The sequence below is a fragment of the Coffea arabica genome, chromosome 8e, assembly GCF_036785885.1.
Source record: "Coffea arabica cultivar ET-39 chromosome 8e, Coffea Arabica ET-39 HiFi, whole genome shotgun sequence".
In the NCBI taxonomy this organism is placed as follows: domain Eukaryota; kingdom Viridiplantae; phylum Streptophyta; class Magnoliopsida; order Gentianales; family Rubiaceae; genus Coffea; species Coffea arabica.
The window spans coordinates 2,756,915-2,901,093 of NC_092324.1; the positions used below are offsets into that span (position 1 = coordinate 2,756,915).

Consider the following 144,179-nt stretch of genomic DNA (forward strand, 5'->3'; position numbering starts at 1 on the left):
TGGTATTGGTTGGACTATTTTTGCTTGGAACTGCTATTTCTTTTGGGTTGGGTTAAATTGTGCAATTAATTGGCCAACTGGAGCCATTTGTTGGGACTTTGGGTGAACTGCATTGCTGTGCTTGTTTGTTAACTTTGGGGACCACTTTGAACCTCACGTTGATTGTGGACATTGGTTGACTCGTTGTGAATTGCTGGGCACTATTTTGCTTGAATTGCTGGATAACTCGCTGAGGTTTCTTTTGGGATTTTGGTTGAGTTATTTCTGAAATTGCTTGTTGAATTAAGGAGGCTGGCCGCGTGAATTACTTGTTGAGATTGGTAATATTCGGTTTAATTACTTGTTGAATTGCGGATTGTTATTGATTGGGTTACTACTGGGAGATTTCTGCTTTGTTTTTGCTGAGTTTCTTTTGCTAGTTGCTTCTGCTGGATTTTCCACATGGTGAGACCAAAATCATCCTCTAGGTCTAGGGCCTCTCGTTCTCAACCCCCTCCACATGCATCTATTCCTGTGAATACACCTTCCAACCTACCCTCTTCTTCTAGTGCTCGAACCCGCTTGGGTAGGGGTAGGGGTGCTCAGGTGGATACCTCAGCTCACTTTGGAGGGCACCTAACCTTCACTAGACCCGCCGATTAGCAGAGATATGCTAAGGTCTGTGAGCGGCGTATTATACCTTGCAAAACTTGGGACAAATTAACCGTGATGGGCCTAGGCATACGAGAGGAGGTCGAGCAGATGTTTACAGCCATCGGCTGGCGCCCGTATCTTGATATTTTCTGCCCCGCCTTTGTCGAGCTGACTCGAGAGTTTTATTTTACCTTTGAGTTTGAGCTGCTCACGAGGTACACCGTTGAGACACCTAATGTCATCCGCTTCCGTCTGATGGGTCGGGAATTTAATTTTTCTATTACCCAATTTAATCTGGCATTTGGGTTCATTACTCAAGAGTATGCTGAGACTAGGGAGTATGGTGAGAGTGCCTGTGACTACATAGAACCTTTTCTCTCCCGCTACCGTGTTGTGTGGGCAGAAATGTCTACCGATCGGGACCGCTACGACCCTTCTCGGTCTAGGAGCTCCTTTCTTAAGGACCCTAGCGCCCGATACGTCCATCGTTTCTTAGCCTACAGCTACTCCAGTCGGAAGGACAGCTCCGGCATTCTCTCTCGACCCGAGTTTTTCTTCATCTGGAGTATGAAGAATAACATCAAGGTCAACTTGGGCTGTTGGTTGGCGGCGCAGTTCAAGACCGTCTTAGCCAAAAAGAACAAGCCCCTGATCCTTGGGTCCTATATCACCCACTTGGCAACACAGTTGGGGGTTCTTAACCTGGAAAACCACGACCTACATTTGGCGTGCGAGATGGAGCTCTTGGATGTAGATTGCTTGGAGAAGATGGAGTCGTCGAGCGCCTGCCCGATGGTTCCTACCAGTTCACCCCTCCGGGACCAGTTTGAGCTCCAGGGGTGCACCCTTCGACCCGCGCAGGGCCCTCTTCATTTCATGAGTCAGCCGAGGACACCGCTGGGCCATCATCTTCTGCGCCACCTCCACCATATGGGACAACTAAATGGCAACAACTCCGGGAGCGGGTTCAGAATTTGGAGGCTCGAATGCTCAACGTCGACCTCAATGTAGCTGGCATAGCACAGAATTTGGCGCAATTTCTGCATCATACGGGCTTTCCTCCTCCAGCTCCGCCTCGCCCACCTCTTTGACCGGATTTCAGGGAAGTGTTGCTGTCCTCTCACTCACTTTTGTTGGTTATTTGTCACATTGAGGACAATGTGTCCTATAGGTGTGGGGGGGTTTCTAATAAGGTGCCAGTGTTTTAATTTTTGGTAGTTTTTAGTTTTTAGGTGCTTCCTTAACTTTTAGTTTGTTCTTTGTTTATTTCCATTCAGTCATTTTCTTTCTTTCTAGTGATAAGCTGTCATGTGAATGCCAAAATTTGCTGGATTATTGCCTCTAATGCTACTTTTGCCAAGTTTTTTTTTAAAAAAAGAATAAATGTGTATCGAGTTAATGTGGTTGGGTCCAAGATATCTCCTTGGTGAATATCGGACTGCTTGACTTTCTTGATTTCTTTGTTAACTTTTCTAGGCATAGGGAATGACTATTGGCGTTTTAATGTGAACTGGTCCAATATTGACTCCAGTTCTCCATGTTTGGCAATAATGAGGCGAGCTGCTCCTATGCTTGGTTGCTAGTGTTGTTATTTCGCGTTTTTGCGTTGTTTGGTTGTGAATAAGCTTGACTGTACTCCGCTATTAGTTACTACTGAGTAACCGGGGATCTGCATCTAAAAGTGTCGATTCTCGTGTCAAAAAGTAGTACTTTCTATGAGTACGTGGTCATATAGCGGTAGGAGCTGAGTAACCGGGCTCCTTCATCTAAAAATGTTGGAGTTCGCGTCAAAAGGCTCCAACGGTTAGAGACTAAGTCATTTCGTGTTATTGTTATTATTATTTCGTTCCAAAAAATAAAAGAAAAAAGAAAAAGAAAAAGTGAATGAGAAAAAAAGAAAAAAAATGGTTAGTAGTATGTTAGAGGTCAGCTTGCCGATTTATGGACTGAATATGGGGGTTTTGGTTAATATTTGGACTGTTTGCTAATAAATGTTATGCGCCATTCCTTTTTCTTAGATTAGCTAATTTGGAAATTGAAGGAGTTTGTAGTTTAAAAGCTAACCGGGGTGATGTTCTTTGGAGTTTTACCACTGATGCTTGATTTATAATTTTCTTGGTGTCTTGGCAATTTGGTAGAGAGAGCAATGGCCGTTATCAAATTTTGGTATCTGTTTACTATTCTTATGCTTGAGGACAAGCATGGTTTAGGTGTGGAGGGAATTGATAGGTTACAATTTATTCATTTATTTTATTATTAATTCCCCTAATTACCTGACTTGGTATGGATTAATTGCTGGATTCTACTCATTTTTCTTAATTTACACTTATTTCAGGGAGTAGATCAAAACTATTGCAATTACTGCCATTTTGACAGTCATCGGGAAAGAAATTAAATAGAAGGCTTGCAAGGGCATTTTTGGAAGAAGGGACAAGAGCCCTTTTCGGTCATTTTGACTAAAGTGTTCTTCCGCCTAGTAGCCGCCGCACGGAGCATCAGGATATAAGAGGAAAATTGTGCAGAAGAAAGGGGGTTCGCAGCTTAGCATTAGTTTTGCCTTTTAGACGTTTTGATTAGAACCTTTTCCTGCGCATGGCAGGAACAAAAAGGAATTGTTTCTTTTGACTTTTCTTGGACTTCTTAGTAGCTTTGGTTTCCACGCATGTCAGGAGCAAAGAATTGGAGCCTACTTTGTTTGACTTTTCCTTCTTGTACCTTTTGAGTGGCTTTGCTCTACGGATGCTAAGAACAATGAAGAGCTTCACTTGTTACTTGTGACTTTTATTTTGCTCTCTGATTGTTCGACGAATTGCGGCTCTTGAAATGCAGACAGTGGCCGTGACTTTTGCTGAAATTTCCCGCGGGCTTAGTTCATCCAATATGAGCTAATCCCCTCACTCTAGTCAAGAAACGACGGATGCTTTGAGTTACCTAAATATTGTGAGATCGATTTAATTTAATCTGTCCTTTTTATTTATTGGTATTCGCATATTCCTTGATTGCAGTGCTTATGATTGTTCAATTAATTGGTTGTCTTGGATCCAGATAATTAATTGATTTGGTAATCTAATGTCAATTAGGGCATTAAATCCATAATTGTTTAATTGTCCTGAAATAGTGACAACTGGCACGATTAGATTCGAGTCAGGGGGATACGTGGGCTAATCTGAAATAACCCTGGTAGTGTGTTATTTGGTTAGAATAGAGCTCCTCTAATACGTAAGGCAATTGGGGAATTGAATTCTACGGGCGTACCTAGGATTATTTCTCAATTAGAACAGTGATTAACGGGCGTACCTTGATCACCGACACAGTAAGGAGGGGTTGACTGCCATCGCTTGTTTGGTAGTTATAACCTATTTATTGATAAATAATTGGAATTGGCTTTGCATCGATGATCAATTAGGTAAACCATTGCTGAAGTTATTTTTTGGCTAGATCTTTAATTAATATTACCTTGATTTTGGTGAATTGCCATTTGATTTTTAGTTGCCTACTTTATTTTATTTTTAATTGTTTCCTTGCTTTAATTGAGTTAGGCCTTTAATTATTGTTATTCTAAATTCAGTGAATTGTGGTTTAATTTCTAGTTAGTTATTTATTTTTATTTTCTTATTTGAATTTATTTAGTTGTTGTCGTTCCTACAAATCACTCCCCTGCGTTACTCTGGATTTCTTAAGAAACAAATATACCCAATCCCTGTGGATACGACCCTACTTGCCCTGTCTACAAATTCATAATTATTTGTGAAAAGAAATAACCATTCCATTCGGGTATATCGGATCAAGCAAACTCTTCGGGAACAGGGTGAATCAAGTAACCCATTGCACACCTAGAGTCCCTGCTCCAGTACTTGGAATTGGGTTTTGGTCATTTTAACTGGCAATTATGCTTAATTTTATTATTGCATAGGCTTCGACACCCTGTCAGTATACGCTGAAAATCTTTTAGGTTTTCAATATTTCATTTTGACAAATAATTTTTTTTTTTTTGGAAAATTCTGAAAAGTTGATTAAAAGTAGGAAATACCATTGCAAGCACAATAATCAGATTAAAAATGCTTAAGTATCTAAATCAGTGTTAGGGGTGTGCACCGTTGATAATTCGGAAGTCTGAATTCCGAAAATTCGGTAAATTGAACACTGTAAATTTTGATCTATTTCCTTTTTGAATTCAAAAGTTCCGAATTCAATTTCGCTCCAGATTCAATTCAAAATTAGATATTCTACCAAATTCATATTTAAAAAAACTGGTTTGGAATTTATTGAAAAAAAAAACTAATCTAGATTAGTCAGTTAGAGGTATTATACTATCACTATTATATAATTCAATGACTTACATATATTATAATGATCTAGATTAGCCTGTTTGAGATATTATACTATAATTATTATTATATAATATAATTATATATACAAAATTGAAATCAAATTAGGTAGCCGAATTCCGATTTCGATTTGTGAATTCGAAATCGAAATTCCGCTTTTAAGAATCATGGCCTCGAATTCGAACCAATTTCGCTACTTTCGAATACGAAAACTCCGAATTCCTATGTATTTTCCAAATTTATGATTTTAAATTTCCAAATTCAAATCGAAATCAGTCGGAAAATTGAAATTTTTCGGATTTGCGCACCCCTAATTAGTGTAGCCAATCACTAATTCCATTGAAAACAAGCTGACGCTGTTCTAATCATTAAAATCAAAGGAACACAAATGTGCATTGATGTTAATATTATATACACTTTGTATTCCTAGTACAGGTGACACATAAAATCCAAATATGAGATTAAAATCATAACCTCCAGTATAATATAATACAATTATAATTGCATGCATCAAAGAAATTTACAATCATAATATCTACCATCATAAAATTATAACAACTTTCCTAAGACTTAAAAACTAATTTGACGAAGAAAAAGAGTAAATTACAAGTACAAACATTAGTTAAAACGGAGGAAAAAAAGGACCTTTTGGGCCAATGATTGAGCCTAAGATTTATCTTATTACACATATAGGAAGAGCTAAGATTTCTACTCCACATGAGACACGTGGCAGCATTAGGGGAAGGAGAAAATTTTTTTGTCCGTTTATGTCCTGAAAATGTTGATTACTTCTCCAAACAGTATATCACTGTTGAGGTCTTTTTTTATATGAAATTACTATCTTGCCCAAATAAGAATAACTAGTCCCAAAACAGTAACTATCAGTTGAGGGCTATTTTTGACTTTTCGTGAATAGTCTTTTGCTTTCTTTCTCGGTATTTCCCGTCTCTTCCCCTCTTTTCTCAGACGAAAGAAAGTGGTAGTTGCCATCAGTTCTGCTGTGGTTCTCCGTTGTCTCTGTGTTGTGATTTGTGAAAGACAAGAAGTCAAAAAGTCAAATAAAAAATGGATGTTGACCCACGTGGCAGGAAGACAAAACACTCCCTTTCTAGTTCATTTTAGCCCATTATCTTTTGTTTCTTTCTTCCTTTCTCTCTCTCTCTTTCCCGTTTCTTTATTTCTCCTTTCTTTTCTTTCTAGTTCAGACGAAGGAGTGTTTGAATAGCAGGTTTTTCTAAATAATATTTCGCTTCTATTATAGATATATTTTTAATCTATATTTTTATATTTTTAATTATTTTTTTATCTCACATACATCATATCACAAAAAATGTTACAGTAATTATTACAAATAACATTTCAAATAATACTCTATCCAAACAAACATCTTCCACCAGTAGCGAACTGTTTAGAAGTGTTTTTGACTTTTTCCCTATCATTCTTGTATCAGAAGATGCAGCCTCCAACTGTCTTGGGCCTGAATTTGATGTTTTGTACATACGGGCTTTTTCTTTGGCTGATTGGGCAATAGACTGATGCATTCATTTCTTACCTTTTTTATTGAAAAAAAAAAGGATAAAAAAAAAAGGAAAAGGCAAAAATCATCCACTGGTTCTCGCTCCTTTTCCCTCTTCTCCTTCGCTTTCCTTCAGTAATTAACCAAGAAAGACGTTCACAAATTTCAATCGATGTCCCAAAGATCACAACATTCGATTTACTTTCACTACAAAAACCAGAATGATTGAAATGAGATGATTATGGTGAAAACACCCATCTCCTCTTGTGACTTTGTGAGTTTTTAGCCATTGAATTTGTTTCTTTGTTGTTTTATATTGACTACATATTGGTTGTTTGGTTCCTAACGCTTGTTGCCATTTTGTAGAAAAACGTTGGGAGATTTTCTGACTCTCAAGTTGGCTTAGCACTGATTTTCGATTTTTGGAGTCTACTAGGTGAAACCAAAGCTACAAGTGGGAAATCATAGGTGCAAAGTATCTACTTTCATTTCCCTTTGAATGACTCCTATCCTGATCTCCCAAACAATACATCTGGAGGTCATTAATTTTAATACCCATTCTTGTCCCTCATACCCATTTACCTGACACCCCCAAAATTTGCTTCCCAACTAATCCCTATTACAACCCTAAATTTAAGTTGAACCGTGTGTTGCTTGATGCGAGAGCAGGCATATAACAACTTTAACCCTGATCCAATCGTGCAATCAAAATTTAGATCGCTATGAGTTTGTTGCTGGAACCTATGTTTTCAGATTTGGATCGGATATCGACTCGACCAAACTCAGATATCAGGAGTCAATGAATTCTTACACAAGATTGTTATGTGTTCCTGGTAGTGTTCCTTAGCTAGAACTTTAAGCAATTGATCGATGGTCAGGTAGCATTATATCATCATCCAGTTGACCTCTTCAAGATTTAAACACATTACTTGTTGCCCTCTCAAAGAAAAAAAAGAAAAAGAAACTGTGGAATGTTGTAGGTCCTCCTATTAATAGACAAGCATCAGATACATTTGATACATTCACAGCCACCTACCATACGTGAATTGACTCCCAACCCCAGATCCCAGGTTAGGCACCTCAAATAAGAGAAGATAAGAAGCATCAAACATGTTTTGATCGCCATTGCCGGGTTTGAATATCTTGAACTGTTTAGTATACAATGATGGAAGTAGAGACAGCTCAAACCTAATCCAAATTTAGACCTAATATCTGAAATTAATGTCTCAAAACCAGTCTAAGTCAACGTGATTGTTTCTTGCTTCCTTCTACCTAGACGTAGAAGACAAACCATACTAGTAAAGAAATAACTATTCAAACTTGAAAGATAGATAAGAAATCTTTAAAAGAAAGACAGTTGATAAGAAAATTAGTTTGACGATCGATTGAGGAATTCTAAAAGATCAGCATAACAGGAAAAAACAAAATCCCAGTATTCAAATTACCACGTATGCAATTAGAATGATTTTGGGACAAGAAAAGGAAAGTCCAAATTTTACTAAATCAAAAGTCTGGTAAACAATCAATGCAAATAGTACCAAAGATTGAAAGCTGTAGCAAACCAAAAACAAAAACAAAAACAAAAAAAAAGTAGTCGTAGTAGTAGTAATGCCATTTGACAAGATTTGCTCAGCTGCTGAACTTTTTTGTTGAATTCTGCAAGATAATTTGTCCATAAATGCAAACACTTTCAAGAAGTGGTGGCTGATTTCACAAGCTCTTTAATTCGCAAGACTAGTTCTTTAGCCTCGTCGGGATATCCAATCTCATATCCATGAAATCCTCCCTCATCAAACTTACCTGTCACAGATACACCGTTCTCTTCTAATTTCTTCCAAAGCTCAATCTGACGGTCGACCAACGGATCACCATCACAGCCAGTGACCAAAACCTTCCACCCCCGAGCTTTGACATGATCAAATTGGCCTGGCTTAATCTCCGCCGTTGGATTGCAATACTCATGATCGCGGTCAACGCCAATTGGCAAGCTCAGATCCCACATCAGATCACATACCGTCAACGGTATGACCATGTTTTTGGCGAGCCTCAACTCTGACTCAGTCCTCTCGATCCCACCAAAGAATGGCTGATGCAATATCAACCCTTTGATCTGCAGAGGCCCGAGATCGTCAACACATGCAGCTGCATGGAGGCCAACGTGATAAGCTATGTTACCACCAGCACTGGTGCCCATCAAGAAAGCCTTAGAAAAGTCAGCATACTTTTCCAGCCATTCATCCTTGGATTTCTTGATCCAATGCAATGCTTCAAAGCAATCTTCGTAGGCTGCAGGCAGCCGGTGCTCCGGAGCAAGACGGTACTCGACGGAGACAACTACAGCCGGAATTTCTGTAACAATCGGAGTGTACAAAGCATCAAATGAAGATGAATTCACGCTACATAAAATGAAGCCTCCACCATGGAAATAAATAATCAGGGGCAATTTTTTGGCAGGAGAGGAATCAAATGCTTCCCGGGGGACGAATATCCGAGCCCAAGTGCCCTTCGATTGGTTTATGTCCAAGTCCTTCGAAAGATGAAAAGGGTTGCTAGGATCGGACGAGGCAGGGGTGCCCGGAAGTTGAGCCAGGCGTGTGATGGAGCCATCAGGGTTTTTGGCCATTCCCAGGTAGCCATAGGGGTTTTCATTGGGATCAACTGGCTGCTGAACTTGATCTGGCATGATGATTTTCTTAGACAAAGGTTCTGTGGATAGAAGGTATTTTTGGAGGCAGTAGAGTCTTGATAGTTTTCTCTCGGGCTGCTAATTTGTTGTACAACATGTAGTAGTTGGTGGCAATTGATTCAACTTTGAAGATCAATCAATAACTGCAAAGTGCCAACAACTCCTTTGTTTTTTTTTTTATTTTTTTATTTGACCGAGGAGTACAACAATAGTTTTCAAACTTGCCGGGAAGATGTAAATGTTGACCACTTCTTCAACTTGAGACAGGAGACGGTCAATTTTGGCAATTGAATTTCGATTAGTATTAATTAGACTCAGGAGGGCTCTTAAGAAGCCCAAAAGTTGAAAAAGAAGTAAAATCTGGGAGGGTTCCAAGTTCCAACTTATACGTTCAAGGTGATTTTGGAACGTCCCTGGGTAGCACAGGAGGAGATTTTAGAAGCAGAAATTTTGGGAGTTGTTACCCCCAGGGATGATTTCTTCTTAAGGGGATTTGTCGCTCCTTATCTCTACAATAATAAAGTTTGTGTAGGTATTAACTTTGTTTGTTTTCAAATTTATCTTTATATCTATTATTCATTTTTATTATCCTTTAATCATTATCTTATCCATTAATCGTTATCTCTATTATCAACTGAAACACAAATTCTACCCAAGCAAAATTACCTCCCTTCAATTCTCGCATTCTCCCTTATCAATGCATTTTTTACTTCCAATTGTACATATCTATATAATACACTTTTTATCACATATTACATGAAATAGTTACGCTTACTTGCATTATTTTTGTAATTCTTTTAATTAAAAATACTTTTTGACAAGTTGCACACGCATCAACTGTGCCTTGATAGCTAGTAACTAATAATGATGAATAAAGTGATAGTTTATTAGTTTGCCAATTTTTTCGACGATTTTCTCCCTCTTCCAAACATCCAAGTAAACTGGCACAACAATTTGAGTTCAATTTTTATTTTAAACTCCACCCAAAATATTCTTGTTTATTGGTACATCGGGTAAAATGCGCTGAAGTTGACCTCTATTGTTGCATGATTATATTTCAGTTGTATAATATTGAAAAGACACGATGAAAATATAGGACATGGATATTGTTATTGACATAGAAAATCATCCAACAGATATATTACTCTTCATTTAGATGTAATTAGACTTTATTTTTTCCACTCAAAATGCTTGTTGATGCACCTTTACTTTCCAGTAAAGTTGCAACCTCCCTGTTCGAGTACAGATGAAATGTAGAAAATGGAATTTTACAAAAGAAAAAAACAGCTAACGAACGAAAAAGATGGGAAAAAATTTAGGCATCATGAAAGGCAATACTAGTATTTTTTTTTTTTTGGTAAGTGAAAAGTTTTGAATTAAAGGACCTCGTACTTATCATTTTTTCCATTTTATCACCCAACTCAATCCCCTCTCGAGTACTTGTAGTATAAGTTTTGTATAACTGATACAACTATTATCCTGTTACACTACTATACAAATCAAAGACCTAATTGTATTATTATCTACAGTATTTGAAAACAGAAGGGCAGAGACAAAGAGAGAAGAAATGTATGGAAAGTTAATTTTTTACGTAAGGAAAATCCTATTACCCAAAAATTATCACTCATGTAACTAGATGACAATTTTGGGACAAGAAATGTAAAAATATTACTACATCAAAAGTCCAGCTCACTTGATGTAATCAAAAGTAGTCCATATATTAACCCCTGCAATATTTATTATTACATCAAACAGTATTGTGACACGGGCATTAATCTTTTTTTTTTTTTTATCTTGGTAATAAACTGGGCTTTTATCCAATGACTGCATCAATACAATAAAGTAGCATTGCATCGTAATGCATACAAATGAAATTAGCTACTAAGCCACCAAATAGAAAAGCAAGTTCTACCATACCAGCGTACTAGCTTTGCTTAGCTGAACTTTTTGGCTTTTGACCTGTTGTAAGATCAAAATAACTTCCCAAGCACATACTTTTTCAAGAAGTGGTGGTAGATTCTACGAGGTCCTTAATGGTAATGGCCAGTTCTTTAGCCTTGGAGGGATCTCCAAACTCATACCCATGACATCCTCCCTCATCAAACTTACCTGCTACCGGTACACCATTCTCTTCTAATTTCTTCCAAAGCTCAATCTGGCGGTCTATTAACAGATCACCGTCACAGCCAGTGACCAAAATCTTCCACCCTAGAGATTTGACCTGATCAAATTGGTCTGGCTTAATCTTCGCCATTGGATTGCAATACTCATGATCGCGGTCAACGCCGATTGGCAAGCTCAGATCCCACAACAGATCACTTAATGTCAACGGTACAACCCTGTCCTTGGCGAGCCTCAACTCTGATTCAGTCCTCTCGATCCCACCAAAGTATGGCTGATGCAATATCAACCCTTTGATCTGCAGAGGCAGGAGTTCGTCAACACACGCAGCTACATGGAGGCCAACATGATAAGCTATGTTACCACCAGCGCTACTGCCCATCAAGAAAGCCTTAGACAAGTCAGCATGTTTTTCCAGCCATTCATCGTTGGAGTTTTTGATGATCCAATGCAAGGCTTCGAAGCAATCTTCATAAGCTGCAGGAAGTCGGTGCTCCGGAGCAAGACGGTACTCGACGGAGACTACGACAGCCGGAATTTCAGTAACAATTGGAGTGTACAAAGCATCAAACCTGGCTGTATTTACACTACACGCCACGAAGCCTCCGGCATGAAAATAAATAATGAGGGGCAATTTTTGTTTAGGGGAGGAATCATCATCATCAAACGCTTTCCGCGGAACGAATATTCGAGCCCAGGTGCCCTTCGATTGGTTTATGTCCAAGTCCTTTGAAAGATGAAAAGGGCTGCTAGGATCGGACGAGGCAGGTGTGCTCGGTGGTTGAAACAGGCGTGTGATTGAGCCATCGGGATTTTTTGCCAATCCCATGTAGCCATAGGGGTTTTCATTAGGATCAACTGGCTGCTGAACTTGATCTGACATGATGGTTTTCTTGGACAGATGTTTTGTGGGTAGGAAAGGATAGAAGGTATATTTGTAGAGGCAGCAGAGTCTTGATAGTTTTCTCTCTGGCTGCGTTGGCTGATAGGATTTGTAGTTTAGACGATTAGTATAAGTGTTTGCCTCACACTCTCATACACAAGAACGCCGTTCTATCTGCTAATTTGTCGTACAACATGTAGCAATTGATTGAACTTTGAAGATCAGTCAATAAGTGCTAAGTGCCAACAACTCCTTTTGTTTTTTTATTATTTTTTTATTTGACCGAGGAGTGGAATAATAGTTTTCAAACTTCCCGGGAAGATGAAAATATTGACCACTTCTTCAACTTGAGACTGGAGACCGTCAAATTTGGCAATTGAATTTCGATTATTATTAATTAGACCGAGGACTCGGAGGGCTCTTAAGAAGCCCAAAAGTTGAAAAAGAAGTAAAATCTGGGAGGGTTCCAACTTATAAGTTCAAGGTGATTTTGGAACGTCCCCGGGTAGCACAGAAGGAGATTTTGGGAGCAGATATTTTGGGAGTTGTTACCCCTAGGGGTGATTTCTTCTAAAGGGGGTTTGTCATTTCTTATCTCTACAATAATAAAGTTTGTGTCGGTATTAACTTTGTTTGTTTTCAAATTTATTTTTATCTCTATTATTTTTTTAATGATTAGCTTCTCCATTAATCATTATTTCTATTATCAACTGAAACACAAATTTTATCCAATCAAAATTATCTCCCTTCAATTCTCACATTCTCCCTTACTAATGCGTTTTTTACTTCCAATTGTACATATTTCTGTATAATACACTTTTTTCACATATTACATAAAATAGTTACGCTCATTTGCACTATTTTTGTAATTCTTTCAATTAAAAATATTTTTTGACAAATTGCACACGCATTAAGTGTGCCTCGATGACTAGTAGTAACTAATAATGATGAATAAAGGGATAGTTTATTAGTTTTACAATTTTTTGGACGATTTTCTCTATCTTCCAAACATCCAAGTAAACTGGCACAACAATTTGAGTTCAATTTTTATTATAAACTCCACCCAAAATATTCTTGTTTATTGGTACATCAGGTAAAATGCGGTGAAGTTGACCTCTATTGTTGCATAATTATATTTCAGTTGTATAAAATTGAAAAGACAAGATGAAAAATATAGGACATGGATATTATTATTGACACAGAAAATCATTCAACAGATATATTACTTTTCATTTAGATGTGATTAGACTTTATTTTTTCCACTCAACATGCTAGTTGATGCACCTCTACTTTCCGTAAAGTTGCAACCTCCCTGTTCGAGTACAGATGAAATGTAGAAAATGGAATTTTACAAAAGAAAAAGACAGCTAAGGAACGAAAAAGATGGGGAAAAAAAATTTAGGCAACATGAAAGCCGATATAGTTTTTTTTATTTTATAAATAAAAAGTTTTGAATTCAGAATCTCTTACTTGTAATTCTTTCCGAACACTAGTCGTATAAGTTTTGTATAACTGATACAACTATCATCCCGTTACACTACCATACAAATCCAAGACCTAATTGTATTATTATCTCTTTGAAAACAGAAGGGCACAGACAATTTTATCACTCATGTAACTAGATGACAATTTTGGGACAAGAAAAGTCCAAATATTACTACATCAAAAGTCCAGCTCACTCGATATAATCAAAAGTAGTCCATACTGCACACAAATGAAATTAGCTAGTAAGCCACCAAACAGAAAAGCTAGTTCTACCATACCAGCGCACTAGCTTGGCTTAGCTGAACTTTTTGGCTTTTGACCTGTTGTAAGATCAAAATAGCTTCCCAAAGCACATACTTTTTCAAGAAGTGGTGGTAGATTCAACAAGGTCTTTAATAACAATGGCTAGTTCTTTAGCCTTTGTGGGATCTCCAAGCTCATACGCATGAGCTCCTCCCTCATCAAACTTGCCTGTCACCGATACACCTTTCTCTTCTAATTTCTTCCAAAGCTCAATCTGCCGATCTATCATCAGATCACCATCAAAGCCAGTGACCAAAATCTTCCACCCCAGAGATTTGACCTGATCAAATTGGTCTGGCTTAATCTTCGCCATTGGATTGCAATACTCATGATCGCGGTCAACGCCGATTGGCAAGCTCAGATCCCACATCAGATCAGTTAACGACAGCGGTACAAACCTGTCGTTGGCGAGCCTCAACTCTGACTCAGTCCTCTCGATCCCACCAAAGAATGGTTGATGCATTATCAACCCTTTGATCTGCAGAGGCAGGAGATCGTCAACACATGCAGCTACTTGGAGGCCAACATGATAAACAATGTTACCACCAGCACTACTGCCCATCAAGAAAGCCTTAGAAAAGTCAGCATGTTTTTCCAACCATTCGTCGTTGGAGTTTTTGATGATCCAATGCAAGGCTTCGAAGCAATCTTCATAAGCTGCAGGAAGTCGGTGCTCCGGACCAAGACGGTACTCGACGGAGACAACTACAGCCGGAATTTCAGTAACAATTGGAGTGTACAAAGCATCAAACATGGCTGTATTTACGCTACACGCGACGAAACCTCCAGCATGAAAATAAATAATGAGGGGCAATTTTTGTTTAGGGGAGGAATCATCATCATCAAATGCTTTCCGAGGAACGAATATTCGAGCCCAGGTGCCCTTCGATTGGTTTATGTCCAAGTCCTTTGAAAGATGAAAAGGGTTGCTGGGATCGGACGAGGCAGGTGTGCTCGGTGGTTGAAACAGGCGTGTGATTGAGCCATCGGGATTTTTTGCGATTCCCAGGTAGCCATAGGGGTTTTCATTAGGATCAACTGGCTGCTGAACTTGATCTGACATGATGGTTTTCTTGGACAGATGTTTTTTTGTAGATATAAAGGAAGATAATTGTAGAGTTTATAAGGTATTTGTAGAGCCTTGCCAGCTAGTTTGACGTTTACTCTCGTTGCTCTTGATAATGACTTGTACTATATGGGATTAACATTCCTATGACATAATTTATCCTAACCTTGGAAAGGGAAAATCGATGAAAGTAAAAATTTCATCAGATAAAGTCATTGAAGACAGCTACATACAGTGATAATTTGATGGAAGGTAAAGATTAAACCCTTCACATACCAACATCACCAAAATTTAAGTGCTTGACAGTGACCACCAGGCAAAGGACCGGTAGCTCACTTCACAAGAACGCTAATTTATTATATAACCGTTTGGTTGACTTCTGATGGAGAAATCGATTAAAAACCAGCTGATTTACTCCTAGTGCTGTAACTTAAATTTTCCTGTCTGCATTCGATGAGTTTTGATCCAACAAAAAATTGGGATTTTCGCTGTGACTTGTGGACATTGGGGATTTGGCCCCATTGGTGGAGTTGTTGGAATATTAATAACTGCTAATTACTCCTTTGTTTGTAGTGGTTCGATTTGAACGAAGAGTCAAACAATAGCTTTCAAACTTCCGTGGAGGGTGAAATGTTGACCACTTCTTGAACTTAGACTAGAGACTATCATTTTCTTTTTTTTTTTTTTGGCGGTAACAATAACACTTGTATAACTTGCTTTAACTTATTTTAGTAAGAGGGAAAGCCTAACCGACAGAGTTGGATTTCGTCTGAAGAAGTCACTTGAAAGTGATAAACACAATTAAATTAAATGAGTATATGATGAGAGGCAAGAGTTAACTTCCACTCCCACCAAAATTAAAATCTCAACTTCCAACAAACCACTTGAAAGTGATAATCAAAATTAAATGAGTATACGATGAGAGGCAAGAGTTAACTCCCTCTCCCATCAAGACTAAAGGTTTAGTGGTGATAAGCAACTTCCAACAACCTCAACCCAAGAGGTTGTTGGCTTTCATATTTCGTTGGTAGTCGAATCCGATCCTTCCATCTATCATTGGACTGAGGAGGGTTCAAGCCCAGAACTTGAGAGAAAAGTAAAATTTGGGGGCAGTTCTTCTATCTTCCAAGTTCAAGTTTCAAGATTCAATCTACTTGGGAGATCCTCTCGGGCCACTGAAGAGATTTTGGGATCTGCTGTTTCGGGGTTGTTACCTACCCCAGCCCCCAGGTTGTTTTCTTCTTAAAGGGCCTTTGTCGCACGTTATAAACCAAACAAAGAAACAAAATTTATAGGGAAAATTACTGTGTTAGTCCTAATGTACAGCCCTCTACAGTTTTAGTTCTTAAAAGTTTGATAAAAAAAAAAAAATTGATCCCTAATGTTTTATATATGTATAGTTTTGGTACCTAAAGTTTGGGCAAGAACATATCTGGTTCTCAATGTATCCAATTTAAAGCAGATTGATTTAGGACAATTGATAAATTTTTACTGACATAATTTAGTCATTAGCAATCATGAGTCCATTAAGTTGAATTCTAAAATAAGGGTAAATTACACTAACTTGAATTTTAAAATAAGGGTAAATTACACTGACTTCCTCTCTAGTTTCTGCAAAAGTTACACACCTCCCTTCTTGATTTTTTTTTTTTTTTTTTTTTTGATAATACCTCCCTTCTTGATTTTAAAATTACAGGGATCTCACCTCTAAATCACTATATAATGTTGATTACTTCCCCTACTGTTAACCAGATAATGAAAGTCAATTTGTATTGCCATTAATATCCTCCCACATTCCCAAAATGCCCTAGGTTGACATTGTTTTTCTTTTCTACAAAATTGAAAAATCTGATTGCAAGATTTTTTTTTTTTTCTTTAGCTCTTATGGTAGTATGAAACACATCCTAGCATTTTGTAGAAAATATCCAATTTAGATCCAACAGAATTGGAGGCTTCAACCGCTGATATAAATCTCAGGCTCATTCACTAGGCTAAAAGGACTATATTTCCCTTTCCATATTGATATCTGCCATTTGTAATGTAGTTATTATACTCGACTCGACCTGACAGTTGAATTGGTCAACTTGATGAATCAGCCACCGAACCGGCTGGGTTAGTAATTAGATTGGATAATGGAAGATCCCAATCCCATTGATTAGTTAATGATGCAGTGGGGTTGCTGGAATTTGAATCCAAGACTAGTCGGGTCCATGTGTTTCTTTTCGAATAGGAAATAGTTCAACCAAAAAAATCTCACAAATCCAACAACGATTGGACCACCGGTTCGACCACTAATTCAATTATTTATTATTTTTAATAACTCAAACTTTTCATTTTAATTTCATCATTTTTCTTGCTATAGTATTTCCTTTTTATAATAAATTTTTAGAATTTTTGAAAAACATTATTTGTCAAAATTTGCTTATCACTTTTGATGAACGATCAATATACCGCAGCCAAGGTAGGTGGAACAATTGAGTCGGTGACCGCGACTGCAACTGCCATGGCAAATCAGGTCCCAACCCTGATTAAGCCATTAGGATTAAGGTCTATGTCACTTAATTCGTGGATGGATCAATTCCATTTATGGTAGATTTCTTGTATATGAGTGTATATGAAGACATTCCAAGGTTTATGCGGTGGTAGACCTGGCGGTCCATCCTGTGTAGGTTTTCGGTGGTTGTGAGCAATTGAAACATGGCCAGGTAACATCAGGTCACCATCCAGTTGAACTCTATATGTTGGCCAGAAGTAAAAGAATAATACGCATGATGTTGTAGGTCCTAGTAATGGTTATTGGTTAATATCATATATTTGATATTTTCTCGACTGCTAGCACCATGATTTGAGTCTCAACCCCGGTTTAGACCAGTTGAGATTCTAATTCAATGTCAATTCCACTTATCACGTGATGATAGAAGAAATTTAAATAAACAGCACATGACAAGTTAAATAAACAAAACACTTGGTATAAATATAGAAGTGATACTGAATTGCTACCGGAAAAGTGGCATTGAGAATCCCACGTGGGCTTAGACACCCCAAATAGGAGAACATATGAAGCATGAAAAATATTTTGATCAGCATTGTCATGTTTGAATATCTTGAAGAGTTTAACACGTAAAGATCGATCAAAGAGTAGCTCAAACTTGTGTAGAAGTTTAACCCTGGTATCTGAAATCAATGGCCTTGCTTTGGAAGCAAGTTTTTAGCTAAGTTTGTCTGCTACAAGTTTTTTAATAACTTTAGTTATAGTGACCTTAAAAAACTTTTCAAAATTTTTAAATTATACACTTCAAAATATTAAAAAATTTACACACTTCAAAAATTTACCTACAACTTCTACAGTGAGTTACAATAAAATTTTAGACAAACACCCAAAAAACTCACTTGCCAAACGGAGCCAATGTCTGAAAAACCAGTGTTAGAGGAGAGTTACCCGACTCTTCAAAACTTCCAGTAGATTTGTAGTTATCCAACTCAACAAAAACAGAGGAGTTACCAGAGGGTTGAGGTGCATGAGATATCGGATTAAAATTTATTTCCATGATACGGATTTAGAAGTTTGATACAGATATAACCTGGGTTTAAACCCGACTAGATCTAAAAGTTGTAATTGTAAACCTGAAAGTTTTTGAAGAAAATAAAGAACACAAAACCACTGACTAAATTTTGAGAGTAACCTGTTGTAAGATATCCCAAGCACAGACTTTTTCAAGAAGCGGTGGCAGATTCTACGAGGTCCTTAATGGTAATGGCCAGTTCTTTAGCCTTGGCGGGATCTAGAGCCTCGTACCCATGACTTCCTCCCTCGTCAAACTTACCTGTTACTGATACACCGTTCTCTTCTAATTTCTTCCAAAGCTCAATCTGACGGTCTCTCAACGGATCACCATCAAAGCCAGTGACCAAAATCTTCCACCCTAGAGCTTTAACCTGATCAAATTGGTCTGATGTAATGAACGCCATTGGATTGCAATACCTATGATCACGGTCAAAGCCAATTGGCAAGCTTAGATCCCACATCAGATCACATACTGTCAACGGTATAACCATGTCCTTGGCCAATTTCAACTCAGATTCAGTCAGCTCGGTCCCACCGAAGAATGGATGATGCAATATCAACCCTTTGATTCGCAGAGGCAGGAGATCATCCATACATGCAGCTGCACTTAAGCCAACATGATAGGCTATGTTACCACCAGCATTGGTGCCCATCAAGAAAGCCTTAGAAAAGTCAGCATATTTTTCCAACCATTCATCGTTTGATGCTTTAATCCAATGCAAGGCTTCAAAGCAATCTTCGTAAGCTGCAGGAAGCCGGTGCTCCGGAGCAAGACGATACTCGACAGAGATGACGACAGCCGGGAATTCAGTAACAATTGGAGTGTACAAAGCATCAAACATGGCTGTATTTACACTGAATACAACGAAGCCTCCCCCATGAAAGTAAACAATGAGAGGCAATTTTGTGGTAGGGAAGGAATCAAATGCTGCTCGGGGGACGAATATTCGAGCCCAAGTGCCCTTAGATTGGTTAACATCTGCGTCCTTTGATAGATGAAAAGGATTGCTAGGATCGGATGAGGCAGGGGTGCCAGGGGTTTGAACTTGAGACAGGCGTGTGATAGAGCCAACGGGATTTTTGGTCATTCCCAGGTAGCCATAGGGGTCTTCATTAGGATCAATTAGCTGTGGAAATTGATCTGACATGATTGATCTCTTGGACAAGCAACTGTGGATAGAAAATAAGGGCAGAGTCCATGTGGTATTTGTAGAGCCTTGCTAGTTTTATCTCTTGCTGCATTTGATAATGGACTTGTTGCAGTCGCGTACGTGACTACCTCACTTGAGTGATCACCTCCTCACCTTGAAACGATCTCTCTAGCTACCTCAAACCTCGTCAAACTTGCCATCCAGTTGAATTCTGCTATAGAATTTCATTAACAATGTGCGACTAGAATATTCTTTAATTTTGCTGTCTGAATACAATGACATTTGATCCAATGAAGAATATGATGTTGTAAACATTTTCATGCGACTTGTGGGATTTGGTCCCATTCTCTAATTTGTTTTTCCTTTCCTTTGAACGAGGAGTTAAAGAATAGTTGTCGACATTCCATGGAAGATGAAATCATTGACCAGTTCTTGAACTTAGATAGGAGAACGTTTGGATTACTATTTTTACGAGTTTTTGTAGAAAAATATATAGTGGTCATTTAATATATGTGAGATAAATATTTGATGTATATGATTGAAAAATATGTTCATGAAAAACGTAAAATTTTTTTGAAGAAAAATTGCAATCCAGACAAGGTTTTTGACAGTGGATTCTTCCATCAAAGTTATGAAATTGAGTAGGGTTCTTACCTTATTATTATTAAGTAAATTCTAGTGTCAGCTCCAACTTCAAAGTTCTACTCCTATAATCCAAATTATTGCATGTCCGTTTGACAATATTAAAGCCAGAAAGGACCGCAGATCCAGATTCCAGCACAACCAAATTATCAGGTCAATTTAATCCAATTATCAGAATAATTATAATCTCCAAAAAGAATAGTCCTTGTATTTGTATTATCAGGTAAAATGCTTTGCAGTTGACTTTTATGGTTGCCTAAACATACTTCAGTTATATAAATTTGAAAACGGAAATAAATGATATTTTTCATTTTTTTTCTTAAATGTGAGAGTTCATTTCTTCCACTCAACTAAAGCTCGGTCATTGAAATTCAGGCACCATCCAGTGAAGTTCCAACTCCTCCCCTCCAGAGTAGACGTGATGTGGAAAAAGAAATTTATAACAAGGAACAAAAAGGATGGTAAAAGTTAGGCAATTTGGAGGCTTAATTGTGTTAAAATCTGCTTAAGAAAAGGAAAATAAAATTAGGGGAAGTTAATTTTTTACGCAAGAAATAGATAGTTATCAGTAATGATGATAAATAGGGTTCATTCTTCTCACTTCATACAGATGGTGTACTTATAATATTATATTTCAGCTTCTTTATTGATGAAATAATTCATTCTTATATGATTTTGTAGCAAAACCGCAGATTATCTGCATGAGAGTTTTGGTAATTGGTACTCTGCTCTAAGAATTGATAAATCCGTAATTGTCTGTTTACTAAGCATGAGGAGCTCTTACTTATTATTTGGTGCTAATGTCAATTAATTGAGGAACTCTCAAGCAAAGAGTTCATAAATCCAAAATCCATGTATCACTAGTAGCTCAACTTTAATTAAATTTAATTTACATTTCATCATTCTCTTCCCCCCCCCCCCCCCTCCCCCCTTAAACTTTGGACTTTCCAATATAACAGCTTGATTTCCCCAAGCAAAAATTATTTGTTTGTATTATAAATATATTTTTCAATACATAATTTTATTTCATATACATCACATTACAAAAAGTGTTACAATAATTATTTGAAATAATATTTGAAATAAACTTATATCCAAACACACTCTATTATTTGCTTTGTTTGGATATCTCATTTTTTCAAATAATATTTCGCCTATATATCATAAACACATTTTTCAACTCACCTTTTATTTCACATACATCACATCACAAATAGTGCTACAGTAATTATTTTAAATAAAATATTAAAGAATACTCTATCCAAACAAATTTCACTTAAAGCAACAACCAATCAATTGAGTAAATTCTCAAGTTTTTGAAAAGTGTGAGACAACGTATTTAATTAGTTTATTTTTTAAAAAAATGCATTCAGTAAATGCATTTTGAAAAAAATAATATTTAGACAATTCAAAAATTGCATTCTATGAATATAACTTTCGAGGAAACAATGCATTCATTTAATATGTTTTTCACCCTTTGAAAATTTTCTTCTAAAAATCTCACTTTTTGGGATTTTACTCTAGGCCAACTATATGTTAGCTTTGATAAATTTGAGAAAAATTTTGTTATTATTCTCATAGCTCGACCTACCATATACAAAAGAGGAATTAGTGTACATTAAAAAAAAAGAAAAGAACTTCTTATGCAAAGCATATTTAGGTAGATGGTCAATTACTTGCAATTACCTATACGGGTGTTTAAGGTGGACCTCCCAATCAAGCGGTTATATATTATTTTCAAAAGGTTCTAATATTCAACAAATTATGCCCATAATACACTGATAGTAGTCAAAAAGTTTTTTTTTTTTTTTTTTTTATTTAAAGCTTTGTGGCGGGAATCCCTATTTCCCTCCTTTTAACGTTTCAAAACCAAAATCAATCAAGACCTTCGTCAATCCAAAAACTCCAAACCCCTAAACCTTCTCTCTCACACATACACACACACATCAAAATGCGGAAAAACAACGACGAACAACAGCTCCGTGATGCTAAACGGGCTTATAAGGAAGCAAAGGAGGTGGGGAATCGGGCGGAGGAGGCGCGGTGGGCAAATTACATCGGCAACATTCACAAAAATCGAGGAGAATACGTCCAGGCCCTCAAGTGGCTCCGCATCGATTATGACGTTTCAAGCAATTTTTTGCCAGATAAACAGCTCCTTCCGACTTGTAATACCCTCGGAGAACTGTATCTCCGCCTTCAAGATTTCAAGGATGCCCTAAAAATTCAGGTAATATTCTGTTACTATTACATAATTGTGTAGCTTGAAAGTGTGGTACCTTAGGCCTATGAGTTGTATGTTGCCCAGAAAATTAAAAATTTCCTTTTTTTCATTAACTGATTGATTGATTGATGAAGAAATGCCTATAATTGTTGGTTGTTCTTGTTGTGGTATGTGGTGTTGTACCTTCCACTACCTGTTTGATTCTGCTTTCTAGAACTAATTTTCAATCTAATTGCTGAATTGGTTGACATTTTCGCTTTTTGGTTAATTATAAATTAGAATTCCGTTGATCTTCATACAAAGTTAGTGACTTTAATTTTGTATTGCTAGAAAAAAAATTGTTTTAGAATAGGGAGGGTGGGAAGGAAGAAGCTGGGAGGGGAGGGAGAGTGTAATAGAGATGGTGAGAATAGAGCCCTCGTGCTAGGAGGAGGGGAAAAAAGACCCTTATCCATTGGTCGGCTTCAAATTATCAAAGGTATTGACTTAGCTCCGCTCCTTCCTCCAAATATTGGTTAGTGATGGTCATCGGCTTGCGTAATGCCGCAATTATGAGAAGCTGTTGTCGTGTAACATGATATTGATACCTTGTAATATGTGTACTCTTGGAACCTGTTTTTGTGTAATGCACATGTTATTTGTAAATGCAAAACTTGCCTGTGCAATTGGTTTGTGATGTTTAAGGTCGAACGGATATCGTGCTCGCATTAAGCCTTTGCAAGGAGAAAATACCATTTCTTGGTGTATGGGGTAGAATTTGAATTTGGTCAAATGGGTTCTTGCCTAGAGTCACAAGCCTTTCAAGTTTCAAGCAGGATTTTCTTTCCTTCAGTTGCTTTACAAATTATTGAACAGTTGATCTTTCTAAAGATTCCTGTTTCTGATTTTTATTAGTTTAGAGGATTAAATTTTATTGATTTTACATTGCAGAAAAAGCATTTACAGCTTGCAGAGGACACGAATGACCTCATTGAGCAACAAAGAGCAAGTACTCAACTAGGTCGAACATACCATGAAATGTTTATGAAGTCTGATGATGACCATTCCTCAATCAAGAATGCGAAAAAGTACTTCAAGTCAGCAATGAAACTTGCTAAAAATCTCATGAAGAATCCATCATCTTGTAAATCTACTTTTGTTGCAGAGTACGTTGACGCCCACAATAACATTGGAATGCTTGAAATAGATCTTGATAATCTGGAAGAAGCCCAGACAATTCTTAGTAGAGGATTAGAGATCTGTGATGAAGAAGAGCTTAGTGAAAATCATGATGGGCGTAGTAGGCTTCATCACAACCTTGGAATTGTTTACATGGAGCTCAGGAAATGGGACAAAGCTCGGGAGCATATGGATGAAGATATTTCTATTTGTAACAGAATTGGGCACTGCCAAGGTGAGGCAAAGGGTTATATTAATCTTGGCGAGTTGCACTACAGGGTCCAAAAGTATGATGAGGCCATAAATTGTTACCACATGGCACTTCAACGGGCAGAGTCAATGGAAGATGAGGATGTTTTAGTCAGTCAAATTGAACAGAATATTAAAACTGTTAAAGCAGCAATAAATGTGATGGATGAAATAAAGAAAGAAGAGCAGAATCTCAAGAGGCTGGCGAGGAACATGCAACTAGCTAGAGGCACAGCAGGTGAGAGGAAGTGTTTACTGCAACAGATTGCATCTCTTGATCGTCTTATTGAGAAATCAAGCATGATCTTTGCATGGATGAAGGTATATAGTGAAACTATTTCCTTATTTGCTTATGAATTATGATTTAGTTTGGCTAACTTGCTTCTCCATAGAGAATTAATATTCTAAAAATTGTGCCTCAGCTCTAAATTTAAATACTGCATCCATTGTTTTGTGTTTAACCATTCAGTCTCTTTTTATCAATCACAGTCCGTGAGTTTCTGAATTTGCATATAAAAATAATGATTTCTCTTCTATGACCATGTTTTGGCATTAAATATCTTTTACTCTATGCCTGCTTGTGAAAGCAGGTTGTTCCAGTTGGTCGACCAGATGGGTAAAATCGTGAATATAAGAAATGAAGAAATTGGTTTAGACATGCCAGGTAGTAATTTCTTGCAGTGGAATAACAAATTTAATCTGCATAAGCTAATTACATATTGACTGCTAATGAAGGATTGACATCCATTAAATACTTTTAGTGGTCAACATCAAGAGATATTGACATGTCACTGGAGGAGTCAAATGATCTTAAGGTTTTTATAAGGATTAATGGATACGTCTCCATTGACTCAAATGTCTTTCATGCTAAGAGAAAATCAGTCTAACATATTGAAGAATGTGCATCTTTGTTTTTATTTTAATCCCAGCGGTGTCTTGTTGTGTCCTTCTGTTTTCTTTCAATTGTCTGCTAATATACTAAAGTGAAAGTTGAGTAACTGTGCTTCTGAATTTCTTGTGCTCAGCATCTTGAGTATGCAAAGAAGAGGAAGAAGATAGCTAATGAAATTTGTGACAAAGAGAAAATGGGTGATTCATTTCTATTGATCGGAGAGTCGTACCAAAAACTCAGGAAGTTCAAGAAAGCTCTTAAGTGGTACACAAAGAGCTGGGAAACATACAATTTAATAGGCAACTTGGAGGTAACTTAATATTTCTCTCTAGACATCTGATACTTGTGCGGTTTAGTCATCAGTGTCCTTAACACAGGCAGCTTATGCATCAAATTAGTTAATGCACATTAGGTCTTTATGGATTTCTTTTTTATATGAATCTTATTTTTTCTTGTTTTGGTAAGTGGGTATAGTTTATGTGCCTTGTCGTTCTAGGGACAAGCTTTATCCAAGATTGACATAGGAAATGCTCTTGACTCAAACGGTAATTGGATGGAAGCCTTCAAAGCATTTGAAGAGGGTTACAGGCAAGTATCTTCACCTATTACATTTTCCTTGCTGTCTTTTTGCAGCTCTGATTGTTAGTACACAGGTGCTTGGAGTTTTTATTGTGAATTTTCCGATTAAAGTTTTCTAACATGAAAGCTATAGATTGACTGGGTATGATAGAATTTCATTATTTCCTCAAATGTCCTATTTTCGGAAAACACAGTGACAGTTACAGGAACAAAAATGTTGAAGCCTTTCTGTGTGAATATTCACTAAGCCCAGCAGACAGGTGTATATTTGAGTTTATAAACTTATCTGAGAATTCCTTAAATGTAGGTAAAATACAATTTTCCCTGCTTGTGCTTGTCATTTTGCATGTGGAAAATATGGATGACTGCTTTGGCATTGATTCCTCAGTCCGTTGATGGAAAGAGAGAAAAAAAAGGAACTAATTGAATCAATTAAATCAGTTGAAGGCAGTTACTAGTGCTCTAATTTGTTACAATTCCCAAAAATTGCTATCATGACAGGTCAAAGTTGTTTAGAAGATGCTTCTTGCTGCTGAAACTCAATCTGTGCCTTTGCTGCCACTTTTTAGCTGCCCAGTTTGGCGCCTATACTCATGCTCTTTGATGTTCATTTATAATGCAGGATTGCTGTTGAAGCTATCATGCCTTCTGCCCAGCTATCTGCACTTGAAAATATGCACTACAGCCAAATGATCAGATTTGATGATGTTGACAAAGCAAGGTACTAGAGAAATTTTTGCTTTACCCATTTTGAACCAATCTAGATATCAGTCACTAAGAGAAAGGTTGTGGAACTAAGACCTAAGGAACAATGTTGTTGTGGAGTGTGGATTTGACTCCTGCATGTTTGAATCCAATCACTGATATAAGTTTCTTTTAGTTTGTCTCTCCTTTATAGTTTTATAAGGTTCACATGTTTTCTGAAATGAAAGTTTCTTCTTTCAGGAGCCTGAAGTCATTAATTGATAAACTGAAGCATTTAACACCTAAGGAAACTCAAGGACAAGACATGCCAAATGATTGTTCTGAAACTGAAACAGAGATTGATGATCTGTCATTAAATCCACCTGAAGTTAGAATTTCACCTGAGAGAAGTATATCAAATGCCAGTAGATCAAAGTCTCTTTCTGCAAATGACTTGAGTGAGAATGCTCCTTTAATATCATTTCTCCGTAACGGTAAAAGTGCTGAAAAGTTGAGAGCTGTGCATGATGCAACAGTTGAAACCGCAGTCAAGCTGCCTGAATCTTCACCCAGGAAGGCATCTATTGCTTCTGGTAGTCAAGCGGCTGGTCGTAAACGAATTCGTCTTGTTCTTTCAGATGATGAATCTGAAAATGATGGGGAGCATACCTCCAGAAGAACAGCTTATAACTTCCATGCAGAAGAGGTTGCTACTTCAAATGGATGTAAGTCAATTCCCATCTTATTTCTGCTGTATGCTTATACCAGCTCAGAAGAGTAACTCGCTTGTGTTGCATTTGTAGGTAAGAGTAAAAGCAATCTCAAGAGTCCTGTTCATGAGCTTCAAGTAAGCAAATATTTGTTCAAACTCTTATCAAGCCTTTTCCTTGTAAGCTATGCATGAGTCTTTTGGTTTTGGCAGGATCTTTCACCTGTTGCCTCAAGACATGCCATTAGCACTTGTACTCCTGTTAATCTTGAAGAAAGCAGTTGTTCCCATAAATCTGAAACCTCTGCATTAGCTGCTCAAGATGCCAAGGATTTTAGAGATCCATACAGAAATAAATTTGACAAATCAGGAAACCTAAATTATAAGCACAATATGTCCAATCTTGATCCCTCTGCTTGTTGTGCTGAAAGTTGTGTAAGTACTGAAACGGAAGTATCTCTACATCAACTTTTTCTTATTACCTGTAGCTTGCTATGAAGTACTACTATACATGGTAACTAGTAGTATTTTCTACTTTTTTTTTCTCTGATACATTAAACAAGACTTCCTTGTCAGCTCTTACTCTCCTTGATGGTCCATGGCTTTATGTACCAAATCAAATGTATTTAACTGTAACACTGAGATAACTAATGCTATTGAATCTTCACCCCTGAATTAATTAGTTGCTGCTTACTTTCATGTTCAGTTATAATTGCATGAATGACAGAATGTGATGCTTAGGTTGTGATTGCAGCAACATATGATATTCAAAGTCAATGATGACTTTGTACATTTAGAACCAGACTCTTGTATGCTTGGAGATGAACTCAGTATGGAGCAGCTGAAGGCTGGAGTGGCATGCTTGTACTACCTACAACTACCGTCCGTGAAGAGAGCAAAGGGTATGAATTAATATTCTCTTCTCAAGTTGTTTTCATATATTGTATTATAAACCATACATTTTCTAGTGGACCAGGCCTTTTGAAAGCTAACAATCCATTTGAATAGTTAGCAAGTTTGTGTAGCAAAGCAGTTCATGAGAAAGTGAATGAAAGGAAAGGGGAAGTTAATTCCTTCTTATGCCTGTTTACTAGAAAAGACTATTCAAGGAAATGGGTGGTGATGGGTAGTTGGTTGGTTAAAATCAATATTCTGTGTGTGAATTTCCGCAAATTCGTGCAAGTTTTGTGTGACAGAGTGTTTGAAAATTATTTCCACAGGTAAATTATCCTTTTTTTTGGTTTTTTTCTTTTCAACTGAACATCCAAGTCAGAAAAATAGCTACTCTTCATCAACATTTCCTTGATATTCCTGCCCCTCAAATATTAACTAATTGATTTCATAATTTTGACCAAAACAATAGAAAGTATGGGGTGTGGAACCCTTTGACGTTATACTAACCAATTGATGTCATACTCTGAAGACCTACATCATTTTCTCTTGCTGCACAAACTTGCGAGAAACTAAGGGATACTTTTTCTATGCCCAATTTGACATACTCAATTAGTTAAAACTAAATAGAATAACTGAAAAGATTCCTATGTTTTCTAGATACAGAAATCGATTTGTCAATTCCCAAGTATCACTGAAGGGGTATGGCTGGATAAAATTGCTCCTCACATGACATGGATGAAAGCAAGAGAACAAAAGATTATTCTAATCCAATTACAATTCTGTAATGATTGCTAAGGGAAAATCAGATAAAGGAAGAAAAGGGAGCAATGAGGAAGTGAGTGCAAAATGTCCATTGCCTCAGGCTTTTAGATTTTAACATGAAGTCACAATACTGATGAGATGTTACATAATTGCCTTGTCCCGAGTTCTCTAATAGCTAACTCTGTTGTCTTGTTCTCAGTTCTGAGTCACTGACACACTTGCCTTGTCCTTAGTTATTTAAGTTTTATAGGAGTGCAGATAGGGGAGTAGCTGCTAATACAGATTAAACTTCTCATCAGGTCTAGTTCCGGATGTTCAAGACCTAAAAAGAGATGGCAAAGTCCTGGAAACTTTGGAAGCAGTTGATGAATTGAAGAATCACACATTTGGAAACAACATATTTGAAGTTTCACTTGGGGGTAGGCCTTTTGCTTTTGAACTATCCATTACCATGTGAAGAATCTTGGATGTTTGTTTTCCCCAACCAGTGTGCTGCTATTGAATACTTTGATAAAAAGACTGGTCTCTTGCTATCAGATAATTGTGAAATGGTGAAATGACAGGAGATAACTTGTGGTTTATTGATAAACAGGTTGTGTTTTCGATAAAGAAATATATACTCCAATGCTTGTCTCAATGTTCCAATTGCATCTTAAGCTACACTTTTGACTTCACCATCTACTTCTAACATTACATAGTATTAATTTGTAACAGGCACTTCAATTTTCTAAGGAAAGACAGAGGTTTTAATCTGCTTTGGGTTGAAAATGGCACCAGGATGAGCTGATTTATTATAACTTTATCTCCATTGATAAAAGTCCAATTATCTCAAACTAGATCTTTATTATTCTGTTGGAAGTCTATTTGGTATGGTAGGCATTCCACATCTTGCTTGGCATGTTGATTATATATCAAATGCATTTATTGATTAATACATTAGTATTTAATAGGTTTTCATTTTCATTTACATTTTAGTCCTTAGAGCTGTTTGGCAGCCCCCAACTTATCAAGGAATGCTTACACATCATTGAACTGCAAATTGGCATAATTCTTCTGAAAGTCAGTGCTCTACTATTCAACGAGAAAATCCCAAGTTACTTTTGTTGTTTTGAAGTGCATGTCCTAATATCATGGTTTTATTTGAATATTATTTCTAAAATAGCATACAAAAAATACTTGTACCCAAATTAACTCTATATCATTTAACAACAGTAGTATTGGTTTCTGCCTTTTCTAATTTCCCATATAGTCCACAGAAGCCAGTGGGTAAAGTACTAGTGGCTCTCTGAGGACTCAATCTTGTTGCATGAACCATAGCAGTACATCTTCTGTACGAGGTGGTCCATTGGCCTCTCTACCATAACTGTTTAGCATGCATGTGTTTCTAAAAGAAAAGCTACTGGTCACCAATGGAAAATGAACTTGTTAATACAATGATGATTTTGTTATGTTTACGGGGTATCCTATATAACATACAAAAAGTTATTCTACCCCAAAATAATTTTATACACTCAAAAACTAGTAGTATTGTTTTTATGGTACTTTCATCAATTTAAGTGATGTAAGAAAGAAACCTGAGAGTTTCATCAATCTCTCATCTGTGAAGTAATGTGTCCCTAAGTTTGAGTGTTATTTGTGACTGGAGTATTAGCAAGTGAAGAATGAAGAGCAATCGATTTTTGTCCTGCTTTGAGAGAAAGAAGTTGCTTCTCTTGAGTTTTAATATTTTTTTGCAACAGTTAACCATATGTTTGTAAGTGATTGTCAGCGTTTTTGTTAATTTGGAATACTACATGTAATGATTACAATTTTCATTATTGATGTCTACATAAGCCACACAAAAAATCTCCAATTATGCCATTTGGGTTATTTTTTATGAGGTTCCAATACCTGTACAGACACCATGATTCTTTAGTCCAAATGCCATCTACTCAGATACTCTTCCAATGTCTTTCAAGCAGTATGGGTACCAAAGCCAGTCATGAAGTTATATGTTGACTGCTGCAGGGAGCTATCTGAACAACCTGATTTGAAGGTTCTTAAGAAGCTATATAATCTAGAGGTGAGATCCCAGGAGCTGTGTGTCTATGTTGCTGGCTTGCTTTTGATGAAAAGTTGGATTACTGGTGTTTAAGGGTTTAAACCTCTCTTAAACAGCTTTAAAATTGAAAATGATGTTCGTATCCTTTGAGATCTACTGTTTTTTCTAGGTATCAGAAGATGAGGTTATAGTATCTGACTGTGGATTGCAAGACATATCAGTTGCACCCCTGCTTAATGCCTTGCATGCTCACAAGACAGTCGCAGTCATAGACCTTTCTCACAATCTTTTGGGTAATTATAGCTTGTTTGCCTCTCTTGCTATTTAACTTGCTGGTTTAAACTAAATTGCATAGCCTCTCCTTTGTGTTCTCTCTCAGGAAGTGCCCATCATATTTTCTATTTCTCTGGGTCATTAACAACAATATTTTCTAAATAAAAAAAAGAATGATAGTTTTAGCTGGTTTTGATAAATACAGAAGTCAAAGTTTTGACAAATCAACTTATTTCTTAAAGATTGACTTACTGATTTTCTAGAAATCGACTTTTCTTTCATTCCTTTCCAGTTTTCTTTCTTCTCCTTCTTCGCTTTTCTAATTTTCATTTCTTCTTCTTCTACACGTGACTTGATTAATCTGATGATTGGGCTGTTACTCATCACGTGCTATTGTTTAGTACAGCAATCATGTGCCTTCTCTGATTAAGGAAGACATCTTCCACCTTTCATTGTATATACCCTCTTTTCTCCCAGCACCTAAAACAGATGTATAAACAGTTAACACATTCGAAATCTATTGTCGTCATCAAAGTCTTCAGATATTTAGTTCCATAACGTTTTCAAGAGTTCTACAATAGATGAATTATTCTACTTCATAAGGAAAGAATTATCACATATCATGTTGAGCATCTATTCAAATACTTGCCTGAGGCAATGCAGTGCATTTCTCTGTGAGCTTCCATGGCTACTGCAGATGAAGAAGCCAAGCAATCTTGTTTGGATGTCTTGACAATTTGTTTAAATCCACCAATGTTTACCCTGAGCACATTGGTATTCTTTTGGTGAATATTGCATTTTGTTCAATCCAAACTTTGCTTTCTGCCATGATTGTCAACCGCTAAAAATTAAGAGGCAACATTAAGATCTTCATAGAATTCAATCCAGAAGAGTTGGAAAAGAGTTTGCTTAGATTATTGTGTGGAGGTGTTCGGTGTGAACAAGACAAGGGAAAAGAGAAGTCATAGTGTCAGACTTCTTAAGGGACTTTATAGTCGATTTCTAGGAAATGAATTTCTTTACTGAAGCTAAATAAGCCATCAGTATTACTTTAATTTGGCAAAAATATATCATTTGCTGTGTAAATGACCTGTATATCTCTTTTACTAGTTAGCTGCATCTCTCCTATTTTCCAGGAAATGGAACAATGGAGAGACTTAAGCAGGTGTTTACATCATCAGGACAGGATTATGGTGCTTTAGTTTTGGATTTGCATTGCAATCTACTTGGTCCCACTGCTTTATTTCAAGTATGTTCCACTTCCTTCACCCTGTTCTCATTCTTTTTAGTGATAAGAAACTCATGAATCAGGAAGCGAAGTGAGAGTTTTGAAATGACATAAATGGAAGCTCATGAATTTTAAGGTAATGATACAGTTTATTATTGAAATAGATAATTCAACAAGTCCATAGAAAATTTCCTTTTTATTCCAAGAGGAAATTTTTCAGGACCCAGTTATTCGCTCTAATTGTGAGATTTTGCGCAAGTTATACAGGTTCAGTATCTAGAGAAATCGACTCAATTCTTTCTATTATAAGTTATGTGAACAAGGACATACGGGTTGAGTAGTACTTGAGTTAGACCTCATCAGAGTCTTGTCTAGATGGTTTATGGACACTGACATATAAAACTGGAAAATAGCTTGAATTGCGACTTTATTCGAACCACAGTAGTGAAAGTCATTCATATCCACCAATAAGAGACTCTGTTTATCCTTCTCATATGCAGATTTGTGAGTGCCCTGTGCTATACAACCGATTGGAAGTACTAAACGTCTCAGGCAACCGCTTGACAGATGCATGTGCTTCTTATCTTTCCACCATTTTGAAGAAGTGTAAAGGTGAACCTCTCTTTGTTTTGTTTTTCTCTGTCTGTATCCCTTATTCTCATGAACGAAATCATATTTGAGAAAGCACTGTACTGTGCTAAATATGTCTTTTGTCTGCAAGCATGCATTTTAGTGCTAACATGCTGGAGATATTGCTTACTTGTAAGTTGCTGATTACTAACCAGTTGCACTGTAAGTTAAGATATAAAAGATCAATATTAGAATTATATTGTGTCAGGATTTTTGTATTGCAACCATCTTCTTGTTTCTTACGATTCTCCTAAGTGCACAGATCTGCCTGTTTTTTATCATTGTTCTTAAGAAAGCTTTCTTCACCAGCTCTTTATACTTTGAATGTCGAGAAGTGTTCTATCACGTCTAGAACAATCCAAAAGATTGCTGATTCACTGGACTCTGGATCTGTACTTGCGCATCTGTCTTTAGGTACTGCTCATTCATATGACGAGTCGTTTTCAAAATCCTCTTTATGCACTATTCTAAGACTTTCCAAAATTCTCTGTTTTTGCACAGGACACAACAACCCTATATCTGGCAATGTCATTATCAACCTTTTTGTGAAGATTTGTAGCTTAAACAGGTATAACTTCGTTAGAGATCTCAATCATTCTTTAATTCACAATTTGTTCAAATTAAGATGCTAAATCAAGGACCAAAATTTTTGTGTTGATGTTTCTAGATTCCAAGAACTCAACCTAACTGGCATAAAGTTAAGCAAACCTGTGGTTGATAGCCTTTGCCAGCTTGCCACGAATTCATGCTTGTCCGGGTTGATACTTGGAGGCAGCTACATAGGAACAGTAAGTGTATTAGCATATCTGCTTTAGGGAGCAATAACTTGATGAACTTACGTGGGAGGCCTTTTGCAGGATGGGGCATTACAGTTAACTAAGTCGCTAGCTAATGAGACCCAGGAACTGGTGAAGCTTGATCTATCATCATGTGGACTGACATGTGACTATATTATTAGGCTGAATATTGAAGTGTCTTTGATTTATGGTATTCTTGAGCTGAATCTTGGAGGGAATCCTCTTATGCAAGAGGTATGTTGTCTTTTCTACTAAGAAGCATGAGATGTGAGTTTTTGCTTATGTATTTCTTAGATGTGTTCTTTGTCCTGAGATGCGATAGCTTTTGTTTTCTTTTGAAGTATGGAGTTTACAACGTTAATCTGTCAATAAACATGCTAATGGATTTGCTATTGGCGGAATTATGCTTTACCTGCTTGTGCTTATCACCATGGATTTGCATAAAAGATGTGAGTAATTTTCAGAAGGCAATCATTACAAACATTTGGCTAATATCAGATGTTCATGCATAAAGTCCTACATGCATCCGAGTGTTGCTTGTCGCTATGTGAAACACAACTAAGCAGGTAAACTTGCTGCATCACAAGCTAGTAAACCTCACATGCCCCTCATTAATACTAGAGATGCATCTACCTGGCATTAATAAGAATTTGACAAAGATCATAGAATTAATTAAGTGAGAAAATTCTGCAATTATTCCTCTTCATAACCTAACAGAAAGCATGAAATCAGGGTGGCAAGGCATTGGCGTCTTTAGTTGCTAATCCTCAATGTGGTTTGAAAGTCTTGGTGTTAAGCAAATGTCAACTTGGCCCGGTTGGCATCCTCAGGATACTTGAGGAACTAGCGTGCAACTCCTCCCTTGAAGAGCTGAACTTAGCTGAAAACATCCATCCAGAAAGCAACGCTTCAGAATGTTGCTTAATACCACTGAAAGAAGGCTCAAACTTCAAGCAAACCAACCCCAACCTTCCGGAATCTTTGTTGGAAGCATATGCATCCAAAGAGGTTCAGGGTTCTCCACAAGAGTTGTGTACTGTCAACGCAGAATACAATCAGCTTGAAGTTGCAGACAGTGATGACGACACAACTGGCGAGAAAGTTGCACCTTCAGGACTGAGTGACAATCCTATTGACTCATCTCAAAAGAAAGAACTTCGTCTAGAATCTAGTTTCATTCCAGATATTTTAGCTGCTATTTCCAGGGCAAAACATTTGCTAAGCTTAGATCTTAGCGACAACGGATTCTGCCAATCTGTTGCAGAGAAATTGTACACTGCTTGGTCAGCAAGTTCAAGAGCTGGTTTAGCTCAGAGTCACATTCAGGATAACATGATTCATCTGTCAGTGCGAGGACATAAATGTTGCGGTGTTAGACCCTGTTGCCGAAGGATTTGAGCTTGTCCCTGGTGCAATTCCTGATTGTTCTCAACAACTCCGTCGAAGTTGACAGAAAAACCAACAGGACATCAACTGCGCTACTTCCAACGCTGGCCATAAGAAGCTTATGTAGATATGTGCTTTTTCTACCTTGTGAACATTGTCAATCTTTTCATTTTTCCATTCTCTATTTATACAGTTTGTGGATTATTATGAAGAATCGAAACACTAAAAGCAAATACTTGCCAATAATGTGATTTTGTGATCTAACAGCTACACAAATGACTTGCTTCAAGCATTAGTTTCTCTTCATAATGTGATTATTTGTGTATGTAACTTGTACCCACTAAGGATTTTTGCTATAGAATGAATTCATGTATAATAATAATCGTTTATAAAACTGAGCTGCAAACCAGAAATCAAGGAAACTTCGCAGGAAACTCGAAACCTTCTCCAGCAAAAGCAAGAAACAAAACAGTTGAAAGGAATCCATAGCTCAATTGCCGGAAGCTTAAAGCTAGTGATATTCCTTTATTAGCAAAGAAGCTGCCGTCCATCTCCAGTACCGTGATTCGAAAAGAGAAATGGCAAAAGTAAACGTGTTTGATTCCATTAACCTACCTTCTCTAATTTTTCTATCATTTGGGACAGTTTTTGAATAATCTATTATTAAAATTTTGATATGATCATTTTTCATATTGATATAAAAAAAATATATTATCGAATTTTCATCCTTTCCCTTGTAATGAACCAAAAAAAAAAAAAATCAAGGTAGTAAATAAAATTATTGTCAGCGATATTATGTTTACATATATATATATATATATAACTATTGCACTTTTTATGGGGCACTTTTGAAATACAAGGTCTTAATTAAGGACCAAATTTACAAAATTTCCGCCACAGCTAAGAGTGACGACGGCGGTGGAGGCCTCATGGCCCACTTAACAAAGCCCGCCACTTTCGAAATCTTTTAAAAGTCAATAAACCAATTTCTGGTCGAAGTCTAACCAAATTTGCGGTCGGATAAATAAACAGCCAACTAGCACATAATTTTGAAGAAAATTTCTCACTTGATTATACATTTTTTTTCTTTTGAAGTTCGAACAAATATATAGCATGATTATTAGTTTTCATTTTTGGTTTTTGGAGTTTCTAAGTTCCAACTAGTAAAACGTTGCAAATTCGAGACTTTTGAAGAAGTTTATCGATAAAGCTCGATTGATTCCGGTAAGCCTTTGTTCCTATTTCTCTTTTTTTATTTTCCTTTTTTTTTTCCCTCAGTCGCAACATTTAAAATTTTTTTTTTGGTTGATAATGTTCTGCTGCTTTGGTTGAATTCTAGGGGTTTTAGGGTTTTAGAAATATGTTTATGTGGTTACTGCTTCTCTTGTCTTACTTGGCATCAAATTGTGCTCTTGATGATATTTAATTTAGTTTTTTTTTCTTTATTCTTTTTCCCTTTGTCTGGTGAACTTGATTATATTCTAGTAATTGATAAGATATTCTGTATTAAGCAGCTGAAATTCTGCAGGATACAATATCTTGAAAAGGGTTGCTCAAAGGATTTCTAATAGTAGAAGAACACATATAGCATTTTGTTTTTCTAGATTTTTAGCAGGGAAGGCGGAATGGGTTGGTGAATGGCGACTGGGAGAATTGAATTTCGTTTTAAGACGAGGAATAAAGACCCTTAAGTGTCAGACAAAATCAGATTCCAGGGTTAGCAACTAAGGCCTTGCTTGGATTGAAGGTTTTCGTCGGAAAATATTATCGTTTTCCGTGATCACATTTCCCTATCACCTTTTTCCCTCACATATATCAAATCGCTACAGTAATTTTTCCATGAAAAATGACGGAAAATGCAATCCAAACACAACCTAAGTTTGCTTAACATGAACCATCTTGATACAATTTAAACGAGGTGTAAATTGGCATCATATTAACAAATCCCTGCTGCTTTTGTTGTTAACATGTGCTTAGTGCAACATTTCGTATTATGTATAAGGGAATAGTTCCTTTTTTAGGTATAATAAGTACTATTTGATGATATTTTGAAGCTTCATTGGCAAAAAAACTCGAACAGTAATTTTATTTCCGTGCTGTTAATATTATCCTTTCCTTTCGAAGCTGAGAGGTTTCTGATGTTCTGTTTTTCTGAATTTATTTCAGCAGTGCATACATCTTAAACTGTGATTCTGTGAAGATTTTTTGGGAAAACTTAGGATGATGAAGAAATGCCTTTTTCTTTTTCAGTGCGATATGAAATATAGGGTTTCATGCTTACTTGCACTTTTTTTTTAAGCACGTATATATGTTTAGGTAACGGTGTCAGATCATTGAAAGGCATTAGTTTTGGTGATAGTTCCATTCCATCTCTTATTTAAGATATATCACATTGCTTCGAGTTTGTAACTTCTACTGAATTTTTCTCATAAACTTACCATTGTCAAGATTATCAGGAGTCTTTTCTGCTTTATGTGTCCTACAATACTCTGTTTTTTTAAACTCTAAAAAAAATACCAGAAGCATACCAGGTGGCCAACAGATCTGGAACTCATAGTACGTTGCATCTATAGCAAAAAAAAAATTATTATTATTTTTTTTGGGAATCTTCATGTTATTTGTGCTTTTCTACTTTCAGTAGTTTCTACTTTTCTGTTGTGGGAGAGTAAGTTTTGTTTGGACAGGTTTTAAACTGGAAAATTTTGATATGACAACTCAATTTGGAAGGTGCAATGTCTGCTCCACCCCTTGTGCCTCTTGCATGCATCTCGGCCGAGAACTCTTGCAGAGGGGAGGTAAATCTAACTGTTCTTCAGATAAATCCTGTGAACATGATGCCTATTTTGAGCAGGTTTCTGAAACTTCTGCTGCATCTTCTCATGAGAGTGAAGGTGGCACTCTAGATAGCAGTAATGATCGAAGTTCATTTGTAGAAGGAGCTGGCCCATGCTTCTCAGCTGAGAATCAAAGTATTTACACGGACAAAATAGATGAAACAGTGGGTTCAATTATAGCTAATAGTTCCTTTCAGATCAATTCAGCTTAGTTGTCTTCTTTGAATGACTATTATGCTGGTCCAACCTCTTTAAAGGTCTTGAAACAGTTTTTTTTTTGGTTAATTGTTTACTTGAAACATTTTATATTGTTTAGGGGCAGTTTCACTGTAGCTCCGTGGATCAGACAGGGTCATCATCTTCAGTCATAACGGTCAGGGCTGAAAAGGTGCAACACAAACAAGATGTAGCTGATAGCCAAAAAACTGTTAAGCTTATATTTGCACAAGATGGTGCTACTGGATTCGTGAATTGCTCAAGTTATAATGGAGGCATAACCTCAATTGATCAATCAAATGCAGAGAAACCTTCTCAGCCTTCAGAGTTTGTGAGGTGTGATGGTGAATCAGCTTCCCTGTATGACGTATGTTCTACTTTCTTTCCTATTACCTCATTACAGTGGCTTGATTATTAGACATTCTGGTGATGAAAGTACTGAGGTCATAGAACTAGATTTTGTAGTTTCTGAACTTATTGGTTGATTGATTACTAAAGTTGCAATGGTCCCAGATGCTCTCACTTATAGTGTGTTCCTTTGACACATTAAGTCCTGTGCAGATTTACTGTTGCTGTCCTACTTGAACATTGCAGAAAGGGAGATTTGTGTAACGAAAGAAAATTAGAGTATTTAACATGCTGTTTATATATATATTTGTGTTTACATGATGGACTTACTTTTTTGCTTATTTGATACTATATACTGGACTTCCGATGCTTCTTTGTATAATGCAGAAAGTAATTAACATCTTTCTGAACAATAATCTGGAAGTGTTCACATAACTTGAACAAAATGTAGGAGTCCTCTGTCCATTATTTTTCTTTTTGGTTTTAATCACTGCAGTAGGTTTGCTAATAGGAGTTGAATGCCTGACCTCCTGCACTATACAGCAGCCATCTACCCGCCAGTGCTACCAGCCTAATGCAATCTTCTGTCCTGCCACAGAGTAGTTGTCTAATTTTTTAGTTTAAATTGTACCTTAAAACAGAAAGTAATGCATTTCTTTTACCAGTCTTAGTGTTTAAAATCAAAAGCAGAGAAGTTATTAATGGATTTGTTGTTTCAGATATGGGGTATTTTAGGTTAGACTTTTAAACTTTTTACTCTTTTAACATTCTTGTGTGGTAGTATTTTATGAAATTGATTATTCTTTAATATTTTGTTCTTGATATTTGTTGGACTACTTTATAATTTAGTCCTGAGAACACGAGAAAGATGAAAGAATGATAATATTTATCAGTAAACATAGAGGAAAACTATGAAGTAAGTACTTGCTGGCTGCTCTTCATTTTCAGTTTGAAAATATTTCTGATATAGTAGCTTGACTTCCATGGCACTAGTCTAATAAATAAGACAAATATGCAGTGGTTCTCAGCCTCCCTGAATCTGTATGACACTTCCAGTTATTCTTATGATTATGTGTTCATGCTTGTTGGGTGATTGAAACCCTGGAGTGACATGAGATGGTTGCTGTCATTGGCACGTAGGTAAAGGTCTGTGACATCTGCGGAGATGCTGGACAGGAGGAATTTCTTGCTGTTTGTAGCAAGTGCAATGTTGGTGCAGAGCATGTGTAAGTAATTAATAAAAAAAAAAGAAATTGTTCTGTGAATGCTCTTTTCATTTTAAATAGTTAGATGAGTCCCGGCAATGGATGTTTATGCTTTGCTTGTGCACTTCTTGATGTTTTCTCCTGGATGGAGTATGATTTAGATATTCTCTGTCTGTTATTTGTGATAGTTACTGCATGTGCCCAATGTTGGAGACAGTTCCTTACAGCAATTGGATGTGTGAAGAGTGCATGCTATCAGAAGATAAAGATAAGATGACCAAAACCAAATTTGAAACGCTTGTTACATGTCCAAAGTACGAATCTTTAAATCCATCAAACCAAGGGTGTCAAATGTCAAATACTTATGATTTCAAGGAACTTCATGATATAAATACTAAAAGATTGGATGCTGACAAGAGCAGTGGAGACGAAGCAAGTTCTCTACTATCTGCTAAGAGAACTTCAGGCAATGTAATTTGTACGTCAATGACAAAAAGATTAGCACTTGGACCAGAAAGTCGGCCTTCTTGTATATCTGAAGACTCTAGCAAAGCTCGGGCTCCAGGTTTTGAGGTGAAGCCTAGTCATAAATTGTCACTGTCAAATGATTACTCTTCTCAAACTAAAAGCATTCAAGGGAAATCAGGTCGAAATCTGCCAAAAACCAAACTATTTCAAACGGCAACTGGTATTGATTCTTGATCCTCAAACTCTGGAAATTTTGTATCTTGGTTCGATCCTCTGTATTAGTCGTTTTGAACCCTGCTTCTGATACTTTGATTATGGCGAAATGTCTTCCATTTCGCAGGTAGTCTGAGTAAGTCAAGATCATTTAATGATTCAGGGAAGAGGCCAAAAGTACAGCGGTTGGATGTAATTCCAGAAAATAGGAAATTCTCCGTTAAAACTCATTACAAGAAAAAAGGTAGTACTATTCGAACAATGAGGAAAACTCTGCCACTTAATGATGCGAGCTGTGGCAGTTCAAAAGCTGTTGGTCCAAAAATTAAGAGGATTCCAGCAAAATTTTCTGACAATGGCAGTTTGAAGAGATTAAGGTGCATGAATGAACATATTTCAGTTAAAATGACATCTAACACCAGATTTAAGAGGCTGCAAGTCGGCTCTACAAAAGATGGTACTTTTGTTTCTGCAGCATCACGTGATAAGAAGTTTGAATCTCATGGTAAATGTACACCTCCAGACGTTTGTGGAACCAAATATCTTAATATCAACCCTCTTCAGATTTCAGATGACTCAGGTAATTCATGGAATTTGGCCTTCCACTGGTTCTGAAAATTCAAAGCCATACACCTTATGCACATGTCTAGTTTCATGCCCTTCACAACTGCCATCCCCTGGCGAGTTTTTCTTGATTCTATTAAATGTTTTCATCTGTCAATTAAATTTCCTCACTTTGATGTCTTGTGCTTCTTGACTGTCTCCCTAAAAAACAGTCATTGCGGGCAAGGGAAAGACACTGTGCTTGCCTATAGCTGATATGGTTGAGGATGTACGATTTGCCAGTGTGTCTGATGCTTCTCAGGAGGCAAAGCAGAAAGGTGAAACATCTCATCGCTTGTTGGAGTCGACAAATCCTTGTAGTTGGTCTGATGCAATTGGAGAAAAAAAACTGACAGTGCTACGGACATCCTCCAGTGTTACTGAGAAAGCCCCCCAGACATCTCCTTTCACCTCAGCAAATAAATGTTTATCAAATGGAAGTGGAAGTGAAGACTATGGTAGAACTGGAAGTTTGGATCATGCTTCATACTGTCACCTGTTAGACTGTTCTTCACTTTCCATTCTTGATACAACAAGGGTGAAGGATATGGATGGAAGCAGCCAGATAGTTGCTGGTCCATCATGTTGCAATCAGATTGATGCTTATAGGGCGTTCGCTGTTCCCTTGATTGATTACATATGGAAGTGTGTTTTCTTTTCTAGTCACACAATTTTGCTCTCTAATTAATGAATTAGAAATGTGCACTTCTTGCAGAATGTATGAAATCTAAGATGTTTCACATGCATGTTCTAAAATTCTTACAGAGGTGAATGCGAAATTCAGAACTCTTCAAGGTTGCCCAGAATCTTGTATAGAATTCAAGCACACTTGTCTACAATGTCATCATCCAAAATACCTGAAGCAGTAAAGAACTTTTCCAACAAAATTCTTTTGGAGGAAGTATCTCGCTTGACTGCATGGCCTATTCAGTTCCAGGAATATTATCCCCAAGATGATAGTATTGGCCTTTACATTTTTGCAGAAGACATTGAAAGGTATGATCTTCCTGTTTTTCTTCTCCCATTATGTTCAAATTGTAATCATTCGAGAATTTATACTAAATTCTTTCATTCTGATGCAGCTATATAAACTACAAGAGCTTGGTGCAATACATGGTTGACTGTGATATAGCTCTAAAAGGAAATTTCGACCGGATTGAGCTTCTTATATTCTCATCCCACCTTCTTCCTGAAAGTTCCCACTGTATGAACTGAATTAACTTTTTATTTTTAATTTTTTTTTAATCTTGAAGACTAGATTTGAACATGCACAAAATAATAGATTCTCCCTGTTCTTTTTTGCCTTAATTAATTATGCATTTTCCTTTTTGCCAGATTGGAATGGTTTGTTATATTTGTGGGGAGTCTTTAAAGAGAGGAAGGTGAATTGCTCAACATGACTTGCATCTATCACAGGACAATGGCTTAAAATGGACACCAGTTGGTAGAAGTTGTTTGTGTTTGCAGCATCAATGTTCTCCTCTGAAGTCTGGTGGATATTTAGCTTCATACCAGGCTCCTAATAGTGGTAAAAGTCTCAAGTTTTATCAATTTACATTTCCCTGTCACTGTCACCTCCCACAGCAGGCATAACATGGTCATATCTGAGGCTTTCAGCCTAAGGATGCGTAAGCCATCAGCTTGATAAATGATAAAATAATCCAACTGAAGCTTATCAGTATAGTGGCGAAATATCATATGTTTTGAAATTTATTTGGTGCACGCTTGTAAATTAGTAGAGTCTGAAAACTTCAAATTTCCTGCAAAAATCTGGAATTCTAGTTTATTTCACTTTTTCAAATGACATCTATCTCTTACATAAATATATGAGATTTACACAGTTCCAATAGCATGTAGACCATAACCTTGAGGTACAAGCACAGACCTATTCAGTATGTTCCAGGGGATTCGAGGGACTCCCATTCCGTGCATCCATACTTTTGAATTTCTTAATGTGATTTGGCATTTTTGCTTGTTACTTAGGATATAGGTTGGCATTTGAAGTTCTGTTCTTCAGAGTTCAACAATTAGGAGGATTCTCGTGGAGTACACATATGCAGTAATTAATGCATGCCATGTTGAAAATGGGAAACTTTGAACATCTAGAACACACTTTTCCCTTGTGATGGGATTTATCGTTGTTTGTTTCAAGTATTCAACTTAAATAATTGAAAAATAATGTTTGGATACAAAACTTATTTCAAATAATATTTCGCTTGCATCATAAACACATTTTCCAACCCACCTTTTTATATTCCCAATTACCTTTTTATCTCACATACATCACATTACAAAAAGTGCTACAGTAATTATTCCAAATAATATTTCAAATAATACCCTATCCAAACAAATCAATATATAACGTTGTCTAATATCGGCCTGTTCTGGGGTAAGCACTCTGATACATGTACTTAGCATTAATATCCCACTTTTACAGAATTTGCTGCGCAAGGAGTACCTTTTAGAATATAGAGCCTTACACTCAAAATGATGAAATACTTAAAAGACAGTAGGAAAAAAAGATCCCAAAAGCTATGAACTACTAATTTTGGCAAAACGATGGATCTGCATTTTTTGTTTAAAAGCAAAAAGAAAAAGAAAAAAAAACTTCCTATTACTTCCATAATGTCATATTCCATGGTTCAGAGTTCATTGCTTAATCTTTTTCAACAAGTGATGGAAGATAGTACAAACTCTTTTACAACCATAGTTATTGCTTTGGCCGTGGGATTAACATAACCATAGCCATGATATCCTCCCTCATCAAATTTACCTTTCACTGATGCACCATTTTCTTCTAATTTCTTTACCAGCTCAATCTGACGGTCAATCAATGGATCACCAGCACACCCGATGACTAAAATCTTCCATCCCAGAGCCTTGATCAGTTGAAATAGCTGCGGATTGATTCCCATCATCGGATTGCTGAACTCGTGGTCTCTATCCGCGCCAATTGGCAAGCTTAGCTCCCACATGAAATCAGTTGCACAAAGTGGTATTACCTTGTCATTGGCCATCCTCAATTCTGAATCAGTCCTCCTGGTCCCGCCAAAAAATGGATGATGCAATATCAACCCTTTTATCTCCAAAGGCTTTAGATCATCAACACATGCAGCTGCAAGTAATCCTCCATGGTAGGCTATATTACCACCTGCACTAGTGCCCATGAGAAAACACTTTGATAGATCAGCATACTTTTCCAACCATTCGTCGTTGGAATCTTTAATCGTGTGCAATGCTTCCAGGCAATCATTGTAGGCTGCCGGAAGTCGGTGCTCTGGAGCAAGGCGGTAGTCAACTGATATGATCACTGCTGGGATTTCAATCGCGAGTTCAGTGTGCAAATCGTCAAACAGAGGTGTGGATACGTTGCCTACAATGAATCCTCCACCATGAAAGTAAACTATCACAGGCAATTTTGTGTCCGGAGAGGAGTCAAATGCTTCCCGGGGTACATATATGCGAGCCCAAGTGCCATTGTGTTGGTTTATAGATATGTCTTTTGAAAGGTGTAAAGGGTTTCTGGGATCGGATGAGGCAGGGGTTGCTGGTCCTGGAAGACGTCTGATTGTGCCATCAGGACAGCGGATGATGCCAAGGAAGCCGTATAGATCAATATTAGGATCGACTGGTGATATATCAGACATTCTTCTGACTAGTCCTAGTTAACTGTATGGTTGTGTTTCAAATAATTGTGAAGTTCTATGAGTACTCAAGTTTTTATAGATGTTCGATAGCAATTAACATAATAAGCCGTTTGGCCAGGTAGCAGCATCAAAAGCATGAAGCGAATAAGTTACGGCTGTTTAGGAAGGATGTCAACTTAGAAACGTAAGCTCAATTTTCTGGCGTTTTAGAGTGGAAGAGTCAACATTTTCCAACATGCTAACCTAAGCATATATGTCAAGTTTGGGATGTGGACCATATCATCGTCATTCAAATCATCTGTGTTTGTCGAATTTTTGGATTTGCACATTTTCTGTACAGTAACATTAGCATAGAAAAAAGAGAAGCACATGTAAGTACCATGTACATGGTCTTGGCTATGAAATGTCAATGAATAGAGGTAGCCAGAATAGGATCATGTACCAGACAAAATCTAATCCAATCATGGCTTCAGTGCAGAAATTGCCAATAGTATTTAAGGTTGCACTAAATTGCACGAATCCTCCTCCATGAAAGAAAATCATTTGAGTAAATTTGGTCAATGCAGAGGATTCAACTGCTTCAGCGGGTTAATAATCCACGAATTGGATTTGCTAACCTGGATGTCCTTTTGAGTAAGGGTAAAGGGATTACTACTCGGAATATCGTTTGATGATCCTGTGGGGAAGTACGACTGAACCATCAAGGTTGCTAAACCTTTGTCCACTATTATCGTTAGGATCTAATTCAGTTTTTGAAAAGGCGATTATCAACCTTTTCAAAATGAAAAGAAGCATGGTAGAGCTAACTTATTGATAATTTATTAAACTTACAATAGTTTTTATAAGGATTAATGCTTGCAATTGGTGTCTTACTTAAATTACTAAATGAATAAAGTTTTTTTTAGGGCAAATTACATTTTACCCTCGTATGATTTAGTATTTTTGTACATAACCCCTCTATGGTTTCAAAAGCCATACATAACCCCCTCATGGTTTGGATTAAAGCGTCAAAATGACGAAATGATCATTGGTAATGGAACATTTAAAAATGTCGAAATTACCTTTGTTTAACAATTAAAACTGCTGAAGTAACCAAAATATATAAACATAATATACATGACACACTAACCCCGTATGATTTTATATTTTACCATATAACCCTTTTATAGTTTAATGTTTTACCATATAATCCCCTAATAATTTTCAAAATATACACATAACCCCTATGTGGTTAATACATAATTTTAAACTTTACATAGGAATATTTTTGATATTTTAGGTGATTCCGTTATGGATTGCAAATTCCGCTACTTTGACACTTTAATTCAAACCATGAGGGGGTTATGTATAGTTTTTGAAACCATAGGGGGGTTATGTACAAAAATACTAAATCACTGGGAATAAAGTGTAATTTGCCCTTTTTATTTTTAAACAAAAGAACAAATTAATTGTTTTCAGTAGAATAAAAGGGACATAATAGTCACTTTAGACCATCGAGGGGGGGGGGGTGTGTAATTTCAGAAACCATGAGGGAAGTATTTGGAGTTGTTAGAAACCTCTTTCTGAAATTATCTCTTAAATCTATGCTTCCTAATAGTAAAGAAATTAGTCATTTCAAAACTTATAATTGGTGTTCTTATTAATTGCCAGTCACACATACTAAACAGATTCTAGATTATTAGTCAGGGAGATTAGATAGGTCATCAATTGGCGAGGAAAACCAATACATTTCAAGTCTATGTGCATCTAGTGCTGGCTGTTGCCATGTAACCTGTTATGAGGAACAAGACATGTATGCTCAAATGACCTTATTCATTCCCACGTTGCTACTTACCTCGTACTTGAATTGGAAATTCCCTTTCTCTGCAAAAACTCTCCTTTTCTTGTTCAATTGCCTTTCTTCTTCTATCATCAACAAATCTTGATTTTGTCTTTTCTTTTAATTAGCTACTAATTTTTGGGATTTGAGACCTAGCCCTTGACAGTCAAAGGCTGAGGATCAATATATCAATTGATCTAGGCTTTTAATTCAAAATGCTTGTCTACATTAACTGATCTAACTTTATATTTTCCTTCCCACAAGTTAGGCTAACATCGCAAGCCCCTAGTTTTATTATGACAAAAGATGAAAAAGACCACATATCTGAGGCTAGCTCAATAGGAAGACAAACTCAGGGCTCGAAATGCATCTTATGGTTCAATGGGAAGTAGCTACTCCATTAGCATTTTCTAGCAATGGATGTCTTTCCAATCACAGATCCAATTTAGCTTTCACAAATAGCATCTAAACAGCAGAAGCAGCAGATAGTTTTATCAATGTTTTGGTAATGATCAATGATCAATTTAGTAGGACAGCCAAAAAAGTGGGTATTAGTAGAAATTGAATAAATGTGTCATGGTTGTAAAGGTTAACGTTCTCATTAAATTAAGAGGTAATTATAGTTTGTCCCCTCGAACTTTACCCCTCATAATAATTTGCTCCCTTTAACTTTAAATATATATACTTTGCTGCTTTATTGCCTAGTCAAATATTAATAATGAACTTCCATACAAAATTTTAACTTGATGACATTAATGCCTATACATAATAGTTGAGATTAATACTTACTTTATGTGGGAATGTGGATCATTTGACTAGAAAAAAAAGAAAAAACTAGTCATTGATATAAAAAAATTTAAGAATTTTTCTAGCGGCTGAGCAAGCACGGTTAATGCGCCTAAATTCACAATTATTGCATTCCCTGTATTTAGATACTTTCCAAAATTAATTGTACTTTTTTCAAAAAAACTAACACTTGATGCCTCTGTTAGTGGTTGCCCATTAGCCCTAATCGAAAACTTGAAACTACGAGATGGCAAAATACCAAAGAGCTAAAACATTATGTTGTAAAGTTAAAAAAAATTAAAAAAATCTCGAAAACTTCTGCACCGGTTTTCCACTATTTCTTTTTTTTTTTTCCCCCTTCCTTTAAACTATAAATTGATTGGCCTTGATCATGATTTTCGCTTACCTTACAACTCACAAAATTCCCATTAGTCAATCACATGCAAATTGATGTTTTCATTCTACTATAGTACTTTTATTTACATTTTGTTTAGATTCCACATTATTTGGGAAAAATTTTTGAAATTCTCTAAACACGATTCTCACTGCATTTTTTTTTGGGGGTTTTTTTTGGGGGGGGGGGGGGGGGGGTACTCTGATATGCGTAGTATAGTTAGTAATAACTCAATATTCCAGAATTTGCTGCTCAAGGACTACCTTTTATAATATAGAGCCTTGCATTCAAAATGATGAAATACTTAGAAGACAATAGGAAAAGAGTATCCCGAAAGCTATGAACTACTAATTTTGGCAAAAAGATGGATCTGCATTTTTTGTTTAAAAGCAAAAGAAAAAGAAAAAAACCTCGTATTATTTCCATATATTCCATGGTTCAGAGTTCATTGTTTAATCTTTTTCAACAAGTGATGGAAGATAGTACAAACCCTTTTACAACCATAGTTATTGCTTTGGCCGTGGGATTAACATAACCATAGCCATGATATCCTCCCTCATCAAATTTACCTTTCACTGATGCACCATTTTCTTCTAATTTCTTTACCAGCTCAATCTGACGGTCAATCAATGGATCACCTGCACACCCGATGACTAAAATCTTCCATCCCAGAGCCTTGATCAGTTCAAATAGCTGCGGATTGATTCCCATCATCGGATTGCTGAACTCGTGGTCTCTATCCGCGCCAATTGGCAAGCTTAGCTCCCACATGAAATCAGTTGCACAAAGTGGTATTACCTTGTCATTGGCCATCCTCAATTCTGAATCAGTCCTCCTGGTCCCGCCAAAAAATGGATGATGCAATATCAACCCTTTTATCTCCAAAGGCTTTAGATCATCAACACATGCAGCTGCAAGTAATCCTCCATGGTAGGCTATATTACCACCTGCACTAGTGCACCTGCACTAGTTAACCGTATGGCCGTGTTTCAAACAATCGTGAAGTTTGTAAGTACTCAATTAAGCACTTTGTGGATGTTTGATAGGAATAAACTACCATAAGTCTTTTGGCCAGAAGCAGCATCAAAGCATGCAGCTTAATAACTTAGCCGCTGTTTAGGAAGTAGGATGTCAACTGTTATCTTTGAAACGGAAGCTCAATTTTTGTGGTCTTTCGAGTGGAAGAGTCAACACTTACCAACATGCTATCCTAAGCATATATGTCAGGTTTGGGATGTGGAGAATATCGTCTTCAATCAGATCATCTTTCTTTGTTTGTCGCAATTTTGGATTTGCACATTTTCTGTACAGTGACATTAGCATACCAAGATGAAACACAAGACGCACAAAATTTTGTCACAGAAGATGGTTTTATGAGATGGAGGTGCATGATTGAACCATCAAGGAGCGGACAAAGCTAGAAGAACAATGGGATCAAATCTAATTCAGTTTAAAGAAGGATGGTCGACCTTTACAGAAAAGAATGCAAAACTAGAGATAATAACAATTTGGGCAAATTACACTTTACCCCCTGTAGTTTAGTATTTTTTACATAACTTCCTATGATTTTAAAAGCTATACATAACCCTCTCATAGTTTGAATTAAAGTGTTAAAGGGACGGAAATGATCATTCATAACGGAGTCACCTAAAATGTTACAAATACCCTTATGTAAAGTTGAAAATTATTTATTAACCAAAGAGGGTTATGTATATATTTTGAAAACCACAGGGGGGTTATATAATAAAATATTAAATTATAAAGGAGTTATATGGTAAAACATAAAATCATACGGGATTAGTGTGTCATATATTTATGATGGTAACTTCGACATTTTAAAAGTTCTGTTATGAATGATTATTTCCGTCACTTTGACACTTTAATTCAAACCATGAGGGGGTTATATATAACTTTTAAAACGATAGGGGGGTTATGTAGAAAAAATACTAAATCACAGGGGGGTAAAGTGTAATTTGTCCTAACAATTTACTAAACTTGCAATTGGTTTTGTAAAGGACTATTGCTTGCAATTGGTGTTCTTACTGATATTACGAAAATATTTACGTTTTGTTTTAACAAAAGAACAAATTCATCATTGACAATACAGAAAAAATTGTCAAAACAGTCATTTTAGGCCCAAAAAAGAGGTGTATAATTTCCAGAAACCATGAGAGAATTGTTTGAAATTGTCAATTATAACTCACAACTGTATTTTCTAATAGTAAAGAAATTAGTCACTTCAAAAGTTGTAATTGGTGTTCGTACTCATACTAAACAAATTGTAGATCATTAGTCCAATGTGTCGAATTTACTTTCAAAAAAGTAACTATGCATTCAATTTTATGTGAATGCTTTAAGGGTTTTTTTTTAATAAGAGGTTTCAAATTCAGAATCTCTCACTTATAATTCCTACTCCTATACCATCCAATCTATCCCTCTCCACCCTCCCTCCATTTTTATGGTATTTGATAACTAATTTCTTGTAACTTAAGGAGTCCAAATTTTGGTAACTTAAAAGTACTTTTGTTAAAAGTATCTGTGTTAAAAGTGCTTCTTTATAAGCTATTACAACCCCAAATGGGGCCTTAATGAGTGCCATTAGTGCTTGTTAGCTAAATCAAAATCTAAAGGTAAAAGATAGCAGAACACCAGAGAGTTAAAAAATTATGTTGTAAAGTCAAAAGAATGAGTAAATATTGTATACACTATCAGTATATATACTATCATGGTTAGATTGATGATATATGAGCAAATTTTGAATTTCAAATTCAAATTTTGCACATGTGTCATATATTTAATGGTGATAGTATATACAATAACAGTATATATAAGATTAATCCAAAAAGGAGAAATCTTCATAACTTCTATCAAAGAGTTTCCACCATCTCTCTTTCTTCCTTTCAATATTAAAAATTGATTGGTCTTGATAATTTTCTCTTCCCTTACAACTCTCACAAGATTCTCCTAAGTCAATAAAATGCAAGTTGGTGTTTTTGCGCCACAATCATACCTTTCTTCATATTTTGTTTGGATTCAAAATTATTCAGGAAAAAATTTAGAAATTCTCCAAACACGTTTTCATTATATTTTTATTTTTTCAATCACGAGTTATCTCATATAAATCACATTGAAAAAAAAAAGTGTTATAGCAAAAAAATCTCAAATAATAGATTACATGTGTTCAAAAATTAGTCATTGGTATTTTGATCTTGCAAAATATAAGTGTATTTTAATCATCAATAAATTAATTGTCGTCAGATATTTAGAATTAACGGAGACAAAATGTTAATAGGGACCAAGTTCGGAGGCTCGGGGGAGAGGGGTCAAAGCGTAATTAGCCCTTAAATTTATGATCTCATAATGGTAATTAGGCTCGTGTGCTGTTGCATAGATCAAATATGTTAGGATATATTTTACGAATTAAGCTTGTAAATTCAAATACTACGACTTCTGAGCACTCGTTTTGGTATTTCCTGATTCAAAGGAAATTTAGACCTCATAAGTGTAATCCCTTTTTTACCTTGATTCAAAGGATATTTAAGAGGCACTGTAAGCATAAAGTATTTCACCAAAAAAGGCACTGTAAATAGAGAGTATTCCGCTAAACTAGGTACAGCCTAATTAGTAAAGATTCAACTTCCTTTACGTTCCAAAATTGTACAATTATACTTCTTGCACCCTCCATAGAAGACGCAGCCACGAGCACTTGTAAATTAGTGGACATTCGACAACCCTTTGATGACTGACTAATGGGCTTTACAAATGCGCCTGTTTGAATCTATAAATGCAACACAAATACCACATGACAAGTGACAACATTTTCCTTACAATCTCCAAGGAGCACCATAAGAGATGTTACATAAACCATGAAATATTCCAGGCCATATACAATCAGTCTAGCAACAACGATAACAAAAACAACCAAGTTGGACTGGACAAAACAATGCCCGTCCGTCATCCATATAGCTCCGACCTTTGATTACCTGTATGGAGGAAGGTAAGACCGACAAGAAGTTGCCCATTTTCCCCGGTCATTACAATCTCGACTTCAGAAAATGAAGCTGAAACCCGACTTCAGAAACAGTGTTTGGGAAATAAAACAGAACAAACCAGGTTAGGAAGCGGGGGTTCACATCTTTCCCATGGCATGTGCTGCTATTTAGGATTTTCAGGACTTTTCCAAGTCAGGAATAAGCAAAAAATCTTCCCCATAACATGTCCTGCTACCTTGCCAGTACAGGCATAATGCTCAAGCCATAGTACAAAGCGTCAAATTACTGAGTACAGATTCTGATAATTGTCAGTGAGCTCCATAAGCTTGTGAGCAGCTGCTGCTTCAGACAGTCGAAGTGTTTTGTGCACCACAGGCTTCGCAGATCCATTTTCAATCTCTGGCGGCCATACTTCTTTCTTTAAAAATTCAACAAAATTTGCTGCTTTGTCCAACGTTTTGAACCATCTATTAACTATTAAGCACTGTATCCACAAGCCAAAAGCCGTACTGCTCATAAATTAATTTGTTAATGCAAAAAACGAGTCAATGATGAAAGCAACCAGAAAAAGATATCTAGATTAAATAATGCCAAGGTGGTGAAACCCCATAAACATCTTGTAACCAAACTAGTCCAAGTACATGAAGTTGACGACAATTATAAAATTACCTCAAACTCTTGCCTGCTTGGCCATTGCCGTTCCAAATACCATGTTTCCCGTCGAGGGTCCATGTGCGTCAACAAAAATCACTATGCCCCAATTGCTTATGATTTTTAGATCTTTTTCTAAGTTTACACCCCAACTGTCAACCACAACATCAATACCTGACATTGAAGAATTTGTCATAAGATTATCACACAAAAAAACTACAGATATAGCATATATAGCAAGAGAAGCAACTCATTCCTTTTAATTTTTTCTTGAAAATTTAATAGATTATGCGAAGCAAATTACTTCCCATTGATCCTCTTGTAGTCTTCAGGGCATCAAAAAATTCAAACAAACACTTTAACCAGCATTATTCACCCTCAACGCAATTCCAATAGAAAAACGCAATTCCTTCATAAAGTCACCAAAGGATTTACTTGTTCTTTGCCTTTCCATATTGTAATATTGGACAATCAACTTAGGAAATCCAGAAAGAGAGAGGAGGCACAAGCAGCGAAGTAAGTGATGGATAAGTTTGTAGAAATAGGAGCGTAGGACTGCTAATTTAAGTTTGGGGAAGTTACACAAATACCAGCACTTGGGGTTGGTTGTACTCTTTGTTCCAAATTTCAATTCATACACAACAAAATCCTTAGTTCCTCTAGTTTCAAATTAAGTACAACTGCAGGCAAAACATCATTATTTCTTAGTACACTATAATCAGTTGCAATCTAGCATTTTTACTCAACGGCCAATAGTTGTTTTTCAGATACACAATTCAGGAATGGAGTCCATATGTTTTGAAGAATAAGAATAAAACATGCAATAAATTCAAAAAATAGACACCCAATTCATATTTCCTCATCCATCTATTGTTGCCACTGCCAACTTCTTAGGAGAAAAGACATAAGATTAAAAAAAAAAAAAATCTAAGTGCTATCTTTGCTTAAACCTCCTCATCTTCTGTAAGTGTTGAAGACAAGGCGGCTTAAGCAAACTTGCCCGTTTGGGTCCGTTTAAAGCCCGTTTGGACCCTAAATCTATAGTCATTTAGGGTTGGTTTGGTTTGTGGGATGACACAGTATTATATTAATTATCATATGTCATCCCATATTTAGTTGTATTTTATACATGGGATGATACATTCAAATTAACCAAATCAATCCCCTATTCATGGGATAAAATAATTTCATGGGGAGGTGATATTAGTCATCTTGGGATGATTGAGAGATAGGATAATAAAATTTTAAACTAATTTATCCTTACAAATAATATAAATTTATACTCTCATAATTATATAACCTTACCTTCACATGATAATATAACATGAATGGACTAATTTGCCCTTACTAATTAATTTAAAGTTTTTTTGACTGATTTGCTGCTTCTACCAACATAACAATATTTGGATTAGTTTGCCCTTGCAAATCATACAAATTCATACGGAATATTATATAACCATTCTGCCACACAATAACATGATAATAAATGGAATAATTTGCCCCTACTAATTATATTAAATTTTTTGACTATTTTACCCTTATTCAGTATCTTAAATTTTTTGACAAATTTACCTCTAGTAATTAATTTAAAATTTTTTACCTAATTTACCCTCACTTATATCATAATAAAAGGACTATATTGCCCTTGGACTAAATTACCCTTACTAACCTTATTGTTTCAACCAAATTCTATATATATACATAACTTTATCATTTGGGCTTTGCAAATGAGGGTTTCAATAACCCCAAACTTAAACCCAAAGAAAACTCTTCTATATTGACTTGAGTTTGGCTCATTTAAAACTCTTAAATGGGTTGGATTTTATTCAATTTAATTCTAACTTAGCCAAAATTCAGTCCATTATTTAATTGAATTTCAAATTTAGATTAAAAAACTATGTTAACACCTATTTTTAAGGGTCCGAATGGGTTTAGTTTGAGTGAACGCAAATTTTTATATATCAAAATCCTTGATTTACTTTATAATTCTAAAGTTGCAAATTACTTTAGTACTTGACTCAAGCTTGATCATACTCGCAAGAAAATCGAACATAATCGAGTTGATCTCGAGTATTCAAACAATTATTCAAACTCGAGCTCGCGATTGAGTAGTGCCTTTTTAGTGTCGAGTCGAGCTCGAACACCACGATACTCGAGTTCGACTCGATTCGATTACATCCCTATGCAAGAGTGGTAGGAGCGACTACAAAAGTTTTACAATGATTTATGAGAACGAGAGCAGCAACTGCTAAATGATTGGAAGAAGTTATCCACGCTTGGGGACAACCTAATTTCCCGCGAGAATACCATAAATAGGTATGAGGATGCCTATAACAACTGCAAGAATGCCCTTAACAAAAGCCAGAATGCCTTTAATATGCGACTGCACAACCTGATCACAAGCAAGAAAGAGATTTGAACGTACGTGAGGGGGATTTGAACACAGTAGAGGAGGATTTGTATACACGCAAGGGTTTGCTAAACAGATAGGAAGGTCAGCTGAATACTTTGGAAGGTGGCTTGGATGCATGGCGCATAGTGCTAAATGGCTGAGAGGGGGAGCTAGGAGGTTGGCTAGAAGAGCAACTTGCATGGCATGGAGAGTCAGGTGTATGGCAGGGAGTGCTAGCCACATGGCATGAGATGCTAGATTCCCCAAAAGGAGGGCTGAATGCAGGGGAGTCAGAGCTGGAGCAGCAGCAGCAGCTTTTGGTGTTGCCGGTGCACCAGCAGCAGCTGCAAGTGATGTCGCAGGAGTTGCAGCATGATAATTTGGATTGAATGCGATTGCAGTATGGTATGCTCTAATGGATTTTAGTCATTGTTTTTTGCTTGTATATACATTCATAGTTGGCAGAGAAATAGGAGGAGTAGTGTGTAACTATGGTAGGTGTTCTTGCTGCAGCAATAAGAGTTTAACCTTCTTAGTTTGAGAGTCAAATGCATTTGAGCTGTGAAAGTCAGACTATTGATGTTATTGAATCTTTACCCCTGAATTAACTAGTTGCTGCTTACTTCATTCAGTTGTAATGGTTATGGTTTTGGCAACTTCTATCATGTTGTGCATAAATGTGAGAATATGATGCTTAGTGTGTTGATAGCAGTAATATATTATAATCAAAATCGATGATCACTTTGTGTATATAGAACCAGACTCTTGTATCTTGGAGATAAACTAAGCATTGGAATTTGCTGGAATTGATGTCCCAGAATGTTAATACGTTGCTGCTGGTCGATTGTTTCTTCAAAAATCTCTGCATTTTGCAAAACTATGAACTCTTCACTAGTATAATTTCATAGAGGGCATACACCAGAGGATCTCCACGGGAGTATTTTATACTCCACTGCTATAAACTTGTGAATTTCAAGACGATAAATTGTGCCCGAAGATTGCATTAAGAAGCAAACTATTAACTCTTCACTAGCATAATTTTCACAAAGGGCATGCACTAGAGGATCTCCAGAGGAGCATTTTATACTCCATTGCTGTACACTTGTGAATTTCAATAAATTGTGCCCGAAAATTGCACTAAGAAGCAGAGGACATGCGATTCAGGTACTGTAATTCACCAGGGACAAGAGCACTTTCTTTGCTTGTGACATCTAGGTTTACTTTTGGTTGTTAATGTTCTGCAGCTCTACGTGGAATTGAAATGGGCTTTGTAGGATCCAATAGATATTAGTGAATAGAATAACCTTCTTGACGTCAATATAAAGCTACCAAGCTGTGATGTTCACAAGTACTAGCATACTTTCATCACGGATGGTTGTATATACAAGAGCATGGCCATCAAGATTCAAGACTTGAGTGTCTATAAATACCAATGGTTGTTGAGAGGCTGTAAATCAGTTGCTAGTAGTTGACACTTAAAATGCCATTATACATACAGAGGCAATAATGAATAACAGCACAACACGTTAACTTAGATTCTTTTCTCCTTTTTCTTTTGGATCAATTGGATTATTTATATATTTACCTTTTTGGATCAACTGGAGGCCGAGGTCAAATGTACATAGTTCTACTATGGTTTACACATGTTAAATCTTCGGCTAAACATGGATTAATTCTCTGACAAACTTCTTTTGGAGGAGGTGTCTCGCTCAAATGCACGGCCTACTCAGTTCCAGAAATAGTATCCCCAAGACGATAGCATTGGTCTTTACTTTTTTGCAGAAGATATTAGCAAGTATGCTTCCTCTTCGTATAGTTGCCTTGCATTGGAAGTCATGGTTCGAAGACTCGGCCGAGACTGAGACGACTCCGCCGAGTCATCACCGTCTTGGCCTTGACCGATACGATATCGTGATGAAACGATACCGAGATACTCAACTCGCCGAGACGTCACCGTAAAGGGTCGAAATGACCGAGTCACACCGAATCACTTCGACTCATCCTGAATCAGCTCGAATTTTTATTATTTTTACTAATTTTTTAAATTATTTTTGTTTATCATATTTTTTATAATTTTTAAAATATTAAATATTTCAAAAATTCACGTCTTGCACCACGACTTTGAACCATGTTGGAAGTGTGATCATTTTCGGTGTTATTTGTGCTACAGAAGCTACAAGACCTTATTGAAGTGTTTGGTTGATTACGATCTAGCTCTTAGAGGAAATCTTGGTGGGATTGAACTTCTTATATTTTCATCTCACCTGCTTCCAAATAGCTCCCAGTGTATGAAGTGAACCTTTATTGGTTTATTTTGTTTCAGGAGATTGGATATAACACATTCACTGAACCGTCATTGCTTTGTTTTTATATCTTGAGATTGGCTTTGACACGTCCACATCCATACGCACAGCTCATTTTGTTGCATACAGGTGTTGGTCCCCTTTTCCTTACTGAGTTGTGTTATTCTTTTGCCAGATTGGAACGGGTTGTTGTTTTTATGGGGTGTCTTTAAAGAGAGTGCAAGAAATTAACCCACAAGAAAACTAACAAAACAAATCTCACACAATCAAAAGAAACTTGGCAGCGGAATATAGAAAAACAAACAAGCAACGCGCGGTGAAAGAAATGCAGGCAGGCAAAAGCTTCGGGAGACAAACTTCTCAATTCTTATTTCTTAATTCTCGGCACAACCCAATGCATCAGTGCTACTAGTATTTATAGAATACCAATTCCTTATTTCAAAACCGAACTGACAATGGAAATCAAACAAGACTTGGACCAGACAAGCTTCCAACCGACTAAACACAAAGACTATTACCAAACCAATTAGGAAACTACTAAAAGAATAACTTGGTTTAACTTCCCACAGAGAGGAAGGTAAATGGCTCGTTATACACACCATTTACAGCTAAAGAGGAGAATGCAATACACTTAGTTGACACCCAGACCTCTCAGCTAAATTTGTAACGTCTTACAGCATATATGTTCCCAACTTCCCATCTGAGATCTTGTGTATAGTTGTCTTCAGGTAAGACCCTTAAATTAATTTGACAGATAATGGATTCTATTGATTCACAGTTCTCTCCAGTGGATAGGAACTTCTTAAGGCCAAACTATAGTTGCCTAGTCTGAATTGGACTTTTGATCTGTGTTTTTAAACTCGGACTAGACCGGTCGGTCTGACCGGTCGAATCGAGAACTGATCAAGTGTCCTGTCCAAGTTATTTAAAAGACTGGATGAGTAAAAATTCGATCAAATCGGGTCAAAGCCTTTTTTAAAAAAACCCAGTTCAAAGACTGGGTTTGGCGGAAAAAAATCAGAAGAACCGGTTCAATCAAAGTCTTTTTTAGAAAAGGTCAAACATTTTCAATATTATGTTTTGACCCCTAAGTTATTAAAAATTATTAATATATCTCAAATATTTCATATTTTATAAATGTTGTCCTAAAATTTGATGTTATTTTTCAATCAAGTCCATAATTTTAATTCTAAATTTTTTAATGTTCATTAAATAATATAAATTGCTACTTGATCGTTCTAATTTCTTTGTATTTTCTTGTTAAACATATTTGAAACATCAAATATATATATATATGAATATACCTTATTAATATTAACATACTCTTAGGTATTTTACGTACAATATTTTAATTTTTAAATAATTTTTATTTATGACGTCATCCGGTTCAACCCCGATCGAATCCATTGACTCCTGATTTCGACCGAATCGATACCAGTCCGAGTCTGAAAACATGGCCTTTCATTGGAAAATGGAGATGAAATCATATTATGGTCAATGAATCCAACATATGCTGGGATATTTGGTCACGCATTCATCTCTCTGGTAACATTTGTTCTTCTTGTATTATGCATTTGGTCTCTACAAAACTTACATACTTCACTGATTTTTTAAAATTTCCCTGTGTAAGAGTGTGAGTGTGTGCGTGTCTGCATGAATATTTGTAGTGGCACTTTATGTGTGGTTGTAGTCATACATGAGTCTCGTTCCAATATTCATGTTAACCTTGTCGATGTCATTATAAAGCTATCAAGCTGTGATCTTCACAAGTACTAGCGTACCATCATCATGGATGGTTGCATATGGAAGAGGGGTAGGAACGGTTCCTGATAGTTCACGGTCAAGATTTGGCCAAAAAAATTGTACGATCCAAATTTCATTTTGTATCTCAATTTTAACAACATGTATGATACCTACAAAATTGTGTCTTAAAGTTACATGTTGTTGAAAATAAGTTACATCATGTACAAACAAAATTATGCCGTGTGCAAAATGCACATAACTGTCAGGAACGGTTGCAGGTCCGGTTGTATGTACAAGAGCGTGGCCATCAAGAGTTTTTTTTTTTTTTTTTGTCAATACGTCAAAGTTGCACACAAGTTAGATTAAAGTTAGCTAAAACACTCCGAGGGTTGAACTTAATTAAGGAGAGCCCACAAGAAACACCCATCTAGCCAATTGGTTCGTGGCCATCAAGAGTTGAGTGGCTACAGATACCAATAATTGTTGTGAGGCTGTAAATCATCTGCTATTGGTTGACACTTGAAATGCGATTACACATACAAAGGCTAATGAGTAGTAACAGAAAATGTCAACTTAGTCTCTTTTCCTTTTTCTTTTCTGGATCAGTTGGAATTTTTATTTATTTGGATCAGCAGGAGGCCAAAGTCAAACGTACATACTCCTACTATGGTTACAAATGTTAAATCTTCACCTGAACATACGTACTAGGTTTAATCATATGTACTAGGTTTATTTGTAAATTGAGACTATGCTTTGCTAGAATATTGGCACATGAATTGCTTTGGTGTCAAAAGTGACTTATTATTCATTCTCAAATAGAATAATTAATATCTTTCTGAGAGTGACATTTTCTAAAGTGAATTCATGGAAACACCTCACTATGAATTTCAATCAAAGCGTTTACTCAAAAAAGAGAAAAAAGAATTTCAATCAAATTGAGATAGTTCGAGCCAATCTGGAAAATGGATCATTTTAAGCCAACTTAAACTCTTTAGAATATAATAAATAGTATACTCTACTCACTCTTGAAGTTTTTAGCCCATCCAGAAAATGGATCTCAAGTACACTAACATACTTCTGTGGGAACATATAATCTCTAAAGGCGGCACTATTTTCAGATTTATCTTTTTGTTACAAAAATTATAGATTGAAAAAAAAAAAAATCTAACCACCGGAAAGTACAGTGTCATCGTGGAAGAAGAATTAACACTTGCACCCCTGCAAACATAGCCTCGCTAGGGTTGTTCACCTGCCATCTTGTCTTATCAATCTCCCAAAGAATTTTCTTGAATACATGTTAGATTAAATCGATTTCGTTAAGAACTAAAGCAGCTTTCCCAATATTATGGGAATGTTCAACTAAAATTGTTTGAGAATTTGAGAATTTTGTCTAAGCAAAGGCATCATTGGCAATTAAAGCTCCCCATGAAAATGTGGATGATTTCTTAACATTTTGAACGTTTTATTTTTTTTTCTTTTTTCTTAGATCTCCAAATTAGTAAAACGTTGTTTTTTGAAGCTTAAATATTTAACGCTCGGCTCATGTGAATTGTCTACAAAGAATTTCATATTATGTCCCAAAAAACTGACATTAAGTGCCCCTTTGGTATAGTGTTAGTCAGACGTACGGTTGCTTTGATAACCGAGAGTTTAATAAAAAAAAATATAGTTTAAATCATATTTAAAAAGCGTGGGGTGTGAGCAGATTTTGTTATGTGCGAATTTTTTTATGTTAGCCACAATAGAAGCTAATTTGAACTTCTTCAAATTCTCTATCTCGAAATTATCTTTTGTCCCGTCCGTATTTATATAGCTGTCATGTGTATTGATGCTTTGATAATTTAAGCAAATTGATAACAAATTCGGTCAACAAATCAAAGGTAACCTGAATTATCGATACATCAATATACGTGACAGCTATATAAATACAAGACAGAAAATTAATTTTAGGACGAAGGATTTGAAGTGAATTTGAACGGGTTACCAAATAACAAAGGATAGATTCTTAATTCCAAGCAAGCCATCAAGAGTATGTTTTTTAAGAGCACCATAATCCTAGTATTTAGGTAATTGAACTGCTTCAACACTTATAACGGAGAATCTGCTAGTCAATAACAAAAAATATACACCTGTGACAATCTAGGCAAAATTCTAGCTACATATCTTTGGAAAAAGTCTAGTTTGCGTGTTTCTATAGCTCTTAGCAAGTGTAAAAAGCTTAAAAAAAACCTTAACCAACCTCTTTTTTGGAACTAATTAACTGACAAGAAATGGGTAACGATGAAGAAGAATATCAAGAACAAACTGAAGTGTCCAGACCTCTTCTTTCAAGGCTGAATCGCCTGGATTCTCTTGTGGGTTACTATCAGTTTGGTTTTTGCTCCACAAATAATTATGACAATAACTCTTAAAGGGGAACTATTTGTGTGTATAAGCTTTTCATTCATTCTTTGCTGTTTTGTAAGCCAGATGAAACGTTTAGGTGGAAGAAAGAATTTGTGGGCCAATAAGAGCAGCACCAAAGATGATACTAACACTTCAGCAGACAGATTAGATGGAAGATGCTTTATGCCCCTAAATGTGGCAATCCAGGAGCCTTGTTCCAAAGGCTCATTGTTGGATCGAATTGCATCTCTTGAAGATCGTCTTGTCCAGGTCAGACATTATTGTTGCCTTCAATTCCATTCTTTCCGTTCACGTAAAAGCTTCTTTTGTCGTTTACTGCATGCGAATTACCTAGTGGAAGTATACATCGTTGTCTTGCTAATGATGCCTAGTTACGTCCGCTGATCATATACATATGTTCGTGCGTTGCATCCAGACCATGTCCCAGATTAGGACTGTTAGTGGTTACCTTTTGGAAATCCCACTAAGAATTTGTGCGTTTCTTCATCTGCTTACTGATTGATGTTGAGGGCACGAAATAATCTGCTTTTCTCAAGATTTAGCAATATCTTGGAACAATTGTCAGTGGATATATGAGACTTTTGACAGATAAATTCTCTTAATATGGAATTTACCTTAATCTGTTTGAAGTACATGTGATTGCCAACATTATTTGGTGTAGATGTAATACGTATGATGATTTTCGTTCCAATGGAGGATTATGGCCTACATTTATACTGATCAAACAATAATATTGATTTACATCAGCTCTGCTTGGAAATTGAATGCTACAGAAAGTCGTGCAGTTCAAGCGTTTATACATCTTCGGGAGCATCATCTTCAAGCAATAGCGGATCCAAAACAGAAAGGACTTCTTCATATCCAACTTTCAGCAGCAAACAGAACCCTCAATGCAAAAAGCAGACTCAAGTTCCTAGCAGTACTATACCTCATGAATTCGAGGTACGATACTTCCACTTTCTGCATACAAACAAAGACGCCCAGTGTAGTGTGTTAAATGATATAATCAACTTTTGGAGATGATCATTTCTGATAGATGGTTTAAAGTGCTTTTGACAGGTTAAGAACTACCAAATATAATCCTACTTTGCACCCTTGAAAGGTTTTAAGAGTCCAAGCTCTTTGTGGCATAAGCTTTTATAGGTGACTATTTAGTACCAAAAGCTTTTACCTCTTTATCAAAATCCATAGTCGAATGGTAAGGATTAAATGCTAACTGTGCAGTTGACAAAACCGTGATCTTAGATGATGGTTTAAAACGATTATATTTCAAAACCGTCTCAGTAATATTCAAGAACTGATGTTTAATCACCAAATCCCAGTTCAAACTTGTTGGTTTTTTGGGGCATGAACTAAGAAACAACACCTTAGTGTTGCAAAAAAAGCTTATAAGAGACTTCTATTGAAGGTGGAAAATGAACTTATGTTCTACATTCATCAACTCACTATTTATAGTGATTACATGAAACAAACTAGCAAAATATCCAACTAACAATTATCCTAAAAAATCTCAACAAAATATAATCTTCTACTACTAGCAAATCTTATCTAAAATATTTGTTAACAAACCAACATGATCTTTGGTTAACAAATATCCTTATTTTCTAATAACTAAATTATTTTGATATCAAATATAATCTAGCAAAATATGTAGGAAAAGTTGCATATCCTAACACTCCTCCTTGCCACTTTTGCTGCAGATTTTGAATTGTCTTCTCAAATCTTTGAATCTTGTTTTGGACGAGACTTTTGTAAGAAATTCTGCAATTGATGATTAGCCTTGCAATGAACTTCTTCCTTTGGATTTTTATGCAAGCTAAATATTAGTCTTGCAACAAACCACTTCTTTTGTCTTCTCATGCCAAACTCCACATAAAAGATGATTTTTTTTAATGTTTCCAAATAACCTTCTCATAGGTTTAAAGTGGAACATTCTTTGACAATATTTGAACCTATACAGAAAATATGAAATTCTGCATGGTTCTTCATTTTGTCATGACCATCAAAATCTGTAGACTCAAAAACAGAAATGTTATAATCTTGATAAATATCAGGAAACAATTTGATACTTCCTGACTTATCAATGATCTCCTCCTGAATTTTTTCAGGATCTGAATTCTTGATTTCATCATCATGTTCCACTTTAGAATTGTCAAAATCCGACCAATTCATAGTGAAACTTCTCCTTTTTATTTTAATTGAGAATAATTTATTCTCAATCAAATCATTAGCCATTATCTTTGTGAAAACGGCATCAAAAACTGATATGTGAGTGCTGGCCTTGGATCTCTGTCTAACTGCAACTCTGTGGTCTCTAATTTGTGTATCCATCAGCTCTTCAAATACTGATGAAACAAAATTCGTCTCCACCATATCCCGTAGATCATTGACTACCAAATAAGTCCAAAATTTTATGGCCCAAATTTGGTAAGTTTCACCACTAAAAGTTGAAATATTTGACAAAAAGTTCTTTCCTGTCATGGCTTTGAACTTATAAAGGATCCTCACCAATGCATCACTCTCAAAACAAAAAAAGACTCAGGCCCTTAAGATATAGGCTCTTGATACCACTTTGTTGGTTTTTTGGGGCATGAACTAAGAAACAACACCTTAGTGTTGCAAAAAAAGCTTATAAGAGACTTCTATTGAAGGTGGAAAATGAGCTTATGTTCTACATTCATCAACTCACTATTTATAGTGATTACATGAAACAAACTAGCAAAATATCCAACTAACAATTATCCTAAAAATCTCAACAAAATATAATCTTCTACTACTAGCAAATCTTATCTAAAATATTTGTTAACAAACCAACATGATCTTTGGTTAACAAATATCCTTATTTTCTAATAACTAAATTATTTTGATATCAAATATAATCTAGCAAAATATGTAGGAAAAGTTGCATATCCTAACAAAACTTAACATTAACTAAATATTACTCGGGCCAAAATGATCAAAAATGAAATTTAAGTAATGAATTTAAAGGGTGCAAACTGTCATATTCCTGTTAACGTAATTATCTAGACTTTGTTATTTATCCTAAGAAGGAGACACCATGCAGTCTCACAATCTAATTGTGCGCAACTAGATTAAGGATCTGTTACGTTTCCCTGTTGCATATACCATCGTTAAGACATGATTTTCAATCAGAGATATATTGCTTCACCTGGAAATGTGGACAAAAACCATAGAGAACAATGCCTTTAAGAATTTGAAAAGTGAAAGAGTTAGAGATGGTTCAAGCAAGGATGAGAATGCGTCCACGCTACTATACTTTCGCCTTTGCACTATCTGTTTCCCTTTGAATTTCTGTTGCCAAGAGATATGCTGTAGAGGTTTAAATGAAAGAAAAAGGAGGTTTAGATATATTTTTCCAAAAAAAAAAACGAAAATGATGCGTTAGCATTCTTCCATTAAAAAATAGTCTGCATAAAATACACTAATGAAAGTAAATGCATTTTAACAATTTCCATGTTCTATAGTTCATTTCTGACAATTACTAACTCCTTCCAGCCGCAAAACTTAAAGGTTTCCAGTTCAATCAAGCAGCACCCAAAACCCCAAGGAAGCAGCAGGGACAAGAAAACGGGCCGGAAAGGGAAGAAGAAGAACTTGGCTCCTAGTTGGCCACACCTGAAAATTTTGGGGTGCTAATTCTCGATAGAACCAAATGCAGGCTTGACGGAGGAAATAAGACTCATGAATAAAGGAAACATTCAAAAGCATTTTGTCTTTTTATCTTGATATAGTATTTTGTCAATCAGTTTTAGTACTATGTAAGATTTTAATGTTTTTTACTTAGGAATTAGGTTATTCCCTGTTGTTTGGAATCCTTTGATATTTATGTTTCTTGTTCACTTAAAATTTAGGTCTAGGTTTATAATATTTATAACCCATTGTAACTCTCTACTCACTTTATAGTTAAATTAATGAGTTGACGGGTTTTTCACCTCTCAACTCCTCGCTCAAGATAACAAAACACATCGCAAAAAGTCATAACAATAATAATTATAATACTTGATCTGAAGCTTATATTTACATCACGCTCGTGTTCTAACGATCAGTCTTGTTACTCCACCATAAATCAAAACTGAAAATCTTGGGTTATTATTCCTCTTGAAGTCTATGTAAAGTAGCGAATGCAGACTACTTTCTATTTTTCTTCTCCATATCCATTGTATCTCAAGCTAGATGATTATAATAGTCTATTCTTCTCTTCTCCTCCACCATTGAGAGCAGTGCTTAGATAATGTTTCTTATCTTTTGCTTCACGCTTGGTTGGTGACTCCCTCAAATTGCTTTCACGACACACATGCAGAAATTAAGATACACATTCCATGTCCTAAAGTCAAATTACAAAATCATTAAACATCAAGAAAACTAGCTTCAAAATCCCATGTCTTAAGGACATCATTTAGAACCCATACCACCATGCTGCTAGTTGACATTTTTAAATTTTCTCAAAAAAAAAAAATTTTTTGATTAGAGAAAGTAGAATAAGCAATGACAAAGTTGATCTGAATCACAGTGTAGGGTATACTACCATTGTAGTATATTCCAGAAATCACATCTCTACTCTATCAATGTGGCTCTATAATGCAGGTTTGGGTGTTTGAACCCTTACATTTCCCCTTCCCGTCACCAAAAATTAGGTCTAATTTAATCACTTTGAATTTCTGCCAAACTTTATATGCAAGTTTTTTTAATATAGAATTATTTTGTTATTAGACTCAACCACAACAAATAACACAGGAAATCAAACAAAAGAAAGAAAATCAGCATCCCCCCCATTAAATTAAAGCATGACCCCCAACATTTTGCATCGGCCAACATTCTCTCTTAATATCAGTCAGTAAGTCAAAGAAAAAGGTATGGACAAGAATTGATCCCCCAAAAAAGTGCAAATCCCATATCTAGCAGTGAGAGAATATACATGCATCGTAGGCCTAGCTGCAACTTTGCATGTACGTTTCTGCGATTTCCTATTAGGCCTTCGAATTTGGAAAGATAAACAAGCAACAATTGAGTAGTTCAAAGAGTGATGCAACTTAATCAGTTATATTTAATAGGTAGAGATTGGTTTGCAGAGCTGGAAAAACGTGGAATGATGTGGATGCTTATTCTTTTTCTAAGGAGGGAACCACGCAAGCTCCAGCTTCTCTATATCAAATTTTCTGCTATGTATGTACTTATTCAATGCAGTCCTTTCTGTCAAGTAGAATAGTCGTATATGTCTTTTCCAAGCACATATTGATACGTATGAGATTGGAGGTATTGAAGTAGCTTTACTTGACTGGCGACCTATTGCAATTGGCAAAAGAGAGATACTGACTGAAAGAGATTTGAATAATATGGAAAGAAGAATTTAATTTACGTAGTAGACTTGGAATTTTCCAAGGGAAGAAAATGGTTTAGAAGCACAACAATCAACTGTCAAAGACATGTTATCTCTTTGTCAAGACAAGTTTAACTGTTGAACAATTAAGAGATCATGTGCATGTTTTGCCATATCCCTATTTACATCACCCCCCCCCCCCCCTCTTCCTTTTTTTTGTGTTTTGTAATCTCTCAAAGTGTCATCTTACCCTAGGTAGGCTTCATTTATTCTGTTGATAAAACATTGAAATGCTGGATACGATTCATGTTAGGAATTTTATCAAAGGGTAGCAATTGCATGAGTTTCACTCGTATACCTCCATCCGTTATTGACATTTTTAACTTCCCCACTAGTCCCCACTTTACTAAGGATGAAATTTGAGACTTGAGCAGTATCTATTAGCACCTTCTCTCGAGTAGATAATCAGAGTTGATAAAATTTAGGGGCAAAGCAGATGTTTTTTTAAACCAAGAAAAAGAAGTTTAATCTAATCCATCCTTGATTAGTTAGTCAGCAACCAAATTGCCAATCCTAATTGCAATTTCAGTGTGTCCGTTCTTACACATAATGGCTAATTTTAGTGTTTTATCAACTTTACTTGCATAGTATACACGGCCATACAAACCATATTTGCCACAACTCTAGCCGTTGGTTTGAGCGATGAGGAAGATCCAATCACTTCCGAAGTGCTGACAAGAGATCGAGAAAGGACAGATGCACATTTACCGCATAAATATGTTGGTTAAAAACATTTTAAAGTCCGCACCGCATTGAGTCATTTATATGTCTATTCTCTTGTCTTTTTCTTATATGCTCCATGGGAAAAGATGGCAAAAGCTTGCAAAAGCATCAGCAAAGAAGGGCTTATTATTCGTAATCAGTAAAAGAATCTAGCTCGCCTGCTTTGTCGACAGCTTTTTTATTTGGCTCTCTGTTGCAAAAGTGATGTCTTTTTGCTAATAAGGGAGCAATTTATGGCTTGTGTTTGCCATTTCCACTTGTATATAAATGAATGAAGATGGCAAAAGTGCAAAACTTGACTCAGTTACTCCACCGGCATATAAAGGAACTAATACTAATTCAAATCACGATAAAGGGATAATTCTTCCCCCAACTATTACAGATTCTTTACTTTTTCTTGCTTTTTTCAAGGGGTTCATGGTTTCGTTAGATTCTTGTTCCATGTTCTTTTATCTTGTGTTTCCTATGTGGAACTCTGATGTTGGATCCAAGGACAAATTCATGGAGTTTAGGTGGAGATTATAACTAATAAACCTTTAATGTTTTTTAGGAAATATACCCTTGATATTTGTGATCCTTTTTTTTTTTGGGGGGGCGCAGTAAATGACTTTGGTATGCCTGTATCTAGGGTGGATAACGGGCTGTTTAGTCGATACTTTTCAACCAAACAAGAACAAATAAGCTATGAGATGTTCATCAAACTCCAATCAATATTTCATGTTGTATGCTACAATCTTACTTAAGCTGAACAATAGAGTCTCAATCAAACTTAATTAATTTTATATTCAGTTACTTAAGCTGAAGATGGAGTATAAATCAAGCTTAATTAATTTTGTATCCAGTTATCAAGTGAAATATGAAAGTGATTGATTTGGAAGCAACCGAACATTTGTTTTTCCATATTGTTTGATATGAAAGTGAAATGTATTAACTCTGATGTGATGATATGTGTTACAGAGTTTAATTTCTCACAAAAGATTGTTGTGTTATCTGTCTTCTTTTTCAACCATTAGTTCCCATGAAAAATATTAGTAAAAATTAACCAAATTGTTGTTCAAGAAAGCCCACCGTTATGTCCATTTCCAGGCAAAAGTGTGCGACCTTGTAAGTTGAATATCTAGTGTAGTGAAGAATTATTGGTGATACTCAGAAATTAGAATTTGATTTGCATGCTGAACATGAAAAGACAAAAACATTCTTTTATATCGAAAAAATTGCGCTTGGATCATTCAATTTTGCCACTTATTTCGTTCTTATCTCAAGGGTTTCGTTCAAAATGTCACTTTCAGCCACAAAATGGTAAAATTACTTGCTTTGTTTGGAAAGTAATTTTTCAAAGAAAAATTGGTACGTTTTTCGTGAACATATTTTACAATCACCTTTTTATCTCACATATATCAAATTGTTACAGTAATTTTTTTACAAAAAATCTAGAAAACTGCTTTCTCTCACATGTCTTAGACTTCAAACCCGCTTAACTCCAAAAGTTCATAGTTGTTAACTTGTTTTCCATCTTATTCAATCTAAACAAAAGATCAAAAGGATGAGGAAAAGCTAATCTTGATAGATTCAAGACATAATTTAATAAACCTCTAAAAAAAATCATAAACTTCTCTTTCTGACATTTCCTTTTGGTTTCCTTGCAGGTTTTGATATTACATCTACCTCTCTTATTTCAGTTTTGATATAACAATACCAACCCCATAACTCACATGAAATACTAAAAGACAACAAATTACCCTTCCATTTTTTTCAACAACGGAAAGAAACACACACACCCACTCAATTAGAACAAACATAGGAGTTAACCGAAAGAGCGACTCGAAAGCAATTTAAGGGAGACCCACCAACAAATTACCCTTCCATGGCATATAGAAAATTGATATAACAAATTGAACTGCAAAAATAACTTGAAAATGTGTCAAATAAATGACAATTTACCTCGTCACCTTTTTATGATTAATTTTTTAAGATCAACTTTTTCTCTTGTTTATTGCATTTTTCAAGTTCTTTTATGAGTTCAATTGAATTTATGAGTATATGCAAGGATAATTTCAAAAGACAATACTTTATAGCATAGCTTTTATGGGAATTTTTTTGGATAAATTGGCAGATTTTGTTTCATTTGAAACTCAAATTAAGGAAAGTAAGTGTAATATCAACAAAATTGTCCAAAACTTCAACGAAGATTTCTGAAATTATCCCTAGATTTGTAAGACTATTATACCAAGAGAATTTGTTTGAAAACTAAAAAGTATTCCATGGAATTTCCCCTGAAAGTGTGCACTTATACTATACAAATATCCCCAAACTCTTATTGTTTCTCTATTTTTTTCCTATCTCCTTTTTTCCTTATTTTCTATATCATTTTTCCTCACATCTTTTTGTTTTCTTGTATTTTCTTTTTTTATTCACTAAATTAGAATTTCAAATAGGGCAAGATTTATGACATATCAATAGCTTAGCTTAAACAGTTTTTCCATTTGTTTTCAACACAATTAGCATATAAGATTTTTACACAAGTCTTGATATATCATTTTCATTCACAAAAAAAAAATTTGTATATGTGTTATGAATCCAAACCTTTTTTGCACATAATCTTTTACACTATCATAATTTAGTGTTAAATAAAGTTAATAGAAATTTCACGTATAAAAAAAAAAGATGATAAGAATGTAGGCTATGAAAATGTTGCTATGATGAAATTATAATAGATTATAATTTTCTATATACTAACAGTGTATACTCTTTTATTATTAGATGTATGATATATAATTTGAAATCTAAATTTTTAGAAACGTCAATGCATCTAATTGTAAGAGTTTATACTCTGTCATTTGTTCATTTCTGAAGCATGTACCATTGATGTTGACTACATAGGTACAAAAGACAATTGTTAAGATGGTCCCTTAACTTTTAAAAAATCCTTTTTCTCGTCCCTCAACTTTTCAAAAGCCTTAAACACTGTGTGGAAGTATAACCAAATATCCATTTCCATTGGACTGTAAACCATTACATATCATCATAGGGACCCATCAACCATCCCTGTCCTCCCCACTTGCGAGTCACTTGGCACTACTTTCCAACTCCTTCCCATAAAAAAATCCCATATTTCCTTTTTATATTCCCGTACTCCTTCCACTCCATGAATCACCCCAAAAACCCCACTCCACAATTTCCCATTTCAACCAAGCCCCCACACCCCAAAAAAAAAAAGAAACTTAAACAAATTGATAAGTAAAATCCCTATATTATCCCTACATTGTCCTGTATTCCTCCTCCGAAGACGCCAACAAATAAACTCCCCCCAATCCCCCTCAGCTCTGTCTGTCTCTCTCTCTCTCTCAGGCCCCCTCTCTCCCTCTCTCTCCTCTTACTTCTCTTTCCCCAGGAATGGACAAGCAAGAAACTGAAGCCTCATCTAGCCAGCACCAAGAAGAAGATCAACAGCAAGAAGCAGCAGAAGCCCTGGAAATAAACACAACCCATCATCTAACAGTCCCACACGGACTAACCCAAGACGAGTTCGACTCACTCAAGCACGTGGTGACCGAGTTCCACAGCTACCGAGTCAACTCAGGTCACTGCTCATCCCTACTAGCGCAGCGCATCCAAGCGCCGCTCCGCTACGTCTGGTCCGTGGTGCGCCGCTTCGACAAACCTCAGACCTATAAACACTTCATCAAGAGCTGCAGCGTCAGAGAAGATTTCAGAATGGCGGTCGGCGACACGAGGGACGTCAACGTCATCTCCGGATTACCGGCTGCAACCAGTACGGAGAGGCTGGATATGCTGGACGACGACCGACACGTCACCGGGTTCAGTATTATTGGCGGCGAACATCGGTTGAGGAACTACAAGTCGGTGACGACTGTCCATGAGTTTGACCGTGACGGGAGGATCTGGACCGTCGTTTTGGAATCGTATATCGTTGACGTGCCGGAGGGGAACACGGAGGAGGACACGCGTCTGTTTGCTGATACGGTTGTGAGGCTGAATCTTCAGAAGTTGGCGTCGGCGACTGAAGCTATGTCACGTGATCATCATCAAACCGGTGGTGGGATCAGTGGTGGTGGAAGTGAGTTGAGGTCATGAGGTGAATGTTTTTGGCCTATGTGAATATTTCTCAAGAATGCCAAGAAAAAGTCCAAGAAGAAATGGAAAAATGAAAATGGGTTGGTTTTTTTTTTTTTTTTAGTTTTCTCCTTTTTTTTCTTCTGTATTTCTCATGTGGGATCTTGAGTTTATTTCTTTTTTATTAGGAAAAAGAAATTTGGAGTTTATGTTTACAAAATTGTAAAACACCTTTTGATTCAATCAAGAATGGAATGATCAATGAACTATGGAACGTGATGGCATTTTAAGATTTTCTTTAGGAGTATAGAAATGTTCTACGTGTTTATTTTGTATAATTTTTAAGACGATTTTTCAGTTGATCTATTTATTTTTTTGGGAAAAAATAATTTGGATTTCTTGAAATTCTCTTAGGTGAATGTACTTGGGATTTTTATTTTTATTTATTCCGGAAAATTTCTGGCCATCAACATACATACTTTTCCATCTTGCAACTAAACTTTTAAAGTTGCTAAGGTTCGCATCGTGAATTACAATATCGTGTGCACATTGTGAATGAATGGACATTAAAGGTAGTCTTAGATAAGAAACCTACTTCATGAGGGGAGTACCTTAGGCTTGAAAGTTATTGTCGAGAATGGGACCATTGAATTCTCACCATGAATTTGTGGAAACAAAGAACCGTTAGGTATTTTGCTAAAAAAAATAAAAATATCTCTTCTGAGCATGAAACAATCAACAACAGGACCATGTATTAATTTTCCAAGTACATTGTCCCTCTCCCTCAAACATTGCTGCTTTGCTTCTTCTTTTTTTTCTTTCTTTTGCCTATTTGTAGCTTTACTCTTTTGACTCTTTGTCGACTTCTCTTGGTAAGCCTACTTGAAACTTTGAGCTTTGGCCGAATCCTAAATGTGGCAGCTACAAGGATGTACACTAGCTACCCTTATCATACATAAGCAACAAAATGCAGGCAATTTTTTTTTTTTTATTTTAGTGTTTAGACTGCTTACTTTTTTTTTTTTTAACCTAAGCCAAATTTTGGGATATATATTACGTTTGCATTAACTAGCATATAATATAGTCCTGTCTAAAATATTACGTGGGCAATTTATGTGCAATCTTGTTGATTTTGGCTACGAAACCTCTGATATAGTAATGTTTAGCAGCATTATGCAAATGGCTTGTGCGACGGCCTATAACTTATTCAGATATTGGATGAGGTTTTCTTGATGGAAGGTAGGACTTCAGGTGGAAGGAGTAAAGATTCTTGCCATATTTATCCGAGTTTACTTGATAAGGATGTTTCTGTTACTACTATATTCTTTCCTGAATTCTCTACAAACAGATATTTACATCCTGAAATTAATAATAGAGCCATGAGTAAAAGAGTCGGTATATATAGGTATCAATAGGGTATCATCTGAAGGAAAACTACGAAGGAATAAGAATCCACTTTTGCTCTGCAAAGCCGAAAGAGGAAAGTGATCCCTAAAGAAAGAAAATCCAACTTAGAACTTAGAAGCCAAAAAGCGAAGTTGGGTTGAAGGATGGCAGTGATAGTTTGGAGGCTTCTGTAAAAGCCAAAAGGTATTGTTGTACTCTCAAAAACACTACTATTAGTGCCTGTCCTGTCCTTGCCCTCATATGTGGTCATGTGCACCTCAGGAAGGAGAAAGTTGACTGGATCATAAGCCAATGGGAATTCAAGAATCTATCTTCAATTGAGGGAATGTGCAAAGTACAATTTTTTTTTCCCTCTAGCAGCATATGATGATATGGTGGTATGTGATGATGATTTGGGGTTGTGTGTGTGTGTGTGTGTGTGAAGTGGCAAAAACGTTGAGTAAGGTGAAGATCAAGAAACCCTAGGGTTTGCGAAGAGCCAAGATTGCTGCTTCTGGCAAGTTCTTAGCAAATCATATATTTCTTCCATTTTAAGGAATACTGCCCAATATGGACTCTCGCATGGTGATCTACTACAATAAATGATTTGGGGTTTTAACTTTTTCCATTCCCTGTTGATTAAATCTCCCTGCAATGCAGACCAAATTTTGTGGTATCTTTTCGTCTAATCAAATGATTCGTAACTTCAGATCATAATCAATTAGACAGCTAATTTGTGATGGCATATTACGTATAATCAAAGCAAGTGTTCAAATTGGTTCACCAAAGAAAAAAAAAACCAAGTGTTCAAATTCGGTGGGGTCAAAAGAGCTGGAGAGATGATGCAATATGGACCGACTGTAGCTCATATGATGGAGGGTTCAGAGGATACAGCAAAAGAAAATTGGTGATCCCCTTTCCCTTTCATAACTCACAGTTTTTTGTATGAGTGTTTCGATAAATGGACTCTGCGAAGACACTTCAAAAGCCGGCAACTTTTGAAGTGCTCCGCAGCACTTAACTACTAAACCCCCCAAACCCCCCCAAGCGATGTGGGAACTTAACCCCACAGGGTGCCCCGCTGCTAAGAGATAAAGACCCCCCAGACTCCCCGAGACAGGTTTTTCCCTTTCATAACTCACAGTTTTTTGTATGAGTGTTTCGATAAATGGACTCTGCGAAGACACTTCAAAAGCCGGCAACTTTTGAAGTGCTCCGCAGCACTGGTGATCCCCTTTCGATAAAAGAAAATTGGTGATCACATGTGAATATCACTGAAAAAATCATCGTATAGGCTGGCAATGTTTGTCCCTAGGCTGTATAATTATGTAGTCATATTTAAGTCGGTTGAACTGCCATTTGTTTGGTCATCTATTCTATGTTAGAATAGTTTGCGCATTACGCGAATCACAATGAAAGGGCAACTCTTATTGGAAATAGTTTGTGCATCCAACGTACAATTTTCATATAATTGGAAAAAAAATCCTTAGTTCAAAGACCTTCAACTTAAATTTTAGCCATTCTAAATTGAATGGCTTGCTAGATCTCCTGGTCAGTGAAAAGAGAAATGTTAGGGAGAAAACTTCAAAGAGTACACTAAAGAAGTCCAATATACCAATTGGAATACAGGCTTGAACACAAAATTTAAGTTACATTTATATATGAAACGCCTTTTCTTTCTCTTTCAAACCAATTTGCGACAATTAACCATACTCATGGACCTGACAAACACGATAATGTGTTTGTGTTAATTTATTCCTAATATACAAGGTATTAGTTATAATGTCAGTTTGTTGCTTTCTGAATTTGTGTTTTGGAAAATAGAAGAGAATCAATTCTAAATATTGTTCAGAAAACAAATTATGCAAGAAGTGAAACTGCGAAGTATGGTGCGTTAGCTAGTTATTCCTCGTTCAGTTTTATGGGAATAAAAGATACAACAATCTATAAGAAATTTAGACGACTCATCAGATAAATGTAAGTCACAAAAAACTCTTTTTATGACATGAAGCAATAAGTTGGTTTTAAGTAACGAAATATATGGTCTTAAGTCACAAATAATATATGTAACATTAGTTTACAAGTTACAATTGATCCTGTGACTTGTAAATGAAGGTCACTATTTATACAGTCATAATTCATCTTTCAAGTCACAAGATCAATTATGACTATATAATCGATGACCCTCATTTACAAGTCACGAAATTAATTATGACTCATAAATGAATGTCATTTCTATTATTAGTAACTTAAGAACTATACTTTTTGTGACTATCACCAATTTTATGTCATAAGAAATATGTTTTTTGCGACTTGCAACTTTTTGACAAATCACAAAAAGTCTAAATTTCTTGTAGTGATTCAATTTTTAGACCCGACGTAAAAGATTCACAGTCTTTTCTTTCTTCTTTTTTCTCCCAATAGTAATTTTGTTGTACATATACTCATTTGGAATTTAGAGCTTATTAGGTCCTAAAGTCACATTCCCGTAGCTCATAATTTTTCGAGGCCAGGTCTTAGTGTTTAATTACTTACCTGCTTATACTTCCTGTATTAATTTGGCCGCAGATGATGCTGGCTGATATAAACAAATGCAAAAATATTTTGACTTTTCAAAAGTCGCTTGAATTCAGAAAGAAATGCTAGCACTAATAACAATTTAGTGCACTTTTTGGGAAGTGGATTTTGTTCCTCCACTTCTATGGGCGACTGAAAATAGGAGCATATTTTCCGATGACCATTACAATTTTTTGTTTTTCTCTCTCTCTCTCTCAAAACTGGCCATCTACTCTCTACCTTATGTTTAAAAAAATTGTTCTTTAGTTGATTATGAATTTTAATTTTTTATTTATTAAAAAATCTATAATTTGAGTACAAAAATAAAAGAGCACGTCAAAAAAAAATTGATTGTTCAACATTAGAATCTATAATCAGTTAAAATAATCACCAGAAAACTGAGGCATTATCTTTCCATGGAAAAGCCAAGCTCGAATATGTGCATGCATATACAGAACTTGAGGATGGTAATGAAGTATCATTTTCTTGAGCAGGAATGGATGAAGAAGATATGGTGGTGGGGGCAATTCCTTCTTCAACAACAGCTTTTCATATAAAGGTGTATGCTGTTAATTAGTTATGGATAGTGAAAAACAGAACTTCAGTACTGCATTAAGTATATCCCCACAGCTCCTGAGCACTTGCTATGTCAAACCATTTTCTTGAATATTCTATTGATTCATGGATTGGATGGATGTGTCCTACATTTTTGTAGTACATGGAAGATGTATGTATGTATGTATGTATATGATTATGTGAAATTTTAATTATACATCTAATATATGTTAGTTTTGGTATGATAGAGAAAAAGATAGAAGTATTTCAATTATGGAATACTTTAGGGTTTAATAACACTTTTCTCCCATGAACTCTTGAAATGTTTATCACAATACGTTCCCGAAACCAAAAAAGATGCACTTTGCCCTTGAATTGACAGTGATTATACTTTCTAACAGCTTTGAAAAAAATATTAATAAAAATTTTAATTTTGTTTTCAAAAATCAGAAATTATTTCCCCTCTAAATTTTAAAAAATAGTTTCATTTAATCCCAAAATTTAGTAACTAGTTTCTTCCTATTTTGAATTCATATTTGACTTGACATGCAATAATTGATAATTTAGTTTAAAGAAATTAAGTATAATGATAATTAATTCCCTAACCTGTTTCCTTTGGGTGCAGAGGAATGTCTAATATTTTGTTCAGTAACAACTGCAATTACCAAACTCATTTTTCTTTGTGTTGACAAACAAGGAGTCATCTTGATTATGAATGCATATGCTTCGACGCAAAAATCATTTTGATCAGCTGGTGCATCAGGACGCTTGATTTAGTGCCACATTTTACACCTTCGCCATTGTATCCTTTATGTAATTTCCAAAGTAGTATTATTTTTTCTAGTTGACACGACGAAGACAAAAGTATTTAGTCATTACCTTAACTTTCTTTGGCATATTTAAATATCTAATAGTTTGACTTTTCTAAGATAGGTAAAGTGCATATTTTCCTAATCCGGCAGAAAGTGTTACTACCATCTAGAAGTGTCAAAATGGGTGATTTAGACCGGTATAGACGGATCATAATTGAATGATGGGTATAAATAAGTCAATCATCTAGAGGTGCCAACCGATTTATACCCATTTAATAATGGATCAATTCATTTATATCCATTTAATTAATGAGTATGATTATACCCAATTGTCATTTCGTGACCTGCTTGAAATTCTACTTTTTTAAATTTTTTTTTGCATTTTTTGTCAAATAAAATATCGTTATTTGACAAAAAATAACGATATTTTATTTGATAAAAAATAATGATATTTTATTATGACTAAATTATTAAAAAAAATCAAATTTATCCCCTTAATATTCATCAAAAATTGAATTTAAATATGTAATTATTTTTAAATAGATATAAATGGGTGAGGTATTTTCAAGGAAAGTAATAGCCTGATTGGATTGTATTTTCTGGAGAGTTTTTTTAAATAAAAAAAAAACTACTATAGCATTTTGAGAGTATGATATAATTGAGATTTAAAAAAAATGTGATTGTAAATTGTGTTGACGGAATATTCACAAAAAAAAAGAGAAAAAAAAAAAGATTTCTCCAAGAAGTGGCAATCCAAGTAAGGCCATGATCTAAACCTAAAGCTTAGTGATTTGCACGTCCTTGTAACTTTGATTTTCTCTTTAATGTGACATCAAATGCCGAAATCTAGCTAAGGTGATGAGGTTTTCAAATCTTCATAGCAAAAGAGATGAGACAGCTGATTATGGTGAAACATACTCCTATGTGTATGTGCATCATGCACATTAAAGTCCATCCATGCATTGATGGAACCCTGGACTCTAATTCTGATCACACATTGGAGGAGGAAGACGACCACGTGAGAAGCACTAACTAGTCAGCAGTAACCACATAACATAATGACAAGCAAGTCCGAAGAAAGTGATGGCCCCATTTCGGGTAGGCCAGAAGGCGTTTTAGTGCTGATGCAACTTTTTAGTGCTGATGCAACTTGCCAACTTGACAATTTAAGATTACTGTTCAATACTCATTCACACCTCCATCAGCCTGCGCGTGCAGTTAACTCTCTACAGACATTCTAAATTCTAATGGAGGGATGTAGGAGAATTTGTTAATAGTAGTATAATTTGTATGCATTAATCTATCACAAATCCTGTTTTATGTATCACAACAAAATGAAGAAAAGAAAAAGAGTAGTAACAAATTTTCATTTACTGATTAACTTACGGATATGAAATATTGCATTTATTTTCTTATTTTTCAATTCAGATAGTCATCTTTTTATAAATTTAATATTCTTCAGTATCTTTTTAACTATCTTTTATTTTTTAAGTCACTTTTTGTACCATATGATTACAATCAAGAAAAAAATTCTTGTTTATTCTAATACTTTTTGTAATGTGACATGTAGATTAAAAAAGTAATTAGTAAAACAAAAACATGATAAAATACAAAAATCTGAAATTTTTGCTAAATAATATTTGGCTTGCATTATCAACACATATTTTAACCAACATTTTTATATTTTTAATCATTTTTTTATAACAAATTTTTCATTTACTGTTTAACTTACGGATATGAAATATTGCACTTATTTTCTTATTTTTCAATTCAGATAGTCATCTTTTTATAAATTTAATATTCTTCAGTATCTTTTTAACTATTTTTTATTTTTTAAGTCACTTTTTGTACCATATGATTACAATCAAGAAAAAAATTCTTGTTTATTCTAATACTTTTTGTAATGTGACATATAGATTAAAAAAGTAATTAGTAAAACAAAAACATGATAAAATACAGAAATCTGAAATTTTTTCTAAATAATATTTGGCTTGCATTATCAACACATTTTTTAACCAATTTTTTTATATTTTTAATTATTTTTTTTCATACACATCATATTATAAAAAATATTATAATATTTATTTTAATTAATATCTCAAATAATATTCTATCCAAACACTACATAACAAAATGCACCGAAAAACCTCCTTATTATTGATGGGGTCGGTGCGCGTTGAGGTTATGAAGCTATTCGATAATCTACAATAGGCTAGGCTGTCAAAGAATCTTTGCCTCGTTTGATTTTACGTCAATTCACATAGTATTAAGTGCTTGCTTGTGGGACGGAATCAAAAACTGGTGGCCATGAGAAAAGCGAAGCCAAGGGACAAGGAGGGTTAACCAAAATTTAATTAACGAATTTATGGATGAGAAAAGTCGTTGCATTTGTCCAATCCCATCCTTCAGTTTTGCTTGATGAATGTTGAAAACCACTACTTGGCAGTCTTTCTTCATGACAAGAATTCATCCTTTTCGCATCTTTTCATGGCTTGTCATATTGACCTCTTGCTTGGCGGAAATCTTTTAATCTTTTGATACAAGTATAGAAAAGATTAGGGGACAAAGTATATTCTTCGTGGCCTAAGCTTTAATTCTTCATGGCCACCCATAGATATTCGGTGCCAATATTGAGAATAGAGACGCAAACGAATCGACTCAAAATTTACTCACTCTAGTTTTAGTTTGCTTAAGTTCAATTGAATTTTCTTTAATGAAATCCATTCAAGCTTTTAATCGAGGTTATGTGATATAAATGTTGTTTTATATAATTTTAAATATTATATACAATAGACATGTAACACTATTAAATATAACAAATTCATCAAAGAACTATATCGATCAATCTATAAAAGTTAAGTAATAAATTTGGTGTATTATAACAATTAAGAAATCACAAGAAAAGGGCAAATTTGGAATAAAATTGTATTCCCTCTCACAAAATGAGTTTTTTAATATTATATTTTGAAGTGGATTTCAAATGTTACAAAAAAAAAAAAGTTTTTAAGCAAAGAAGTCAAGTGAGATTTTTTAAAGTTTGAGAGTACTAAGTGATATTTTCAAAAACTTCAAAGGAGGCTTCTGAAATTATCCCTTGAATATAATAAATCCATATGTGTATGTATATATATATATATATATATATAAAGTTTGATTTAACTCAAAGAACTTTTCAGAACTCAGGTGTAAAACTCGAATTCAAATTCATTAAACTATTCAAATTCGACTTGAATTCGAATTTGAGATCAAATCTTTGAGTTCAAGATCAAAATCTCTTCAAGCAAACATGTAAACACAATTTGATTCAGCTCGACTCATTTATATTCTGAAATTGACTACACATTATGGCTCAACGTTAGACCACATCCGTTTGGCGCAATATACACGGTTAAACACAGATTTTAAAAATGGAACAGTATTAAAATTTCAAACTTGACGCTGTTGACAGTCTAAATTTGGACAGCGTTAGTCCAACCAGTATGAACCGTTGACCGCCGTAGTGATTGCAGTTGGCACTCAATTCCTAATCTATCTTGTTCACTTTCTGAAAAAAGAAATAATTTATGCTTTTTGTTTTTTTCCAATCCCCTTTTAGGGTCCAAGTTGTAAAGTAGCCTTTTTCGTTTTGCCAATGCAGAGCTGGCTTTCCAGTGGGGATGTATCACCATTGCTGATAAGGCCGGTCCTAGCTAGCAGGTGACGGTGGACAGGTCGAACAATTAATTCAATTCAAGAAGGCAAATTTGCTTATTTTTTTAAGGAAAAAAAATTAGCACTTAAACTTTTATTCTGACATTTAAGCCAATTTTTAGGAAAAATTCAGTTAGATAGAAAAAAAAAAATTTTTTGGGAGGGCACCAATAGAGGAGGGATAATAGAAACTAGCCATGTCCTTCAAATTAAATAAACCATTATCTCCATTTATTCCACAATTGAGCCATTCTTAATGAGCAATCTAATATAAAGAAATTAGAGGCATAACCAATTATTAGCCCAAAGATTTCACGGCCAGACCAATTGTGGGGATATCAATCATAGAGAAAAAAAATCACACTTGCACACAGAAAATGCTTTTCTTACGTTCCCTTCTTCTCACGTACCACCTAACTCATCCCTCCACTCATTTGGATGTTCACAGAGGCTAATTGTGCGCTTGTGATTTTTTTTTATTATTATTATATCACAAAATTTATTCAGATTATGGTCTTCTCAGATAAATGATTCATTGTGCCCCAATGCGTTGTAGGTCTAGTTGTTATCCACTGAAAAAGATCCAATTGGAATAACTGGCAACTCATTTCCACAAGTACCTAAATTGGATTTAGCTGGACTTTGGCTAAGAGGACCAAATTGGCTAAAAGAAACACTAAATTCCTTTTAAAATTTTAATTACCAAAAAAAAATGGTTGAAGGACCACAAGTCACAAGAAGTGATTTTCCGGCACCCAAAAAGTCTATCTGCTTTTATGGTTCTGTGTCAGGTAGAAACCAATGGTCATCCAGAGAGAAAAGTTGCACGCTTGCATGGATACTTATCCATATATATGAAGCCAGAAAATGAAAGGAAAGCACGAGAAAATGTATGGGTCCTCCTCGCACTGGTGATATTTTGACTTCACAAGAGTTTAAGCTTGTTCATAGAAAAGTAGGGAGGCAAAAATAAGCAGAAGGGAGGGTTGAACACTGTAATCACACATGGGGGTTCCATTCAGCCGTGACAGCAGGGGGAGGAGCCACGTTCCTCTCAGCTTCGATTTATTTGTGCTCTAAAATAACCTATCTGTAAAATTTAAGATTAGTTTTGGTATTGTCCTACTCTTGCCCCTCTGAATTTTGATATTATTCCTTTTAGCCCTACATTTGCACCCCAAAATTGTTTAAGTTTTTTGGAGCTGTCTTCACTATTTTTACAATGGAATGGTGATGTAAAATATGTCAGACGATGTTGTTTTTACTTTCTTTCTCATAAATCTTATGTATTAATCTCCTATACACTGATAGTGTATACATTTTCACCATTAGATGCATGATACATAATCCGAATTTGAATTTGAATTTGAAACTCAAATTTTACATATGTGCCGTATATCCAATCGTGATAGTGTATATATCATCAGTGTACATAAGATTTACTTAAATTTTATTTACTCAACATTACATATATCTAATCTAACCATATGAATTACATGATAACCAAACATTTATTTGATAATTTAATTATATACATGTTATGCGCCTACTATTGGTTTCCTTTTTCTACCATTTCATGTTAATATTAAATGGCTGCTCAAAGGGCAATTGTATTTTAAGAGTCTCAATAATACCACCTAATGTAGTTTAAAGAACATAAACTCAAAATGCAATTTATTAGAGGCATCCTGATAATTACTCAAGGTATCATTTAAGAGTTAATGAATGAATTTATCCCTCAAGATTTAGTTGCTAAGGCTGAGGTTTCATGAATTAAAAGTCTTGGATTCAAATCTCCCGGTTACCTATTGAAAAAAAAAAAATTTACCCCTCAAGGTTGAGGCTAGTCCTGAAGCGTATGTTGCACTGTAAAAAAGGTTAAACGCAAGTTGAGGTCCATATTCAAATCTCCCTTCTCCTCCTCCTCGCTTTTTAAATCTCATCTCTCTCATACTATTATATATACATATATATATATATATATATAGGGTTAAATTCCCTAGATACCCCCAAATTATTAACCAAGTTGCAAAACAGCAAAGGCATAAAGTTTGACATCAACATCCTTGTATTTTGTGCTTCATTTTTCAACTTGTTGGTTGAGAGATACATTCATGTTGAACAAACAAGAAAAAAACAAGAGCCATTTTGATATTTTCAATGAGAGGCATGGTGATTCGGTTTACCAACGTCAAAGAATGCCAAAAAGTAGCAGTAGTAGCAGCAACAATATTGCCAACCATTGCTCAAAAAAAAAAAAGAAAAAACATGGGCAGTTGGCTCTAAGCAGTAAGCAGCACAGATTGATTGTAGACCTCAAACTTTCTCTGCCCTAAGACCCAAAGTTGCATTCAGCTTTTAACTGTCTGGAAGAGAAAACATAAATGGAATTTACAGATTACCAAGGCAAGTAAATTTTTTCATTTCCAAATATTTTTCAGGGTTCAACAGAGAAAGACTTGGCCATTTCTTGCGCAAGAGGGACAACGCAAGTTTCGGCCATGACACCTAATGGCCCATGAGTACCATTTTGGGCTCTTTGTACTCAAGGCATGGAAAAGTCCAAGGTCATCTTTCTCCCCAATCTTTTGAGGGAGTTTAATTTCAGCGAAAATCAACCTACCAAGAATTCAAGATTCTAGGTGATCGGTGATGAATTTCGAAATTTGATCAATTTCTTTAATTTTCTTTTCTTTACATTGGTGTGGGCTGGATGTCTTTAGCTTTTCAACTGCAGAAAGAATGAATTTTAGCCAAGTTTTAGACTTGCTTGAGGGTTGGCCAGGATGAATTTCTAGATTACTGCATTGAATTACTCATTCAGTTATTAACAAGCTTGTCAATCTAACAGGACTTCTTTCTAGTTCCTATCCCCCCCGCCCCCAACCAAAAAAAAGAAAAAAGAATTGGTTTCTCTTTTTTCCTTTGATTAAAATTGTCTAATGCATGAACACCATAATGTATGCAATATATAAATTTCATCTCGTTTCTCACCAAGACCACACCACTCTGTAAATGCTACAGATTAAATTGTTAAGAATGAAATTTCATAAGCTTGTAACTACTTGTAAAAGTCAGTTGATGCTAGACGACACATGATACATAGATTAACTTTTTATGTACTGACAATACAGTGATTGTAATCTTTTTACACTGAAAATTTTAGATATATGTCGCATATGCATCATTTGAATCTCAAATTTAAATTCATATTATGTAACATGATCTATATATTTCTTTGCGACAACATGAAGACGTCAATCCTCGGAACCCAACATAAATTTCAGCGCCGAACATTACATTCAGATTACCATTCTTCTTCTTGAAAACCAAGGACAATTCTTTGACGTCCATAAAAGGAAAGAAATGCTGATCAGAGTCTTACAATTTACGGATTGAATTTTGGATTATAAGCGATGGTTATGGTCAAAGTCATCCAACTTTTGGCAAGGTTCCAAGAAAGTTGTCATCAAAATAGCGACATTGCAGTACGAAAATTAATCCACACCCACTTGCCAATAGAAGCCAAAAAAAAGCCATCCAATCGGCTAATAGTCTAATAAGTACCAATACCCTCTTTGGTCTTCCAATGTGCTTTATAAGTCACAATAACGCGTGGACCAGCTGCTGTTTGGCCATTTCTGCCTGACTTACCAGGCCAACATTCAATTTACACCAGTAAACCAAATTTTCAAAAAGTAAACCATGCAGAGAAAGAAAAGCTCTACCTTGACATGATCAACCAAAAGAAAAAATGAGAGACATTTTGGTTTACATTTGAGCTCAGCAACACAAGTTCTAAGAACAGACATTTATTATGGGCATGATTGGATATGTGCCATAAAAGGCCATTGCCAGGACAAAGATTAAAAACAGTCAAAAAGCAACTATCAACACATGGTAGAGATAATGCAGAATGCTAAAGGGAGGGCCTTACCTAGTTTAGTGTTTCATCAGTTTTAGAAAGGGCAGTAATGCTAATGATCTGTACTATAACCATTATTGGAGCAGGATCATTGAAAAATGGGATATGAAAATTCAGAGAGGAAGGAGCTGAGTCACTAGAAATTCAAGAGAAGGTCTACGTTCCTCATAAACTAAGCATCAGGTGAGAAGGGTATACCAATTCCATAATAGTATGTCCACAGAAAAGGATACAAACTATAGGCATCATCATTCTCATCCTCAAACAACTATAAAAGTACCAAAACATCAGTAAATCCCCTAAATGGAGTGATTAAAGTTCAATACACATAATGCACCAGAAAATTTCAAAACTTAGAAGAAATATGAGTATAAAAAGATATAAGAAATGCTATAAGAGACGCTATCATAAACTTAAAAAGAGGATAGCATTTTTATACACAGGGATGACAGTACAAAGGTCAGAAGCATAATTTTAACAGCAAAGCAAAGAATATTTCTAGCACCGAGTATAGGATCCAAATGTTGAGCAGTGAGTACAATAAGTAGAGCATGAGAACCTTAAGAATTCAATCAAGAGGTTTCTAACTGAAGAATAATTAAATTCATTGTCATAGTGTGCTTAAGGAAAAACACTTACAGGAACGCCCCGCCCCCGCCCCGCCCAAAAAAAAAAATCTGCAGCTAGCCTACATATAAAATTTTACTTGTCTGTAATCCTACCTCCTTAAATGTTACATTTCTTCTCTGCATCAGTTGCTGATCTTCACTACGTCACCTAAATCTAAAACTTGATTGGCAATAAACAGGCTGCAGTTGTTGCACAATCTACCTCTGAGAAGAGAACCTGAAATGAGTATTGATAAAACAAAGGGAAAGACTACATACTTCCAAGGATATCTTGCATTGAAATAATTGCTACATTTCACAGCAGACGCTAAAATACAAAGGGATCAGTCAACAAGGTCATGGCAAAACCTATGTAGAACCCCAGAAAAGTCAGTAGCTTTCTTTCCTATATTATTGATCCCTCCATCTTGGACTTGGGATCGCGAAAAATCCAGATGGGGACAAAGGAAACCCATAACCAGGAGATGGAGGCACTTGAGGCCCAGGGCCTAGTATCCCTGACTGAGCCATGGGAGAAAACGAGAAATTAGGAGTCATTGGAGGAGGGTGCTGAAAACCAGGAGAAAGCAATGGATACGGTGATCTAGGAGAAAACAAATTTAAGAAACCAGTTGGCGATGGCAAAAGAAACTGAGAAGTTGGGGAAGGCAAAAGTGGAGGCGGACCATTTGTTCGGGGTGAAGGAAGAGAGGGTGGAGGACCATTCATCCTAGGAGATGGAAAAGGTGGAGGACCATTCATCCGAGGAGATGGAAGTGGTGGAGGCATGTTCATTCTTGGAGATGGGAGAGGCAGCATATGCGGATTAGGAAGTAAGCCAGAAGCAGATGGCTGAGCTTGATTTGGACCAAGACCTTGAGGTATTGACTGGGGAAAAGGTTGCCTTGGCCCTGAATCTATGATTGAATTTTGAAGGTATCGCATGTAAACTGATATAGGAGACTCAACTGTGTTTGGCCAAGCATCACCAGGAGTGAAGGGTGGCAACATAGTTGGTGACGGTTGGCCATACTGGGGAAGAGGAGGTCTTGTGAAGTTGTTGTATGGAACACTGGCTGGAGGCTGTGCGGGAGCTGGCACTGGTACAGGAGGCTGCATCACCATAGGAGGTCGATTTATTGGTGTCAAGGGCGGTGGCCGAATCTTCTGCAACCGCATACTTGCAGGCTTGGGGGGATTTTGGGGAGGCCTAGGTGCAGATGGTTCTTGATTATGCAAAGGTGAACCAGTTAACTGTTGCACCATGTTCCGAAAATCATTTTTATTAATATTATACACCTGAGGCTGAGGTTGCTGCCTGGCAGTATTAGTAAAATTGGGTTGGTGCATTGGACTCTTCTTTATGTTCTTCCCTATCTTGTTCACACCCAAATGATCCGTATGCCGATTCATCTGCCTATTGGTATTATCCATATCAACACCTCGAACCGACCAACAAATACAGAATGGTGCAAGCTCAAATTTCTTTTCTTCTTCAGCTAGTGAATCCAACAACTACCATCTCAAGCATCAAAACAACACCTGATGCTCGAACCAAAGCAAAACTTAAAACTTATGTGTCTCTATAAACTCTCCACAATCTTCAGATCCTTTCAGAGTATTTCAAGAAATTCTCAAAATTTCAACTGCAAGCAAAACCAATTTCAGGACGAGAACAGCACCAAATTCAAGTAAAAAGCATAACCCTTTACCATAAACTCTTGAATCCAACTAAAAACCAGATCAATTTAGCTCCAATACGCCAAAAACCGAGCACTTTTACCAAATTCACAAGCAAAAGAGCAACAAATCTCAGCAAATATCGAACTTTTCACAAAAAAGTAACTCAAACCCCAAAAACCCTTCTCTCTCCGGATTTAAAAAAAGAAGTGGCAACATACACCAATTAATTTCACTTTTCAATCCCCCAGATTCAGACAACCACCTTTTTTCTGTCTTATCCAATCAAGATTCCAATTTCCTTTCTACTTCACAAAAGAGCAAATAAATGCTAACAGAGATGAAAGATGATGAATATGATAAGGAGATGGAGAACTTTACGCCTGGACAAGGGGGTCAGAAGAGGGATATGCGCTGTGGGATTTTGCTTGCTAGACAGATGACGATTCTTGAATTGCTGCTTTTTCCTTTCTTTTCTCTTCTTTTCCTTCCATTTCCTTTCCCCTGAATTTTCTCCTTCAATCTCAGGAAACTTCTGAAGAAGCCCTTTTTCTGGAAATGAAAATAAAAGAAAACCCTAAAGCTAAAAGCGCAGAGCAGCGGCTAAGCTTTTCGGATGTTGGACTTTGCGGTGGTAAGGGAGGAGAGCAATGTCGTTGGTCAATTGAGGAAATGATAGTGAAAAGGAGTTAATAATAGTAGAAAACACAAAAATGTTTTTAAGTGGTTTTTTCTCACAACTTTTCGGTTTGGGCAGTGGACGTCGCTTTGAACTGGAGTGACGCCACCATTATCTCATGTTTCACACTAACACACACAGTGAAAGTTATACAGCCAGCAAGTCTACCAGGTCGGCTTGAGATTAGAGTCTGGAAATATAATAGTTTTACACGTTTGAAGAAATATGGAATCGGATCTAAGGGAATAAGCAAAGGCACGAAAATGTAAGTCAAAACTCAAACTCTCGATAGATTTTGGTATTCAATAGGTATCCATGGTAACACATTAAAGTAAAAATATATAAAATTTAAAAATAATATAAATACTATCCAATTTTTATTTTCAAGGAGTTAAATACAATACTATGAGCTCAATTTTTATCGATCACTTCTGCTTATTATTAAAGTTTTAACCATATTCACATCCAATTTTTCATTTATTTGCACACGAAATCATTAATATTATTACCCCTTTTTCCTATATTCTCCCCCTTCACACCACTTTTCCACTCCACAACCCCCTTTTTTTCTCGATGCTTCCCTTACTTTCAACTATTCTCTCCCTCACCTTCTTAATCCAACTTTTTCACATCCCTATAACCCTTTCTTGTTCTCCCAAATTCTACTTTTGTTTTGCTCTGTCTTGTGTCCATCCAATTATTCTATTTTTTACCCAATTTTGTAGGCTACTTGTCTCCTATCCTACTATTATTTTCATCTATTTATAGCTGTAATTGGTAACTCGTTGACTTGATTTGCCCATCAACAAATAAGCTTTGGTATGTAATTTATTTAGACATAGATCCAAACTCAATCATGAGTGGGTAAATCTAATTGCTCCAATAACTATATTCTAATTTTCGTAAAGACATATTTATCGTTTTTCCTATTCTTAATTTCTATTCTTTTTTTAATTTTATCCTATTCCTCCTTTCCTTTCATAAAAGTCAAATAAATTATTTTTACATTCTTGAAGAGTGACAGAATTTGAAAATTATTATGATCACCATTTTATGTTCCTCTGTGCAATTTTTCATATTTTTTCTCTTTATTTTTGAGTAAAAATTGATTTACTAATTTGATATGTTGTTATTTTTTAAATGCAATGATATACTATTTTGTTGCCAAACAAAACATGGAAAAAATTAAATAAAATTTAATAGTGGGTCCATTCAAAATGATTTAGTTATATAGCAGTGAATAATTATGGAAATGTGGTAATATGACAAAATAAATGGGATATTCTATGGAGAAGAAAAGTGATAGAGATATAATATGTTGATTGTTTTAAAAATGAGTATAGTCAAATCATCCCTTATAATTTGGCTTGACAAATGAATCTTCTTTTTTTTTTTTGATAGAAAAATCATTTCATTCAAACAAATCTGCACTAATGGCAGAAAATACATCAAACAAACATGACACAGATACATATAGATCTGAAATCAATAGATATAACATATCTAAGAAAACAATACAAATAAAGATAAAATTGATACTCCTATATATCTTTCATTCGGATAAATCGCTATAGCCCAATACATTAGTGTATAACTGCTAACAATTAGATCTATTTAAAACTGGTTTAAGTCAAAAGAGAAATTTAAATCTGACAATAATGGAGAAATTGCAGATATGAGAAACTAGATTCTAAATTTACAAAATTTCAAATTTCATAAAGATAAAAACCTAAAGAACTCTCACAAGAAAAAACCCAGAAGAGAATAAAATTCTCACTAAAACAATCTAGAAGAGAAAAACTCTCACTTGGAGATCCTAGGAAAGAATAACCTCTCATTAGGAAATCCTAAGAGAGAATTTATTCAAATAAGAGAAACTAAAAACTACAAGGAGTACTTCATCCCAAGGAAAAATAGCAGATCTGGTCTCTCTCCTATGAGAAAGATAAAGAATATCTTGATGGAAGAGTTTTAGAGAGAAGGGAGAGAAAAGAGTTTTTTTTACAAATGAATATTCTATAGATATAAAAATGAACCCTAAATTGAGTTAGGTAAGTACAGTTATTGTTATAGAGAAATGGATCTTTTATCTAACATCGAAGAAGCAGACATCAAAGTAATGTAGATATGATAGGGTGATTTCGGACTAATCAATTGATCCATCAAATTCTGGAATTCCAAAATGAATATGATTAGAAGTATTAATGGTTAACGGAAGACAAATGAATCTTTAGTTAAGGAGCAAAAGGTTTCTAATTTGGAAGTTTCAATTTTTAAATTTAAGATATTGATAGGTTTTCATTAACTGGATTTATGTATTAAAATAAATGAAAAATCTTGAAAAAAGAAAAAGAAGAATTGGAAGCTATTGAGAGGGTCTCCACTAAAATGTCACTCTATAACACACACACATATAATAATTGCTTCATAAATGGTAGAAATTGACTATTATTTGCAAAAAAGAATTTATTTGCTTTCATTACAAATACATTAATAATCATTTTTTTGTTTTTCTAACTACTTGTTTATATCACATGTAAAAAGAATTACAATTTTTATTCTGAAAATTTTTTTAAATAATCTTCTATCCAAACATCATTTATTTCTAATTGTAATTATGGAGATTATTACTAGTACAATCATTGTATCTTTCTGCATTATACAATTGATAACCATAATCAAAGTAAATTTATCACATTGAACTTTCATTCATAAATAAGAAAACGATTCACCTGTAATCGACAGGCTTGATGGTGCTGCCGACTATGGGAAGAATAAAACGTGTAAATATGAAGGAAGACCAAAGGGTGGAAGAACAAGTCAAAGGGGACGTAAGTTAAATGAAGGGATATTTCATTTTCCACATTTTTTAATATAAGATAGTTTTTTTTTTTAATGCCATAAAAGTGGTGTCAAGGCATCTACTAGTTCGTAAACATGTTCCAACTTCCAAGCAAGTCAAGTGCCATAAAGGACTTCGGTATGAAGGCGAAGAAATTATTGGATGATTGGGAAGTGGATGGGACATTTGAGAAGATGAGTTGGAGATCCAAATATCAAGGCTAGTGGGCATTTGTTTTTGCCCTTTTTTTCCTTCTTGTTTTGGTGGCAACTTTCCACCCATGAGAACAATCTCAGGACGTGCATTTGGATAATGTACGTCGGTTTCTGCTTTGACCATTCTTAATAGAGATTCTAAATACATATTCTTTGACAAGTTTTAAGCAATTCCTACCAATTTTTAATGGATAATAACAAAAAAAAAAATCCCTTGTGATAAACTTACTATACAGAAAAACTCCTCATAATTTCAAAACGTATGTTTTGAACTAAATTATAAAGGTAACGAAATCCATTAAAATTAATGGAAATGAATTATTAGAACCTAAAAAATTTTTTATACCTATTTTTTAATAAATATACATGGTCTACCCTTCAATCCCTAATTCTCTAACTCTAGAGAATGAAACAAATGATATTGTTGAAATGCCTTTTGTTCAGTTATATCAGAGTATTTTTGTCATTTCGTCCGTCTCCGTTAAGTTTAACGAATTCCGTCGCCTTTACCATTTAGTTCAAAATATAAGATGTCAATTTGTATATTTTAAAATCATAGAGGACTTTTCTATATATTAACTTTTATCACTGGAGACTTTTTTATTTTTCACCCACTTTTAATACATGGAAGGATTAATACATAAAAGCAAATTTAAATGGGCAAATTTGTAGTTAATTATATGAGTGCCCCCGACCCCACCCCACCCCAAATGGAGATTGGTCAAGCAATGAGAAACTAACGAATTGTGTTGGAATTTTATGGGTAGACATGATCGGTTACGTTTGGACCACTGGGTGAATGAAAAATGCGTGGCATTGGCTGAGGGGTCACATTCGATATTTAAAAATTCAATGATTCAAATTATGTCGCTACAATTTAAATTATTAGGTATTTAAAAACTAGATCTATCCATGTTAACTATTGAGTACTTAAAAATCAGGTTTATCCAAAATTTGGCTTTGACTTGGAACCCTTTGAGAATACGTGTTTATTTTCTGAAGACTGAAGAATTATATACAGTAATTTCGGCTTTTAGTCAACAAATCTGAAACAAAGTAGGAGTTTCATTCAAATGTGTCGGTTAATATATTAATGCTCTGATTTCCTTTGGAAAATGATATGATATTGTCGGAGCATTTTTGTTTTACAAAAAATTAAAGAATACCTTTTGCAAGTCAAAACACAATTCTGACTTGATAATGAAACGATTGAAAATTTATTCAGGAATTGTTATGGTATTAAAATTTGATCGAAATGTGAATTTTTTTAACTAAGAAATGTTGTCGTTGTCAATTAATACCAACCTGACCAGCTACCTGGAGAAATCAGACTAGCAAGTTGCAAGCTGCAAACAGAAACGTGTACGCTGGTCCTGACTTTTTTTTTTTTTTTTTTTTTTTCGACACAGGGGTGTTCGGGTCAATCCTTACTGGACCCGACTAATCCCCTCTGCGGCGCGGACCCGACGCCCCAACTCGGCCCGAACGCGTTAAGTGTGCGGAGGAATCCAGCGGAGCGGAGACTCGAACTTGTGACCTCAAGGTTCACTGGTGAGAGGCGCTGCCGCTGGACCATTCACGCGGGGCATGCTGGTCCTGACTTCAGACCGTCATTTTTTTTTTTTTTTGGGTTGGATCATACATCGGTTGCGGGAAGGGACAGGTCCAATTAAATCCTATCCTGTCCTATCCTAATCCTATCCTATCCTAAGAGAATAAAAGAGGGAATGGAGTTAGGAACAGTACTTTCGTCCCCTATCAACACCATTAGTGTGTGGATTGTTTGGTCATTTCGTCCCCTAATGGGTTGCACGTGTTTCTTGCTGCAATTCGTTGATGCTTTTTTCCTGACCATGCTACCCTTGGATTTCACTTTTACCCTCGATGGAGTAATTAGCCAAAAGAAATAGAGCTGGCTTTATGGTCTTTTGGTTCGGTCTAACTCTTGTAGACACGGATTAATTCCACTTTGTCCCCCCAAACTTTGGACGGTTATTCACTTTAGTCCCTAAACTTTAGAATAGGACAAGTAAATCCCTAAACTTATAAATACCTCCCAATTAAGGAAAATTGTTAACAAAATCCTGAATGCCATGGTGGTCGAAGTGTCCCATTTTATAAGAGTTTAGGGATTTAAGTGTCCGATTTTATAAGTTTAGGGAGTTAAGTGTCCAAATTTATAAGTTTTAGTGACTTAAGTGTCCCATTTTGAAGTTTAGGGACTAAAGTGAGTAATCGTCCAAAATTTGGGGGGACAAAGTGAAATTAACCCTGTAGACACACCTTCTGTATTATCATTTATGACATAGTTTGACTTCCAATTTAGCGGTGCGGTGGAGCCTGCCTTCAAATGAGTGAGTTTATACTACTTAGCATATCTTTTTGTGTTCCTGCTACGATTGATAAATTATTTCTGCACAATTTCTGTTTCCAAAATATCTGAATCTTTTCCATATAGTTATCTATAAGGTTAAATTATTTTTGTTTAAACAGTCTGAATTGTCTTCTCTATACAATAACAGAAGGAAACAAAAAAAAAAAAATGGGGGTGCAACCCAAACACTGACGGTAAGTGATGACTGCTTGTTATCTACAACCTTGTTACCAATGTCACTTCCCAAATAGAATCTCCACCACTATCATAGACTTTTATGATTTATTTTTTGAATTTTCTTTATTTTCCCATCTATTGTTAAACTGAATATTCAAAAGAAGATGAATTATGATTTCATATTTTTGTCTTTTTTGCTTATAAAAATTTTGATTTTTAAGCCTGCTTTGTATCAATTTTTTTTCCCTTATAAAAAAATTCCTCGCTCTCTTTGTGTAATTTTTCATGTATTAGCTCAACGCTAATAACAAATATCATGAAGAACTACGATGATTAATATTGTTGAATCATAAAGTATTAGTGTGAAAACATCTGTAGAAAGATTCTTATGTATGTAAATATAACAGTTTACTATTAGCCTAGATAATCACTATTTCTTTTTTAACTTTGATGTGTTCAACTGCAGCAATACTATGTTTTCAATTTATCATAACCCTTTTAGAAATATACCAATTATTATATTTGGGCAATCTCGCGCCTCGCGCGAGGCCCAAATTAACTAGTCTTAAGAATCAACATGAACTGAATCATCATCGAAATAGACAGATGTGCTAAGCACCTGCCGGATATAGAAGAAATCATATATTAAAGGGTAAAATATCAAAAATTCCTTGTGATTTACTAAATGTTTAATTTAACTCCCTTTGATTTAGAAATTTACACTATAACTCCCTGTGATTTCACCTAATTTGAAAATTGGACGGAAAGTGTCCAATCTAACCGTTATACGTGAAATGTCAACATTGCTCCTGTATAAATGAACTCCCTATAGTTTGTCGAATGTTCAATTTAACTCCTTCTAATTTGAAAAATTACACTATAACTCTCTGTGATTTTGACTAAATTGAAAATTGAATAGAAAGCACCGTACACATAATACGAGCAATATTGACATTTCACATATAACCGTTAGATTGGATGGTTTCTATCTAATTTTTAATTTAGTCAACACCACAGGGAATTATAGCGTAGGTTTCCAAACTAGAGGGAGTTAAATTGAACATTTATCAAACCATAGGAAGTTTTTTGGTATTTTACCCTATATTAAATGATAATTTTTTTTTTTATCAGACGGCAACAATTGATATAGTTTACTCTTAATCCTATTCTAACTTACACTTTGGGAGAGCAGGGAGGGGGAAGAGGCCTAACAGGACTTAGAGAAACTGACGATAATTGAATCACTATCGAATCACACAAATACACTACGCATCCGTGTAAATTTAGAAAAAAACCATATATAATGACATGGAAGGTAATATTTGAAACTATTGGTCTTCCACCTCATAAAAGTGGCCAACGGTCTAGCAAGCTGTTGGTTACTTCAAACCATCACGTGAACGAGGAAAACTTCAAACTAGACAAGGCAAATGCAATTCTCTTTCTATATTTAGAAAGGGAAACTGCTATATGCTAAATTTATTGGTTTGTTATGAAGTTTTATCAAGTTTAACTGTCACTAAAGTGCGTTTACGTGAAATGTGCTGCATGCATAATGATTAGACAAGTTCATTTTCTTGATCGGTGCTAAGCTAGAGAAAATGGAGACTTTAATCCAGCCAGATCTTCAAGAAACGCAGAACAAATGTTAATTCAAACTTAAATTAGCAAAGTCCTTGTGATTCTGATAAGTGATTCTCGTGTGGGTAGGACAATAGATCCCAATATCCACCAGAATTGCATCTCTTCTAACTTGGTCTCCTATTAAAAGAAACCACAAAGAAGAAAGAACGAAAAGCATTCACTGCTAATGTATAATTAGGCACAAATAAAAGGATCTAAGTTTATCAAAAGAATAAAATTGAAATTTAAAAAAAGAAACTAAAAACAACGAAAGGATTTTTAAAAAATCCAAAAACGAAATACGAAAGTTAATGAAAAAAGGTTTGCATTTTGGGGTGAGAGAGGCTCGAACTCTCGACCTCAGGATAACTCAGAAGCTATGAGACCTACGCGCTAGCCAACTGCGCCACCACCCCTGTTTGTTCCTACAACTGCAGAATCTTATTATAATATGAAAAGAGCTGTACGTTACACGTTTCAGCCGAGGGGAAAAGCAAGAGAGTAGGCAGTGAGTACACTTGGCTGCAAGCCTATTGTTAAAGTTTGCGTTGTTGTTTGGTCGTATTTTGAACAGTCTCCTGACTTGACAAGACCCACAACCTGAAACCCCCCAAAAAAAAAAAAGAGTTAAAAGTAAACAAAAGCTTCGGTTTTCACTGTTCACATCCAAAGCTCGCATAATTTCCAATAAAATTTTCTACATTTTTGTTGTTTGCTAAAGAACCCGATTTGCTCTTAAGGCTCTCTCCCACTGCCAATTCCAATTTCTAGTATTAGAAAGGGATCCTTAACATGGATGAGAATGTGTGCAGAACTTGTCTTGAATGAGGTACTAATTTCTTGCTTTTAGTGTTTTTTTTTTTTTGTAGAATCTGTTTTGTGTACTAAGTAGTAGTACAATTCATTTAATGATATCCACAAGCAAATTTGATACGTGTGTTTGTTTTATCTGCGAATTTTACTTTCTTGTTTGTGATTTAGTTGGGAAATGAGCAGTTGGGCGTTTTTTGCAGTCAAGGGCTTAGCTTTGCATTCTGACATTTCTTGAACACTTTTTGGTTGTCAAGCAAACACCTTTATACCAGTTTTGAAGTAGATTTCTTTATGTTTTTTGAATTAAGTGTAGCTTTTGCAGAGATGAATTTTCCCTCGTATAAGTGGGAACCATCAGTTTTAGTAGGAAAAAGGACACGTTTCCCCAGCTTCAGCTTGATTTACAAAATGAATGGGGGATATTGGTTATCTAGCATTATCTCTTTACTTTTCTGGAGTCCCTGACTTCTTAAAACAAACCCCTTTTCTGGTGCAATTAAGACTCATTCTTATTTTCTTGGTATGGCGATGAAGACTTGTGTTGGATCTAGTTCACAAAGTTTGATGCTTTATGAGTCTGTTTGTGGTGGCCTTGCTAATGTCTGTTCAGTTCATTATGTTTCGTTTAATGGATCTCAGTTTTGTTAAAGGTTACAGTTATCTTATGATGGTATTAGTTTGCCTCGTCTTCTAGATTCTGCTGCTGAACTTGTTAAATTTATATTGTATGTTTAGCTTGTACATGTGCGAAATGGAACTTTATTGCATTAGGATTCCATGCCTCTAGGGTGTTTGTGCGATAGATTTCACTGTCTTATCCATTATTTGGTTTGAGTGTTAAGGTTCTTGAGTTCAAAATTCGTGGTTGTTTATCTTTTATATGGGTAGTTCATGTTGGATGTTTGAAGAGGTTCACAAGATAGAAATTTAGTTGACATCTGTGTTGTACATGTGACACAGAGAAGAGGATCAAAAGTTTTTGTTTTGAATGGATGGGGTTCATCCTCATCGATCTCTGATGAGGCTATTTTTTAGTGTACAATACTTTTTCATATTTGGAAGTTTGTTATGTTCATCTGGAATGATTTATGTACTTTGAAACTGCTAAGATCCTTAATCAATGGTAGAAAGAAATTGTACCCGTGCCCTTGGCTTGGTAGCACATCATTATAAGGTTTTCGGTGCCCCTTTTTATACTGTTCCAATCACAAATATTTAAGAATCTTAAACTGAAGTCAGATAAATAGCTGTCTAAAAGGATGCTTGCTTCGTGGAATTTAGTATAGAATGATTTTTGGGACTTGAGAAAACTTATGCACTGGTTGACATAAATAAATATTCCTTTCTCATGTTCAAAGCTTGAGCTGTTTTCGTGCTTTTTAAAGCTAATGTGTGACAGTTAAGATAGTTTGCCCCATTTCAGAACTAGAGGTGACAATTTTCAAGTTTGTGCATTCTGAAATTCATACCATCTCTCAGGTCTTGGGAACTGTTATCTTAGATACGGCCCTCTGATTGATTGTTTTAGGATGTAGTCATTCCATGATGTGAATCATTATGCAATCAATGTTTGTTCTTTACACAAAATTACTGAATCTACGGATCATTTTCCGGTATTTACATAATTATATATCCCAGTGTAATTTCATTAAAAATAATCAAATAAGGAAGTTACCTTGTGGACTTGCAATTAGCAACTAAGTACAGATGTACAGCAAGAGCTTGTATTGAGAAACCTATATTCTTAATATCCTTAAAAAAAAAAAAAAGAAATTTCCACTTTTAGGTCACGTAAAGCTGCATTTCCATGGGAGAACCTGAAACTATAGTTTGTACTGTCAAAGCATTTTGTACAAAATATTTACTGTTAAAATTATTTTCATTTTTGCAGTTTTGCATGTATGGAGTTGTGAAGCAACATTGGATAAACATACTACTTAAGGATTGATGCTTTTGTGATGTTGGGTGGATTCTTTAAGAGGTTGTATCAGTAGTAGCTAATTATTGTTTGGAAGATCCTTACAAGCTTTTCACAGCAGAAAGCATAAGTGGAAAAACATACTACTTAAGGATTGATGCTTTTGTGATGTTGGGTGGATTCTTTAAGAGGTTGTATCAGTAGTAGATAATTATTGTTTGGAAGATCCTTACAAGCTTTTCACAGCAGAAAGCATAAGTGGAAAACTTGTATGTTGTAACAAAGCTTTTGACCCGTTTGCTTGAGAGATGGATAATGCACAGAATGCTAATATGTCTGGTGGGAATCTCTCTCTGATAACATCTATTGATCAAAATGATCAAGTCAGAAGCCATCATGATATTATGATGCGCCGTCTAAAAAATAGGGAACGGCAACGTAGATATAGAGCTCGGAAACGTCTTGCAGCTGAGAGAATGCTGACATCCCATCCAGTGCAGTACCTGGAAGCCGATACAAAGAAGGCACCTGCCTCTATGCCACTGCCCAAAGAGATCAAGCGGAGGCGGCGGAGGAAGAAGGAAAGTAGCATGGATCAATTTACTGCGACTCAAATAGAAATGCCTTTGCATTACACTGAAGCTGATTCAAAGAAGGGACCCACCTCCCTTCCCCTGCCCAAAGAGATTAAGCGGAGGCGACGGAGGAAGAAGGAAATTACCATGGATCAATTTATGCCGGTGCATGTACAAATGCCTTTGAGTGACACTCCTCAAGAGTTTGCAACTCGGGTACACAGCCGAAGAGATTGGAAAAGAGATGCGAGAAGGGCCCACGCATTGAAAGAGCAAGAAGTTAGAATTCATGGCCCTGTTATTCCGGTGGTAACATCTGTTAGTGCAAGCCAAGTCCAGTCTTTTGCTTCTGCCTTCTATCCTCCTTCAGACAGAGAATGTCAGACACGTGGGGTTAGAGTTGACAATGAAGCACAAAAGGTGGTGCCTAGCCGAAGACACTGGAAAGAAGAGGCCAGAAATAGGAAAAGTCAAAATGCTTAACAAGAAATCAGCTGTGGGGTGGGTTTGGGTGTTGTGAATAATCTAGTTCTGTTTCTTTTCTGCTAAGAGTAGTATTAGGATATGTATGGGTGTTTTTTTTTTTGTAATATCTAACTTGTCCTTGTAGTGAAGTTTTTCATGATCAAGATTTGTGTGTAAACTGTTCTCTACCTCTTCTGTCTTTTACAAGCTTATGGTGAAGTTATGTTAATCTGTTATCTGCTAGACTTTTGGTCAGTAGCTGTGCAGAACCTGAAGTTGACGGTTGTCTTTAATGGCTGATAGTGCGTGTATAGAGTATATTTAGGATTGGTCGAGTTTTATCCTGACCACTTCCTACAAAACCCGACGACATATCTCATCTATTCATCTCCAGAAACTCAATTACAGATTCTGTCAGCGCAAGTTCCTGATCCTGTACTTGAGGGATATAGCAACTGATCCGTCAACTGATCCCTTGGCAGTTGCCTAAAATTGTTAAATTCATTGCAAGCCGTCCTCTTGAAAAATCGAAAGCAGCTACTGAATATGGTTATCTGGCATAAGTAGCATTTGGTGCTATTCCAGTAATCGCGTTTATATATTACAATACAATCAGGTTATGGCCTTCAAAATGGAAAACAGATCCTAAGAAAGAAGAATATACCCAAAAGGAAAAGTTCTTGGCCTGGTACCACCCGTGCTTCAGCATACATGCATGACTTGATAGGAATTGCCATTTCTGCACAGAAGGTGTTAATTGACACGGTAGCAAATCTATAGTTCTATGCCTCTACTGCTACCTTTTTAATCCACTTATTGCATGTTATAGAAACACGAAAGTTGCTTTCATACATCTTCTACATCAATTGTTGACACCCAATGATTTTCTATGGCTTCAATGCATATAGCAGTTCAATATTTTGATTGAATAACCGCGGACAGGTTCAGTTCATTCTTTGTTTGAAACCACTGCGAGTTGAAACACACATGAGCAACGTTGGATGACATGGTTCCCCAGTCTGGCAAGCTCCTTTGGAACATATGCGGTGGTTTCAGTTTGGTTAATGAAATGAAAATTTGAGATTTGATTATCAAGCATTTCAAGGAATAATGGAAAAGTCTGCTAGATCATTGAATATGAACAGATGAAAGTCTCAAAAGAAAAGCAAGAAGATGCTAATCATGCGACTACTAGAGTTACTAGCAAATTTTACAAGAGAGAATTTGTAGGTACCGATAGTAACACCAAATTCCCGACCCTGTCTGTACTAACACCGGTCAACTTTCAATCACAGCATCAGATGCACCTGCTATTTTTCTTTTCTATGGATATGAAATCTAAGAGAGAAAATATGAAACTGTTCATATTCTGGCAAAGCTCCTTTGGAACAGGTGCAGTCGGTTCAGTTCAGTTAATGAAATAAAAATTTTGGATTTGATTATCAAGCTTGCAAGGAATAATTGAAATGTCTGCTAGATCCATTGAATATGAACAGATGAAAATCTGTTCATATTTTACAATCATGCAATACAAGAATTACTAACATATTTTACAAGAGAGACTTTGTAAGTACCATATTTCTATAGTAACAACAACAAATTCCCGGTCCCTGTACCAACACCGGTTAACTTTCAATCGCAGCAATAGATACACCTGCTGTTTTCCTTTTCTATGGATATGAAATCCAAGAGAGGACATATGAAACTTTTAATAAGAGAAAAAGGGAAAAAAAAATGAAAAGTAGGGGATATTTGAAGATGCATGGGAAGTAGCATCCTAGCATACACAGCTATCAACTAGATAATGCTTGCACTTAATCTATTTATGAAGATGGTAAGCATTCACCCTTCTCACATCCTCAAAGCTCCAATCCCTTCTCATCCCACTGCTCCTTACCAATCTTGGCGTGCCCGTCTCGAAAGGTGCACTATTGTGGATCCTATATTTACCCTTATTCGCATTCTTTTCAGCCATCAGAATCGTCCCAGTTCGCACATTGTCATAACTAGGAGGCCTTGGCACCAGATTTCCTGACCAGCTCCTGTCAACTGTAGGCAAAACCATGTAGCCATTCGGCTTTCCTTGGTACAATCCGCTTCTCATATCAACATCTGAATCTGTCCTCTTCATGCCTTGACAGGTCAAGCAATTGAGATTCATGGTGTTAAAAAAGGAGATCAACTGTGTGCTTTTTTTCTTTGTTTCTGTGCTATGATCAATCTGATGGCTAACCCGAGGGAAGCGGCAAATAGGTTACCTAATGATTCAAGATGTACAGTTTTTATTTACATGTGACTGAAGATCTCTTGTGGGTTAGGATGGATGGAAAATCCCAGGCAGATTGGAGCTGTGATAATCCACAAAGAATGGTTAAGGGAATAGGTTGGTGCAGGCTTGGGGTGCTGCTTCCCATTTTGGCCATAGGCATTGTCTTCTTGTTAATAAGAATTATTCTTTGTATTTCCCACAAGATTAGGTCCTAGAAAAATGGTGAACCAATGATCCAATTCATGAGAAGCAAAGAAATCTCCAGGCTTGCAAACCCGAGAAAGCAGCAGTGCACTTGACCGTATATTTAATTTGTAAAGGATTTCTGAACTGCGTCTGTAATAAGTCAGCAAAAATTTGGATCTACTAGTTTTTCAAACACTATAAAAAATTTTAAAAAGTACTCTAAGAGGTACTCTAAAAAGTAGTTTAAATTTTTTTTAATATTCAAAAAATATTCCAAAATATATTTTAAAAACTCTACAACTCTTAAATATTCCAAAATATTTTCTAAAAATATCCCAAAATATACTCTAAAAACTCTGCTACAGTAAAAATTTTCAAAAATACCCTCAAAAATAGCTAATTCAAACGGAGGTGTCCGAGCCAAATGTGGTTGATTACATTTGATTAATGATGAATTAGAATAGACACCAAGGTTTGAGAGAAAATACGCACACATTTTCCCTTCTCAAATGAAATCTTACATGTTGCAACAAGGATGGCTGCAATAATACATAATTTATATTCTTGAGCAACACTAAATCAACGTACAATAAAAATTATTTGAGAAAAGGCCTTGGTTGAATTGTCATTTTTTTTCTAAAAAATGTTTACGTTTTCGTGAAAACATTTTTTAATCGTCTTTTTACGTCACACATCAAATTATTACAGTATATTTTTTATTCAAAAATTTTCAATAAGACAGCAATCCAAACAGAATCTTAAGTATGCTGAAATAATTTATAGAACACAAATTGATAAAGCAATAGAGGCAAAGAGCTACTCTAACCCATTACTTGCTCAATATTACTAGTATTGTTCCTAGACTCGAACAATCTTTTCACCCTATCTGACAGATTAAAGTCAGACGTGGGAAGAATCAAGGACGTGGATGGTGGATCCCAGCTCTAGCCGTCTTCCACAGGTATATTAACCAAAGTCTGGATCCCATATTTCCGGGCCTCATCTGCATGCGTACAATCCAAGCCCGCCAGCTTCTGAGTGCCAGTAACCCAAATTGCTGTAGACGTCTCGAAGGCCCGGCTCGGGAGCCCAGCTCCACCAACAAAAAACTGAGTCGCAGAAACGAGGAAAAACCACAGCGAATCAGTCACCTCTTCTTCCGGCTCTGCAACTCCCTCACACAACAAAGAGGTGATCTGCCGGAAGACACTTTTCCTGTGCTCTAGCTCCCCCACACACGGCGAAGGCATTGCTCGAAAATTAGTAGTCTGTCCAGCATCTTCAGAGAAGTACCCGTCACACCAGCTTAACAGTAGAGGATTCATGGGATCCAAGGCTTCAGAAACTCGCCAGAAGATTGCGTACGTCCAGCCTTGCCGGGCATCTTGAATGACAGATTTCAAGCGTTTCTGGATATTATCATCACGGGCAACAGATGATTGCCTATGCTTAAGTCTGTCTTCGGGCCTGACAAAGAGGGTCCTGATAGCCATCTCCTTAAGCTCATCTTCGGGCCTGGTGGCAATGACCCGGATAGCCCGCTCCCCCTTAGGTGTATCTTCGGGCCTGGAACCGGAGATTGGAGGGATAACCGGCTTTTCTTGTCCTATTCATTCGACTTCTTATATGGGAGAAAGAATCATCTTCCATGGTTCCAGTTAACCAGAAATGACTACCCTTGTTCGTTCATGCAATTATGGTATCAGACTCTCATTGTAGTGGAGCAGCACTAAATATCAAGTCCCAAAACGAAATTCAGAAGTCAGAAAAAAGGGTCCATGGTGATGTTTGTGGACGGGAAATGTAGTCTACAGAAATTCGAGAAATAGGAAAAACATCTTGACCGTAGCTGGAAATGGACCTAGAGTAATAAGTGTGGCCGTTAGGAGCTCCAAGTTGAATAAGAAGTTGCATGTTGCAAGCTCGCATTCATTTTTGGCTCATTCGGCAAATTAGTCCATTTGGTTTACTAGCTACTCGTGGTTCTTTACAAATTTCAAATGACAAAAAGAATGGAGTGTAGTTAGTCTGTCTTAAATTACGGTACTACTTTAAAGATAGCTTTTATGCAAAACTAGAACTTCTAATCAGACTTTGAGGTTTGAAGTTGGATTGGATTTAAGGATAGGATGGATTATTCTCCAAGAATAAGTAGATAAACTGACCAAATCAAATAGATTTGTTTTCAAACTTTTAATTAAGTTTTGCATTTTCATTTGTTTTTGTATATTAATTAGCCACAAAATTGGAACACGTGATAGAACGATTCGTGCCTAATTTGGCATTTACTTTTAGCAAAAAGTTGGCGAAGCCATCTTCATAGGAAAAAAAGGATTAATTCTAGATGAACTCAATAAAAACATACGGGTTTCTTGTAGGGACGATGAAAACATTCTGATTCACAACCTGCAGGCTGGATAGGCCAAGAATCTAGTCTTATATTCCAGCTGAATCTGTACCTATATACTATGAGTATACTGGTATCATTCCTAAACTTGAAAGGTGGCTCAGTCCTTCCCAACAGATCGAATTCAAGCGGAGGCTGCAGCAGCTCAATAGCAAAGAGAACCTGGTGGTGCAGTCAGTGGAAGAGCATCGACTACCCTAGAATTACCACGAGCTACTTCAGAAACAGCTGCAGCAATTTCATGAACTATTGCTCCTGCAACAGCTTGAGCATGAACTGTTATTCCTGCAACAGCTTGAGCATGAGCTGTAACTTTTGCTGCTGCAAGATTGAAGGGTCCTGTTAGCAAATAATGGATAGGTGTCATTGGTTATCTTTGGCACTATATCCTTGCGCCGGGAGTAGTAAGGAGTTAGTTGCAATTGTGTCATCTAGCCTCCCGCACTGCCAGTTTCTTTCTTTCATAGGGCTGAAGTTTGTTAACAACACACCTAGAATAATCCCCAAAAAGTAGTGTAATACTTTTTTCCGGAATGGTTATAGATTATAGGAGCTGATCTACTCGAGAGTTTACTTTGTTAAACATCTAAGATAAAAATTTTGATCTAATGACTTGCTTCGATTGAAAGATGTCGCATCAGAAATTCTCATGTTCCTATAACGGATTTGAAAGGTTTTAACCGTCATGTTGTTGGGCAGGTGCACAAACTGGTGGTTCATTTCCTCCTCCTCCTCCTTTCTGGGAGGCTTAGCCCTCAAATAGCAAACTGTAATGCAGTCTTAGCCATTGAACCGTCGGACTTAATCATCACACCCTATGGTGAATGAAACGGTAATGTTGGCATATTGATAGGTTGCAATTTTGTCATTAATTTTATAATTATTTTTTCCTTTTATATTACCAAATATTGCATTAATTGATGGATTCTACTTATTTTTTGTAATTATCGTTGGTTGTAGGAATTTGGATAAAAATGAGTTAAAATGCGTGATTTTTTCACTAAACTTACTGTTCCGCATGGTTACATCAAAGTTTAAACTGCACACGTCCGTCTCTTTACCTGATGATTGGTCTCCTATCTCTATTGGGAAAGAATCCTTTATCTAGTGGGAATTTGATTTCGATTAGTAGAAGTAGTTTAGTAGTATTAGGAAACAAAACAACAGAGCATCTTTATCGTTTCTTTATTCCTTCTTTTAGGGAGACTAGTTAGTAGTCAGGGGGTACTCTTTCTTTTAGTTAGCCGCAAGACACAAGAAAAACTCTCTCATCTTTTCTTTCACTTTTTTCGAATAAAAATACATCACTTTTGGGAGAGAAGACTCATGTCAATTAGTTCGACTAATTGGCGTGGGATTTCTTCAACGAAAATGAACTAAGCTACCATTTCTAGTCAAGGAACAACAGAGGATTTGATTCATCTAAAATTTGTGAAATTGAATTGATTATATTTATTTCTTTTATTTATTGATATTCGTAAATTTAATTTTTTAGGGTTATTATGTTATTTGAATATCAAGAGCCTGATATTTAATTTAATCTAATAGTCTAAAACTAGTTAGAATAGTTAAATCCGTAATTGTTTAATTACTTAAATTAATGGTGACTGGCATAATTGACTTTGTGTGGGAGAGCATATGGATTAATTTAAAAAAATCCTCGTAGCGTGTTATTTGATTAGAATAGAGTTTCTCTAATTTTTAAGGCAATTGGGAAATTGAACTCTAAGATCATACCTAGGGTTATTTCTTGATTAGAAAAATGATTATCAGTCATACCTTGATCACCAATACAGTAAGAAGAAGTTGATTATCATAGCGTGTTTGCCAGGTATAACTTATTTATCATTAAGTGAATGAAATTATTATTGCATCTATGATTAATTGAGTGAACCATCTCCAAAATTATTTCTTGACTAGAGATTATTCATTATTGATTTAATTTTGTTAAATTGTTATTTAGTTTTTATTTTATTTAATTTATCTGAATTGTTTAATTATCCTCAATTATATAAAAATCCCCAGAATTTTGGGCTCTAGAAGAAATGAATTATCCCCAATCCTTGTGGATTCGACCCTACTCACTGATGTATAAAAAAATTATAATTTTTCTTGAGTAGGTATTTATTATTGTACAAACTCGACATCCTGTCAATTTTTGGTGCCGTTGTCGGAGACTGGTGCTTAATTAATTTGTTTCTTTTTGAATTCATCTTATTTTTATTTTTATTTTTCTCTTTTTTTATTAATTTATGGCTGCTAATATTCAATATTTTGGTGATAGACAAAGTTTTATTCCTAAGAGGGATAGTGAGACTTGTGTCTTTTCTAATGATCAATATTTAGATTCACTAACCTCTCATGTAGATAATTTGGCTGTTGCAACTTGTGAAATTTGTTATATCTCAAATCATTCAACCGAGATATGCCCTGCATTTCAAAATGATCTAAGTGCCCCAATCAATACTTTTGGAGATTTTTCACCCTAATGTCGAATGTGGTATGACCCTTATTCAAATGGGTATGATCAAGAATGGTAGGACAACTCCAACTTTAATTATGCAACAGAGCCAATCGATTTTCAATAGCAATATGAACAAAAAGAGTTTCAAGAATTGTCATCCATGTCAGGTAACTCTCTTGAAGAAATGATGGAATTACTAACTAATAATATATATCGATTTCAACAGGAGACACAAATGAGAATTAGAGGGATGGAGGATGGAATGCATCAACAACCATTATCCATATTAAGTATGTTTCTTGAAGAAATGATTGATCATTTTCAACAGGAGACACAAATGAGAATTAGAAGGATGGAGGACCAAAAGCATTTATTTGCATCTACAATGAGCATTCGTAATCTGGCGGCTCACGTGTGTCTATTGGCATCTAGAATAACGTAATTGACTTCTCAAATATGTGAAGAATTGCTCTCACAGACCATTATCGACTTTGAGGAAGATGAGAGTGCGATTACCCTGACACGCGACAATGAGCTACAAAAGTCTCAAGGAGAAGAATCTAAAAATGCTATTGAAAAGAAAGTTGAGAATGAGGAAATAAAACCCCAATCTCTAATTGTTTAAGTGAATGAATCCAGTGAACAATTTTCAAATATGGTGACATCTTCTCCATTCTCTGACTAATATTATCCTGACTCTTATTCTATAATTTCTGCTAGTGTGATTGATTTTGTTATATCAGAAATTTTTGAGTCTCATAGCAGGAATAAGTTAAGAGTTGCTATAGCCAAATATCTTGAATCGGTAAGTGTTCATGATGGAGGAGCAAGTGAAGAATTAAAGTTACTATTTAATTGTTTGGCGCCATCTACTAGGCAATGGAAGAACGTAACTCATGTATTTAAGGATCACTCTACTGACATCAGAATTACATAGGGGATGAAACACTGAAATGAGTTACATGATTTTATCTTCTTTAAACAAATATGACAATATCTAGCCAAAAATATTAAAGAAATGTGTTGCTTGAGAAGCAACCCAAGAATTTTTAATTTTTAATTTTTGACATTTCATGTTTCTTGTTTAATTTTTAGGTGCAATTTAAGTGATTTTATTTTTTTTGTGTCAGGAAGTAGTTCGCTAGAAGACGTGCTCAAATGAGAATTGAATGTTGAATATTCCTACGTCCAATGCTATGTGGCAAATTGCCTGCATGTACCTGCAGCAAATGTCTATGTTTTGAAACTCAGACTGGACAATAACTCGGCTGAATTCAGGGTCAGGGGTCAAAAGATTCAACCGGATCGGATCGGTATACAAAATCGGATGATGTCAGCATAATGTCATTAATATAATATAATTAAAAATAAGAATACTATGTAAAATACTAATAGCATGTTAATATCAAGAAAGCCACATTCATATATGTTTGATGTTTCAAAATTATTTAACGAGAGAATATGAATAAAATAGAATGATTAAGTTTCCATTCATGAGAAAAAAAGAAAGTTTCCATTTGTATAACTCAAGGCATATCCTACAAGTTTCAAATTAAATTTAGGGGTTCATTTGAAAAATAATACCAGAATTTAGCACTATACTTATAGATTATAAAGTGTTTTTAGGTGTATTAATAGTTCTGTAAAACTCTAGGAGTCGAAACATAAAATCGGAAAAGCTTTGAACTCCGCAATAATTTTCTTCCTATTTCTTTTTCTTTTTCTTTTCCTCGAGTCCCCACCCAGCTGCCGCTTCATCTTATTTTCCCTTCCTTGCCGATTGCCATCTTACTGTTCCTTCTTCTTTTTGTTTTCCTGATTGTTTTGCTCACCTTTGCAATATTAATTTTGTTATTTTTTTTCCAAACTCAGAAAATATCAAACTTTTCATATTTTCTTTTTTCCATGATAAGGTAATAGTACGGAATAAAATACCAACTAGTAAGTAGGAAAACTAATTCCGATTAAAAACTACTAGAAAGCAAATTTGAAAATTTTCTCGACATTGATTTATTTTGACAACATTACCTCGCTTAGTTATATATTTTAGAATGAATTGGAAAAGGTACCTAGTGAATAACATATTCAGAAATGACTTGGAAATATGCGTTTAGTGAAAAATAATCTAAGTTCATAGTAGAGGAGACAGACCAAATATTTTGTTCGAAGTGTCTTCCAAGAAGTGCATTCTTAGACTGGTCTGTTTGGATTGTGAATTATTAGAGATATTTTTACTGTAACACTTTTTGTGATGTGATGTATGTGAGATAAAAAGATAATTGGGAAGGTAAAAAGGTGTATTGGAAATTGTAATGATGATGTAAGCAAATAAATTTGGGAAAATAAAGCCCAATCCAAACAAACGTGTGTTAAAGACTTGCAACACTGATAAGAAAGTATCATTTTTGACAACGAAAATTCTTACATGGATAATTTAAATGGATCAGTATTACAGTGTAGCCCAACCAACCAAAATTAGTTACAAGTATTCAGTTAAATACGGAAAACCCAACAAGTAGCAACCCATATTTGTCAATAATAGACCGTCGGTGATTTGTGACTCACATATTTCCCCTGAGAAATTTGAAGGGGAAACCTAGGAGAGAGTCAGTTAGAAGCCACTAATAAAACTTCTTTGACGTTGCTCATAATTTTATTGTCTTCCTTTTGAGGTTTTAAAAATTTCACTTACTTTTTCTGACATTAATTTGGGACCTAGTGTTCACATCATTATTGGTGAAATGACTCAACTATCCTTACAACTTAAGATATTTTATACATATTTGTGGAAAGAACCAATCAAAACGTTTACTATTTAAATTAAACATAATTTGAAATTTCAAAAACAACTAATTTGCTACATAAAAAGGGAACTAATACTAGGTGCACTTTTTCTATTAACTAGTTTTTTCAGCCTCACGCAATGCGTGAGGATGCCCTGGGTCTATGTTAATCAAGATCAAATGAAGGCAAGTGGATTAATGTAAAATGGTTATATATTTAATACATGATAGGTGTTAATAAATGTGGAGAATTTGACTTTAGGTAAATTGAATATTGCTGTTACTCGTTTACTCATTTGATTTGTAATTTTCTCTTAGATATTCAGTCTTTAGCTTAAGATCTTTGCGAATTCTTGATATTATAAATAAATGATGCATTCATTTAAAATGTACAAGTACATACATATATCATAAATATGGTGACGCTGATCACTTTTAAAATTATGCACACACTATTTGTATCTAATCAAGAATGAAATAAGTTTAAACAAGATCAGCTAGGTGAGAGTGCGAAAACTTCACCTTGTAAAACCGCCAAATCCAGGTCTTCAATTGGAGAAAGAAACACATCCAATATGTTGCTTTTCAAATGGCTTTCTCTCAAGATTACATAGGCAATACAGCTTTGTGCGGCTCCCACAGACCCCTTCGGACACCACCCACTGCCCACTCACCAGTGGAGATCAAGCAACTACAACTATACGATGAAGATACAAATACACGTCTGAACTCTGAAGCACAAACACAAAAGCCCCCAAAGTTGACCAAGCACACAACTGAAGCACGAATGCAAAAGCCACCGAAGTTGCTCATAATTTAGGCGGTGGATCTATTTTACAAATGGGGTAACAAACTCGTGTTTAAAATCCAAAAATAAGTATTTATAGAATCGTTTTTTCATGCTCGAAAGAAAAATTGGAACTACTGTAAAAGTTTAAAAATTATAATCCATTTCTTAAATTGCATATTTTTTTTATGAAGAAAGTTTATCCTTTTGCAAAAAAAAAAAAAAAAAAAGTTTACACAGCCACGGGATATCTTCATATTTTTAGTAACAAACTCGTGTTTAAAATCCGAAAATATGTATTTATAGAATCATTTTTTCCTGCTCGAAAGAAAACTTAGGACTACTGTAAAAGTTTAAAAACTATAATCCATTTCTTAAATTGCATATATTTTTTTATGAAGAAAGTTTATGCTTTTGCAAAAAGAAAAAAAAAAAGAAAAAATGTTTACATGGCCACGGGATTCCTTCATATTTTTTTTAATTTTTTTTCCAAAACAGGAGGACCCTCTTGTTTATATTGACAGTATACATTTTCACATTTTAATGCATATTATTTAATCCAAATTTGAATTCTAATATCAACTTTTGTATATATGACATGTATCCAAAAATGATAGTGAGTGCGTTTGGATTGAAATGATTTGAAAAAAATAATTTACTTCACAAATTTCAATGACCTTTTTATCTTCCAAATCACCTTTTTATCTCACATATATCACATCATAAAATATGCTACAGTAATTATCTCAAATAAATCATTCAAATAACTCAATGTATACTGTATATTCTGAAACTCTTGGTTGAAATGTAAGATAATTAAAGAATATTTCGTAAAGCTACATATGCAAAACAGTGGAAATGTACGATGCTACTTTCAACGTGAATCAAACACAAAGATGCCAAGTTTCATCGTTCTATTGCAGCAAAAAAAGTTTGCTTGCATGATATTGCACTATTAATGCCTTACACGAAGAGAACTAAAGAGGATAATAATGGATATGCCATATTATATCTAAAAGTTGAAGCACTCAAAACTGGTCCAACTTCCACCATACATACACCCAAACCCTAAGAAAACAAATCGAATGTTCCAATTTCTAGTTTTCAATTTTTATAGCAAGCCCAATTAAGAATATAAACAAAAATTAAAACTCTGAATGAAGAAAATACGAATAAAAGTATCTAAAGCTAAAGGTTGGGTAGTACATTACTTTTCTGAAATTTCTTATCAAGAATTAGTTCAAACATGTTCAATAATTCTTTTCTCGTTATACATAATAGTGATTAAGGCACACTCAGATGTGTGTATAACTAATTAGAATAAAAATATTTGTAATAATAATTCTCTTATAAAAGTGAAGTATTATAGGGGAAACAAGTGCATGGGCTTAATTTTGGTGATGTTAATAAAGAAAAATTGAAAAAATGTGTGTCAAATATAGTAGATAAACATGGAGAAATTGAACGTAAAAATACGGGAAGATTCGAACTTATAGTAAAATTGTTGTTTTATTATTTTGTTAGAGAATAAATCCATTTTATCCTTTATAATAAAGGCAAAAAAAATAAAAAAGAAGAAGAAAGAACTAACAACACAACACCGTAAAGGGCATCAAGCTTTATATATGGCACATATATGCTTCCTAAAAAATGCCACTGGAGGGAGAGGGGAAAGAATTCTAGCGTCTGAACTCTGGAGCAAGAGGGCAAGCCCAAACAAATTCCTATGAAATGCCATTGGAATTGTCGAAATTTACAGCATAACCAGTCTATCTGCCTATGAAAAAGCCACTGAAGTTGCTCAAAATTACCGGATAACCAGTCCATGAGCACTGTAGCAACTCCAACTCGCGCTTTTAGTATAGTAAGGATGTACTTGATAGATAAAAGGAGTTATATATGATGCACCTAATAAATAAAAAGATACAGACATGAAAAATAATTGAGCTGTTTACAAACTAAATTAAACATAATTTTATTATATTAGAAAAATTAATCTAAAATTAGGAAAATACTCCCATACTAGGCTCGTTTTTTTTTTTTCAAATGTACTTGACAATTAATAGAAGTGGGACATGAGGGGACTTTGGATCCATTGTTTCTTCTTATTACCATGGTGGAAACAAGAATCTTAAGGTAAGAAAAAAATTTTACTATTTTGTTAAACTACGAAAGTTGTTACTTTTTTGCTGCAAATGATGAAAAGTTTTTTATTAACCATGTGCAGTAACAACCCCATGAGTGAAATAATAAGTAAGAGCAAATAATTAAATTAACTATTATTATAGATAAGGGGGCACTTATGGAATCAAATGATCTTCTCACACCTAAAATCATTTTTAGGGATAATTTCAGAAACCTCCCTTGAGATTTCTAACAATTTCATTACCCGCCTCTGAGCTTTCAAAAATATCACTTACATCCTGTATAAGTTATTTGAACCCAATGCTTACCTCATAGATGTTCAAATAACTTTATTATCCTTATACCTTAGGAAATATTACATATTTATATGGGGAGAAACAATTGAGTTACTTGTACTAAATTAACCATGATTTGGAATATAAAAAATTTCAAAATCTTGAATACTAAATGTTATAATGATAGTTTTTAACATTTTAAAATTATTTTTCTATATGACAGGGTGTCAAACCTGTGCAATAATAAATACCTGCTCAAATAAAATACAAATTCTGTAGATAGTGATAAGTAGGGTCGAATCCACAGGGACTAGGGATAATTCGTTTCTTCTAGAATTCAAAGTATAGGGGGTTTTGAGATTAAGTGCCAATTAAACAAATTAAATGCAGGAAGTAATTAATTCAAAGAAATAATTAAGAGAAGCTCTAGCCAAGGGTACACTTCAGAAATAGTTCATGCACTGATCATTGATGCAGAAATAATTCCAACATTTAGTAATAGATTAGTTATAGTTGTCATGCACGCGATAAACAACCAACCCTTCCTTAATTTCTCGATAGCTAAGGTACGACCGTTAGTTATTTCTCTAACCCAAAAATAACCCTAGGTACGACCGTAGGATTTAATTCCTAAATTGCATTAATAATTAGAAAGGCCCAACTCTAACCAACAAACACGCTACGAGGGTTTGTTTAAACTAGATCATATGCTCCCCTGACATAAACCCAATTACGCCAGTTGCTACTGAGGTAGAGATAACGAACAATTACGGATTCAATTACCCCTATTTAACAAAAATAGCCTATATGAATAATTAATTATTGCGCACTAATCAATCATACACAAGGCCATAGCAATTAAAATCAATGAACATATAAATACCAATAAATGAAGAAAATAATTAAAACAGATTCGATCTCACAGTAATTGTCGAATCAAATCGTCAATTGTCCTCTTGACTAGAAAATAAGAATTCAGTTCTTCATTGTTGAGGAAGTTCCCAACATGATACTGTCGAAAGTAAAAAACTCAGTCCTGCGGCTATTCAGCCTCTAATTCCCTATATCCCCCGTGACTAGTCTTCTAACCTAATAAGAAGAGAAAAGAATCCAAAAGATGGGACCCTCCGAATTCCTTCTTGTTTCCTATTAATAGTAGGACTTCCTAACCTCTGTACGTTTCTTCCTAAATAATAGACTAATCCTTTCTTTTCTCCGTGGTCCCCGCACAATTGAGAGCAAAAGTCCTCCCAAAGCATCCTGCACCAACAGAGGCTTTCCTTCTTTGTTTTGCTTCCTATTACCTGTAGGACTCCAATCTCCTAATCAGCAAAGGAAATGCAATCTCTTTGTAGCACCATGTGAACCCGATTGTTTGAAATCTCAATTATCTCCAAAAAGTCCCTCATTTTTGTAGTTTTCTACTCCATTCCCTGAAATTGAGTTCAATACCAAATATAAGTAAATATTAACAATTAAAACAATATTTGACAAGAATAAAGGGGAAAATTAACAATAAAATAACCAACAATTAACACCCTATCAATTCCCCCCATACCTAAATCATGCTTGCCCTCAAGCATAAGAACAGCAAATGAACACCAAAATTTGACAATGGCTATTGCTCTAACTATCATATTGCCAAGATACCCAAAACAACATATATCAAGCATCACAGTTAAGATCCAAGAAAGACCACTCCGATTAGCTTCCCAACCACCAACTCCTCTAATTTAAAGCAAACTAATCTAAGAAAAAGGAATGATTGCTCACATTTATTAGTAAATGGTCCAACTATTAACCAAAATCTCGATATTAAGATCACAAATCGGCAAGCTGACTTTTCAAATACGAACAAAATCTTTACTCTACTTTTTTTTTTTGAATAACAAAAGACTTAGTCTCTAGCCATCGGAGCCTTTTGACGCGGACTCCAACATTTGTCAGATGAAGGAGCCCGGTTACTCAACCTCCATCGCTGTATGACCACGTACTCATAGAAATCACTACCTTTTGACGCGAAAATCGACACTTTAGATGAAGATCCCCGGTTACTCAGTAGTAACCACTAGCAGAGTACAGTCAACTCTTATTTGCAACCATATAGCAAGATATCTGAAAGCAACACAAGAATAACAGCAGCCAGCCTCAAATTTTCAAACATGGAGAACTAAAATTAATAACTGGACCAATTCACATGAAAAATGCCAACAATCATTCCCTATGCCTAGAAAAGTTAACCAAAAATTAGAAAAGTCAAGCAATTACTGATATTCACCAAAGAGATGTTCCTGAACTCAACCACATCAACTTGATGCGCTTTTATTAATAAAATTTGGCAATATCAGAATTAGAGACAACAGTCCAACATCAAAACTTAGTATTCAAATAAGAGCTGACCACTAATAAAAGAAAATAAAATAAAATAAATAAACGAAAAATAGAACAAATAACAAAAATAAAGGAAAACATGTAAAAACTAAAAATTAGAAATACTAGCTGTACCACAGTTGTCCCCCCCCAACACCTAAGTCACACATTGCCCTCAATGTGATAATGTAAAAGTAGAAGGAAGGAGAGGGGCAACGGCACTTCCCTGAAATCATCAAAACATGGGCAGTTCAGGTGGAAATTGAGGATCAAGGTCTGCATGGGGCATAAATGCTGCCAAATTCTGCGTATGTGATGCAGGTTGACGTCAATGTGGGTCATCCGAGTTGCTAGTCGCTCAACTCGCATCTGGAGCTGGTGCCATTCGTCAGCCCCTGGGATAGGAGGAGGCTGCGAGTGTCTAGGTGTCCTAAACCTAGAAGCGGATCTTGGTCTTACCATGATCTCTAGATGTCACTCTAATCACAAGGGACTACAATTGCCAACAGATAATGAAAACAGGAATTTCAAAGTAATAACAATTTTTTGTTTAAAACCAACCCAATGAACAATAGGCACAATTCAATCACCCACAGGTTATACGAATACCTCAACACTAATAACAAATGCAATCAATGACCCCCTGTGGTCCAAATGTAGTCAAATTCAGAATCAAGGCAGTCCAATCATGCAACAAGTGCTCCAAATAGCTTAGTAAAGGAAACCAAAAGGATAAAATGCTCCTAAACAAGGCAATTAGAGGCAACTAACTTCAATAAGCAAATTTAAGCGTTATAGGCACCTCCCAATTTAACAAGCAAATTACCCACAATTAGACACATATCACAGCAAAATAGACACAATTGGTCCCAAAATGGTAACAGCTGCCTCCAATTGGACAGTCAATTCCCCAATTCAACCTGCCAAAATCAGCAATTGACCCAAGAAAATGGTAACTCCAGCAACAGTTCGGAGATCTAGCAGGAGCAACACTTTAAGCACAAAAGCCCAATAGTCAATGGTGCACAACAAAAATGGAATCAGAGCAAAATTAACTCAGCCACAAGAACCTCTTAGAAATCGCAACCGACGGTGCACAGAAACAGCAACTAAATGCCCAACCCAAAATCGCAACAAACGCCCAACAAAAGCAGCAAACCCCCAAAGTCAACCCCCGATAACTTCCAAATAAAATAGCTATCAGAGGGTCTAGAAAATATCAATCTCAAGGGCTAAAAGAAGTCCCAAATGAATGAATTGGGATAGTAACTACGGCCATGAATCAGCAATCAATGCACTAAGTATTATAGTTGCTGGACTGAACAAATAAATGCACAACTCTGCCAACTACAATTCAGCAGATGCCCGAATAATTTAGCAACTTAAATCAACAGTCATAGGGCATCAAGAATTCAGTAAAATAATTTAGCAGGGACCCGAAAACCAAAGTTCAATATAGAACCCAAAGCCTGTGTCCAATTCACTCTAGAGATCTATTCCAGAAATAGTACCCCAAATATAAGTAATTTACCTTAGAAAATTAGCCAAAAAATTGGGAAAAACAAGTACCTCTGCTGCATGCCAGAGACACCAAGCAGATGGCCATGGGTGGTGGAGCAGTGGAGCAGCGGCGGAGCGCACGGAGTCGCTATAGTGGAGGAGCTGGGGGCTGCGAGGAGGAGCTATTGGCCGTGATCTGGTGTGAAGTGGAGAGAGAGCAGAGGGAGGTGGTGGCGGTAAGCTGGGGTGGAGCTTGCGATGGTGGTAGGACGCTAGGTGAGAAGAGTGCGGCCGTGGTCTGTGGGTGAAGTGGAGCTGAGGTGGAGCTGGAGAGGGAGGGGCGTGTGCGGTGGAGCTCGCGGTAGAGGAGCTTGGCCGCGAGCTGGTAGCGGGTGGGAGAAGCGGAGCAGCGGCGGTTGGCGACGGGCTGGCGCGCGGGGGAGAAGGGCGAGCAATGGAGGGGCGGCGACCTTGGGGTTGCGCGAGATGGGTGGTAGAGGCGCGTGAGCTGGTGCGCCTCGCATCGTGGGCTGGCGGGGCTTTTGGCGGTGGGGGCGTTCGCCGCTGGTGTCGCGATGGAGTTTCGGGCTGGTGGAGGTTGCAGAGCTTGGGCTGCGATGGAAGAGCTACTGGTGGCATTTGTGGTGGTGGAGGAGCTGAGGTGGAAGATGGGTGGCGGCGGATGGAGGCTCGGTCGAAAGAAGAAAATAGAAGGAAAAAGAGGAACAAGGCAGCGGGAAAGAAGAAGAAGAAAAGAGAAAGAAAAAAAAAGAAAAAAAATAGTTTTCGGGTTTTTTTTTTCAATGTTTTTTCCAAATTTTTTTCCGAATTTAAATTTTCAAAATTTGAATTTTTGAAGAAAAAGAAAAAAAATCTGAATTTTTTTTTTTTGAATTCATTTTTGGGTCATCAAACACCGCGTGGACACGTCAAGATTGTAAAACGTCCACTGACCATGAGACTTGAATTTAGACGCTTAACACGTGCCCTACTCGCGTGGGCACGCCAAGATTACCTATTTTGGTCATAGTGAGGAAACATCAAGAGTGATTAGTACCCAAGTGAGAAACGACATATTTAAGAAATTGAACACAAAAATAACAAAATCAACAATTGGATTGCCTCCCAAAAAGCGTCTTTCTTTAATGTCTTTGGCTAGACATGCTATGCTTGTTCACGGAGGATAAAATCTTGTAGCTCGCTTCAATGTTTCATCTTCAATGTGATCCCGGTAACCCTCATAGATGGAGTAATCTTTGAGCACACGAGTTACGGTCTTCCATGGACTAGTTGATGGCGCCAAACAATCAAGCATTGATCGCAATTCTTCATCCACTCCTCCATCAAGAGCACTCAACGGTTCAAGATATTTGACCATAGCTACTCTTAACTTATTTCTGTCATGAGACTCAAAAACTTCTGGTATAACAAAATCAATCTCATTAACAGAAATCATAGAATAAGAGTTAAGAAAATGCGGGTTAGGGAATGGAGGTGGTGTCACCACATTTGATGATTCTTCACTGGATTCTTTCACTTGAATGGGTTGCGGTTGGGGTTCCATTTCTTCCTTTTCGGCTTCTTTTTCAACTGCATCTGTAGATCTCTCATTTTGACACTCTTGCATCTCCTCATCACTAGTCAAGCAAATTGCACTCTCATTTTCTTCAAAATCAACAATGATTTTCGAGGGCAATTCTTCAAATTGAGAAGTCAATCGATTTATTCTGGATGTCAATAGACATATTTGATCTTTCAGATTACTCATTGCATCCTTCATCATCTCAGTTCTCATTTGTGTCTCCTGTTGGAATCAGTATGTATTAGTAGCTATTGATTCAACTATTTCTTCAAGAGACATACCTGACATAGATGATGATTCTTGAGACTCATACCGCTGAAAATTTATTGGCCCTGTTGTATAATTATAACTGGAGTTATCCCACCATCCTTGATCATACCCGTTTGGATTAGGGTTATACCACGTTTGAGACCAGGGTGAAAAATCTCCATAATTATTGAGTGGAACACTCAGATTATCTTGATATTCGGGGCACATACCGGTTGAATGATCCCTGGCATAACAAATTTTACAGGTTGTAGCAACCATTCTTTCTCTAATAGAGTTTAGTGCCTCTGCATATGCAAACTTAGCAAAAAAATAAGCCTCATTGCCTTCCCTGGAAACAAAATTCAGTCTATCACCAAAATACGGAGTGTTAGAAGCCATAAACTATATTAAAAAAAATTAAGAGAAAAATAAATAAAAAAAATAAAAACATGATGAATTCAAAAAGAAACAAATTAATCTGGCACCAGTCCCCGGCAACGGCGCCAAAAATTGACAGGGTGTCAAACCTGTGCAATAATAAATATCTGCTCAAATAAAATACAAATTCTGTAGATAGTGATAAGTAGGGTCGAATCCACAGGGATTAGGGATAATTCGTTTCTTCTAGAGTTCAAAGTATAGGGGGTTTTGAGATTAAGTGCCAATTAAACAAATTAAATGCAGGAATTAATTAATTCAAAGAAATAATTAAGAGAAGCTCTAGCCAAGGGTACACTTCAGAAATAGTTCATGCACTGATCATTGATGCAGAAATAATTCCAACATTTAGTAATAGATTAGTTATAGTTGTCATGCACGCGATAAACAACCAACCCTTCCTTAATTTCTCGATAGTTAAGGTACGACCGTTAGTTATTTCTCTAACCCAAAAATAACCCTAGGTACGACCGTAGGATTTAATTCCTAGATTGCATTAATAATTAGAAAGGCCCAACCCTAACCAACAAACACGCTACGAGGGTTTGTTTAAGTTAGATCATATGCTCCCCTGACATAAACCCAATTACGCCAGTTGCTACTGAGGTAAAGATAACGAACAATTACGGATTCAATTACCCCTATTTAACAAAAATAGCCTATATGAATAATTAATTATTGCGCACTAATCAATCATACACAAGGCCATAGCAATTAAAATCAATGAACATATAAATACCAATAAATGAAGAAAATAATTAAAACAAATTCGATCTCACAGTAATTGTCGAACCAAATCGTCAATTGTCCCCTTGACTAGAAAATAAGAATTCAGTTCTTCATTGTTGAGGAAGTTCCCAACATGATACTGTCGAAAGTAAAAAACTCAGTCCTGCGGCTATTCAGCCTCTAATTCCCTATATCCCCCGTGACTAGTCTTCTAACCTAATAAGAAGAGAAAAGAATCCAAAAGATGGGACCCTCCGAATTCTTTCTTGTTTCCTATTGATAGTAGGACTTCCTAACCTCTGTACGTTTCTTCCTAAATAATAGACTAATCCTTTCTTTTCTCCGTGGTCCCCGCACAATTGAGAGCAAAAGTCCTCCCAAAGATTCCTGCACCAACCGAGGCTTTCCTTCTTTGTTTTGTTTCCTATTACTTGTAGGACTCCAATCTCCTAATCAGCAAAGGAAATGCAATCTCTTTGTAGCAACATGTGAGCCCGGTTGTTTGAAATCTCAATTATCTCCAAAAAGTCCCTCATTTTTGTAGTTTTCCGCTCCATTCCCTGAAATTGAGTCCAATACCAAATATAAGTAAATATTAACAATTAAAACAATATTTGGCAAGGATAAAGGGGGAAATTAACAATAAAATAACCAACAATTAACACCCTATCACTATATTTTAGTAGTTCTTGTAATTTCTTCCCCCCAAAAAGATTAAAATTCCTTTTGAGATATTATTATTTCATAAATTTTTCAAAAGAATAAAAAGATGAATATGAAAATACATTAAAAAGATAGGGTAAAGTATTAAAATATGCTTACAATTGGATTTTATTAAGTTGTGGATAAAATGTAACTTCGCATAATCTATTCTTTCCTTTAGTTTTCAAAATATTTGGTGTTTCTTTTCTTTTCTTTGTATACGTAATCCAAACAAGATGGTTAGAAATACTTTTTTCTACTTTGATTTATTGATTTTTCGTTAAAATCATACCTTTTCTATTAATCCAAACATTGCCTAAGAGTTGTTATTTCTTTTATTACAAATGATGAAAGTTTCTTATTAATCATGTGAACTAATAAACCCTGTAAGTTAAAGAAATAATTTTAAAAACACAACATATTTTTAGGATATTTTATATTTTTTATCATTAGCAATCTATTGTGATGTCTTTTTTTAGTTAGGAAAATACCGGTTTTCATCCCCAAACTTTGGGGTAAGGACACATTTCGTCCCTCAACTTTTGGGCACGACACATTTGATGTCTGAATTAATATTTTTTGACCAATGTCATCCTCAAACGGCAATTTAGCCAATTTTTAAAGGAACTGGTATTTTCACATGACCGTTAAGTAAACTTAAATCACATTTTTAAGAAACCTGCCAGTTCCCTGCATGCAATCAGTTAACTTTTGGCAATTTTGACTAAGCATCCATCAATAAACACTTGCGTCCCGTACGTAAGGGGGGAAAAAAAGCTAAAAATAAGGATAAAATGAAAAATAGGCAAGAAAAGAAATAATCAGCATGAAAAATGAAAAGGGATAATTTCACAAACATTCCTTAAGATTTTTAATAGTTACAAAAAACTCCCCTCAAAATTTAAAAATTACATATACTTTGCATACTTTTACTATTTACATAAGAGCAAATTATTTGAGCAGGCATTGAACTATTTGAATAGTAAAAATTTGGCCCTTCAATTATTCATAACATATTTTTACCCATTGAACTATTAAAGTATAAACTTTGAGTTATTCATAACATATTTTTACCCATTGAACTAGTATGTTTTGTATTTAACATAAATTAAATATATAAAAGTTAAAAAAATAAATAAATTACCCATAACATACCAACTATTTATGGAAAACTGGCAAGTTTTGTAGTATGTTTTGTACCAACTCTTTATGGGAAACATAGTTATAGGAAAAATTGGTTAAATAGCGTCCAAAGGAAAACTAGTATATTTTGTATTTAACATAAATTAAATATGTGAAAGTTAAAAAAAATAATAAATTGTCCATAACATACCAGCTCTTTATGGAAAATTGGCAAGTTTTGTAGTATGTTTTGTACCAACTCTTTATGGGAAACATACTAGCTCTTTATAGGAAAAATTGGTTAAATAGCGCTCAAAAGAAAACTAGCTAGTATGTTTTGTATTTAACATAAATTAAATATGTGAAAGTTAAAAAATAATAATAATAAATTGCCCATAACATACCAGCTCCTTTTGGGAAACTTGCAGGTTTTGTAGTATGTTTTGTATCAGCACTTTATGGGAAACATACCAACTCTTTATAGGAAAAATTGGTTAAATAGCGCTCAAAAGAAAACTAACTAGTATGTTTTGTATTTAACATAAATTAAATATGTGAAAGTTAAAAAATAATAATAATAAATTGCCCATAACATACCAGCTCCTTTTGGGAAACTTGCAGGTTTTGTTAAAAATGTGATTTAAGTTTACTTAACGGTCATGTGATTTTCACGTGACCAGTTCCGTTAAAAATTGGCTAAATTGCCGTTTGAGGATGACATTGGTCAAAAATTATTAATTCAGACATCAAATGTGTCGTGCCCAAAAGTTGAGGGACGAAATGTGTCCTTACCCCAAAGTTTGGGGATGAAAACCGACATTTTCCCTTTTTTAGCTTGAAGAGGCCATATTTTGGCTTGTTCAATTCTTGTTCAAATATTTTCAAATTCTAATATTAAGGGTTTAGGAATTTTATGTACAAATCTTGATTCCAAATTAACAAATTTTTCTCTCCAATACTTTAACTTTGCTATTTTTTGCAAATCCATGGAAAATAGTCGTTGTTAATAAGTTTTGTTGTGCTCGTGCTAGAGTTTAGTCTTTATTTTTTATTTTTAACTAATATTTTCTTTTGATTCTAAGTCAACGAACTAGTAATAAATTGAGAGGTGCTTTTGATATGAAATATTCTTCTCACTCTTGAAATCATTTTTCTATTGTTGATTTTTTCGAATTGGATGAATTTGTTACAAGAACATTTGTTTTAAGGGAGGTTAATGATATTTTTAAACTTTAGAGGAGGGCAATGAAACTATCAAAAACCTCAGGGGAGGTTTCTGGAATTATCCCTTCTTTATGGTTTAAGAAAAGGTGCTATAATTCATAGCATGTATCTTTACCGGTCGAACAGATGATGCCACCACTTAGTGAACTGAATCCTAGAATGACTCCTATCTATGATCATCAAATCATTGTAGCATTCTGTTATCAACTGCTAGTAGAAAGTGCAATCAATCTAGTAGACTCCTATTTACTCTTTCTATAGAGTAACCTTTTATTTACGGATAGTAAGCGTAGAGATTTGTGAAACAAGAAAAGATTCAAGAACAAGCCCAGATGGGAGAGATTACCAGAAATCTGACTAGACTAATATGGACTCATTCAGTCTAAAGTACGATCAATACACATGCAAATTTTTCGTTTAGACAAAACGCAATGGACAATGAAAGGAAAATGACAAGATTTAGCATTCACTTGAAACCACAGAACTACCAATATCATCAAAATCTAGTATGGAGGCAATTATCTTCTTCATTCCAGCTGAACTCAAAACAATTGGAGTTCAAGAACAGAGTATTACAAGTGACATATTACAACAGGTTGGACCAGCAACAACACAGTCTAACAACACAAATATGTGAGCTTAATAAAATTATTGTACTGTACATCTACATTCACAGATTACACAAGCTACATATGGATAATCAAGGACAAAAATTAGATAAAAGCTGAATTATCTACCAGCTTTCAACTAAATAATCTCACTCTAACTATACTAAAACCTATAGTACACAAGCGACGAGGCAATAGTGTACCGACCTAGCTACCGGGACCCCTAAAATTCCCCAGAGCCTCAACACGATTTTGGCAAAGAAACTCTTCAGTCCTACCAGTTTTGGTCAAGCACAATCTGCTCATGCCTCATCGAGTTTCAGCAACTCTGGAAGTCAATGCTATTTTAAGCTGCTCTTGCGTGTAAAACCTCTTTCCCATCCTCACTGTATTTTGCTGGATCATCAAATCATTCACCACTGATACACTGGCATGGAGCAACTCCAGGTCAAGATCCTTGAGGGCCCCCATTATCCTAGCAGCTGGGTGGTTGTTTTTACTGGACTGGACTCGAATCATTGCCTCCCAACCGATGATCTTCACATCTATGTCCATATCCAGACTCTTGCTTCCTTGGTGGCTTGCCAACTTGAGATCTTTATCCGGCGGGGGAGGTGCGAAATTTCTAGCCTCTTTGCTGGTTAATTCCTTCTTCAAGGAGTCTATCTGGTTCCTCAATTCCTCTTTATCAGACTCCATATTATGAAGCTTCGATTTCAACTCATTAATATAAGAAATAGCATCCCCAAGAAGGGAGGCTTTGTCCATTTTTGACACATTAGGAACCACAGCTCGAAGTGCATAAAACCTCTGGTTCAACTTCTCCCTCCTCTGCCTCTCTGCCTCCACATGATTCAGAGGCTCTTCTCTTCCATTGGCAGGCTTCCTTCCTCGCTTCCTTGGCTTTTTCTCAGGGTCAACAACTCTACTACTGTCAGCTTCCTTCGCCACTGACGCCTCAAGGTCCGAATGATCTGAATCTCCACCGCCACCACTAGACTTCACCACACCTGAAGATGGCAAAATCACACCTGAAGTAAATGAAAGCATCCCTTCATCATTACTTCCCCTCGAGACAGGTGACCTTTTCTTGCTCTTACTTTCATCACCAACCCCAAACGGTGATTGACCTGAAAATAAATTCCCATTTGCACAACAACTCCTCTTTGCAGTACTTTCACCCCCAAAGTTCAAGATTTCCCCTGACTCCGGCTTACAAGTTGCATTCCTAACACTATTTCCCTCAAACCCATATTCTGAAAAATTCATTTCCCTTGTATAAAACCCTCCCGACTGCTGGGATGAATTATGATGAGCATTTAGGATATTCCCAGGATTATCAGTCAAAGTACTAGAACTTGGGTTATTATCATTTCCAAACAACATCTGCTTATTATTCGCACTAGAAGGAATTGAACTCCCTTGGCCAGTGGTGTTATTATTGTTATTAACACTTTCTTTAACCCCAGCAGCTGAAGATGATGGATCAGTAAGCCAAAGTGCTGAAGGATCGCTCTCGGGCTGAACTGGCCAAGAGCCAGAACCCGAGCCCGAACCCATGTCCATATTATTGAAGTTGAAGAGTACCCTAACCTTATTCATTAGATCAGAGCTCTGAAAGATCAACTCCGTGGAACCCAGCTCAACGACGCCGTTTGCTGAGGGGATACAAACCAAAGTCTGAAGCCCAAAACCCTGAGCTTGCTGGGCCCTTTCGCAGTGAGAGCTCGCCAGCCTGTCTGCGCCTGCGACCCAAACCGGGCTTGAATTATACAAAGCCTGGCCCGGAAGCCCGCTTCCGTTTACAAAAGATTGAGTCATGGAGATTAGGAAGAACCACTCAGTATCAGTGACCTCCTCATCGACAGCATCGTCGGAGGAGCCCTGTGGACCCGCAATCAACGAATTGAGCTCCCGGAGCACCTTTTTCCGGTGCTCCTGTTCGAGTAGTGAATTAGTGGAAGACGAAGAAAGCGGATTCTTCCGCTTCCCTTTATCTTCTTCCCCTCTGTAGTACCCGTCGCCCCACCCCAATACAGATGGGCCGCCGCAATCCACCACCGACGACTGCCAGAATATAGCATAAGTCCAGTACTCCTGAGCACCATCAATCAGAGTCTGCAGGCGCTGCTGGAGCGTTTCCTGGTTGAAGAATGAAGACGAGGGAAGGGATTTGGAGGAGGAATCCATACCACCGCCACCTGCAGCAGTGATAGTTGAGGAAGTTGTCGAAGGAATGCTCTGGTGAATACTCATAGGCGGCCATAAAGACCCCGGATCCGCCGAGTTCATAAAGACCTCCATCATGGACGTATTATCATCACTGGTCAGCGATGTCGGGGTTTGATTTCCCCATAGATTCATCTTCGTGTGAACTCGATAATCAGTCATTCCATCCACCATCAAAGTAACAAACCTTGTAGATGCAGAATTGCTGAAAGAAAGATGGTGGGAAGAGGAAGAAGAGCAGTAGTGGGAATTGAGAGTAGTGAGTCAGAGGAAGAGACGAAGGTGGAGAGAACTGTGGTGAGGGGCGGCTAGCGGTTGGGGAAGAGAAAGAGATATGATGATGGGCAACAGAAGAGGAACAGGATGGGGAGAGTATTCGGTGGGGTTGGGGAAGTAAATTTGATTTGGGTTTGGGATTTATTTGAGGCGAATTTGAGCTGAATTTAGTTTGGGAGAGAGGAGAATGGACAAAAATGAAAAAGGGACTGCGGCGGGTTCCACGAAGGCGATCCGCCGATTTAATCGTGGCGTCTACTATTTTCAGTGGTAGCCGGCGCTTTTCACCGTAGCCCTACCACAGTAATGTATTCCACTGTGGTAGTGTACCGCGCTAGTAAGTAAATTACTAGTAAACCTTACTAAGCACCGTGGACTCCAATCCATACACCACTATTAACATTGGACCAGCATATACCATATACTACTACTACAAAAAGTGCTATTCTAATTTTAGCCCTAATTCCACGGGATAAACTACAATTTTATTTATTTATTTTTCTTTTGTAAATGAGAGGTACTGAATCTATAATTTCTTACTTATAATTTCTCCTACTTTACTACAGATAAACTACGTTTTAAGCGTTAATTTGTTTCATAAGAGTTTAATTTATTCTATATGGGATGTACGTGATTTAGAAATGGGTGACTGATAGCGTTCGAATTTACAATGTATCATCCACTCTATTCTTATTGTTTGCTTCTTTTTGTGCTGGTAAGGTAATATTAGAAAGAGTCTTGCTAAATTTGTTCAGCCTAATCATGTGCCTCTCACATGCATTATTTCTATATTTTGATGAAAAAAAAAAGATTTCACCAAAGAAGAAGTGGGAAGACAGGAAGGAGGGTGAGTAACTAGTTTGAGATGAAATCAAGGTATAAAATCCTTTTACTTGTGTTTGAAGGGTAACATGGAGGGATATTGGCTTACGTTTGTTTAGCTACATTGATCTTCAAAGGGATGTAATTTGGGTTTAATTAGATATCATTGAGTCGAACATAGAAAGTCAATCTCTGAAATTAAGATGTTATGACCTTAGGAGATCGGTCATGTAAGAGTTAAGATTGAGTCTGCAATTTGATCTTACTGGCTTTAATGAGTAAAAGGAAATGAATGAAATGGAAAAAGAAAGGAAATGATTACTAATGTCTGAATCAGGTAATGATCTTTGAACAACTTATTTTGGAACAAAAATCCCCATAAGGAAGGCCTAAAGATCAAGATCCTTGCATCATAATTATGCACAACTTATTCGAAAACGTTATAAAGATATTTGTTGCCACCATCCATATAAGAAGTGGATTGTCTAGCATATGAATAGTTTTTACCAAATTTATCAAACATGGATGAGTCTTGTTCCAAATTTCCAATCATCACAAGAAAGAAGTTGCATTCTAATTTGACATGCCCCCATTTACAATTTTGGTGAAATGACATTTTTCTTCTCATGAATTCGAGATTCTACTTGTTACATCCTCACTGAAAGGGAAAAATTGTTAGTAAGAAAGAAAAAATATATATATTAAAAGCCATTAACAAGGGGTCTTTTTGAATTGGAGATTTTTTTTTTTTTTTTAGAATAAAAGGGTGGAGTATGTGAAATGAAAAGTGGTTAAAAATATATTTATGATACAACAAAAAAAATTTGGGAAGAAATCTCAGTCCAAAGTAACCATTTTTTTGCCATACTATATAGTTTACAATTGATTTTGTACATAGCAAGTTAATCAGTGGATTTTCCTTTCACAGAGGTAAAGATTTCTTTATTCTATGTTACTTTAGGTGGAAAATTCGAATAGTAACGTGTCTTGAGTTATTAACTTGCAATAAAATGTAGGCATAGTGAGATACTTAAAAGAATAAGCAAAATAAATTAATTAAAGGAAGTTAAGATTTAAAGGCACTCCAAATGAAGTTCTGATGCAAGTACTTTTCACTCCCAAATCTGGCCTTTGTTTTTTACCCTCCAAACCGTATAATTCCATCAAAGCCTAAGTCAAGTCTATACAGGAAGAGAAAATTGAGCAAAAGATTTATATAAAAAATTGTTCTATAGGTTTAATCCATGTGTGTATGTATAGGATTAATCTTTTACACACTGACAATATATACATCATCATCATTAGATGTATGACAACTCATTTAAATTCCAAATTTTACTCATATAGGATTAATCTTCTACACACTAACAATATATATATCATCACCATTGGATGTATGACAACTCATTTAAATTCCAAATTTTACTCATATGTCATGCATCCAGTGTCATGCATCCAACTGTCAGTGTATATAATTTTTACTCATATACATATATATATAAACTTACTGAATGTTCATGTATATAATTATTTTTATATATATGTGTGTATGTGTGTAGTGTCTATGCGTACAAAAATTTACATAGTCAGTATGGTGTTGACTATGGTTAGAAAGCTCCAAGAGGAATCCATTGTCATGTTATTTAATCATTGGGATAATTTCAGAAACCTCCTCTGAAATTTCTCATAATATCTCTCAGCTCTTTTGAGGTTTTTAAAATCTCACTTATCTCCCTTAAATTGACATTTCTTGTAACATTTTAACCCATTTAGAGAAAATACGAGAAAGAAAAAACTTTTGTTCCAACACTACCCTTATATTAGCTTACTTATGACATTTATAACAACAATAAAAAAATAAAATAAGGTTAAATTTTTATAAGGTATAAATTTCTTGACGTAAACGATTTATTTTAGTTGTATCGAAACAAAAGCAAAATTTAAACCTTGAAAAATTCACACATATGAAGAAATTATTTTAGTTTTCAATACAACTTAAACTATACTATGGATTGAAACATATTTTCCCAAAAAATATCTTGACTTCCTTAATTGTAACTGTGCACGAAATTTTTTAAGGTATTAATTACTCACCAAAGTCCTCTTAAGTGATTGATCTTGACTAAATTTAATTTATCCACATCCTTTGCTATCCCACCATGACCCCAATGTAAAGAAATATCGACCATTATAAGCTAGTAATTTGTTTTTTCTTTTAATTTACACTTTTTGGTTTAAAATTTTATTTTATTTTGGATTTTTGGTTAAATAGTTATTAAGAGCAAGAGTAATGTTGTCAATTTGTGACCTTTTATAGGAATATTTAATCTTGTAAAATTGACAAGGGAGGTAAGTGAGATTTTAAAACTTCAGGAAAACTGAGTGATTTATAATAAACTTCAGGGGAGGTTTCTAAAATTATCCCTTAATATGTACTGGTCTTGCACAAAGTTAGTAACTTATTGTCTCATATGTATAAACATGATTTGTTCACGCAACAGTCTTTACTCTTTAAAGGTAGTATGATATCCTCGTCATAGTATCCCCCTTCGTAAATGAGAAAGCAAAATGCATATGAATTCATGCCTTCAACGGCCTGTTTCTTCCTCTAACTGGTCAAGTATTCGAAAGAGAATCAATCATATTCACAAGTTTTTTACCACAAGCATTTCGTTTTCTTTTAAGCATGACTAATGGAAATTTTATCACAATTTGATACGATTGTTGAAATCTAGTATTTAACATCATCCCTTGTGGTGACCAGTGGCTTGCCGGAGTTATCTATGATTTCGAAAATATATTTTAATCCATGATACTGATGTAGATTGAATCCATCCAAACTTTACCACAAAAAAAAAAAAAAAAATCATCCCTTGTGCTTCCAAAAGTCATTAGATCACTGTTAGTAAGTTCAAAACTATGTTTTATAGAATCTTAATTCGAATTTTTGAAGCCTCAAATGTGAGCTTTGGCATCAATTCCTTTACATCTCCATTCTTGGCGGGTTGTCCCTCGCAAATACAATATTAAAGTGTTAAACCAACATAGGACTTGATCTCGTGTCCAATTAAAAAAATTAATAATTAAAGTTTCACAATGGCTAACTATTTCAAATATTTGTTTCAAATAACTCGAGAATTGGCACCCTCAAGATAATTCTTTTGCTTAAATTTTATCCAAATTTTACCTCATACTCAATAAGTAACCCAAATTTCTATCCCCTTTTGTTTGGATTGTGAATTATTTTCAAATTTTATTTACTTGTAACATCAACACATTTTTTAACTATATTTTTATCTCACATACATCACTTAAAAAAAATGCTACTCAAAGGGTCCAAAAGTTTCGTACATATGCTTTTTCTTCCTTCCTCTTGGTTTGTGACATGGAAGCATATAGGAGGCACAATTTATACAAGCATCTCTTTAACCTAATTTATCTTAATTTTGACATTTCTTATGAATTTTTTTTCACTGCAGGTGAGATTCGAATCCCCACCTATATGCCAGACAGGAATCTAGTCCCTTTTTTATAACCACCGACCTTTGGCTCAGTGGTTTATATAAGCATCTCACAAACTAGAAAATTAAACAATTTGGGGTTGGGACCTAATTCCATTCTACCGTTGGTTTGGGAATCGTCACATGAGTGCCCAATTGCATATCTTATCTCTATTGGCTAGTTGTAGTTTCAGCTTTCCAAGAAATAGCCGCCAGCAGCAAAACGCAAAACCAATTCCTCGTCGGCTGTGAGCTCAATTAATCGGCTAGTTATTGGTCCACGAAAGCGACAACACAACCACTTCATCTGGATCTATCTTTAACTGAATAGTTATCTTTTCTACTACCACTTTTTGATAAAAGTAAATTTTATTGGCATATTGTTGAAAATCATTTAGTACGGTTTAATTTACATTATCTTCCTAATAATAGATCAAATATATATTAAAAATTTATAATTTATAATTTAATAGATACGATACATTTGAAAAATTTTCAACAAATCTAAATAATACAAGAAATTTCTACGATTTTGATATTTAAGTTCCACTATATTAACCTAACATAAAAAATTTGTCATAATTATAGAATTTCCTCTAATCTTTTAGAGTTCTAATAACCACTTTGATAAATATTTTATTAGAACCTTTACAACTATTTTTATAAAACATGATAAAGTAAGAGAAGTAAAGGATTGGAGTCTGATTCTACTACTAGCCGCCATAAACAAATAAAAAATCCTTAATAACTAAAAATCTTTTTAATTGTCTACTCATTAGCATTTTACTCATATATTTAAATTTTCAATGAATTATATATTCATTATTTCATGTGTTTTGTGCATGTGATGTGAAGCTAGAAGATAATATAGTACAACATACCAAAGACAAATCTCAATATGAATGTGACTTATTCTCAATCCTAACCTTTCCCAAGTAATGTGCTAAGCAAACAAACCCAATTGTCAAAAATAAAAGTGGAGAACCAAATTGGCTTAATAATAAAAGTTAAAGAGTGACATTCATAAATTAAAGTTAATGGACCAAAAGTGAATCAGTAGACAAGTCTGAGGACTATTTCGGCAATTTACCCCATTATGGAGTAATGTAGTACTGTAGTACAAGACAAATAGCATAAGGTCGTCATCACTCATCAGGACCAAACGTGCTTATGCATGCCAGAAAATGTAGGTGGGAACGACAGGGATGAGACTAAATCCTGACCGTCGATTGTGTCTTCGCTACATCCAGATTCCGCGAGTGAAAAACAATTATTATTAAATATATAAACAACACTAAAATTTTATTGTCCACGTTTTGCTTGATGCGTGGCGTGAAAATGACGAGGAGCAATTCTTTATTTGTTGGGCCACGTTTGGATGATCCTTTAAAATGCGGAAAGCCAACCCCACTTCCACATTATTGTCTATTTGCTTCGTCATCCTTTAATTATAGATTACCTTCCCCCTTGTTTCGGGGGTATTTCTCGACAGGAAGTCTGCAGAGTTAAATCATATTTTACTAATATTTTACACTTTTTTTCTATGCACTTTTTTTTTTTTTTTATCATTCGTCGCTTTTTATCTATATCCTAATCTATCTAGGTGGAGACACAACTGGACCTACGGACAAGTGGGGACTGAAACACCACCGTACTTATTACTAGCACAAAAAGTTCTTTCCTTTTCCTCTCTCTATCTCTCTATCTCTCTTCTCTTTTCTCTCTCTCTCTCTTATTTTTTTATGTACACATTGTACTAGTAGGTTTTGTTGTTAATGAAGTAGAGAAATACTATGTGATTATAGTTGATAAATGCTTACATAAAATTGGTTTTTTTTTTCAAAGTGGGCATTCATTAAAATACAGCTCAGGAATTAAATTTTTTAAAAAATAAAATTATTTAGACAAAGTGTATAAATGTAAAAGATATCATGATAATTGTTAGTGTATGGGTCTGTTTGGCAAATAAGTTTTTGGTCAAGTTTATCTGTTACAAGTTTTTTAATAACTTTAACTACAGTAATCTGAAAAAACTTCTCAAAGTATTTAAACTATATATTTCAAAATATTCAAAAATTTACACTCTTCAAAAAATTTTCCTATAACTTCTACAGTAAATCATAATCAAGTTTTAAACAAATATCCAAAAAACTCATTTACTAAACGGGCCTATGTATATACATGATGAGTTGAATATGATTTAAATATATTAACGAGTGCTCATCAATGTTCTCGGAGATTTTTTTTTTCAGTCAATAAGTACACTGAACTTGGGTGGATACGGATGGGGTGGCTCACATGGGGGTTGGAAAAAAAAAGGTGCACGGAATTGTTGATTTTCTCATTTAATTTTAAGCATATTTTTGGGCCTTAGTCAAATGGGAAATAATAGAGTAATAATCTCAAATTAAGTAAAGAACATATAGCTATCTTTTTTCAGTTTACGTGTATTATTTTACTCGTGTCGACTTTTGACCGTTTCAATTTTTTGGTAGGTGGTCATGAATAATTTTCGTTAAATCTTTTATTATTGATTTTATGCTTTTATCTATAACATGCATGACGATGGAACAATTTCTCTTAATTAGTTCCCTACAACCTGTGGTATCATTAGAAAATCTCTTGTCGCTATTCAAGTTGGACGAAAGGAATTTACATTAGCAAGCAAAATCTAATTTTTTTTTATTATCGTTTTATCTTGCTGTTCACTATTTGATTATTTCTAGCTAGTCAATCCATTATTATCTTTTTGCTTTTGGGATGATCAGGCTAAAAGTTGGCAAAACCCTACCTTATTCTTTATTTTAATTTATATATATATTTATATATATTGGATAAAGTAACCCTTGCAATGTAATCTTGGAAAATCTAATTAGCGTAAGCAACAAGAAGTAAAATGTTGATGACTTTTTGTTTTGAATAGACTACGATGTTTCCTATGGAATTTTAGAATGCCAATGATTGCCTTTGTTGAGCCAAAATTCCATACCAAAATTCCCCTTACTAAATTGATCCCTCCATACATAATGAAAATGACAATTATATGTGCCCACGTGTTAGAGGAAGCTACAAACATTACGGAATTGAAGAAGAAGAAGAAACAATTTGATGCAGTTTTTCAGCATTTGCTAGCAAGGACAATAGTAGTAATAGTCAAAGATAAGACTAGAAAGGAGTAATAAAATTTTGGGTTAATTCCACTTTGTCCCCCAAAATTTTGGACGATTACCCACTTCAGTCCCTAAACTTATAAAATGTGACACTTAAATCCCTAAACCCTTATAAAATGGGACACTTCGACCACCAACGGCATTCAGGATTTGTTAACAATTTTCCTTAAGTGTGATGTATTTATAAGTTTAGGGACTTAAGTGTCCCATTTTGAAGTTTAGGGACTGAAGTGGGTAATCGTCCAAAGTTTGGGGGGACAAAGTGGTATTAACCCTAAAATTTTACTAAAATTGCACATAGGAAGGGAGTACAATGATGATGTAACATACTACTTGGAAAAATCCATGCTTGATGGCAACCCTAAACCCCACTATGATTAAGCACCTATTTAATACATTGCAGTATTGATAAAACCTTTGCAAATACAACAAGGCTGACAACAACATGATTACATTTAGAACTTGCAAACAATAATGACTAATAACCAAAAGCTTAAATTTTAATAAAAGCTTGTTTGAATTTCTTTCTTACGTGACATCACTTGAATAAATTCACCAAGCATCACTCAAAGTGGGCTACAAAGTAGATTTGCACCAATGTTGAGTACATGGACAAAAATGAGATTTATTATGCGTCTACAACTTTCTTGCTAGTTTGTTTGCATGGGACAGGGTTTATCCGGTGTGCATTTTCGAGCAGCGATTGTGAACTCCCTTATCAACAAAAACTTTCTTGCTAATTTGTTTGTGCATTCATGCGGCAACCATTGGTAGTTGTGGGAATGGGCGTCTTGATTGCTGTGAAGTCCACGTTTCATCTCTACAATTTGGATCGCAATTCTCTGGAGAAAAAATTTTACATTTTTCGCGAACACATTTCTGAATAACCTTTTTATTACATATAGCAATAATTATAGTGCTTTTTTTTAAACAAAAACTCTTACAAAATAATAATCCAAAGAAGCTATAAATTTTTGGACTTAAAAGAGACTAACCTTTACCCAGTAATGGATGTAAACGTTGTTTGCCATAATAGGCAAATTAAATTACAATGTTTCATAGTAAAAAAAATTGAGCCATAAAAATATTTGATGTGTCTAAACTGTACTTTAGCATGCAAACGAGGTGTTTTTTTAAAAGATAAATATTTTTGTAGACTCCGGTTTTACCTTGAATCAGATATAACGAGCTTCAATACCGCATTCATATGTATGCTAAAATAGCATAAAGATGTAACTATCCAAGAAACAAATTTCTAATGTATCATCTACTGCATCGGGGTCTACAAAAAATTTTTTTGTTGGGTTGCTTGTGATCCTCAAATAAAAGATAAGTACAAGAATAGACTTGGATGGGCACATGAAACATTTCTTGCTAATTAGAAATTCCAAGAGGACCATCAACTTGGGAAGAGGAGTATATGCTACAGAAAGTAGGAGAGGAGATAATATATGCTTGTGGGCCAATGATTAGTTGAGTGGAGATTGAGAAGGATAAACTGACAAAGATACAGTTGATCATCCTAACTACTTGATTAATAATAATCAGCTGGGCAGTGTTTAACAAACATGCTTCGTTGATTATGGAATTATTATATCATGCAAAAATTATTTTTTATTTTTTTATGAAAAAATATGTTAATTAATGAGCAATCATGTTGGGCCAAATCATGTTGACACTAAGACTCCTTAAGATATATTTTTAAGTGTCATATTTTTTGAAAATATAAGATTAATTTGGGAAAGTAAATAAATACAAGGAAGGGTAGGAAAGATTAAAGAGGGAAAGTATATAAATACAAGGAAGAGTAATAATTGTTAGTGTATAAATATATATATATAGTAGGTTAATTGAATATTAGGTGTGTTAACGACATCCTATTAGAAAAACCCATACATTATCAAGCAGTCAGGTTAATGAGCAATGCAAATAACTTCACATTCAAACTGATTGATACTATTTGGCCTTTTGTTGGGCAAAAGAAACCCATATTTTAAGCTCAATGCAATTTTATTATTGAATTATCACAACTGTGAAGCTAATTTTGTATGAAGAGAAAGTCGTTGCAGTTAGTGAAAATCCCTTTCTCCTTCCAAGTTGAGGGCTGCTATCTTCTTTTTCCTCCATGTACATTGAAGCGGCACAGAATAAACAAAATTAAGGAGACTAAAAAATTGTCAGTGGGCAACAGACTTTTCATGAATTGCATTATTCAAGTACAAATTGCACATTATTTTAATCACCATTCTAGGGATCACTAGCTTGTGAAATGGCTTTGATTAGAGAGTTCCTACCTGCTCAATATCTAATTAAGTAATGGCGGGAGATCTGATGCCTTTGTATATTAATCCACTTTGATGTTATTACATATAAACTTTGATAATAGCTTATGACATTTTCTTTGTTAATTATCGTTACTGCGATAATATATTGGTCCACCTAATATGCCACGCCAATATATTGTTTACCTTAGATTTAATCAGTTGTCTAACTTACAAATCTCAATGACATAAAAGAATATTTCCACGCAGCAAGACCAAAATTTATAGTGTCTAATTAGTAATTAATCTTCATGAATAACTACTAATCAATCTATGCACTTGTTACTTTGATCACATGCACTTGAGGGTAGGCAATTGCTCCCCTCGGATAGTATGAAATTATAGAAAAGGCTTATTGTGTAATTTTGTAGTGTTTTTGCTTTTATACCTTATTTGTCCCTCACCAATTTTTTAAAAACACTTATCTGCTCCCTTCATATCAATAATTTTGTAAAGTTCTCTTAGTTAGACCCTTAACATTTACAAAATTCACATATTTATATACATCTCTTCCTTCAAATTACTAAAATTCTATCCTAATGTAAAATACTACATACTTCACTTTATAAAATAAAAAAAAATCAACCTTTATTAGTTTAAGCATAAGTATGATGTTAATTATAAGGATTAATTTTTCATACACTAGCAATGTATATACTATCAGCCTTTGATGAATGACAACTATACAAAATTTGAATTTGAAATCCAATTTTTACACATGTGTCATGAATCCAACGATAATATTATATATACTCACTGTGTGTGTAAGATTTATTTTAATTATAATTCTAAAACAATAATTTATATATAAGAGATATGCAATGATCCACATTGAAAATTTAATTCTATTACAAAAATTATATATCGAGAGTTGCCCTCTATTTACACACAGGTCCTAGTTTCGCCACTAACATTAACACCGTTCTTTTAGAAAGGATATTTATACAAGGGATAGTTACATATGGTCAATTTATTTCTTACTATGCAGTTTAAACTCTCCCAACACACAGAGTTGAAAAAAAAAAAAAAGGTGACATGATAGGAATAGAAGAAAAGAAAGTGTATTTGATAGTGCTGACTGAGTTTTTTTTTTTGGATGTGATATAATCAGCATATGCTGACTGTAAAAACACGTGTATGATGCAATTATTTATAATGATTAAACCAACCCACGAAAGAAATCGCTTCAACCGATACGCAGAAGTCGTGGGGCATGTGCAGGGACGAGAATAATTAAATTGTAACTTGTAGGGCGACTTTAGCGTGCAAATTGGCTTTAAAAACGTTGGCCTTGACCGCTATCAATGGATTAGAACAGTAATCTTATCTTATAATTATATAAATGAAAGAAATCTGGTTGGATGTCAGCAGCAACACGATGGCTCACCTAACCAAAGACAAAAATTTTCTGGAGCTTTGACCTAAAATGACTAGAATAAATGAATCTGATATTGTTGGGTTTCTTTTAGGTGGATTTGAATCTAAGCAATTTCTCTCATAGTCAGAATTATGCTAAATGAGTGAATTGAAGAACGTCTTCTTGTGAGTTGGATAAGGAAAAATTTTAATGTTTTTCATAAACACATTTTCAATCACATTTTTACTATATGTACATCAAATTATTATAATATATTTATCTATAAAAATTTCAAAAAATAACTATCCAATCCCTTGATTGTTCAAAACCTACTAGTCTGTTTTTTTGTGGCAAAGAAAAAAGGCAACAAGGGAATTAAACTATAGTTCCATTTCCAGCAATAGCTTCTTTTTTTCTTTTTTTTTTTCGATTGTCATCTCTACTCCTACTCCTACTCTAGCAATAGCTTCTTATTGTTTCATATCACAAAAGGTGTCATGTCATGGCAAGAAGCTTCTTATAGTTTCATGACACCTTTTATAACACCTTTTTGTAACACCTTTTGTGATATGAAACTATAAGAAGCTATTGCTGGAAATGGAACTATAGTTTAAAAAGAAACTATCCAATCGTTATAATATACGATTTTAAAGGAAATGTACATCAAATCGTGTAATATATTTATCTATAAAAATTTCAAAAAATAACTATCCAATCCCTTGATTGTTCAAAACCTACTAGGCTGTTTTTTTTTTGTGGCAAAGAAAAAGTCAAAAAGGGAATTAAAAAGAAACTATCCAATCGTTATAATATACGATTTTAAAGGAAATGTACATCAAATCGTGTAATATATTTATCTATAAAAATTTCAAAAAATAACTATCCAATCCCTTGATTGTTCAAAACCTACTAGGCTGTTTTTTTTTTTGTGGCAAAGAAAAAGGCAAAAAGGGAATTAAACTATAGTTCCATTTCCAGCAATAGCTTCTTATAGTTTTTTAAACTATAGTTTCATATCACAAAAGATGTTACAATTGTACTCTTTTAACAAATCATTTCAAGTAATCTCCTATCCAAACAAGTAATTTACCAATCATTTTTTTTATATTGTCAACTACATTTTCATCTCATATTTATCACATTATAAAAAATATTACAAGTGTGTTTAGAGAGGAAATCATTTGAAAAAAAAAACTATTTCAAAATACTATAGCACATTTTGTGACGTTGATATATAAGAAACAAAAAGATAATTAAAAATTATAATTATTAGATAAATTGAATAATATTTGAAAAACTTTTGTTTCAAATTTGGTTATTATTCACTACGTCCTAGTGTAAACTTCTAAGCACTCTCCCATGATTTGACCAAGAAACCCTTTTACCGGCATCTTGAAAAGTCAATTAAATTCCACGCAAAAAACCAGCCTTATAACGACGGAAGAATCACTCACAATGAGGAATCCAACACGAAGGTGTCGAAATTCCATTGACCAAATTGACGCGGGCGGGCACAGGTACCAAGATCGCCACCTGCGAATAAAATCCAGAAAGAGACCAGTGACCAGACACCAGGGGGGCTGCACCTGCCGGGACTTTCTAGCTAGTGCAGGCAAGCAGGAGATAAACGTGTGAAAGTGAAATCTCAAAAGCCACGGGGGTCCGTGGGCCGTGGCTTTAATATATGCTTTTTATCTACTCGGCGTACGAATGCGACCACCCGAGGAGTGTGCCTCCTCCGCCCACCCTGATATTTTTGTAGTAGTATTTCAGATATATTTTTGTAATTTATATGCATATAATATATATTTTTTCACACTGTTTATGTAAGTCTTTTCTGTTAATGCTAACAAATTTGTATACATGTGACATGTGCCTAGAAAAGTTTAAAATTAAAATGAAGATTATGCAGCGTGCTTTTAATCTGTGCCTATGTAAGAAAAAGTTTTTACATTGACAGTATCGAAAAAATTAATCTAAATATTTATAGTGTTCAATCAAATATCTACTCGCCTGTTTGGGCGGCGGCAGGTGCACGTGAAACATGCGTGACCGTGACTTTTTGTTTTCTTTTCTTTTATTTCCTTTTGGCTTTTGTTTACTTTTTTCGGGGCTAATATGTTCCTGTGATAGCCCTTGCCTCTCACCAAAATGTCATATTTAAGTGGTTTGTTTTAAAAAATTCAGGCGGGTGTGTTGTGCACCCGTTTGGTCCGATGGTGGTTCAGTCCCCTCCGGGTTATTCTTGGGCCTCCTTAGGTCCGCCCCCTCCTCCTTAGTGTAGAATAGATTAGGTTATACAACAGTTGTCGTTTTCGGGAAAAAAAAAAAAAATGTTCGTGTGATGCATAGGCAGATATATATATTTTTTTAACTATATGCTAGACTGTGGTTGGTCCCAACATTGGTGTCAAAGATAAAAACAGCAAATTCTGCAACTTATTTTAGAGCTTGTGAAGAAATTTTTTGCACCTTTTGATTCCAGTGATTGATTTTGAGAGATGATTGAACCAGTTTTTGCGGGAAATGAGTGAAACAGATCGATTCTGCCTGAGTTTAATAACAATTGCATGTGTATTTCTTTTGGTGGTTTGTGCTATGTGACATTAATGGTTGCTACGGAAATGTAGGACCAGTATTGCAAACCAGGACAAAGAAGTGGGTGAAATGCTACGTGTTCCTGGTTTTGTTTCTCACGTTTGAAGTTTCAGTAATCATTAATTGAGAAAATTTTTATTATTTCATATGTGGATGAAAGCTGGCTGAAAACTCAAATCAGTGCCCACTTCTTTATCCTCTCTTTCTTTGACGAAGCACACTCAATGCTAACAAAAATTTCCTATTTTCTGAAAAAAAATTTAATAAAAAATGTACGGTAACGATTTGATATGTATGAGTTAAAAAGGTAATTGAGAAATATGACCTTGTATGGCAAGCAAAATTTTTTGCCAAGTTTATCTGCTACGAGTTTTTTAACAACTATAGTTAAAGTAATTTCAAAAAATTTCTCAAAATTTGTAAACTATACACTTCAAAATATTCAAAAATCTACACATTTCAAAAAAAATTTCTACAACTTTTACAATAAATTACAGTAAAATTTTAGATAAATATCTAAAAAATTCACTTGTTAAACGGAGCCTATGTTTACGTAAAATGTAAAAAAAATTTAGTGAAAAATGGCTTTCCAACCAAGGCTAGCTAACAAAATATGCATATACGTGGTTACATCTTGATCAACCAAGCGCACACCGTCCAAGAAGATGATCATTCACTTGCTCCACAACTCATGTAAGCCAACCTATTTACTGAACAAATTAGCAAGTTCAATTAAAGTTCACTCATCTTTAATACGAAGATAGTATTGTTTTAGAATTCACTAGTATTCGCCCTAGTATATGTGTATATAAACAACATAAAAAAAATAAAAAGGAAAATCTAAAGCAAATTAAGGGAATCTATTTCCTCCAATGTGTCCAACCACAGGGAGGAGAAAAGCAAATCTAATGGAGAACCATACCTAAATTCTTGAAGGCTCAACATGGCTCATGTGCATGCACATTGAATTCATGAAATAATCCACATCAAGGGTATCTTGTTCAATGATTCATCATTAGCAACAAGAAATGCTCGGTCTTCCAGAGTCAAATCCTGATTGGCCGTTTTTGTAGTATTGCTAAAAGATACTCAAACTTCTTTCCCAAGATGGAGGAGGACAAATAGTTTTGTCGGCAGGAAACACTAAGATAATATGGATGGCAACTTATCATCTGCCACCCTCACAAATATGGCTCTCATTTCTCCCTCCCAATGTGCATCTATAACTATTAATTTTGCTGCTACAATCAAGATACATATTTGTTGTTTGCATGCATCTTTTTGTAAAAATGTTCTTATAGAAGTACAATTTCGTGCAAGTTCACTGCTAGTGAAAATCTGAACCAATCTGACTTGGTTCAAAAAGGGTCTAAAAATTATTGACTAAAATTGTACTCTTTTCTTTTAGTCCCATTAAAAGTATTATACTTTTCATTTGAGATGTCCCAAAATGTTTGTCCAATTGAAAAAGTCAAAACAACATTTGCTCTGTTTTTCTAATATAGCCTCTTCCTCTAATCATATGTATGTTTTCATTTAAATTCAAATTTTAAATTTGTGAGAGTAAAATTAAAAAAAAAAACACAAATATCACAATCAAATTACTATTTCTAAAAAGTTGAATTTTCGAAACAGGACCAAATAATTGGAACAGAGGGAGTAGTACAAAAACACATTAACTATAAAACCTATTATTAAACGGTTCAAACTTTTTTTTTTCTTATTCCTTTTTTTTTGGGTGCGTTTTGGGTTCGTTAAATTATGATTTACTCTCCAACCACCAATTGTGTGGATTAATTGGTGGCATGATTGTGTAAAAATCAAAAAGAAAGAAAAGAAATTTTATGAAACCATAGCTAAAGTTTTCTTTCAAGAAAAATGTTCTCGCGAGGGACTAAAGGATCTGTCAAGAAAAATTTGTGCAGTGGTGAGAACGCGGCCTGCTAAAAGGTCAGTGCATGCCTTCAGCCCTCCCAAAACAGGAAGATTCGGATAGGCCCCGTGAATAATTCACTGCAATGAAAGGTGAAAAATACAGCCAAAAAAGGCAACACATGCACGAATCAATTGCATGGGGAGGCCTGCAGCGATGGAGCAATGTGACTCATAACATTGATAGTACACTACTGTCAATCAGTCATTCTTTGTGGGCTCGACTGCACGGATGTATATGGAAATTGCACATGGTATTTAGGAAGCATCCAGCAATTGTGTTTAATTCTTGAAGGTTCGTTTGGATTCTCAATTTTATGAAAAATAAGGTTGTGTTTGGATTGCATTTTCCGTGATTTTTCATGGAAAAATTACTGTAGCGATTTGATGTATGTGAGGGAAAAAGGTAATAGGGAAATGTGATCACAGAAAACGACGTAATTTTTCGACGGAAACCGGCAATCCAAACAAGGCCTTTTTTCATATAAAATGTTATAATAATATATAAATAAAAATAATTCTAAAAATACCACGTCCATACAACATATTAAAAAGAACTCCAAATATCAAAAAAAAAATTGCAAAAAATTTACATCATTTTCTACTTTCATCTATCATTACGATTCCCTCATTCCTCATCTTTCTTCTCACTCCCTCTTCCACCTCCCCTCCTCCCTTTCCCTTCCCCTCCTGTTTCTTGCCACACCCATCAAGGTCATGTATTAGAGGTGGGGAAGGGAAGGGAAGGGAGGGTAAGGAAAAGGAGGGAGGGGAGAGAGGGAGAAGGAAGGAGGAGGAGGAGGAGCAAGGAGGTTTAGAGAGGAAAAGGGAGGGGTCGGTGGTGGTGATGGGTGTTAGTGTTAATTTTAAAAAATGTTTTAAAAATTTTTAAATTTTAAAAATATTTTCAAAAATATCACCAAAAACATTTATAATAAAAGTTTTTATGTACAGTAAAATATTTCAAAAACAGTTAATCCAAACGGTACCTCAGTTATCCACTTCTAATTGATGGTGATGGGGCATTTGGTACATTTTCCAACATATACTGCCTTCCTCTTTTTTTTTTTTTGATAATAAAAAATTTGAATAGATTCAACTTCGCTCGAACACATGATCTTCTTTGTTGAGGAAATGGCCTGACCTTACAAATTGAGCCAATTCGTGCTGGCTTAAGTATTGCCGACGAACATTTTTGTTTGAGTTTTCATCAAGGTTCTATAATTTGTTTTAGGCGAATCAGATATTTGTGTATTCTGGATATGTATATAAAAAGATCATGGTTTCCATACACTTTTGGTATATCTATAGCTTTTAAATCTATAAAGGGTGCTTTTTAGCTTGCCTCAAATTCAGAAGAAAAGTAAATGAATGAAGGGTTCTTTTTTGGTAAAACAAGAAGATGCTTTAGTGGAAAGAAAGAAACGAGTCAAGGCTTTTCCAGTAGTACTCCCCTCATAATTCTGCAAATTAGTTTTGTTTTCCTGCATGCTCAATTACAGTAGTAGCATGTAGTGAGGGTCCAACTATATATTGAAGTTGATATTTGACCCAAAAAAAAAAAAATGTAGTGAGGGTCCAAGTGAGACAGGAGCCAGGAGGACGTCCGTAGGGATGGGATATTTGCATACAAACAGAATACGTTGTCAACTTTTAATCGGCTCCCGATAAAAACGTAATCAATAACGTTTTGGATTTCTTGAAAGAGGCACCAAAAGCAGCACAAATAATCTCAAAGAGTATATTTTTGCCGAAAGAAGGAAAAAGAAGAAAGACAATCTAACTTGATGAACTGCATTTGAGATTTCACTTAAGATCATTGGTGGATCCATTAATATTCATCAGAAAGAACAAAATGAAATTCAGACAAGGAAGAAAATACAACATATCTGGCATTGTCCCGCAAAAAAGATATCACTAGTGGATCCATTAATTCAAGCACATGACGGACAATAACAGGACACAGACCACAGAAAATTGACATTCATTTCAAGTCCTTCCAATTAAAAACATGCACCTTGCTGCAAATTGTACTTTGGCATTTCTTTGTGGGGGGTCCTTTGATGCAGAAGTGTGTGAATATCATGCACAAGAATGCAAGAACAATAATCACTCGTGATGTTTTGGTCCCCTCTTATGGGAGAGACTAGAATCATGAACAAAACCATAATCATACATGAGGAATTTGGATAAGAACTATGTGTGGTTTAAAAGTTTCGACAACGTTTTTGTTGTAGAAGTGATTTTTGCACTCCTCAATTAGTCTCTGAAACTCGCTGGAGTCTGCAATTTTAGCGAATGAATTGAAATGCCAGAAGTTAAACGAGGACTGCGAATACCAATTCCCTATTTTTGGTTGAATAATTCCCTAAAGATGTAAACCTGTCGAATGAAACGAAGGTGATAAATAAGTAGTCCCTATGCCTTGAATCTGCTGGCTCTGTTGTTAAACTGATTCCTAGTTAACTGAAGAAACAAATATTGGCTGAGGAATGAGTAGTGGATATCAAATGCCAAAAAAGCTAAAACATGACAAAAAATGCCACATTTAAGTGGCTTGTTTTCAAAAAAATTCAGACGGGTGGGCTGTGCACCCATCTGATCCGGTGGTGGTTCAGTCCCCTCCGGGTTATTCCTAGGCCTCCTTAGGTCCGCCTCCTTCCCCCTTAGTGTAGGATAGATTAGATTTATTGTCTCCGAAAAAAAGAAAAAAAAGACAAATTGAATTGAGTACTTTATTTAATTGCCATGTGACTTATCTGTCTTAATTACTCCCATCTATTTGCAGCTTGGGACCACTCTAATAAAACGAACATGTTGACAAAAACTTTTGAGTAGAATGCAAATGCCAGTCATGGATGGGCCTGCCTGAATAAAGTGGTGGACAAATTTTTTGTAGTGAGGCCTGATAAAGTGACAAGTGAATCAGAAAATCAATGGAATGAATGGCCGATAGTAACAATGCGACGTAGATTCTATCCTTTATGTTCACCACAAGTATAACTGCACCAATTATTTAGGTAATGCGTGCAAAAATTAATTTGGATCAAGTAAATACAAATAAACCATACTCACTAGCTATTATCAATTTGGACCAATTTATGTTGGTGGCACATCAGAGTTCGAACCTGGCTGTCAGGTTTCGGGGTAGGGAGGGATTAGGGGAGGGAGAATTTATTTATTTTTATTAAATCTCCTATAATTGACTGTAGTAATTGCAAAAGCACACAAACCCTCAATAGAATTTTTCTTTTCATCAAGTAAATGCTTTAATACTAAAAAAAAAAAAAAAGTCTTCCCCTAGGAAAATTTGATTTATTTTACATTTTGGTGGATGCAATTATTTTCTAAGATGATTTTCAGGTGTTAAAATTTAGTTTCTTTAACTTCAATTTTTTCTTTTTTTTTCAAGGTTATTTTAACTTTGCTGCTAAACAACATAGAAGTTTTAGTATTGTTCCAAAGTTTGTATCTTATTGCAATGAAGATGTCTTTTACTGGATGGAGGAGACTCTAAACCTTAGCAAGGGTAAGGTAAAAATGGGATAGTATGAGAGTAGAACTAAGAACTATAAATCCCCTAACTAATATTCTAACAAGCTAAGTTAGGTTTTTAAAAGACACAACGAAGATGCCTGATTCCAGCAAAGAACATAAGGGACGACAGAAAAGCAAAGAAAAAGGAGGTAAGGACAACTCTTTGCAATTACCTTCTTTTGTTAATTGTCATGATCTACACATACTTCTATTCTCATTCTAACCTATTTTAAAGGGGTGATCCAACGCGATTATGAGAAACCGACGGAGATTGAATTATCATCGGACTACACTGATGCATTACGCACTCATATGAATGTAAGAGAAGCCATATTAAGTTGTAACTTTGATGGGAGGCAAGATTTGAACTCTTGATCTCCCACCTCACAAGACATACAGAGGCAATTACGTTATACTAGTTTTTTATGTCTTAGACGAACTGGGCTGGAGGTTCCGTTTTTTATTATATGACTTCCTCTTGCAATTCGGCCCTTTAATTTTGCTGCTTGATGACGATGATATTTTTTAGGGGTGACAATTCGGGTCCAAATCAGGTTGGCGGGTCGGGTCTGACCCGACCCGCCAGAAAATCTGTTGACCCGAA

General features: G+C 35.4%; 12 protein-coding genes, 1 long non-coding RNA gene and 1 other non-coding gene across 15 annotated transcripts; 5 read left to right on the plus strand and 9 right to left on the minus strand.

Moving 5' to 3' along the window:
• Positions 1-7,942: 7,942 nt before the first annotated feature.
• On the minus strand, positions 7,943-9,284 carry LOC113703270 (carboxylesterase 1-like). Its single transcript, XM_072060586.1, has one exon. The coding sequence runs from the start codon at positions 9,158-9,160 to the stop codon at positions 8,168-8,170; it is 993 nt and encodes a 330-aa protein (XP_071916687.1). The 5' UTR covers positions 9,161-9,284; the 3' UTR covers positions 7,943-8,167.
• Positions 9,285-10,862: 1,578 nt separating this feature from the next.
• LOC113703058 (carboxylesterase 1-like) lies at positions 10,863-12,401 on the minus strand. Its single transcript, XM_027224272.2, has one exon. The coding sequence runs from the start codon at positions 12,165-12,167 to the stop codon at positions 11,163-11,165; it is 1,005 nt and encodes a 334-aa protein (XP_027080073.2). The 5' UTR covers positions 12,168-12,401; the 3' UTR covers positions 10,863-11,162.
• Positions 12,402-13,712: 1,311 nt separating this feature from the next.
• On the minus strand, positions 13,713-15,064 carry LOC113703828 (carboxylesterase 1-like). The gene has a single exon (XM_072061646.1). It carries the CDS (start codon positions 15,016-15,018, stop codon positions 14,014-14,016), a length of 1,005 nt encoding a protein of 334 aa, XP_071917747.1. The 5' UTR covers positions 15,019-15,064; the 3' UTR covers positions 13,713-14,013.
• A 3,466-nt stretch (positions 15,065-18,530) lies between these two features.
• Positions 18,531-20,049, minus strand: LOC113702763 (carboxylesterase 20-like). Its single transcript, XM_072061235.1, has one exon. The coding sequence runs from the start codon at positions 19,732-19,734 to the stop codon at positions 18,736-18,738; it is 999 nt and encodes a 332-aa protein (XP_071917336.1). The 5' UTR covers positions 19,735-20,049; the 3' UTR covers positions 18,531-18,735.
• A 2,170-nt stretch (positions 20,050-22,219) lies between these two features.
• On the plus strand, positions 22,220-35,174 carry LOC113703334 (protein TONSOKU-like). The gene is made up of 19 exons (XM_072060579.1): positions 22,220-22,609; positions 23,534-24,331; positions 25,036-25,212; positions 25,399-25,490; positions 26,104-26,202; positions 26,427-26,890; positions 26,969-27,012; positions 27,088-27,309; positions 27,629-27,776; positions 28,830-28,949; positions 30,492-30,592; positions 30,741-30,864; positions 31,981-32,093; positions 32,573-32,684; positions 33,012-33,116; positions 33,204-33,270; positions 33,370-33,490; positions 33,560-33,733; positions 34,232-35,174. Exons 1-19 carry the CDS (start codon positions 22,331-22,333, stop codon positions 34,895-34,897), a joined length of 4,026 nt encoding a protein of 1,341 aa, XP_071916680.1. The 5' UTR covers positions 22,220-22,330; the 3' UTR covers positions 34,898-35,174.
• A 579-nt stretch (positions 35,175-35,753) lies between these two features.
• Positions 35,754-44,731, plus strand: LOC113703308 (ASI1-immunoprecipitated protein 2-like). Of its 2 annotated transcripts, XM_072061906.1 has the most exons (12): positions 35,754-36,109; positions 37,570-37,680; positions 37,777-37,883; positions 38,036-38,302; positions 39,424-39,509; positions 39,677-40,176; positions 40,297-40,749; positions 40,946-41,417; positions 41,538-41,768; positions 41,855-41,976; positions 42,108-42,300; positions 43,586-44,731. In XM_072061906.1, exons 2-11 carry the CDS (start codon positions 37,593-37,595, stop codon positions 42,170-42,172), a joined length of 2,391 nt encoding a protein of 796 aa, XP_071918007.1. In that variant the 5' UTR covers positions 35,754-36,109; positions 37,570-37,592; the 3' UTR covers positions 42,173-42,300; positions 43,586-44,731. The 2 variants fall into 2 exon arrangements, with proteins under 2 accessions (XP_071918007.1, XP_027080428.2); XM_027224627.2 differs by having other exon boundaries at positions 37,570-37,883.
• On the minus strand, positions 43,319-44,419 carry LOC113703829 (carboxylesterase 1-like). The gene has a single exon (XM_027225308.2). It carries the CDS (start codon positions 44,417-44,419, stop codon positions 43,439-43,441), a length of 981 nt encoding a protein of 326 aa, XP_027081109.2. The 3' UTR covers positions 43,319-43,438.
• Positions 44,732-60,769: 16,038 nt separating the features above from the next.
• LOC113703313 (uncharacterized) lies at positions 60,770-64,948 on the plus strand. The gene is made up of 4 exons (XM_072061872.1): positions 60,770-60,853; positions 60,969-61,154; positions 61,653-61,847; positions 64,422-64,948. The coding sequence occupies exons 1-4, from the start codon at positions 60,770-60,772 to the stop codon at positions 64,560-64,562; spliced, it is 606 nt and encodes a 201-aa protein (XP_071917973.1). The 3' UTR covers positions 64,563-64,948.
• Positions 64,949-70,305: 5,357 nt separating this feature from the next.
• Positions 70,306-71,384, plus strand: LOC113702920 (abscisic acid receptor PYR1-like). Its single transcript, XM_027224101.2, has one exon. The coding sequence runs from the start codon at positions 70,420-70,422 to the stop codon at positions 71,119-71,121; it is 702 nt and encodes a 233-aa protein (XP_027079902.1). The 5' UTR covers positions 70,306-70,419; the 3' UTR covers positions 71,122-71,384.
• Positions 71,385-84,434: 13,050 nt separating this feature from the next.
• LOC140012946 (uncharacterized) lies at positions 84,435-87,124 on the minus strand. Its single transcript, XR_011819977.1, has 2 exons — positions 86,694-87,124; positions 84,435-84,857 (listed from the first exon to the last, which is right to left on the minus strand). It is a non-coding gene; the product is annotated as an uncharacterized lncRNA (long non-coding RNA).
• On the minus strand, positions 84,909-86,694 carry LOC113702942 (protein HAIKU1-like). The gene has a single exon (XM_072061622.1). It carries the CDS (start codon positions 86,064-86,066, stop codon positions 85,044-85,046), a length of 1,023 nt encoding a protein of 340 aa, XP_071917723.1. The 5' UTR covers positions 86,067-86,694; the 3' UTR covers positions 84,909-85,043.
• Positions 87,125-94,553: 7,429 nt separating the features above from the next.
• On the minus strand, positions 94,554-94,638 carry TRNAM-CAU (transfer RNA methionine (anticodon CAU)). Its single transcript is given in 2 exon segments — positions 94,554-94,589; positions 94,601-94,638. It is a non-coding gene; the product is annotated as a tRNA-Met (tRNA).
• A 152-nt stretch (positions 94,639-94,790) lies between these two features.
• LOC113702962 (uncharacterized) lies at positions 94,791-98,181 on the plus strand. The gene is made up of 2 exons (XM_027224153.2): positions 94,791-95,051; positions 96,927-98,181. The coding sequence occupies exon 2, from the start codon at positions 97,262-97,264 to the stop codon at positions 98,009-98,011; it is 750 nt and encodes a 249-aa protein (XP_027079954.1). The 5' UTR covers positions 94,791-95,051; positions 96,927-97,261; the 3' UTR covers positions 98,012-98,181.
• Positions 98,182-121,734: 23,553 nt separating this feature from the next.
• On the minus strand, positions 121,735-124,477 carry LOC113703692 (transcription factor MYC2-like). Its single transcript, XM_027225139.2, has one exon. It carries the CDS (start codon positions 124,234-124,236, stop codon positions 122,143-122,145), a length of 2,094 nt encoding a protein of 697 aa, XP_027080940.1. The 5' UTR covers positions 124,237-124,477; the 3' UTR covers positions 121,735-122,142.
• Positions 124,478-144,179: the final 19,702 nt, after the last annotated feature.

Bases quoted from the DNA above. Each gene is read 5' to 3' on its own strand.
- LOC113703313 (XM_072061872.1), top strand. From the start codon at position 60,770: ATGGGTAACGATGAAGAAGAATATCAAGAACAAACTGAAGTGTCCAGA. The intron at 60,854-60,968 runs GTGGGTTACTAT...TTTGTAAGCCAG, and splicing joins TGAATCGCCTGGATTCTCTT to ATGAAACGTTTAGGTGGAAG. The intron at 61,848-64,421 runs GTACGATACTTC...AACTCCTTCCAG, and splicing joins CTATACCTCATGAATTCGAG to CCGCAAAACTTAAAGGTTTC.
- LOC113702763 (XM_072061235.1), bottom strand. From the start codon at position 19,734: ATGTCAGATCAATTTCCACAGCTAATTGATCCTAATGAAGACCCCTAT.
- LOC113703058 (XM_027224272.2), bottom strand. From the start codon at position 12,167: ATGTCAGATCAAGTTCAGCAGCCAGTTGATCCTAATGAAAACCCCTAT.
- LOC113702942 (XM_072061622.1), bottom strand. From the start codon at position 86,066: ATGGATAATACCAATAGGCAGATGAATCGGCATACGGATCATTTGGGT.
- LOC113703308 (XM_027224627.2), top strand. From the start codon at position 37,593: ATGACAACTCAATTTGGAAGGTGCAATGTCTGCTCCACCCCTTGTGCC. The intron at 38,303-39,423 runs GTATGTTCTACT...ATTGGCACGTAG, and splicing joins AATCAGCTTCCCTGTATGAC to GTAAAGGTCTGTGACATCTG. The intron at 41,769-41,854 runs GTATGATCTTCC...ATTCTGATGCAG, and splicing joins TTTGCAGAAGACATTGAAAG to CTATATAAACTACAAGAGCT.
- LOC113703334 (XM_072060579.1), top strand. From the start codon at position 22,331: ATGCGGAAAAACAACGACGAACAACAGCTCCGTGATGCTAAACGGGCT. The intron at 24,332-25,035 runs GTATATAGTGAA...TCTTGTGCTCAG, and splicing joins TGATCTTTGCATGGATGAAG to CATCTTGAGTATGCAAAGAA. The intron at 30,593-30,740 runs GTGAGATCCCAG...TGTTTTTTCTAG, and splicing joins AGAAGCTATATAATCTAGAG to GTATCAGAAGATGAGGTTAT.
- LOC113702920 (XM_027224101.2), top strand. From the start codon at position 70,420: ATGGACAAGCAAGAAACTGAAGCCTCATCTAGCCAGCACCAAGAAGAA.
- LOC113702962 (XM_027224153.2), top strand. From the start codon at position 97,262: ATGGATAATGCACAGAATGCTAATATGTCTGGTGGGAATCTCTCTCTG.
- LOC113703270 (XM_072060586.1), bottom strand. From the start codon at position 9,160: ATGCCAGATCAAGTTCAGCAGCCAGTTGATCCCAATGAAAACCCCTAT.
- LOC113703829 (XM_027225308.2), bottom strand. From the start codon at position 44,419: ATGTCTGATATATCACCAGTCGATCCTAATATTGATCTATACGGCTTC.
- LOC113703692 (XM_027225139.2), bottom strand. From the start codon at position 124,236: ATGGTGGATGGAATGACTGATTATCGAGTTCACACGAAGATGAATCTA.
- LOC113703828 (XM_072061646.1), bottom strand. From the start codon at position 15,018: ATGTCAGATCAAGTTCAGCAGCCAGTTGATCCTAATGAAAACCCCTAT.